This window comes from Quercus lobata, chromosome 2 (genome assembly GCF_001633185.2).
Source record: "Quercus lobata isolate SW786 chromosome 2, ValleyOak3.0 Primary Assembly, whole genome shotgun sequence".
Classification (NCBI taxonomy): Eukaryota; Viridiplantae; Streptophyta; class Magnoliopsida; order Fagales; family Fagaceae; genus Quercus; species Quercus lobata.
The window spans coordinates 98,901,603-99,041,702 of record NC_044905.1 but is presented as its reverse complement, the minus strand read 5'-3'; the positions used below and the strand labels follow the sequence as shown (position 1 = coordinate 99,041,702).

General features: G+C 33.9%; 6 protein-coding genes and 3 pseudogenes across 8 annotated transcripts; 1 reads left to right on the top strand and 8 right to left on the bottom strand.

The window, feature by feature from the left end:
• Positions 1-314: 314 nt before the first annotated feature.
• Positions 315-13,138, bottom strand: LOC115974015. The gene is made up of 16 exons (XM_031094243.1): positions 12,283-13,138; positions 11,342-11,847; positions 10,522-10,656; positions 10,238-10,392; positions 9,960-10,170; positions 9,594-9,831; positions 9,373-9,523; positions 8,797-9,099; positions 4,077-4,864; positions 3,108-3,613; positions 2,354-2,488; positions 2,023-2,177; positions 1,743-1,953; positions 1,383-1,620; positions 1,164-1,314; positions 315-903 (listed from the first exon to the last, which is right to left on the bottom strand). The coding sequence occupies exons 1-16, from the start codon at positions 13,053-13,055 to the stop codon at positions 586-588; spliced, it is 4,974 nt and encodes a 1,657-aa protein (XP_030950103.1). The 5' UTR covers positions 13,056-13,138; the 3' UTR covers positions 315-585.
• Positions 13,139-17,899: 4,761 nt separating this feature from the next.
• LOC115974014 lies at positions 17,900-20,589 on the bottom strand (annotated as a pseudogene).
• A 4,131-nt stretch (positions 20,590-24,720) lies between these two features.
• Positions 24,721-30,959, bottom strand: LOC115977475 (G-type lectin S-receptor-like serine/threonine-protein kinase At4g27290). Of its 2 annotated transcripts, XM_031099338.1 has the most exons (7): positions 29,638-30,959; positions 29,105-29,221; positions 26,646-26,806; positions 26,328-26,538; positions 25,955-26,192; positions 25,718-25,868; positions 24,721-25,536 (listed from the first exon to the last, which is right to left on the bottom strand). In XM_031099338.1, exons 1-7 carry the CDS (start codon positions 30,926-30,928, stop codon positions 25,231-25,233), a joined length of 2,475 nt encoding a protein of 824 aa, XP_030955198.1. In that variant the 5' UTR covers positions 30,929-30,959; the 3' UTR covers positions 24,721-25,230. The 2 variants fall into 2 exon arrangements, with proteins under 2 accessions (XP_030955198.1, XP_030955199.1); XM_031099339.1 differs by lacking the exon at positions 29,105-29,221.
• A 26,513-nt stretch (positions 30,960-57,472) lies between these two features.
• On the bottom strand, positions 57,473-63,569 carry LOC115974013 (annotated as a pseudogene).
• Positions 63,570-68,645: 5,076 nt separating this feature from the next.
• Positions 68,646-87,812, bottom strand: LOC115977474 (annotated as a pseudogene).
• Positions 87,813-92,332: 4,520 nt separating this feature from the next.
• On the bottom strand, positions 92,333-94,165 carry LOC115974012 (receptor-like cytoplasmic kinase 185). The gene is made up of 5 exons (XM_031094242.1): positions 94,087-94,165; positions 93,752-93,906; positions 93,615-93,685; positions 92,970-93,044; positions 92,333-92,468 (listed from the first exon to the last, which is right to left on the bottom strand). The coding sequence occupies exons 1-5, from the start codon at positions 94,163-94,165 to the stop codon at positions 92,333-92,335; spliced, it is 516 nt and encodes a 171-aa protein (XP_030950102.1).
• Positions 94,166-98,422: 4,257 nt separating this feature from the next.
• LOC115977476 (G-type lectin S-receptor-like serine/threonine-protein kinase SD1-1) lies at positions 98,423-104,766 on the bottom strand. Of its 2 annotated transcripts, XM_031099340.1 has the most exons (8): positions 104,693-104,766; positions 102,168-103,239; positions 101,348-101,464; positions 99,930-100,090; positions 99,612-99,822; positions 99,243-99,312; positions 99,006-99,156; positions 98,423-98,849 (listed from the first exon to the last, which is right to left on the bottom strand). In XM_031099340.1, exons 2-8 carry the CDS (start codon positions 103,192-103,194, stop codon positions 98,544-98,546), a joined length of 2,043 nt encoding a protein of 680 aa, XP_030955200.1. In that variant the 5' UTR covers positions 103,195-103,239; positions 104,693-104,766; the 3' UTR covers positions 98,423-98,543. The 2 variants fall into 2 exon arrangements, with proteins under 2 accessions (XP_030955200.1, XP_030955201.1); XM_031099341.1 differs by lacking the exons at positions 101,348-101,464; positions 102,168-103,239; positions 104,693-104,766 and adding an exon at positions 100,284-100,306 and having other exon boundaries at positions 99,243-99,480.
• Positions 104,767-106,772: 2,006 nt separating this feature from the next.
• On the top strand, positions 106,773-116,901 carry LOC115977472 (coatomer subunit delta-like). Its single transcript, XM_031099336.1, has 12 exons — positions 106,773-106,874; positions 107,713-107,800; positions 109,057-109,096; positions 110,279-110,502; positions 112,502-112,744; positions 112,846-113,029; positions 113,345-113,649; positions 114,217-114,415; positions 114,513-114,666; positions 115,542-115,604; positions 115,714-115,810; positions 116,552-116,901. Exons 2-12 carry the CDS (start codon positions 107,798-107,800, stop codon positions 116,639-116,641), a joined length of 1,602 nt encoding a protein of 533 aa, XP_030955196.1. The 5' UTR covers positions 106,773-106,874; positions 107,713-107,797; the 3' UTR covers positions 116,642-116,901.
• Positions 116,902-117,183: 282 nt separating this feature from the next.
• Positions 117,184-125,993, bottom strand: LOC115977473 (kinetochore protein NUF2 homolog). Its single transcript, XM_031099337.1, has 12 exons — positions 125,692-125,993; positions 125,355-125,576; positions 123,997-124,087; positions 123,736-123,915; positions 122,979-123,068; positions 121,497-121,604; positions 120,692-120,745; positions 120,348-120,462; positions 120,105-120,262; positions 119,924-120,019; positions 118,709-118,784; positions 117,184-117,414 (listed from the first exon to the last, which is right to left on the bottom strand). The coding sequence occupies exons 1-11, from the start codon at positions 125,853-125,855 to the stop codon at positions 118,716-118,718; spliced, it is 1,347 nt and encodes a 448-aa protein (XP_030955197.1). The 5' UTR covers positions 125,856-125,993; the 3' UTR covers positions 117,184-117,414; positions 118,709-118,715.
• Between the last annotated feature and the right edge of the window lie 14,107 nt (positions 125,994-140,100).

Here is a 140,100-nt window from a genome sequence, read left to right as displayed (position 1 = left end):
TTTAGTCTTTGGAGTTTTCTCGGATTTGACTTTGGTTCAGGTCTTTGCGCATTAGACACGATTTGGTATTTCCCATCCCTCCTAAATTTCTATCAAATAGTAATAGACTGATAGTCGTATTCCTTTAATTTTTTTTCTTTTTTTCTTTTCTTAAATTCCAAACGGTGATTTTTATTCCAAATTGAAAACCAAAGAACTAGAACAAAGAAACCCAAACAAAGGGAAAATTCTACCATTAGACCCGTTTGGAACGAGAGAGAGAGAGGCTACATGTAAGGTATACTTTTTGTTGATACCATTTTTGAAAGTTGGTCCAAAGCCCAAAGCCTGGTAAGAAACAGGGCCCAAGAATCCCCTATGAAGAAGTGCACGAGTGAGAAAATGGCAGAAGAATCGCCCAAATGTTATGAGAGAAGAGAAAAGCCCAAATATGGCCTCTTGTAGAGTTGCTTGGAAACAAGAAAGTAACATCCAACAGGCCCAAAGCCCAGTTGGATGAATTTTTCCATACATGTGAGTAGCAGCACCTTGCAACTTTCTTTTCCAGTCACTCCTTTTTGCTGTCGAGTCTCAAGTGATGATACCCTACCTCGCTTCTAACATTGTAAAGGTGATTTCATTTGTTGAACTTGAAGGATTCTCAAGCTTTCTTGATGAATGATCTTTTCCAACGAGAGCCTTTTCTGTATAATAACCTGGCTCCCTTGGATTTGGCAATGAATTGTCACTGCTTAACATTAGAACCACGGATGACATGTTTGGCCTATCTTTTGGTCTTTGTTGCACACATAACAAACCCACATGAATGCATCGTAACACTTCAGATAAAATGCACGAGTCACCTAAGATTAAGAATTCATCTATCAGTTCTGTTGGCCTATCTTCAATCCATAGTCTCCATGCCTAAAACAAAAACCAGATATTGTTGGAATGCTAGAATTACATGCGCATTGTATGATCGAATGATTTCACATGTCAATGCTCACTTAAAACAGAGAGTTCATTTCACGGATAATATTTTTTGTATAAGTGTATGTCATTTAAAAGTTTTAATAACTGCTTTTAAATTTATAATATTTAATCTAAAAGTGTAAAATGTATCAACTTCAAATGGAGATATCCTAACATCACTAAAATAGTGGAATGTCAATATTAATACTTACATGTCCCAGAAGATTGAGGCACTGGCTAGAGTTATAGAATTCCTTGTTCTTCTTCCCGCACACAATCTCTAGTAATAAAACTCCAAAGCTAAAAACATCGGTTTTCACTGAGACTTGCCCATACCCAGCATACTCAGGAGGCATATAACCACTGTAAAAGTAAAAAGAAGTCAAAAAATCTCCATGCATAAACTATAAATGATGTTTAAGAATACTCACTATGTTCCAACAATTCTATTAGTATCAGCCTCCGTTTGATCTCCCCCAAACATTTTAGCAAGGCCAAAGTCAGAAATTTTTGGGGTCATGTTATTATCTAGTAGGATATTGCTAGCTTTGAGATCTCTATGGATAATTCTCAATCTAGAGTCTTCATGAAGGTAAAGAAGTCCTCTAGCAATGCCATTGATAATGTTGTGGCGCATACGCCAATCAAGCAGTTTGCTCTTTGTTTGGTCTGTAGATTTTCAAGTTGTTAGTACATACCTAGCTAAAATGTCAACAACATAATTCGTTAATAAAAGATAAATGGCTAAACATGAATGTGCTTGATTCAGTAATAAGGATCAAAGTTCAAACCAAAAATAAATGAGTCCAAGCTTTTGTTGTGCATGTATTCATAGATTAACAATTTTTCATTTTCTTGAATGCAACAACCAAGCAGCTTCACAAGGTTGCGGTGTTGAAGTTTGGCAATTAATATAACTTCATTTTTGAACTCATTGAATCCTTGTCCAGAATTCTTTGAAAGTCTCTTTACAGCTATTTCTTGCCCCCCAAGCAATGTACCCTAAAAGGTAAAAAGTTCAATCAAGTTAGGAAAAGAAAATAGTTCAGTACTGGTTAGGTTCTTATTTACCTTGTATACAGATCCAAAGCCACCTTCTCCTAACTTGTTGCTGCTTGCAAAGTTATTAGTGGCATTAGATATGGTTAGTAGATCAAATATTGGTAACTCCATATCTTCCTTCCAATCTTCATTGTTATAATCATTTTGGCATCTTATATCCAATCCTGAAATAGTGAGGGAATCATTGAGCACAAATAACTTCAACAATTCTATTGTTAAAAGCAAATTGTTGATTAACTTATCTAAGGTAGTTTAAAGACTTCATATTCAAATTACTTAATTAGCTAAATATCTATTATCATGCATAAGAAATTATCAGAATCCATGTCTTGTAAATTACCTTCCTTTCTAAGTTTCATCCTCCTTACATAAAAGACCAGCCCCAGTACTAGCATTACCATGAGTAGTATTGCACTACAGACTATGATTATTACTTGATATTTTTGGCCAAAGTGCCTGTTCTTCCCAATATGATCTGAAAGATCAAAAGTAGTGTCAACAAACTTATATTTCTTACTATATGATATGCCATATTAATTTTCCTCCCTTTTGTTTTGTATTTTTTACTTTATGATGTGCCATATATATTTCTCTTTTCTTTTACTGGTAAGTTTCTAAGATGCCTGGCAAAACTTGTTTGACATTTTACGTAACTTTTGGTAACAATAATAAAGTTTTACTTAGTGCAAATTGCGTAAATAATTTTAATACGCCTATAGTGTGCCACAATAAGAAAGAAGAAATTATGATGATTGGAAACATGAAGGGCATTCACTTGGCACCATTATATGACATTAAAAATGTTAATTGTATGTGGTGGACAAAGTTGAATTTTTTTTTAATTAATTCATTTATTTGATAATTTGATAGTTAAAACGTGGAAATGAGATTTGAACTAGGGAAGTTTTCATTGGAAACACTAAAAAATGCCTGTTAAGCTACAAGGTTTTTGGCGATATATGTGAAAACTAATGTTATTCCAATCACAACAAAATATATCAACAGTTGTTAAAACAAGTTGTCAAAAGTGTTGCCTTCGTAGCATTACTTGAAAATAAAATGACTCAAAAATAAAGTAAAAGCAAAGAGGATACCCAGTACTGAAGCGGCCACACGAATATAGAGGTCTTGCCCATCCATTTGGAGTACTACTAAATCAACCAAGTCAGCAAACCAAAGCAAGCAACCACTTCCTCCATTCCTAATATCTAAATTTGAATATGCTCTGCATGAGCAGTTTTTCAAACACAAATTTTCACATTCCTTGAGACTCATGTTCCTATCAAACCAGGAAGAAGATGTGTCAGGCAATTTCACACCCTTGTAGTTGAGGAACCCATCTTCGTCATTGCAATCTAGTGGAGTCCCTCGAACACATCCACCAGACCAATCTGCTAAATTCCAGTCTGTTGGAGATTTTGGCATAAATCCTTTCAAGCATGCACATACAGGAGACTTATTGATATTGCAGCTAGCATATGCACCACAGTGTGCATAATTCGCACACTCATCTGACTGGGATGTAGTTACTGGCTCCCAACTTTTGGTGTGATCCGTCCATTTTAACCCTTGCCCAATGCCTGATGGGTTTAACACATACCTTGAGAAAACAAAATTGCTAAGAAGTAAGAAGTTTATACTCATAATAGGTATTTTTATCATTCTGACAAATTACCAATTGTTCTAAAATAAGTTATTAGAAAATAGTGTATCTAATAATTTAATCATTATTTCAACACCCTGTTAGGTGAAATTGTTTGCTCTTATTTATAGAGAGAATCAGGATTCAAAGCTATTCTCCTCAAATTATTGTAATAACGAAATATAAGAAATTAATAATAATAAATAAAAAATACTCTCCCTCATGCAACATTGTCTATTATCCTTTATAAGGAGAACCAATGTTTAATAATCTTATTTGTTGTAATTATCAAATTATAAAGCAATAATAAAGAATTAAAACATTGATACTATAATGCAACGATAAATTACTAATTATCTCAAAAACTTAAACTTTTAAGAAAATGACAAATTTAATCATAATACTAACATTTAACACATACCTCACGAAAATAGAATTGTTTAGGACTTTATAATGATAATAGACCTCTTTCTCATTCATCACGAATTCATACTTGAACAACGGATTCAGTCTTAACCATGGCATCCCAGTAAAATAAAGGCCATTCCTAGACCCTGGTCTAACATTTATATTGTCTCCCTCCATATCAACTAATTGTGGGAGCCCTCCACGATCTAACCCTTCTGAAATTTCACTTTGAGCAGGATCTTCTGCGCCCTTCCAAGATGTTAAATTCCTATCTAGACCACTAACTAAATCCCATCCAATCTTCATTTCTGGTAGTAATGTGTCGCTAGGATAATCAAAACTCTGCCACAAAAGACTCTCAGTGTTTCCATCATTCACAACAAGATTTCCTGAATCCAATAACCGTGCAGTTGGATTGTTGATACTATTCCCTGCAGTTCTTGATGTATTGGATGACCAAATAGTAGTATTTGTGCTATCAAGAAGGACAAGAATTCCCTTGTTGGTAACCTTGAACACTCCATCGAGATTTTCAAGTGGGGTTTCTCTGTTGGCTACCCATACAACAGTGTCATTAGATACCCCAAACCATATTCCCACATATCGGCTTTTCGAACTACCTGGGCTGAAGAATCCCAATTCAAAGCTTCCACCAGCTGAAACCAAAGTCTCACCATCTCTGATAGATTGACTTGGAGTGATGGTGTCTAGTGTAGTGGAGGTTCTTAAGAAGGAGAGTAAGGAGTAAACAAACAGAGCCGAAAAGGCTTTCATTGATTTTCCAATTGGGGTATCAACCAACTATTGAAGTGAGATTACAGGGCTTATTCTCTCGGTTTTCTTTGCCCACACAACATATAAGAGCCATGCACTCCTGAAGAGGTATGTGAAGCAGTTAAAAAGACAAAAACTAAGGGGCTGTTCTTTAAAAATAGATGTAGTTGATGTGTTTCCCAAAACCAATGGAAAGATTTTCAAAAAGAGAAGAAAAGAAAATTGTACATATAATGATTGATAGGGTGATATATCTTGTAAACAACACTTTTTCACCTTTCAAATTTTGGGTAATTTAGATTTTTGCCCTTAAAGTTTCAAAATGTTGATATTCACCCGTAATATTACATATCATTTGAATTTAAGTAATTTTATCCACGCGCTATGATATTGTGCCGTTAAGTGCTACCTCAACTTAAAATGACATAATTATATGGATCTATATTTTAAAATTTTCAGATGCAAAATTAAATTACCCCATACTTTAAGTGTTGAAATTGCAAACTAGTGATTAAAAATTTAAAACAACATAATTTTGAATGAAAAAATGACACAACATTGTTTTGAGCTTAGTTGGTATTTAATGAACAACTCATTATAGTGCATTGATGGAAGGATTTAAATCCAAACGATATATAACATTAGAAATATAAATCTAAATTTTAAAAATGTTTATGGGATAAAATCAAAATTAATTATCCCAAACTTTAAGGGTGCAAATTATAATTTAAGTTGAATTTTTTTTTTTTATATATATTAAAAAAAAACCAGAATCATGTTTCGTGTATGATCCACAGCACATTCCCATAAAACTTTCTATTCAATGAAACCACTAATTGAACGCAATAATAGTCTTCTTTTGTAACATGCTTTCTCATGTATTATAGCTAAAGTGGCTCTGTTGAGAGATTCTGTTTGGATATGGATGGAGGACCATTTCTCTTACCCTACATTTAGATAAGTTTCAATCAATAAAGCTGCTATTGTTTTCACAAAAAGAAACGAAGAAAAAAAAGTCTTCTTTGGTTCCTTTCCTACCTAACTTGCTTTTTTAAGTCTTTGCTCGCCACAAACTAGCAAACAATAATTTTTTTTTCTTCTATTCTTATTTATTTATTATTATTTTAAGCACCGGTAACCATTTTTAGATTCAGGTTTCGACATTGGCGAGTCTTCTTTTCTTACCTGACTTGCTTTTTTAATGAGTCTTTGCCCGCAACAAACGAGCATAACAGTAACCAATAGTTAGATTCAAGTGTGTTTGTTGTTGGGGTTCGATATTGCACTCTCATCCTGCAAAACCACCCAGACCTAATCATAATTCCTTATTGATTGGAACCTTCACAAGTATTACTGAAATTTGATTTTATAATTTCAATCTGAACAATTATATATATAAAAAATGTTCCTTTCTTTTGCTAAATAAAACAACTAATTGATATGTAATGATATATATAGTGCTCCCTTGTAGGAGAGTGTGTCTCATGTTTATGGGGTTCACCTTATCCCCATTTGTGAGAGGCCTTAAATACGTGTGATACACCTAATTGGATGAATTTCACGCTTATGAGATCCACCCATATAACGGGGCATTATATATGTTTTTTTTTTTTTGGTAATCGGGCATTATATATGTCATACCATAAAATATTTTCTAATTGATTGCTTTTGCCTGACGTTCACAAGACTATCACAACAACTTTTTTTTTTTTGTTTCCTTCTGATAAATAAAAGTTTTAAAACCACTGATTGAGGACATGTAATTACTGTTCAGAAGTCTCTTTAGTCTTTGGAGTTTTCTCGGATTTGACTTTGGTTCAGGCCTTTCAACCGTCTTTGGTCATTAGTGATTAGACACGATTTGGTCTTTCCCTCCCCTCCTAAATTTCAATTAAATAATAATCATATTCTTTCTTCTTCTTTTTTTCTTTTTCTTTTTTCTTTTTAATTACAAACCAGTGATTTTCATTCCAAATTGAAAACCAAATAAGTACAATAAAGAAGCCCAAACAAAGCAAAAATTATATCATTGGACCCACCTACTATAAAGGGGAGGTTTTTTTTTTTGGGTCAAAAGGGGGAGGTTACATGTAGCGAATACATGATATATTTTCTCTCTATACAGATAACATATTACAATAAATCTATAACTATCTTGTTGTAAGAGGTGAAGCATGGTGGTTTAGTGCCCTTCTAGATTTGCATGTTCCCTAAGGACTTTTAAGTTGTTGCACTAACTCGTGTGCACGTGTTATAAGTGTGTGTTTAAATTTACCATATTCTAATAGTTTAAACTTTTAGAAAAATTAGTATTTTAACATGGTATTAGAGTAGGAGGTCATAAACTCGATCATTGTCTTATCCACAGTTGTGAGGGGGAGTGTTATAAGTGTGTGGTTAAATGATTAAATTTACCATATATTCCAATAACTTAAACTTTTGAGAAAATTCTTTTAGAGCCACATTCGGAGCGATACAATGAAAAAGTGCATGAGTCATAGATTCAACGTCTTCATCACAGAGGAAATACCCCATCAGTGTCAATACCCCTCCTTCATAGATTTTGCAGTGTGGGAAGAGCATTTATATATGTGTATATGGGCCTGTTTGCAATTGGAAGCAACTCATGGTGTATGTAGGCACAACCTGCGCAATTGCTTCAAATAGGGATTTCTCTTCCCCTCATGGATAATAACTTCTCTTTCCATCTGATGAGTTTCTTTTCCACCCGCCCCTTCTCTTATGAGCGTTATGACTAAAAAACACCAACGATTTATCAGTGTTGATCTTTTGTCTCAAGGCAACTTCATATACCTCAAGTATTTCCTTTAGCTCCTGGCACTCTTGGCCTCTCGTCCTACAAAATAGTATGTTATCATTTGTAAAGAATATGTGAGTGGAATACAGGCATCCTCGACATATTGAGATTCCACAAAGAATTTGGTTTTGTAAAGCTTCATTAATAAGCCTAGAAAAACCTTCTACACACAATAGGAAAATATATAAGGGGATTATGCACCCATGAGTGGCCCTATTATTTAGTGTTGAATAGGAAACAATAGAAATACAATGCATAATCAGATTAATCCATTTTTAGGGAAACCTAATTTCTCCATCACCTTTCCAATAAAACCCCATTTCACCTTATAGCTTCCCTTCCTCTCTTCCAAAAAATTTTCCTGAGATCTTTGTTTGGATATTGTACTTAGAATTGGGGGACGAGGGGGTGGGGTCATCATGTACTTCCATTGTTGATTTTTTTTTGGATCATATTGTTTGCTTGTAATTCTTTAAGGAGGCTTGCCTTTGGACAATCCTTCATTTTTTAAAAATATCTTATAAAAAACTATGGTGAGGTATATAAATGGGTATTTATCATTTTATTTGTATACATTTTATGTTTTCTAAAACTATTATATTATATTCTAATGTGTAATATTTAATTTATCTAACAAAAAAAAATCCTTGATTTAAAATGTAATTCAAAGAACATTAACTGTGATTAATATTATTTAAAGGATACTTTCACATGACTTAATGAATGAAAATTATTGTATTGAATAATTTGAATTACATAAAACTGATATGATGAAATTTTCTTCTATATAGATAAAATTAATATATACAATAAATCATGTTAAAGACATGTTTTAAATATAAATAATATACGTGTGTTATTTTGTGGATTTAAAAATTATTGATATATTTAGCTTAAGTCCCCATTTAAAAAAAAAAATATATATATATATATGACTCTAACACTGAGAAAAAGTGTCAAATTCCATCCTTACAATTGGACTTAGGTTTAGCGAAAATGAACACTACTTCACAAGGAACACATAAATTTTTCCATACATAATATCGTTCGGTGTAAATTGTTAAGGCTTTATCTCTCTAAACAAAAGATATTAAACTGATCGTTTTTCTCTCAAGACTCAAGTGATGATATCCTATCTTGCTTCTAACACTGTAATGGTGACTTCATTTATTGAAGGCATTTCAAGATTTCCTGGTGAAGAATCTTCTCCAAGTGAAGTCTTTCCTGCAACAAAACCTGGCTGCCTTGGATTGGGCAATGAATTGTCACTGCTTAACATTAGAACCACAGATGACATGTTTGGCCTATCTTCTGGTCTTTGTTGTACACATAACAAACCCACATGAATGCATCGTAACACTTCAGATAAAATGCACGAGTCACCTAAGACTAAGAATTCATCTATCAGCTCCATTGGCTTGTCTTCAATCCATAGTTTCCATGCCTAAAACCAAAACCAAATATTATTAGAACACTAGAATTACATGAGCACTGTATGACTGAATGATTTTCACTTGTCAATACTCACTTTAAATGGAGTGTTCATTTCATGGATAATATTTTTTGTACAAGTGTCTTTCATTTAAAAGTTTTAGTAACGTGACACTAAATATACCTTCAAATTTGTAATATTTAATTTGGAATATGACATATATTCATTTTGAATGGAGATATCCTAATATCACCAAAGAAGTAAAATGTCAATGTTAATACTTACATGTCCTAGAAGATTAAGACATTGACCAGAGTTACACAATTCCTTGTTCTTCTTCCCGCTCACGATCTCTAATAATAAAACTCCAAAGCTAAAAACATCGGTTTTCACTGAGATTTGTCCATACCCGGCATACTCAGGAGGCATATAACCACTGCAAAGTAAAAAGAAGTCAAAAAAATCTCCAAGCATAAACTAATAAAAAGAAGTTTAAGAATACTCACTATGTTCCAACAATTCTATTGGTATCAGCCTCTGTTTGATCTCTCCCAAATGTTTTAGCAAGGCCAAAGTCAGAAATTTTTGGGTTCATATTATTATCTAGTAGGACATTGCTAGCTTTAAGATCTCTATGGATAATTCTCAATCTAGAGTCTTCATGAAGGTAAAGAAGCCCTCTAGCAATGCCACCAATAATGCTATGGCGCATACGCCAATCAAGTAGTCTACTCTTCGATTGGTCTGTCAATTTTGCCATTGTTGTTAGTACATATACCTGGCTAAAATCTCAATAACATAATTCCTTAATAAAATATGAAATGTCGAAACATAAATGTGCTTGATTCAATAATGAGGATCAAAGTTCAAACCAAAAATAAATGAGTCCAAGCTTTTGTTGTGCATGTATTCATAGATTAACAACTTTTCTTGTTCTTGAATGCAACAACCGAGCAGCTTCACAAGATTGCGGTGTTGAAGTTTGGCAATTAATATGACTTCATTTTTGAACTCATTCAATCCTTGTCCAGAATTCTTTGAAAGTCTCTTTACAGCTATTTCTTGCCCCCTAAGCAATGTACCCTAAAAGGAAAAAAGTTTTGTTATGTTTGGAAAAGAAAATAGTTCCACTGGTTAGGTTGTTATTTACCTTGTAGACAGATCCAAAACCACCTTCTCCTAACTTGTTATTGTTTGCAAAGTTATCAGTGGCATTAGATATGGTTATCAGATCAAATATCGGTAATTCCATATCTTCCTTTTTGTCTTCATTATTATAATCATTTTGACGTCTTATATTCATTCCTGAAATAGTGACGGAGTCATTGAGCACAAATAAAGGAAACAATTCTATTGATAAAAGCAAATTATCAGAATCCATGTCTTATCATGCAAAAGAAAATATCAGAATTGGATCCATGTCTTATAAATTACCTTCCTTTCTAAGTTTCATCCTCCTTACATATGTGACCAGCCCCAATGCTAACATTACCGTGAGTAGTATTGCACTGCAGACTATGATTATTACTTGATATTTTTGGACAAAGTGCCTGTTCTTCTCAATATGATCTGAAAGATCAAAAGTAGAATCAACAAAGTAATATATATTTTTACTGTAGGATATACCATATTAACTTTCCTGCTTTTTGTTTATATATTTTTTACTTTATGATGTGCCTTATGAATTTTACGCCATATAAATTTTCTTTTCTTTTAATGGTAAGTTTCTAAGATGCATGGTAAAAAAATGTTGACATTTTATGAAACTTTGGTAACAGCAATAGTCTTACTTAGAGAGCAGATTATGTAAATAATTTTAATATGCCTATAGATTGCCACATGAAGAAAGAAGAAAATATGAAGATTGGAAATGTAAAGGACATTCTCTTGGGACAATTATTAGACTTAAAAAAAAAATATATATATTGTAAATGATAATATAATATGATTTTATTATGATTGGAACATAATAAAAATGTTGTTTGTAGTGGACATAAGTGAAAGCATTTTTTTTTTTTGATAATTAGATAGTTATAATAAGGGGAAGGATTTGAATTTTGGATATCTTTGTTGGAAATAATAAGATGTGAGAGTTGAGCTACAAGACTTTTGGCGATAGGTGAAAATTAATATTATTCCAGTCCCAATAAAATATATCACTAGTTGCTCAAAAATGGTTGTCAAAAGTGTTGTCTTCATAGCATTACTCAAAAATAAAATGACTCAAAAAATAAAATAAAAGCAAAGAGGATACCTAGTTCTGAAGCGGCCACACGTATATAAAGGTCTTGCCCACCCATTTGGAGTACAACTAAATCAACCAGGTCAGCAAACCAAAGCAAGCAACCACTACCTCCATTCCTAATATCTAAATTTGCATATGCTCTGCATGAGCAATTTTTCAAACACAATTCTTCACATTCCTTGAGATTCATGTTCCTATCAAACCAGGAAGAAGATGTGTCAGGCAATTTCACCCCCTTGTACTTGAGGAACCCGTCTCCATTATTGCACCCCAATGGAGTACCTCGAACACACCCACCAGACCAATATGCTGAATTCCAATCTTTTGGAAATTTTGGTATGAATCCTTTCAAGCATGCACATACAGGAGACTCATTGATATTGCAGCTAGCATATGCACCACAGTGGCCATAGTTTTGACACTCATCTGACTGGTATGAAGTTAAAAGATCCCAACTTTGTGTGCGAGCCATCCATCTATACGCCAGCCCATTACCTAATGAGTTTAACACATACCTTCAAAAAACAAAATTTCTCAAAAGTTAGAAGTTTATACTCATTATTTATATTTTTCTCATTTTGATGAATTAGCAATTGACGCAAATACTTAAGGTATTAGATTAAAAAAAAATATATATATATATTTTAATCATTATTTTAACACTCTCACTCATGTGACTGTGTTTGCTTTTCTTTGTAAGGAGAATCAAGATTCAAATCCATTCCACCGAAATTGTTGTAACTATTGAATTATAAAAAATTAAAAATTACTCCCCCAAATGTGACATTGTTTGTGAGAATTCAATACTCTCATTTGTTGTAACTATCAAATTATTAAACAATAAAAAATAAATAAAAACATTAGTATCAAGATAAACTACTAATTGTCTAAAAAGTTTAAACCGTTAGAAAGTGGTAGATTTAATCATAATTTTAACATTTAACACATACCTTAGCAAAATCGAATTATTCAGGAGCTTATAATTATAATAGACGGCTTTCTCATTCAACACGAATTCATACTTAAACAACGGATTCGGTCTTAACCATGGCTTCCCTGTAAAATAAAGGCCATTCCAGGACCCTGGTCTACCCTTTATTTTGTCTCCCTGCATACAAACTACTTGTGGGAGCCCTCGACGATCTAGTACTCCTGAAAATTCACCTTGAGCAGGATCTTCTGGGCTCTTCCATGCTGTTAAATACCTATCTAGACCACTAGCTGAGTCCCATCCAATCTTCATATCTGGTAGTAATGTGTCGCTTGGATGATCAAAACTCTGCCACAAAAAACTCTTTGGGTCACTATTATTTCCATCTGTCACAACAAGATTTCCTGAATCCAGGAGCTGTGCAGTTGGATTATTGATCTTATTCCCTGCAGTTCTTGATATATTGGATGACCAAATAGAAGTATTTGTGCTATCAAGGAGGACAAGAATTCCTCTGTTGGTAACCTTGAGCACTCCAAGGCGATTTTTAAGGGGGATTTCTCTGTTGGCTACCCACACAACTGTGTCATTAGATACCCCGAACCATATTCCCACATACCGGCTTTTCGAACTACCTGGGCTGAAGAATCCCAATTCATATCTTCCACTAGCTGAAACCAAAGTCTCACCATCTCTGATAGATTGACTTGGAGTGATGGTGTCTAGTGTAGAGGAGGTTCTTAAAAAGGAGAGTAAGAAAGAGTATACAAACAGAGCTGAAAGGACTTTCATTGATTTTCCAATTGGTGTATCAACCAACTATTCAAGTGAGTTTACAAGGTTTATTTTCTTGGTTTTCTTTGCTCGACACAATATATAAGAGCCATGCACTCCTGAAGAGGTATGTGATTCATGTGAAGTGGTTAAAAAAGACAAAAACTGAGTGGTTGTTATAGAAAATTTTTACTATAATGATTGAAAGGGTGATACGTCATCTTAAACATCATCACATTTTTTTTCATCTTTAAAATTTGGGGTAATTAAAATTTTTGCCCTTAAGTTTTCAAATTTTGGATCCACACCCGTGATTATATATCGTTTGGATTTAAGTAATTTTATTTATGTGTTATGATAAGGTATCTGCTAAATGTCGCCTCAACTTAAAATAATGACATAGTTTTATGGATCTAAGTTTTGAAACTTTATGATTCTAAAAAAAAAAAAAGTTTTGAAACTTTACGATGCAAAATGTAAATGTGGGTTCCAGTTAACTTAACTAGTAAAATCTTTGATAGTTGAATAAGAGATCTGGGGTTCAATCCCCTTCTACACCAAAAACTGATTAGTGTCTTGGTCTGATGATATAGAGCTATCATTAAGAGCAGACGTCATAAATTGAAACTCTCTCACAAAAAATAAAAAATAAAAATCCAAATAATTTGTAATGTTTGAAATTTGGATCAAAACTTTAAATCGGAGATAAAATCAAAATTATTACAAACTTTAAGGGTGCAAATTATAATTTAATCTTTTCTTTTTTAATGGTTAGAAAAAAATCACAATTATGTTTCGTGTATGATTCACAGCTCATTCCGATAAAACTTTCTTTTCAATGAAACCACTAATTGAATTCAATATCTTCTTTTGTAACATACTTCTCATGTATTAATTATTATAGCTAAAGAGGCTCTTCTCAAAGATTCTGTTGGGATTATAAGTTCTAAAAATCAACAAAAAAGCTGCTAACGTTTTCATTAAAAACAAAAAAACAAAAAAAAAAAAGTCTTCTTTTCCCACATGACTTGCTTTTTTATCTTTAAAAAAAGACTTGCTTTTTTTGGTCTTGTACTCGCTAGAAACGTCAAACGTTAGGTCTTGAACTCGCTAGAAACGCCAAACGTGAAACGTGTAACCACTAGATAGATTCAAGTCTTGACATTGCTGAGTCAGTGAGTCTTCTTTCGCTACTTGACTTGCCTTTTTTTTTTTTTTGCTGAAACTTGACTTGCCTTTTTAATTAGTCTTTGGTTGTTTCAAACGAGTAACCAATAGTTAGATTCAAGTTTTGACGTTGGCAGAGCCAGGGTGCTTTTTGTTGGGGTGGATATTGCACTCTCAATCTCTCATCCTGCCAAAACGAGTAACCAATAGTCCTAATCATAATTTTTGATTTGGACCTTCACAAGTATTGCTTCTTCTTTTCTTTTTCTTTTTTTTCTTTTTTTCTTTGAGTTAGTTACAATATGCTAACTTTTTTTTTTTTTTTTTGGAAAAACAAGGAAGTGAAATATTATTGCTAAAGAAAGTCTTTTTGAAATACATCTTTTAATATGCTAACTTTGTAATTCGAACATTTTTCGTCTTTTTTCTTTAAACCCCTAAGAACTTTGTGCATAGAAAGATGTCAATTAAGGCTCTTGACTTCACAAATATATTACTATTGGAACTTGGCATAAATGTATATTTAGTATTTAGAATGAATAATTCTAGTAAATGTTGCTTCTCATAAAAAAAAAAACAAAAAATTCTAGTACACTTTGCCATAACTATTCTACGTGGTAAATTATGAGTAGTAGAGAATAAAGATAAATGGTGAGTCTATATGATAGTGATAGACAACTGATCATAGTTTGTCACATAAGACAATTGTGGCAAAGTGTGTGGTACTAGAATTATTTAATTAAAATTTCAATCCTGAACAATTATTAAAAAAAAATTCTTTTGCTAAATAAAACAACTAATTGATGTGTAACGGTATGGTTTGAATTGAGAAGATTAACCCATCCAAAAAAAAAAAAATTGAGAAGATTAAAATTATCTGTTTAAACAATTAGATCCTACTTGTTTACCAAAAAAAAAAAACATTAGATTCTACTTTCTATACTATATAGCCTATAATGCTGGCCCAAGAAATCCCAACATTTTGGGTTGCATACGAAAGTATACCCAACTGATAACATAATCGGCTCATTAAGCACTTGGGTCAGAAAAAAGCCCATAAACCCAATCCCATATATTTTTCTCCTTTCAAAAAAATTTCCCACTCGTTTTCGTTGTCACTCTCAGTCACACTACAAGAGAATTTAGAAGAAGAGGAAGTAATTCAAGCTGGTAAGCTCTCCTTCTAAGATTAGATCTCAGCCGTCTATATCACTGATTTTTCTCCCATTTTATTCATAGATTTCGTTGATTTGTGCTACTCAGATGAGTTTTTCTTTGATTTTCCTGAATTTTCTAGGAAACCAAACGGTCTTTTATGCTATCCGGATTGTTCCGTCCGCAATTTTTAGCTTCGTGATTTTATTTTTTAAACTACACCGAGTATTTTTTGTAGTATTAATATTGCAATTATTATTATATTGAAAATGTTGCAATTTTTTTTTTTTGGTGGACTTTGTGGATTATAATTGTATTTGACCCGGTTCAAAATTTCCGAAATCCGTTAGATTTTGAGAAAATTGAATGCTGTTTTGTAAAGCATTAGAGAGTGGACTTGGCATTGCAACAAATTTCTGCTTTATATGTAATGTTGTGACGATGATATTGGTGATGATGATGCCTATAGTTGAAGAAGGTATTTCATGCATCTCTCACATTGTTACGGTCCCACTGCGAGGTTCACACATTGTGAGAGACAAATATCCTTTACATGAGATAATTATTACTAATTTGCCATAATTGAGCTTTTTGTGCTTTCCATATATGCATCATCATTCTCAAAGTGTGCGGATCCTATATAACTGTAATGCCCATCCACTCCGAGAAGGAATTATTGCTATAGTTGAGCTTTGTGTGTGCGCTTGCACGTGTAAGAGTCGGTTGTATGATTTGGGTAATGATCAGTTGTTATTCATTTTTTTAAATCATGTTGTAATATTTATGAGGTTGACAAGAATGTTTTATTCCTTAGGTGCTAGATACAAGTACAGTGTTACTTTCCTGCCTTTTTCAGCTGGTCTCTGTGGGTTCTCATTTCTGATTAACCAAGATGATAAGAATTTTTACTTTATTATATATATTATAACCATTTGTTTGTCTCACTTCTGAATGCTGTTGCTTAAAGGAGACAAAACTGAGGAAAGTAGACAATTTATCATATACTACCAAGATTTAGACTCTCCACTCCATAATCCATATTAATACATATTTTATCACTCAGGAAATGATCTGCCCCTCTAGGTATAGACCAGAGATCAGGAGATGATTTTTTCTTTTGCTACAATACTATTTACCTTTAGGGTCACCTCTAAATCAGTCTGTTGAATATGAAAACTAGTCATTTACACCATCGAGTATTACTACAATGTCAATGTATCCCTTCTATCAGCATTCATTAGAATCTTTGATGTGAACACACCCAAAAACAATGTTGTTTTGAACAATAAATAGAAAAACAGAGGAACAAAAGTGACGTTGTTTTTGGGCAGGTTTCATGATAAAAATGTGATGACCGACCATAACAGAAGGGGCTCATTGATATCATTATAATAGTCATTGGTGTTAATTGCAAGTTTTGAAAGTCGAGGGACCAAAACTTAGAGGGTGTAAAGTGCATTTTAGCCATAAATTTTCTATACTTATAACAGACCACCTTTCATGATAAGCATGCATCATTTCATGGCAACACAAACATGTATGAAGATTACAATTCTGCGGGTGGCATTGCAATTGAAAGCAATATTAGGCAGTTAAAAATTTTCAACCATTCAGGAAAATGGAGAACTACTACAAATGCAACATCCTGCAAACAGACTCAACTCATTCCAATTAGTGAATTATGGTATAAAATAAATTTTAAATCTCATTCCAATTTTCATTCAAGACTGAATCTATTTGGGTGTTGATTCAATTCTTTTTTTTTTTTTTTTTTTTTTTTTTTTTTTTTTGCTCTTCCTATATTTGTAGTATATATGAATAGGATTTTTTTTGCTCTTCCAGGAAAGGTGAATTCTTCGCTTGTCACTTGCACTTTTTTTTTGAGTTTAGTAATAAAAAATCTTTGATTCCCTTGCTATCAATCTCAATAACCATCCACATGATCAACAGTCTTGCTATGATGCATCTAACACAATTTATTGAATTTATTTTTGCCTTTTTTTTTTGGAGGCTTTGAAGATTGCATGTTTCCTTGATGCTCGCTTTATTTCAAAGTCATGCTATTCTTTTCACCTCATTTCTATGTTCAATTTTCATTTGTGTGTGTGTGTATGTGTATGATATTAATAACCAAAATATGGAATTCCAAGGTCTGCAATAGTCTATGATAGACAAGAAGCATACTAGACTACTAAAGAATTACAATCTCAAAGTTTTAAAAGATCAACAAATTCTACAAAAGATGATTGAAGACTAACTAGCAAACATACAATCATACAAAGTTGACAGGAACAGAGATTTATGTGAAATCAATAGAAGCTTAATGCCTTCAAAAGTCCAGTATTCCTTCTTAGACTGATCAGACTTCCCTCACCAGCAAGCAAACAAATAAACAAGTTTCTTTGTAAAAGCTTCATCCCTCTGAATGAAAGCTATTAACTCTTTTTTATTAGACCATACATTTTGTCATGGACAACAGCACCTTGCATCTTTCTTCTTTGGTCACTCCTTTTTGCCGTCAAGTCTCAAGTGACTATATCCTACCTTGCTTCTAACAATGTAAAGGTGATTTCATTTGTTGAAGATGCTTCAAGCTTTCTTGATGAATAATGTTCTGCAAGTGGAGCCTTTTCTGTATAAAAACCTGGCTGTCCTGGATTAGGCAATGAATTCCCACTGCTTAACATTAGAACCACGGATGAAATGTTTGGCCTATCTTCTGGTCTTTGTTGCACACATAACAAACCCACATGAATGTATCGTAACACTTCAAATAAAATGCACGAGTCACCTAAGATTAAGAATTCATCTATAAGTTCCGTTGGCCTATCTTCAATCCATAGTCTCCATGCCTAAAACAAAAATCAGATATACACTAGAATTACATCAGCAATGTATGACTGAATGATTTCACATGTTAATACTCACTTGAAATGGAGAGTTCATTTCACAGATAGCATTTTTTGTACAAGTGTGTATCATTTAAAAGTTTTAATAACACTAGATACACCTTTTGGGAACCCATCTCCATCATTGCAACCCAATGGAGAAATCCTAATACCACTGAAATAGTGGAATGTCAATGTTAATACTTACATATCCTAGAAGATTAAGGCATTGGCCAAAGTTACAAAATTCCTTGTTCTTCTTCCTGCTCACGATCTCTAGTACTAAGACTCCAAAGCTAAAAACATAAGTTTTCACTAAGAAATGTCCATACTTGGCATACTCCGGAGGCATATAACCACTGTAAAAATAAAAGAAGTCAAAAAATTGTCCTACCATAAACTATAAAAGAAGTTTAATAATACTCACTATGTTCCAACAATCCTATTGGCATTAGCCTCTGTTTGATCTCCCCCAAATGCTATAACTAGGCCAAAGTCAGAAATTTTTGGGTTCATATTATTATTTAGTAGGATATTGCTAACTTTGAGATCTCTATGAATAATTCTCAATCTAGAGTCTTCATGAAGGTAAAGAAGCCCTCTAACAATGCCACCAATAATGTTGTGGCACATACACCAATCAAGTAGTTTACTCTTTGTTTGGTCTGTCAATTTTCATATTGTTGTTAGTACATACTCAGCTAAAATCTTAGCAACATAATTATTCAATAAAAGGTGAAATGGCTAAACATGAATGTGCTTGATTCAATGAAGATCAAAGTTCTAACCAAAAATAAATGAGTCCCAAGCTTTTGTTGTGCATGTATTCGTAGATCAACAATTTTTCATTTTTTTGAATGCAACAATCGAGCAGCTTCACAAGATTGTGGTGTTGGAGTTTGGAAATTATTATAACTTCGTTTTTGAAGTCGTTCAATCCTTGTTCAGAATTCTTTGAAAGTCTCTTTACAGCTATTTCTTGCCCCCCCCCCCCTTTAGTTAAGTTTGGAAAGAAAATAGTTCAACTACTTAATTGTTATTTACCTTGTATACAAATCCAAAGCGACCTTCTCCTAACTTCTTGTTGCTTGCAAAGTTATCAGTGGCATTAGATATGATTGTCAAATCAAATATCGGTAACTCCATATCTTCCTTCCTATCTTCATTGTTATAATCATTTTGGCATCTTATATTCATTCCTGAAATTGTGAGGGAGTCATTGAGCACAATTAACTTCTATAATTCTATTGTTAAAAGAAAATTGTTGACCACCTTATCTAATGTTTCTTCTCAATTTAAAAACTTCAGATTCAAATTACTTAGCTAAAAATCTATTATTATACATAAGAAATTACCAGAATCCATGTCTTATAAAGTACCTTCCTTTCTTAGTTTCATCCTGCATACATATGAGACCAGCCGCTAGCATTACCATGAGTAGTATTGCACTGCATACTATGATTATTACTTGATTTTTATGGCCAAAGTGCTTGTTCTTCTCAACATGATCTGAAAGATCAAAAGTAGAGTCAATAATCATATTTTTTTACTATATAATATGCCATAATAATTTTCCTCTGTTTTCTTTTATATATTTTTTATGATGTGTCATATGAATTTTTCTCCAGTTAATGTTAAGCTTCTAAGATGCACGGTAAAACTTGTTTGACATTTTATGAAACTTTTGATAACATCAGTAGAGTTTTACTTAGAGTAGATAATGTAAATAATTTTAATACCCACTATAGTATGTGCCACATGAAGAGAGAAGAAAATATTAATATAGTCTGGCACATGAGGAAAGAAGAAAATGTTAAGATTGGAAATGTAAAGGATTTTTTTTGCTTTATTATTGAGAATCACATAAAGGACATTCACTTGGCACAATTATAAGACATTTTTTTTTAACATAGTAAATGACAATATAATATGTGATTTTATTATGATTATTACATAATAAATGTTGTTTGTAGGGGACAAAGGTGAAAGGTTTTTTTTTTTAATAATTCAATAGTTGTAATAGGGGAATAGATATTTTAACCCTAGATGTCTATGTTGGAAACACTAGAAGGTGTCAGTTGAGCTATAAGGTTTTTGGTGATATAGATGAAAACTAATTTATTTCAATCACAACAAAATATATTAGTAGTAAGGAGGATACCCAGTACTAAAGCAGCCACACGAATATAGAGGTCTTGCCCACCCATTTGAAGTACTACTAAATCAACCAAGTCAGCAAACCAAAGCAAGCAGCCACTGCCTCCATTCCTAATATCTAAATTTGCATATGCTTTGCATGAGCAATTTTTCAAACGCAATTCTTCACATTCCTTAAGACTCATATTCCTATTCAACCAAGAAGGGGAGTAAGAAAGAGTATACAAAGAGAGCTGGAAAGGCTTTCATTGATTTTCTAACTGGAGTATCAACTAACCATGCAAGTGAGTTTACAAGGCTTATTCCCTCGGTTCTCTTTGCCCGACACAACATATATGAGCCATGCATTCTTATATTCGAATGGTAGTTCTGGATTAATACATGTATTTGATTAGTAATTGACATTTTTTCCCCAAACCAATGAAAAGAGTCTCATAAAGAAAAGAAAAGAAAATTGTAACTTTAATGATCGAAAGGGTGACACGTCCTCTTTCAAGTTTTAAGTTTTAACATTACATTTCAGGGTAGAAAGATTTTTTTTTTTCTTTTTTAATCGAGTTGGCATGGAAAAAACGAAGTTTACATGTCAGTAGCCGGTAGGTTTATATGTAAGACCGAGTAAACTTGAATAAAACCAACAGGTTGGATTTATCCCAACTAAAAATAGTTATCAGAATCATGTTTCGTGAATGAACCGACAGCTAATTCCCATAAAACTCTCTCTTAGGTGAGACTAGTAGTTGACCGTAGTGTTTCCATAAATAAAAAGGTTGACCTTAGTGTACTTCACACAAGAATTTTTATATAGATTAGAGTCTTCTTCTCGTACTTGATGTGCTTACAAGTCTTTGCCTACTATCGTGATGACAATGAGTAATACCAAATATACCACTAGGGTCTTGATGAATTTATCATCATGGGCACAAAAGATTCATTTAAACACTATTATTTGAACCACTTAATTTCTACCAAGCATTATATAAAACGACATGAGAACTCTTACTACCAAGCCACGTCGTATTGGAAGTTGACGCTAAGTGTTTAATTGCTATTTGAAATTTCTTTCTGAACACTCATCCTATTTGGAATCTTGGATTTTATGTCTCTAAAAAGTCGAACATTCTTTTAATATTTTCAATAATCAAAGTTTAACAAATTTTGAATAATTTAATCAACCAACCCACCTGTTAAAAGAAAAAGAAAAGTTTCTCCCAATGTTGCCGTCATATTTTTAAAATGTTATATATATTTCAAATTTAATTCTTTGATTTCTTTAAGTTCTTTTCATTGAATACAACATTTATTTTATGTGGCGTTTGGTACGGGAGAATCCACATTACCCCTGACATCTAGATTCCTAGGAATGTGATTCTTTGCAATCTAAATGCCCAAGAATGTAGTTAATCCTATGTTTGGTTTCATTGGGAATCTCTTAACATTCCTAGGAATGTGAGATAATAATGTTTGGTTTATTCCCAGGAATCTTAAATAAATTATTTATTTTTCCCATTCTATCCTTTGATTTGAATGTGAACTACCAAGTCCTTTAAAAAAAATCTTCCTCTAAATAAATAATGAAAAATAAAATATAAACTATTAATAATTTGTAGAGCAACACACACACAACAACAAAAATGAATACTTGGCAATAATGGAGGTTCCCTTTAAACTTTTTTTTTTTCCACATGTTAAACCTAAATAGAACTTTGTTAAAGAATATATCAACAAAGTTGTTTATCCTGTTTATTTTATTTTGTGGGAAAAGATAAAGAGAAGGGAAAATATATTGATGATTTGTTTTAATTTATATTTTATCTTAATTGCTTAAATAATAAGGAAAAATGGTTAAAATTGTCAATTTATAAAAAATACAATTTCCCTTAAACATGGGAATCTGAAAAATATGTATTATTTGACATGTGATGTAATTCCTAAAACATAATTCTTCCATACCCTACATCTAAGCTCTACTTACAAAATGTTAGACTAGGCTACTCATGATTTTGAGCCAATCTTCTTTCTTCTCCATTTTGTGGAACCAACTTAACCTATTATTTTCCCTCAAAAAAAAAAAATTAACCTATTATTAAATTGGATTACACTTATTTGATTATTGAATTATTCCAATTGAAATTTTTATATTAGCATTTTTAACATCTAATTTTTGAATAATGAACTACTTATTGGCCTCACCTATGACCTTTTGGTGCGTGGAACACAAACCAAAAGATCCGCTATTTGAGGACCAATATACTAGAGAGAAACTAATTGCCATTTTTTACCACTGTACACCCTTAACGTGATAGATAACTTCACAAGTATAAATTCTTATGGAGTGAGGGAGGGTAATGGCGAAAGTTCAAGTCTCTATGAGGAAATTTTACAAACATATATGCACTTTTTTTTAGAGATTAGGTTAGAGTAGAATTTTATCTCAGATAAATAAATAAATTATATAGATATAGACGCACACACACTAAGAGAGAGAAAGTAAGAGAAAGTAAGGAATAATGTATTTCTTAATATAATACTGTAATTTCATAATGGTTTAAGCATTGACAAATTTAATACTCCCTCTGTACCTGAATGTTGGTCATGTTTAGAAAATCCAACTTTTTAAGAGAACATTAATGTATGTCTATCAATTAAAAATGTACAAATTATCAAAATCGTCCTCATTAATTTAAATTATATAGAAAGAATGACTTTGTCTTTTTAAATAAAGTAAAAGGTAAGATAGGAAAGAGGACTTCATTACTGGACATCCCAAAATAGAATGGAGAACTTACAATTTGGGATGGAGAGAGTAAATTTGAACACCGGTCTTTTATACGATAACAGAAAAATTTACCAATCGAACCAATTAAAATTCATCTACCTTTTAGAATTAGATTTCTTAGATTGAGAAGATTAAAATTAGGCAAAAAACACATTTTGGTCCCTACATTTTCAGCCGATTTCCGTTTTAGTCCCTAAGTTTTTTTTTTACCTCTTTTAGTCCCTCTCTTGAAAAACGCTTCCATTTTAGTCCCTGCGGTTACATCAGAAACGGATATTGCAGACGTGGCAAACGGCAAAGTTAAATAATAATAAACTAACGTCCACGTGACCTAAATTAATAATAAAAATTATTTTTTAATGCCACATCAGCATCTAAATTAAAAAAATTAATTTATTAATTTTAACTAAATAAAAAAAATTAAAAACAGAATTAAAAACTAAAAATCTTATGAATTGAAATCTAAGTGTGCCTTAAACAAGAACAACAAAAACACAAACTCAGATCCAAGAACATAAACCCAGAAATTATTTAAAATAAATAAATAAATAACCAAAGCCAGAAATTCCGATCTCAAAGCCAACCCACAACCACCAAAAAAAAACCTACAGCAACCCAGGCCAAGAAAATCAACCCACAGCCACAAATCATCGCCAAATCATCGTCACTGTTCGCGAACTCAACCACTCGCTCTCACTCTCAAACTCAACGACTGAGCTTCCCTCTCTTGAAAACCTCAAAAACCTTTGTCTCTCTGAGACTAAGAACCTTCGCGATCATGGCTGGTGCGGACGAATTCGTAAAAGGAAGCGTTAATGCAAACGGCGTCGCAGTGATCACACTCGATCGCCCCAAGGCTCTCAACGCAATGAACCTAGGTTGGTTTCACTTTCCTCATCCGAATTTTATTACTTTTCGCTCTCTTTCGTTTCTTGTTTCCTCTATTGAAGTCTGAGCTAAAAGCGATTCGTTGAAATTCGTGCAATTTTGGATGAATTTGAGTTCTATAGCTTGAAATTGTTGAATGGAAAAAAAAAAAGAAGAGAGGAATTTTGTGATTGAAAAATGTGTTCTTAACTGATGATTAGTGGGTTTGTGGCTATGGGTTGATTTTCTTGGCCTGGGTTGTTGTGGGTTTTATTTTGGTGGTTGTGGGTTGACTTTGAGATTGGAATTTCTGGCTTTGATTATTTTTTATTTTTTAATTTTTTTAAATAATTTATGGGTTTGTGTTCTTGGATCTGGGTTTGTGTTCTTGTTGTTTTTGTTCAAGGCATACTTAGATCTCAATTCATAAGATTTTTAGTTTTTAATTCTGTTTTTAATTTTTTTTTTAGTTAAAATTAATAAATTAATTTTTTTTTAATTTAGATGCTGATGTGGCATTAAAAAATATTTTTTATTATTAATTTAAGCCACGTGGACATTAGTTTATTATTATTTAATTTTGCCATTTGCCACGTCTGCAATATCCGTTTTTGATGTAACGGCAGGAACTAAAATGGAAGCATTTTTCAGGAGTGGGACTAAAAGCGGTAAAAAAAAAACTTAGGAACTAAAACGGAAATCGACTGAAAATGTAGAGACCAAAATGTGTTTTTCGCTTTAAAATTATCTAATCGAAATTGGTCTTTAGAATATGTAGCCCAAAATGCTAGCCCAAGAAATCACAACCGTTTAGGTACTGGGCCTAGAAAAAAAGCCCATAAAACCAAACTACTATATCTTCCTCCTTTCCTAAAAATTTCCCAGTTGTTTTTGTTGTCATTATCTCATCTCAGTCTCTCTCTGTGTAAGACAGCAAGAGAATTAGAATTTGGATCAAGCTGGTTAAGCTCTCTTTCTCAAATCAGATCTCAGCCACCTATCTCAGTGAATCTTCTCTCTTTTTCTTCAGTGTTCTCTTCGTAAGTGCTAAAAATTAAAGGTCCTTAGGTACCAATAGAATTGACATAGCTTACTTGAATGTAGGAAAAGTTTACAGATTATAATCATGAACATGATTCTGTATCGACAATTCTCTATGAGTTTTGTTAGTGCAAAGTTCTTACCGAGCCTCCAATAATGTAATTGTCATTTCATTGGTCGAAAATAATTCCTGCTTACTTGAGAAACAATGTGCTTCATTTGAATCTTTTTCCAAGAAAAAACCAGGTTGTTTGGGCTGAGGCAATGCACCCTCACTGCCCAACATCACAATCACAGATGACATGCTTGGCCTATCTTCAGGACACTGTTGCAAGCATAAGAGGCTAATGTGGATGCAACGTAGAACCTCTGACAATGTGGACGATTGTCTGAAGCATTCATCAGTCAATTCTAATGGCCTTCCCTCATTCCACAGTCTCCATGCCTAAAAATTTAAAACAATTCTGTTAGGGCCACCAATTTTTCATTGAATTTTTCATTGTTACTGAAATAGTCAGACAACTTGTTAAGAAAATTGGGTGTCTATGGACTTAGAATATAAAAACATGATTTATCATTCATTTGTCCAACTTATCTAGATAAGAAATCAAGTATTTGAAACTTACATATCCAATAAGGTTAAGGCTGTGGTTTGGATGAAAAAGCCCTCTACTTTTCTTCCCACATATGATCTCAAGCAACAAAATCCCAAAGCTAAAGACATCAGATTTTGTCGAGAATAGCCCATCAAAAGCATATTCCGGTGCCATATAACCACTACAGGATATCACTAGTGTTATGTGAGAAAGACTAATTAGGAAAGAAAGTATATTTACGTTAGAAGCATGTCAAGATATACTTACCAAGTTCCCATTACTCTATTTGTGTTTCCTTCTAACTGATCTCCTCCAAAAGTTCTAGCTGCTCCAAAGTCTGAAATTTTAGGATTCATCTCAATATCAAGTAAAACATTACTTGCTTTGAGATCTCTATGTATGATTCTCAATCTGGAATCTTGATGAAGATATTGAAGCCCCCGAGCAATTCCGCATATAATATTGAAGCTCATGGACCAATTTAACAGTGTACGTTTTGTTTGATCTGGTAAGTTTCAAAATCAAGTTAATTATATAACCCTAAATTTCAGCCAAAATTGGAAATTTTCTATATTTTATGAAATATTGATAACATAGTTACACTAGCTCAACCAAATGTATTAGGTTTGTGGACTCAAACCAAAAATGAAGGAGTCTAGACTTTTATTGGGCATGTATTCGTAAACCAAAATTTTCTCTTCTCCTTGAATGCAACAGGCTACAAGCTTTACAAGATTCCGGTGCTGAAGCTTGGCTATCAATCTTACTTCATTCTTGAACTCATTCAATCCTTGTCCAGAACTCCTTGAAAGCCTCTTGATAGCTATTTCTTGTCCATCTTCTAATATACCCTGAAATTCTCATATGTAGAAAGATTGCTAAAATCTGTAACAGAAGCATAATAAAATATTGTCTCATCATCTATCATTGTTTTTGTACAAGCATATCACAAGTTTACCTTGTAAACAGGTCCAAAACCACCTTCACCAAGCTTGTTGTTGGGTGCAAAGTTGTCAGTGGCACCAACTATTGTGGATAGGTCTAAGAAAGGGAGCTCAAGGTCTTCCTTTTGACCTTCATTGTTTTGATGACTTATGATTCCATTTGACTCCTTTTTAACTGAAATAGAAAAGAAATTTAGAAAACAAAAACAAAAGGAAAGAACTGAGTTATGAAGGAAACATGAAGTAATATATTGAGAATGACTGGGTTTAGTTGAGCTGCAATAATCACCAAAATCTCAAATTACTAAATTTCTATCATAGCAGCAATGATAATGACTTATAAACGCAGATACTTGCTCCCAGAAAGATACTATCCAACTTGAACATTGAAATTAAAATGAAACTAAATCTAATACATAGCGATATGAGCAGAGTTATGCTTATATAGTGATTTAAAGGAAATCAAAGTACCATTCACCAAAAAAAAAAAAAAAAACTATGCTAATCAAACTTGAAAAGCTTTAAAATTCAACTTGTACCAATGAAGACCAGGCCTAATATGCATCTGTTAAGATCAAAGAGAGTTGTAGCTGGATTCGAGGTCAGCTGGGCCTCCAAAGAAGAAGAGAGAAATAGAGAAGATTTAGAGAATTAGAGAGATAGAGAGAAATTGAAATGAGTTCATTTTTATTGTCTAACTCAATACAACAGTAATAGGGCTTCCTAGGTCACAGATGAAAGATGTAATTTTTGTTGTGGTGGATAGGTGTAATAAGTTTGTCCACTTCATGCCCTTGGCTCATCCTTATACTGCTTCCAAAGTAGCTATTCTTTTCTTGCAAAATGTGTTCAAGTTACATGGCCTACCTTCTTCAATAGTGAGTAACAGGAATCCTGTGTTTACCTCTCATTTTTGGCAAGAACTGATGAAGTCACAAGGAGTTCAGCTTGCTATGTCGTCAGCATATCATCCACCAATTGATGGCCAAACTGAAGTAGTTAACAAGAGTCTTGATCATTACTTACGAGCCTTTGCAACTGACAGTGTGGATGTTCATTTGAAATCTCGACAGCAACTCACTGCTCTGTTGAAGCATAATTTGTTGGCAGCTCAAGAGAGAATGAAATTGTTTATTGATAAGCATAGAATTGAGAGGGAGTTTGCAGTGGGAGATTGGGTCTATCTTAGGTTACAACCTTAAAAATAAAGATTGATGAAACAAAGGCATTTGGGAAAATTATCTTCTAGATAATTGGGCCATTCCAGATTCTATAGAAGATTGGTCAGGTGTCTTACGAATTAGACTTGCCTCCAGACTCAAGACTTCATCCCATCTTCCATGTCTCTTGTCTCAAGCTTAAATTGGGCCAACATGTTGTACCAATTTCATCCTTGCCACCTGTGGATTTAGATGGCGTTCTTAATCCAGAACCTATAGCTATTCTGCAGGACAAAACTCAGCAGCTAAAAAGTAGGACCATCACTCAAGTTTTAGTCCAATGGCAAGGAGAAAGTTAGGATGATGTTACTTGGGAAAATCTATATTTGCTTCGGAAACAATTCCCTCACCTTATGGGCAAGGTGCTTTAATGGGGAAGGAATTGTTAGGATTGCAGAGTGTATTGCTGATGTAAGCTAGTAGATTGTATTGTATTGCTGATGCCAGCTAGAAATCTGTTTCTGGTGGTTAGTACAGCTAGCTACCAGCTGTAGATGGTTATGACAGTTATCAGTTAGAGTAGGATTGATTAAGGAATGTATAAAAAGGGGCATTACTATTGTATTGAGTTAGGCAATAAGAATGAACTCATTTCAGTTTCTCACTATCTCTCTAATTCTTTAAATCTTCTCTATTTCTCTCTTCTTCTTTGGTGGCCCAGCTAACCTTGAATCCAACTACAACTCTCTTTGTAGCTCATTGAGTGTGAGATCAAATGAGTTGCGGCTTCATGGTCGGATCTCGGAAGGGGCGACCTAGAGGCTAGATTAAAATAATTGATAGGTTAGTAGAGCTACCAAAAGAGAAAGGGCTACCATCGGGTCAATGTCGCTAGAGTGAGCTGTCATGGACATCGGCTGCAAAGCGTGGTGGTATGTTATGATCCTAGTGTCCCACATGGATTAAGTATAAGCTTAACCATGTGTTTATAAGTTCTTGGACACCCTCCCCTTGCAAGCCGGTTTTCAAGGTTGAGTTCTACTTATGGATTTGTAACATTTGATACCAGAGCCAACCACCACTCGAGGAATTGATTGTAGCTTTGTAATAGCATCTTGCTAATTTAACCATTCCAACAGATATGTACTAATATGAGCACCTTGGCCTATTTATTCAAGAATGTCCACTTGGAAGTTGGAACCCAATATTTGTTTTTCTCCTTTGGCTAAGTAATTAAGGAGAACACAATGAGTGTATCAAGGCCTTATAGGTGTAAGCAACGATAACTCAGTGTCAAAGTAAAGTTATTTTACCTTTTAATTTTGTCCCGATTTTGCAAATATAAAAGCCAACTAAGAGTGTTCCAGAAACTACAGCAACAGCAGCAGCAACTGTCACTGCAATCTTGATCTTGGGACCATGTTTTTCCTCTTCATAATTTAATTTAACAAAGCAACAAAAATATAGTTAGAATACAGCTAAAAGATATGAAAAAGCAAGAGAAGCATTAAACATAATAAATTTAAAAAAATTAAGCTATTACAAAATGGTGAATTACAAAGCTTAAGCTTAATTATTTAACCATTATTCAAACACTTCCCTTCACATATGGGTCCAACACTTGAGATTTTTAACTTTTAAATAGAAAATAGAGTGGAGACAAGGTTCAGACTCAATTTCATTGACTCTAATATCATGATAAATTACTGACTGTCCCAAAAGTTTAAGTTACTACAAAATAATAAAATTTAATCATTACATCATTATTCTAGCAAAACAAACAAATAAGAAACAGAATGCAAAGCATACTGGAAACAGTAATTTAAATCCAAAAAAACCCCCACACCTTGTAGCTCTGAAGCTGACATTCTGATATATAAATCTTGCCCACCTGCCGGAAATTGTCTAATATCCATTAATTCACCAAACCAGATGGCACAGCCACTACCTCCTCCTCTGATATCTGAGTTTGTATAAGCCATACAGGTGCAGTTGTTCAAGCATTTGACCCTGCATTCATCAAGGCTCATACTTTTGTTCACCCAAGAATATGTAGTGTCTGGCAATTTCAAGTCAACAAATTTAACAAACCCATCTGTATCGCAGCTCAATGGTTTATTGCGTACACAACCTTGAGACCACTCCGTTAAGCTCCACAATTCTGGTGATTTAGGCTTGAATGCTTTTAGACATTGGCAGACCGGTGATGCAGTAAAGACACAATTTCCATTGGCTCCACAAAGTCCATATCTGTCACAGTAGTCCCCAGGTCTTGATGAATAAGCCTCCCAAATTTTCTCTTCTTCAATCCATGTATAGCGATCCCAGGATTGGGTGGTTTGGTTCAAAACAGAAATTGAGATTAGAGACTTATTTTTGAGGGTGTACGTGTAGTACACTTCATTCTCATTAGAGACAAAGTTGTAATTATAAACTGGATTGGGGTTTAAATCTGGTGAACCACTGAACCTAAGGCCATTCCATGGACCAGTACGATAGAACTTTTTGTTACCCTTCCAAGTATAAGCTGCAGGATATGAATGAATTCCCATTTCTAACATCCCAAAAGTAAAATCTCCAGGAGATGGATCATCTGGTTTCTTCCATGCTGTTAAAATCCGGTTAACACCTTTCTTTAAGTCCCATCCCAACTTCATTCCTGGTAAAAATGTATCAGTCGGATAGTCGAAACTTTCCCACAAAGAGATTCTTGAATTTTCATCTTTCTCATCTGTTACTGTTAGTACAAGATTTCCAGAGTCTAAGAGCTTTAACACTGGATTCTTGGCTTGTCTTTGTGGACTAGTTGACCAAACAACACTCCTATTCTGACTCATAACCACAACACTGCCTGTACTACTGTTTATCATCAACAAGCCAGAGTCATTGATCGGGTTGAGTCGATTTGCAACCCAAACAATAGTTTTCGCTGGGATATTCTTGTACCATATTCCCAGGTAGCGATTGTTGGAACTACTAGGACTGAAGAAACCCAGTTCGAAGTTTCCATCTTTGGAAACTAATGTGTTTGCTTCACTGATAAATTGGGATGTATTAATGCTATCTAGTGCAAAGGACACTTTGGAGGATAAAAATAGTAAATAAGGATGGACAAGAATAAAGAAAATAGTGCCCATTGGTTTCTAGTTTAAGACCACCTTGCTCATCACTCACAACTTAAACCTATATGTTGGACACCAAAAACCGCATAGATCGTTGACACTACAATGGCTGACTTGTATTCCACGTATACACATACAAACCACCAATTTAGTGTACTGGAATATTAGACCAAAGCTTTGCTCCACAGAAAAAGTGTGAAGGGAAAGAACGAAAATGTGACAAATTTTCCACATTACCACGAGCACTGACTTTTCATGCATCAGAATGCCATGGTCCACACGGAAAATTATTGGCATTTTATCTTCAAATGAAACTGGAGAGGTGACTTTATTGCCATGTCTCATTAGATTGTGAGGGAAAATGCATATTCTTTGAAAAGAGATGTCCATCGCTGTTGTAATATATATGGCTTGACTTTGGAAATCAAAGTCCGTTACTTTGCCTACTTGGTATTGGAAACCAAGTCGCACGTCTTGCTTGTTTTGCCGTGATCAACAAGGACTAGTAAACCAAGTTCCACTTGGTTTAGGAATTGAACTAGCCAACCTTAAGAGCATTTCCAATAGAGTAGGTAAAACCAAAATACTCTCCATTGTAAAGAGTGTAACCAGGAAAAAACGACTGCAACAGTCTTTCTCAAACCTGATGGGCTATTGTAGATTAGCATCTGATTTTTTTTTCATTAAAAAATTTCAGCAACTAATATTTTATCACTTCTTTCTCTCCAAAGCCCTTGTGCCCTTGCAATGAAAATAATTTTAGCATTAATTAGAATATTAGCATTAATGACGGTTTTTTTTTAACTGTTGAATCTACTTAAATCCAATGGTTTAAAAAATCTGTAACTTTATGTAGACTCTCATTAATCCAATGGTTTAAATAGATCTAGTGGTTAAAAAAGACCCTCATTAATGCTAATATTCTAATTAATCTCATTTATTATCTCTTATTTAATACATTCCATACATATTTCTAAACCCAAAAAAAATTTATATGATTTATTTTCTCTCTCCACTGCATTTCTCTTTCTTTTTATCTTTGCATGTTCCTCTCTCTATCTCCTCCACGGCTTTTCCACCTACACAGCTAGGTCACCAAAAAAAAACGCTTAACATGTTCTCTAGTTGAAATAAAGCAATGATTATTACTGAGATTTTATTTTTCTTTTCATTGTTTAATATGTTCTATAGTTATGCTAGACTGACTTGAATCCCCAGTAATCGTCACAGAAAGATGACCCTTGAATTTTTTCAAAGAACTTAACATTAGCTTATAAATTAAAATATTAAAAAAAAAAAAAAAAACTATATAATCACATCAAAGTTATTTCAGTCTCCAAATTAAAATTTTGTATTGTCTATTTCTTTAATTAGTACTAACCACAACACGTTCCTTCATCAATATCTTTTGTCTCCTGTGACATTTTCTTTTTATGATATCTTCGGCCAACCATGCCACTACAATAGTTTTCGCTGGGATATTCTTGTACACCATATTCCCAGGTAGTGATTGTTGGAACTACTAGGACTGAAGAAACCCAGTTCGAAGTTTCCATCTTTGGAAACTAAGGTGTTTGCTTCACTGATAAATTGGGATGTATTAATGCTATCTAGTGCAAAAAGGACACTTTGGAGGATAAAAATATTAAATAAGGACGGACAAGAATAAAGAAAATAGTGCCTATTGGTTTCTAGTTTAAGGCCACCTTGCTCATCACTCACAACTTAAACTCAAACCTATATGTTGGACACCAAAAACCGCATAGATCGTTGACACTACAATGGCTGACTTGTATTCCACGTGTTGGAACATTTTAATATTAAATAATTAAAATGAGTAAATGTTATAAAATAAATGTAAAGATGTGGAGTGAATATGGAAGATGAAGAGTTGTGAAAAATGTTTAATCCCACATTGAAAAGGAGAGAGACTTTTTTATTCTTTTTAATTGTGGTAATTAATGGGCTAACATGAATTGTCTCAGATATTGGGCTAGATACGTGCGCAAGGGGGAGGTGAAGAGTGGAGGTATCAAAAATGGAAATGAATCAGCCCCTTGGATCCTCCTACTTGACAGTCCATTCAGAATAATTACCATATCCGTTGGTGAGTAAATGGCCCGAATTAATACTCCATTTTTATTATGGACAATGAAGAGCCATTAACCCACTTAATGGACTATCCGTTTGGGCCTATTCATTCTTCAGAAACTCCTCATCTCACCATTAATTGTGTAACTCCAGCCCATCAGATTAATATCCAACAATTAATCTTGTAACACCCATTACATCAGAATAATTGGACCTAATTAATTAGAATAAATTGGGTAGTAATTTCGTAAGGCCCATTGAGCCTATAAATAGACTCATTCAGACCCAATCCAAGTTACTGCAATTCACAATACACACTAAAAAAATAGAGAGATTATTGGCAAGGAAGGGTGTTCTTTCTGGTGGAGCTTTGGGCTTGAACACTTTGTGCAGAGGTTGTTCTAGCCATACAACACTTGTTGGGCTGTTGTATCCTGGGGGAGACAAGTCAGAGAAGGTCTGCACCGGTTACAAGAGTTAGCCAACCAAGGGCTTGAATCTCCTTAAAGAGAGCGAGTGCCGCGCCTCAGTCCAAATAGTGTTGTGTATTTCCTTTCTTTATATTAATAATATTCAGAAGTACTATTCAGTTTCTCTTTGTGTATTATTTCCATTATTATTGTGTTTGCACCAACAATTTTAAGGAGATTCAAACACATGGAGTCTTCACAAGAGAAACCAAATGAGCCTGTTGGAGATCTCAACAAGCCCTTTCGCTTTAAGGGAGCCCATTTTAAGAGGTGGAAAGGAAAGGTCCTCTTCTACTTAAGTCTTCTCAAAGTCTCCTACATCCTCACTGACAAGAATCCGTCAAAAGTTCCTACCGATGAGATGAGTGAGGAAGAATATATTCTCCATCAAGAAAAAATAGATAAGTATACAAAAGATGAATATAATTGTCGCTCTTATCTATTGAATTGTCTTGCCGATCATTTCTATGATTATTATGATACAACTTACAATTCTGCTAAGAAAATTTGGAAGGCTTTACAAAGCAAGTATGATACCGAGGAGGCAGGTGCAAAGAAGTATGCTGCTAGTAGATTTTTCCGTTACCAAATGGTGGATGGAAAATCGGTGGTGGATCAAGCACAAGACTTCCAAATGATTGTGGCAGAATTGAGATCCGAAGGCATAAAGATTGGAGACAATTTGGTGGTAGCTGGCATAATTGATAAACTACCACAATCTTGGAGGGAGTTCCAAAAAACTTTGCGGCACAAACAGAAGGAGACATCCTTGGAGACTTTGATCACACGCATCCGTGTGGAGGAGGAGGCTAGAGGACAAGATGCACTCATGACACAAGAGAGCAATGGTAATTCCACCACAAAGGTAAACCTTATTTCATCCAATAATAATATGCCCAAAAATCATTTTCCTAGAAATGTTCAATTGAAGCCTAAAAAAAGAGCCTTTAAAAATAATAATAGACCTCAAGGAAGGGGAAACCCAAATAAAAATTACAATAAGAACCAAGGACCCCCTTCACAAGATCAATTTAATAGATCCTGTTTTGTCTGTGGCAAGAGTGGGCATATTGCTCGATTTTGCAAATTTCGGAAACGTGAATCTGTCCCGCAGGCTAACGTAACCGAAGAGCCTTTAGTGGCTATGATTACAGACATCAATATGGTGCAATATGTTGAAGGGTGGTGGGCAGATTCCGGTGCTAATAGGCACGTCTGCTATGACAAGAATTGGTTCAAATTGTACACTCCTTTTGAAGAAGAAAAAACTGTTATGCTTGGTGACTCTAGTAAAACCAAGGTTCTTGGGAGTGGTGAGGTTGAATTGAAATTCACTTCTGGACGTGTGCTAACATTGAAAGATGTACTTTACACTCCGTCCATGAGGAAGAATTTGATGTCAAGTTTTTTGCTTAACAAGGCTGGCTTCAAGCAAACTATGGAATCTGATAATTATGTAATCACAAAAAAGGGATTATTTGTGGGCAAGGGTTATGCTTGTGATGGAATGTTTAAATTGAATGTTGAGAATAATAAAGCATCTACCAGTTCAGTTTATATGCTTTCTTCTATTAATTTTTGGCATGCTCGTTTGTGTCATATAAATATTAGATATGTGGGAATCATGAGTAGTTTAGGATTAATTCCAAGACTGTCAAAAGATTTTGAAAAATGTGAAACTTGTAGTCAAGCTAAGATTACAAAAAGGCCTCATAAAAATGTTGTAAGAAATACCGAATTGCTTTAGTTAATTCATTCCGATTTATGTGAATTTGAGGGAATTTTAACTCGTGGAGGAAATAGATATATTATCACTTTTATTGATGATTTCTCAAAATATACAACTATTTATTTGTTGAAAAATAAAAGTGATGCTTTTGAAAAATTTCAAGATTTTTTACAAGAAGTTGAAAATCAATTCGGTAGAAAAATAAAAAGAATAAGAAGTGATAGAGGCCGTGAGTATGAATCAAGTGCATTCAACTCATTTGCTCAGTCTTTGGGAATTATCCATGAAACTACTGCACCATATTCACCTGCTTCTAATGGTGTGGCTGAAAGAAAAAATAGAACTTTAATTGAGTTAACAAATGCCATGTTAATTGAATCTGGTGCACCTTTACATTTTTGGGGTGAAGCTATTTTAACTGCATGTCATGTTTTGAATAGGGTGCCACATAAAAAGTCACACACCACACCTTTTGAGATGTGGAAAGGACATAAGCCAAATTTGGGATATTTGAGAGTATGGGGTTGTCTTGCTTATGTAAGGCTTACTGACCCTAAAATGCCTAAATTAGGTATAAGAGCTACTACCTGTGCTTTTCTTGGTTATGCGATTAATAGTGCAGCCTATAGATTTTTTGATCTTGAAAACAAAATAATTTTTGAATCTGGTGATGCAATTTTTCATGAAGAAAAATTTCCTTTTAAATTGAAAAATAGTGGGGGTGAAGAAAATATTTTGTCACAACCTAGTTCTTCTACTTCACATTTTCAAAATCAAGAAAATTTTGAAATGGAACCTAGAAGGAGTAAAAGAGCTAGAGTTGAAAAGGATTTTGGTCCTGATTATTATGTTTTTAACATTGAGGAAAATCCCAAAAATTTAAAAGAGGCTTTAACATCACCTGATGCCATATTTTGGAAAGAGGCTGTAAATGATGAGATGGAATCTCTAATTTCTAATAGAACTTGGAAATTAGTAGATCTTCCACCGGGTTGTAAGACCATAGGTTGTAAATGGGTCCTTAGAAAAAAGTTGAAACCGGATGGGTCAATAGATAAGTTTAAAGCTAGACTTGTTGCAAAAGGCTTTAAACAAAAAGCTGATCTTGATTTCTTTGATACATTTTCTCCGGTAACAAGAATTACATCTATTAGATTGTTAATTGCCATTGCTGCAATTTTTGATTTGAAAATTCATCAAATGGATGTAAAAACTGCTTTTCTTAATGGGGACCTAGAGGAAGAGATTTATATGGACCAACCCGAAGGCTTTGTAGAGCCTGGCCAAGAAAGCAAGGTATGTAAGCTAACTAAATCCCTATATGGCTTGAAACAAGCACCTAAGCAGTGGCATGAAAAGTTTGATTCCTGCATGATTGAGAATGGTTATAAATCAAATGAATGTGATAAATGTATTTATTCTAAATCATGGAATAATTTACATGTTATTATTAGCCTCTATGTGGATGATATGTTAATTTTTGGCTCAAATATGCATGTTATAAATGAAACAAAAAATATGCTTAAAAGCCATTTTGATATGAAAGATCTTGGTGAGGCTAATTTTATTTTGGGCATGAAAATTACAAAAACATGTGATGGAATATATCTTGATCAATCACATTACGTTGAGAAAATATTGAGAAAATATAATTTTCATGATCACAAAAGTGTAGCTACTCCTTTTGATTCTAGTGTTCATTTATTTCCTGTGAATAATGATAATGAGATTTTTAATCAAAAGGATTATGCTAGTATCATTGGTAGTTTGCGTTATGCTACAGATTGTACTAGACCTGACATTGCATATGCAGTAGGAGTGCTTAGCAGATTTACTAGCAAACCTAGTAAAGATCATTGGCTAGCTATTGGGCGAGTTATGAAATATTTAATTGGTACCAAAAACTATGGCTTATTTTATAAAAAGTACCCTGCTGTGATTGAAGCTTTTAGTGATGCCGATTGGAATACTTTGTCAGGTGATTCTCTCTCTACCACTGGTTATATTTTTACCTTAGGTAGTGGTGCTATTTGTTGGAAATCTAAAAAGCAAACAATAATTGCTAATTCAACAATGGAAGCTGAATTAATAGCATTAGCTTCAGCTAGTGAAGAGGCAAATTGGCTCAGAGATTTGTTATATGAAATTCCCCTTTGGGAAAAGCCAATTCCACCTATATTAATTCATTGTGATAGCACTGCCACAATTGGTAGAGTTAAAAACCGTTACTACAACGGTAAATCCAGACCTATAAGAAGAAAGCACAGTACCGTGCGATCTTATTTGAGTAGTGGCATCATAACTGTGGATTATATTAAATCTAATGATAATCTTGCAGATCCATTTACCAAGGCCTTGGCAAAAGATAGAGTTTGGAATACATCGAGGGGGATGGGACTAAAGTCCATAGAATCATGAGCTATGTATGAGGATACCCAACCCAAGGACCAGAGATCCTGAGAATTGGGTTCAATGGGAAAAACGAATCATATGATGGTCGTAAGAAATGCACTATTTATTTTTTTTTAAAATTATTTATTCTGTAAATAATTTTTTAATTGTTCATCCCTATGATGTAAGTGCATTTATCCTGTAATGTGGAGAGGTTGAGTAAAAAACTCTTAATGAAATTTGTAGCTCGTATGAGTGGGGTGTCAGAATTGCAGGAGCACCCTTGACAAATTTCACCTATGTGAGTGTGGGGGTGGGGCCGCTCCCTATGAGATTTGGACTTAATCTCAAATACACCCATGAAACTGGGATCAGCACATGGCCGTAAAGTGCTAGCTATAAAAGCTCATGTCAACACCTGGGTTGTTATGTGTAAGCAGTGATGTTTAATTTCCCTAAAGCAGTCCTAGTTCAAGTCGGAGACCGCTACGACTCTGGAGTTGAGATCGCTGTTTTACTAAGTGAAGGTTCAATGCAGAGCACACCTTCATGATGCATAGTGACCCATCTTTGCCTGGTAATCTCTCTTTAACTAAAATTTAATATTAAAATGAGTGGGGGATTGTTGGAACATTTTAATATTAAATAATTAAAATGAGTAAATGTTATAAAATAAATGTAAAGATGTGGAGTGAATATGGAAGATGAAGAGTTGTGAAAAATGTTTAATCCCACATTGAAAAGGAGAGAGACTTTTTTATTCTTTTTAATTGTGGTGATTAATGGGCTAACATGAATTGTCTCAGATATTGGGCTAGATACGTGCGCAAGGGGGAGGTGAAGAGTGGAGGTATCAAAAATGGAAATGAATCAGCCCCTTGGATCCTCCTACTTGACAGTCCATTCAGAATAATTACCATATCCGTTGGTGAGTAAATGGCCCGAATTAATACTCCATTTTTATTATGGACAATGAAGAGCCATTAACCCACTTAATGGACTATCCGTTTGGGCCTATTCATTCTTCAGAAACTCCTCATCTCACCATTAATTGTGTAACTCCAGCCCATCAGATTAATATCCAACAATTAATCTTGTAACACCCATTACATCAGAATAATTGGACCTAATTAATTAGAATAAATTGGGTAGTAATTTCGTAAGGCCCATTGAGCCTATAAATAGACTCATTCAGACCCAATCCAAGTTACTGCAATTCACAATACACACTAAAAAAATAGAGAGATTATTGGCAAGGAAGGGTGTTCTTTCTGGTGGAGCTTTGGGCTTGAACACTTTGTGCAGAGGTTGTTCTAGCCATACAACACTTGTTGGGCTGTTGTATCCTGGGGGAGACAAGTCAGAGAAGGTCTGCACCGGTTACAAGAGTTAGCCAACTAAGGGCTTGAATCTCCTTAAAGAGAGCGAGTGCCGCGCCTCAGTCCAAATAGTGTTGTGTATTTCCTTTCTTTATATTAATAATATTCAGAAGTACTATTCAGTTTCTCTTTGTGTATTATTTCCATTATTATTGTGTTTGCACCAACACCACGTATACACATACACACGACCAATTTAGTGTGCTGGAGTATTAGACAAAATCTTTGCTCCACAGAAAAATTGTGAAGGGAATGAACGAAAATGTGACAAATTTTCCACATTTTAACCACGAGCACTGACTTTTCATGCATCAGAATGCCATGGTCCACACGGAAAATTATTGGCATTTTATCTTCAAATGAAACTGGAGAGGTGACTTTACTGCCTTCTCTCATTAGATTGTGAGGGAAAATGCATACTCTTCGAAAAAAGATGTCCATCGCTGTTGTAATATATATGGCTTGACTTTGGAAATCAAAGTCCGTTACTTTGCCTACTTGGTATTGGAAACCAATTCGCACGTCTTGCTTGTTTTGCCGTGAACAACAAGGACTAGTAAACCAAGTTCCACTTGGTTTAGGAATTGAACTAGCCAACCTTAAGAGCATCTCCAATAAAGTAGATAAAACCAAAATACTCTCCATTGTAGAGAGTGTAACCAGGAAAAAACGACTCCAACAGTCTCTCTTAAACCTGATGGGCTATTGTAGATTAGCAACTGATTTTTTTTTTCATTAAAAAATTTCAGCAACTAATATTTTATCACTTCTTTCTCTTTCTTCTTTGATTTTTTTTTTTTCTTTTTCTCTCTTCCTCTTTCTTGACTAAAGTGAGAAGAGTCAGCTAGGATGTTATTTGATGAGTGGATGCCAATTGCTGACCTAGCATTTACTTCAATGGTAATCTTGTGGAAATTTAGACCATGTACTAAGCTAAGTCCATCTCTAAGTCCTTAAAGTTTCAGTTATCATAAGTGAGTCTCCTATTCTCCAAAGCCCTTGTGCCCTTGCAATGAAAATAATTTTAGCATTAATTAGAATATTAGTATTAATGACGATCTTTTTTTAACTATTGGATCTACTTAAATCCAATAGTCTAAAAAAAGTGTAACTCTTTGTAGACCCTCATTAATCCAATGGTTTAAGTAGATCTAGTAGTTAAAAAAGATCCTCATTAATGCTAATATTCTAATTAATCTCATTTATTATCCCTTATTTAATACATTTCATACATATTTCTAAACCCAAAAAAATTAATACGATTGATTTTCTCTCTCCACTACATGCCTCTTTCTTTTTATCTTTGCACGTTCCTCTCTCTCTATCTCCATAGCTTTTCCACCTACACGGCTAGGTCACCGGCAACAACTACAACAACAACAACAACAACAACAAAAAAAAGAAAAAAAAAGAAAAGAAAAAAGAAGCACTTAACACGTTCTCCAGTTGAACTGAAGCAATGATTATTGCTAAGATTTTATTTTTCTTTTCATTGTTTAATATGTTCTGCAGTTATGCTAAATTGACTTGAATCCCCAATAATCGTCACAGAAAGATGGCCCTTGAATTTTTTTCAAAGAACTTAACATTAGCTTATAAATAAATAAATGAAATTAAAAAAATTTAAAAAAAAAAAACTATATAATCACATCAAAGTTATTACGGTCTCCAAATTAAAATTTTTCTATATAGTCTCCAAATGAAAATTTTGTATTCTCTCTTTCTTTAATTAGTACTAACCACAACACTTTCCTTTATCAATATCTTTTGTCTCCTATGACATTTTCTTTTTATGATATCTTCGACCAACTATGCCACTCTCTTATGGTCATTAGAGTTGTTGTAGACAATCTACCATCCATCGTTGTCCAATGTTATTGTCAATATTTGTCTTACATGCATATGCAATCCTTGAGCCACCGTTCTTTTGTTGGTATCCTCTAGTCAATGGTGCATTGTCCTCAAGCCACAATAGTGATCTGTTGGCCCCCATCCATCATTAATCAATAGTTGTCATTTACTATGATCTTGGGCATTTCAATTCATGTCAAGCTCAATCCATTCTACATCTGATTGGGTCATTTATGGCCCGTGGTTAATTTCTTTCTACAGGAACTTTCATTCCAAACTTGTGACATCTTCAAACTTTCATCTTCAATTTGAGAGGGGATATTCGAATGTATTAGGATGTTATTATAACTATGTAGACCATAGCTTTGTAGAATCCTGTGAGCTATTAGGACAATTGAGTTCAAAACCAGCACACACCCGTTCATCAAAAAAAAAAAAGAGCAAACAACCTATTGTTTTTGAGATTAAAGCGTGAACCCATCTCATATGAGATAACACCAGGTGAGATTAAAGTGTAGTTGAGATTAAAGCATAGTTGAGTTTAATTTACATATCAAAAAAAAAAAAAAATAGCACACAACCAAATGAGATTAATGCATCTAATACTTGTCTGTAGTGGGTTCTTGTTGAAAAAACAACCTTCATGATATGAGAAAAGATCTGGAAGAAAGCGATGGAGGAGAAAGAGAGTAGAGAAAAACGTAATTATGGAGCAGAGAGAGAAATAAGAGAGAAACGTAGACTTTTTTTTTTTTTTTTTTTTTTTAAATTTGGGTTTAGAGATAAGTATAACTTGTCTAACCCTCCCTTAAAAGTTACCATAACTTTTGAATGGAGTTGTGGTATGCCTTTGTATTAGAATCTCTTTTTCTCTCCCTTGTGTGTGTGTGTGTGTTTGTTTCTCAAAAAAAAATAAATAATAATAATAATAAATTAGATCAATTAGAATATTAATATTAATAAAGGTCTTTTTTTAACTGTTTGATTTACTTAGATTCAATGGTTTAAAAAATGTGTAACTTGAACCCATCTCTCTCTCTCTCTCTCTCTCTCTTTATATATATATATATATATATAGTGGAAAAGTGGGAGGATGGAAAATTAATGGGAGGATGGAAAAGTAAGAGGATAGAAAAGATTTAGTTTTTCCTCATATGTGTTTGGTTGGAGAGGTAGAAAAGCGGGAGGATGGAAAACTTTTTTGTTTAGTTGGAGAGAAAAATGAGAGAATGAAAAATGTAGTTTATATAAATTGACTATTATGTCCTTGTTATATAATAGTAGGATTGTGGGAAAGTGAAAAGGGTAGGTGAGTGTAATAAAGTGGAAGTATTTGTGTAAAATGCATTTCTCATCATTTTTCCCTCATTTTCCTCCCAATTTGGGAGGATAAAAAAAAAGTGGGCCCAGGAAGGAAAGCTTTTTACCTTATTTTCTGTCTCTCCTATTTTCTTTCCTCAACCAAACAATGAAAAACAGCATTTTCCACCCTATTTTCCATCTTCCACGTTTTCACCCCAACCAAACACACCCAAAGAGAGAGAAAGTAAGGAATAAGTGTGGATAAGAATAAAGGAAATAATGTCCATTGGCTCATCACTCACAACTTAAACTTAAACCTATAGGGACACTGAAAACAGCATAGGTTGTTAAATGAAGATTTGACCAAAGCTTTGCTCCACAGAAAAAGTAGGAAGGGATTAAGTGCCCGTTTGTTTCAACTTTTTCAGGCCAAAAAGCCCCTTTTGAAAAAAGCCAGCCCAAAAAGTCCATTTGGTTTGTATAAAACGCAACTTTTTGGAAAAAGTTGCATTTTATAATTGTGAAGAGAACGCGCAAGGTATGAAATGAGCTATTCAGGTCCATTTTGCCAAAAGTCAGTGCGCGTTATCATATATCTATTGGGGTGAGTTGAGCAATTACCAAATTACCCTTCAATAAATAATGCTCTTGTCTTCATAGTCTCACGCCTATTCCTCATTTCTCTCATCTCATCTCTCTGCACTGCCCACAGTGTCCTGAAGCTCCCTCACGCCTCTCATCTCTTCTCTTAACTCTGCCCTCTCCGTGCTGTTACAAGCCTCTCCGTGGTAAAAGTCTCTCTTTTCTTTTATCATCCATTGAATCTTCTTCCTCTTCTTCTTCTTTCTTCGTCTTTTTCAACGTGCATTCCTTTGTAATTTTTTTTTTAAATTTTATTTGTCTAATATGATCTGAGAAATATATTTTAAAGGTAGATTTTTGATCAACAAAACACTAAGCAACACTGATCTGCTACCAAAAACCACCAGGTATGAACACTGATCTGAATTTTTTTTTTTTTTTTTTTACCTATCAAAAAAAATTTTTTAGATCTTGCATGCTTTGTTCTTTCTAAAGATCTATTTGTTCTCTTGCCGGGTACTGAAAAAAATTTGTGGGTACATGTTTTGTAATTTTTTTTATTTTGTGGATGCTCTGTCTTTCTAAGTTATGTGATATCTAAGAAAAAATTGAAATTGGGTATTTTTTTAGTTCCAACCCCCCTTTCTCTGTTCAAGACTTCAAGTCACTTTGGATTCAGTACAGATTTTTTAAGTTTAGCATGATTTGGGTATTCTTTGGAATTGGGAATTTTAGTTGGGTTTAAATTCAATTGAGCAGTTATTCATTTTGGGGATGTATGACTTGTATATATGTTTTACATGTTTAAATACAATAGAGTACTTGTGAATATTTTGCCGACATCTACTTCCAAAAGAACACTAAAACTCTCTCTTTGTTGCCTTCCACCATCACCATCACCTATCTTGAGGTGCTGTAGGGTGTGCGTCTGCTGCTGATGGGGCATGCGTGTGCAACTACACACACATACCCCGTCAACAGCAGACGCACCCCACATCAACAGCCCACGCACACCCCATCAATAGTTGACACACTCCTCATTAGCACCCCACATACATATACACCTACATACTCCTAACATTAGATCATGTTTGTAACTAGTTCACTAGATTGGAATATTATGAATTCTAATTTTTGCATTTCTTATGGTTGGTTAACTTTATAGATGGGTAAAAACACCACTTCCAACCCCGAGACAAAAAAGGCTAGAACATTATGGGATATTAATCAAAGTGAACAACTACTTTTTATAACCTTTCTGTGGAACAAATTCAAGCCAGGAATAGAACAAAAGGTACTGGCTTTAGTACCAAAGGTTGGATCAATTTGGTGACCAAATTTTGTGATGAAACCGGTCAAAACTATGATAAGGATCAATTAAAAAGTAAGTGGGATGTATTAAAAGGTGATTGGAGAGTGTGGGAACAATTGAAGAATCTTGACGCAAGTTTAGGTTGGGATGCAGTGAAGGGAACGATTGCTGCTACTGATGATTGGTGGGACCGAAAGTTGAAGGTGAGTTGAGTATTTTATTAATATGTAGTTAGTTGGAGATTTTTTTTTATATTATTGTTATATGAGTGAAATTACAATTACATTTTGTAGGAATTACCCAAAGCTAAAAAATTTCGAGAGAAAGATCCGCATAATCTAGAACAACTTGATATAATGTTTAGGGATGTTACAGCAACTGGAGTAGCTACATGAATACACTCCCTCCAACAATGCCCGAAGAGGGTGTTGGTGATTCAGATGGTAGCTACGAATTTAAGGATAATTAATGTGACATGAGTTTAGTCATTGATAGTTTGCAGCAAGAACATACTAGTCAATCACGTAGTTCAGGACAAAAGTGAACTAGTGAATAAATACCCTCACAGAAGAAAAACAAGAAGATAGGAGGAGCTGCAATGTTGGACGATCGTATTAGTCAATTAATAACTGTATGTCAGAATAAGTCTGAAGGTACTTCTCGTGAGTCACCAAGTTCAATTGATAATGTCATGGTGATTGTGAGAGCACTTCCTAAGGTGGAAAGTACATTTGTGGTTCAAGCTTCTTATATCTTACTAAAAAGGTTATGTGGGGAGATGTTCCTAACTTTCAAGGAGCCAGAGTCACAGCTAGAGTAGCTACAAGGAATGATTTGAAATCAAAATAAGTGATCAACCTTATGTGGTACTCTGTATTAGTTTAGGACTAATATTAACTTTATGTTGTATTAGCTTATGACCAATATTAGCTTTATATTGTATTAGCTATGTTGTATTAACTTTAAACTATGTTATGTGATATTTAGTATTAGCTTTGGACTAATACATGTGTAATGTAAACACATTTGAAATTTTCATTACAGTGTTATGCACTTGATGTTCTAAATTGTCTTGGTATGCAACGTGTTTCCAGTCAAGTGGTTGGTTATGTACTTGATGTTCTGAATTGTTTGATGAACAAGAAACACCTGTATGGCATATTGGTATTACAAGAATATATAGTTAGGATATCATCTATCTACAATGTGAATGTGAATATAGAGTAACTTATACGGACCCATTGTTGCCTTTTTGTTAATTTGTTGATTTATATTAAAGTAGTATTAGCAATGGTTGATTATTTGTTACTTTGTTGTGTAGCCTAAACCAATATGGATGATTATAATGGTACTCATGAGAGTGGCCATTTTATGGAACTCTTAATAGATGGGGATTACAAAAATTACTGTGATGATCATAATGGTGGTGATTATAACAATGCTGATAATAATAATGATGGTGATAACAATGATGATGATGATGGTGAGAGTAGTGACAGTGATGATGACAGTGATAGTGATTCTGATGATGATGATAGTAACGACGACATGAGGAATTTTACTAGCTTGTGGTAGTTACTTGTAAAGCGTTGTGACATATTTCAATTAGTACATTAATAAGACTCCTTGTTATAATTCTGAACAATCAAGGTGGGCTTGGGTGAGATGCTGTATGGAAGGTAATGAGAAATTGTGTTATATGTTTAAAATGAAAAAGTAAGTGTTTCATAATTTGTGTCAAGTTTTACAACATGACTATGGACTTCAACATTTAAGGAATATAAGGTTAGAAGAGTCAGTGGCAACCTGTTTACTGATACTTGGTCATGGAACAAGTAACCAAATGGTTCAAGAAATATTTCAGCATTCGGGTGAAACTATAAATAGATATTTTGAGAAGATGATCACTCTGTTGGGTGCTCGCTTTGCAGCTGCATATATGAAGCCTTCAAATCCAACTTTTAGTGAAGTTCCAACCAAAATACAAAACCATCCAATTTATTGGCCACATTTCAAAGTATGTGTACTGTTGTATATTTGAATAAGTGCTATTGTCTATAAGATAATACAATGCATGTGGAATTGAAAACTATTAATGTTTTTATTAGGATCGTATCGATGCAATTGATGGCACACATGTGATAACGGTTATACCAATTGAGAAGTCCATTTCATACTTTGGAAGAAAGGGATATCCAACCCAAAATGTGATGGCTGCATGTGACTTTGATATGTTATTCACTTTTGTTTTGCCTGGATGAGAAGGTGCAGCACACAACATCTCCATTTTTCTTGATACTATTTGTAAAAAAAGTAACAATTTTCCACACCCACCACCAGGTTTATGCCATGGTTAATCAATTGTTCATTGTAATGACATATTGTGTGTGTGTTAATACAATTGAATTTTTTTTTTCTAGGGAAATATTATGTAGTTGATTCTGGATACCCAATGATGAAAGGCTATTTGGCACCATACAAGGTTATATATCATACCATCTTCAGGAATTTCGAAAGAGAGGTGGAAACCCTAGAACTAGAAATGAAAATTTTAATCATGCTCACTCATCTCTTCGATGTGTGATTGAGCGCACTTTTGGTATGTGGAAGAATAAATGGAGAATTATCAAAAACATGTCATTTTTTCCATTCCATATCCAAATACTTATTGTATCTGCTACTATGACTCTTGATAATATTGTTAGACTAAATGATAGGGATAATAGGGGCTTCATAAATGCCAATCGAGATTCAATTTCTAGAAGAGAACATAATAGTGAAGCCAATAGTAGTTATGAGCAGAACTCAAGATCTTTAAGAGACCCTGTGATGGTGGTTCTTCGTGATTCCATTACTAATTCCATTTGGGGGGATAATAATTAGTAGTTGTCTTTTTTTTATAAGATCATGTAGTACAATTTAAACTTTGATTATTGGTATAAATTTTATATCTTTTTACATTTTTATGTAGTACAATTTAAACTTGGATTATTGATGTATATTTTTTCATCTTTCTACATTTTCATTTTGTGCTTCATGATGATGAAAATTATTTAGATTTAATTAGTATTGATAAGAAGTCATTAATGGTAATAACAAATAATTATGACACTAAAAAGAAAAATTGCCCAAACATTATTAAAATAATACCAATAGTATATATTTATTATTATTATTATTATTATTTTAGTAAGTATATGAAGTAGTTGATTTTTTTTTTTTTTTTTTGGAGAAATAATTACAATATGCTGCTAACCCCGCAGATCGAACCCTTTCCCCCCTAAATCCCGAAGCACTTTGTATATGAGGCGGTGCCAATTCAGCTACAAGGCCAATTCAGCTACAATATGCATGCTCTTTGAAAAATGTACCCGAACATGGTCAAAACTCAAGAGTTAGGAATTTTTGTCCTGACGACGTAAGCTTTCACGTGGGCTCTTGTAAATGATATATGTTAAAAGGATTTTAGCATCAAAATTATAGAAGCGTGCAAAAGTAGTGTGCAAAAGTGCACATTAGCTGGTATGGTAAAGGCAAAAAAAATTATAATTGTGCTACAATAGCATCTTATTTATATGATGCTACTGTAGCACAATGGTATTCTTAAAATTATTTTTTAATTGTCTCTCTCCTACTTTTTATTAATAATTCCAACAAAATTTCTCTCTCCTACTTTTTGGGTTATATATTTGATTATGTAAATATATTATTTTAATGTGTTGTATAGAAAAATAAAAATCGGGATGTTGGATGTGTTGTAAAATAGTATGTTATGATTGATAAAGTAAGTTTTGAGATGGTAAAATTGAATTTTTTGAAGAAATCAAATGTGAATGCTCTAGTACGCAGTCTCGTGGAGGAAAAGTTGTAAATGAGTTTTTTTTTTTTTTTTTAAAGTATAGTCGAAATGGTATTCCTAATATAGAATTTGTAAATTAAACACTCTTTATGTATTATTTGAAAATGTTTTTGATTTTTTATGAGACGTTTTTGGGGGGAAGTTTTGTAAGTTTTCTTCAGTTACCACCCCCTCCCCCTTCTTCTTTTTTTTTTTTTTTTTTAATTGTATTCTTCCTTTCAATTTTAATCATTTAGTTTTAATACTCAAAGGAGTACTTAGGTTGTAAGTTCATTAGTTGAGATCTCAAATTTAATCCATCATATTATTGATTTATAGTGTTTCAAGGTGTCATATAGGTAAGGAGTAATTAACCACTTCCTTAGAAAAAAATCATTTAGCTTAAAACAACACAATGATGTCTTTTATCTCAATATATAAGATGAAATTTCTTACGCTAAAGTAGGGGTGGCAAAATTTGACATGACCCACGAACATGACATGACTTGATAAGAAATTAGTAAGTTATGGGTTGAGATTTAACAGATTCGTGTCATATTTGGGTTGGCACGACTAACTCGTTTAATAAACGGGTCGAGTTAGTGTCTAACCCATGGACCCCATTTGACCTGTCTGACCTATTTAATTAAATAATATTTCACTAATATACCCTTCAAACCTTAGGTATATAAACTTATTAATTGTTGTGGTTTATTTTCCTTAACATATTGTGATTTATTATTTGTGATATTGAGATATGTTTTAATTTTAAATGATTATTTATGATGCATTTACTCTTTAGTTCTAAATTTTATATTTAATTCTTTTTTTCATAATTTAGATCAATTTGGTTAATACTAAACTTTGTAATTTTTTCACTTCGATAAAATCTAATAAATGGGCCGACACAACTGATCTGTTTAATAAACAGATTGTGTTCGGGTTAAGGTATTTGACCCGTTTAATAAACATGTTGGATTAGTATTGACCTATATAGTCGAATACTCATTAGTCAATACGACACAAACACGAATTGCTACCCCTACACTAAAGAGTGCGTTTGGAATCAGATTTAAGCTTTAGATTAAATCAACTTTTAGCTACCTTTTTGGCCCTTTCCCTCTTTTTTGTGTGTGTGTATGTTTGTTTCTCAGAAAAAAATAAAAATAAAAATAAAGGAAATTGTTCCACATTGCTTAAGAGAGTGTGTTGTGTATAGTATAACTTACCCCACCAATCCTTAAAAGTTACCATGGCTTTTGAGTGGAGTTTATGACTTGGCTTTGTGCTAGTTTCTTTTTCCCTTTCCCTTTTGTGTGTGTGTTTGTTTCTCAAAAAAAAAAAAAAATCAGCTTTTAACTTTTCTTTGGGTACTATTCATGGGTCTCATTGCATTAATTATGAGCCCATATCGTTGGAAAAAATCAACTTATTTTGTGTATGTGCATCAGCTATTGTGTTCATGGAAGCTCTCTTCAGTTCCAATGCGACAATGTTTTTGATGACTATTGTGTCAACGTTTTTGGGTACTATTCATGGGTGACAATGTATTTAAATACTATTAATGAGTTTCATTCCTACGCTATTATTGTTATAATTACCATTCATATTTCGGTATTTCTTGTCAAACTCTAGTTGACTATTGTTATAATTACCATTAAAATTATGGCATTTCAGGAGTCATTTCTTCAAAGGTTAGGATTTGTGTAATTTTCCTTATGATTTTTAAACTTTAAAATTGCGTTTCTTAGAATTGAGCTGATTAAAAAAAATTAAAATTATTACCTCCACGTCAGAAGGCAGCCCAAAATGCTGACCCAAGAAATCCCAATAGTTTGGGTCAAATGCAAAAGTGTACCCAACGGATAACATAACCGGCTTCTCATTAAGCACTTGGGCCCAGAAAAAAGCCCATAAATCCAAACTCCTATAACTATCTCTTTTCGTACAATTTTCCCACTCGTTTTCATTCTCTCTATGTGAAAGAGAACTAGAATTTAGAGGAGAAAGTATGAAGTAGATAGAGCTGGTAAGCTCTCTTTTTCTCAGATCAGATCTCAACCTTCTATGTCTCTAAATTTTCTCTCATTTTATTCGTAAAGTTCATTTCATGTTCCTCAGCGCTTTCTTCGTAGTATTCAATTCGAAGAAAAATTGCCGTTTGGTTGAATTGTGTTAATCAGAATTCAGATAGCGATTAGGTTTCGATGAGCTTTCATTTAATTTTCCCACATTTTCTCTGCAACCAAACGATCTTTTATGCAATCGTGATTTTGTTTTTAAGTTTTTTAAACCGCACCGAGTATTGTTAATTATTTGTATTATTATAATTTTTAAGATGATGTTGCAATTTAATATAGAAAAATAAAAAAGAAAGATTTTGTGGAGTATGATTCTACTTTGTCTGATTCAAAATTTCTAAATTAGTTAGGTTTTGACAAATTGAATGTTGTTTTGTAAAGCATTAGAGAGTAGACATGACATTGCAACTATATGCTTCTTTATATGATGATGATGATGATGATACCACATGCATCTTTTACATTGTATAGGTACTACACGATTGTGAGAGAGTTGATACATATATTTGTTACATGAGATAGTTATTACTATTTTGCTACAGTTGAGCTTTGCACGCTCTTGATACATGTATCCTCCCTCTTAAAGAATGTGGATCCCATATAATTGTAGGGCCTATTCATGTGAGAGGGAAGATCTATGAAGCACGGACGCGGCACTAGAGGTGCCGCACCCGCGTCCTACGCGGCAGGACGCAGCAACGCGCAGGGGACGTCGCTGCCCACGCGTCCGGCCGCATCCCGCCGTGTCATGCCACGTGGATTCCACGTGCTTTTCGCCGACGCGAGCCGACGCGGTTCTAACACGGGCCGATTCGCCCGGTATCGAGCCGACTCGGGCCTGAATCAGCCGTATTGGCTGTATCGGCCGAAGCGGCCGATTCAGGCCGAAATTCAACCAAAAAAAAAAAAAAAAAAAGGTGCAGAATGCTCCATTTGACTTATTTCTAAACCCTACTTCAGCCCTGTTTCACATAAATGCCAAAACATAAGCTCCTCTCCTCACATTGATCTTGATGATGAAGAAGCTAGTGTTTGATTGTCTTATTGATTATCTTTTATTTAGATTTAATTTCGAACTTGTGAGTTTTATTCTAATTTCCAAGCATCATGGAATGTTTTAGTTTCAATCTTGTCAGTTGTGTTTAATTTATGAAAATCATGTTTTAGTTATTATCTACTATTGCTCTTAAATTTGGTATATGTTTATATAATGTGAAAAAGTATGCTAAACAATAATTTTCATACAATTTTCCCACTCGTTTTCATTCTCTCTATGTGAAAGAGAATAGAATTTAGAGGAGAAAGTATGAAGTAGATAGAGCTGGTAAGCTCTCTTTTTCTCAGATCAGATCTCAACCTTCTATGTCTCTAAATTTTCTCTCATTTTATTCGTAAAGTTCATTTCATGTTCCTCAGCGCTTTCTTCGTAGTATTCAATTCGAAGAAAAATTGCCGTTTGGTTGAATTGTGTTAATCAGAATTCAGATAGCGATTAGGTTTCGATGAGCTTTCATTTAATTTTCCCACATTTTCTCTGCAACCAAACGATCTTTTATGCAATCGTGATTTTGTTTTTAAGTTTTTTAAACCGCACCGAGTATTGTTAATTATTTGTATTATTATAATTTTTAAGATGATGTTGCAATTTAATATAGAAAAATAAAAAAGAAAGATTTTGTGGAGTATGATTCTACTTTGTCTGATTCAAAATTTCTAAATTAGTTAGGTTTTGACAAATTGAATGTTGTTTTGTAAAGCATTAGAGAGTAGACATGACATTGCAACTATATGCTTCTTTATATGATGATGATGATGATGATACCACATGCATCTTTTACATTGTATAGGTACTACACGATTGTGAGAGAGTTGATACATATATTTGTTACATGAGATAGTTATTACTATTTTGCTACAGTTGAGCTTTGCACGCTCTTGATACATGTATCCTCCCTCTTAAAGAATGTGGATCCCATATAATTGTAGGGCCTATTCATGTGAGAGGGAAGATCTATGAAGCACGGACGCGGCACTAGAGGTGCCGCACCCGCGTCCTACGCGGCAGGACGCAGCAACGCGCAGGGGACGTCGCTGCCCACGCGTCCGGCCGCATCCCGCCGTGTCATGCCACGTGGATTCCACGTGCTTTTCGCCGACGCGAGCCGACGCGGTTCTAACACGGGCCGATTCGCCCGGTATCGAGCCGACTTGGGCCTGAATCAGCCGTATTGGCTGTATCGGCCGAAGCGGCCGATTCAGGCCGAAATTCAACCAAAAAAAAAAAAAAAGGTGCAGAATGCTCCATTTGACTTATTTCTAAACCCTACTTCAGCCCTGTTTCACATAAATGCCAAAACATAAGCTCCTCTCCTCACATTGATCTTGATGATGAAGAAGCTAGTGTTTGATTGTCTTATTGATTATCTTTTATTTAGATTTAATTTCGAACTTGTGAGTTTTATTCTAATTTCCAAGCATCATGGAATGTTTTAGTTTCAATCTTGTCAGTTGTGTTTAATTTATGAAAATCATGTTTTAGTTATTATCTACTATTGCTCTTAAATTTGGTATATGTTTATATAATGTGAAAAAGTATGCTAAGCAATAATTTTCATACAATTTTCCCACTCGTTTTCATTCTCTCTATGTGAAAGAGAATTAGAATTTAGAGGAGAAAGTATGAAGTAGATCAAGCTGGTAAGCTCTCTTTTTCTCAAATCAGATCTCAACCTTCTATGTCTCTAAATTTTCTCTCATTTTATTCGTAAAGTTCATTTCATGTTCCTCAGCGCTCTCTTCGTAGTATTCAATTCGAAGAAAAATTTGCCGTTTGGTTGAATTGTGTTAATCAGAATTCAGATCGCGATTAGGTTTCGGTGAGCTTTCATTTAATTTTCCCACATTTTCTCTGCAACCAAACGATCTTTTATGCAATCCTGATTTTGTTTTTAAGTTTTTTAAACCGCACCGAGTATTGTTAATTATTTGTATAATTATAATTTTTAAGATGATGTTGCAATTTAATATAGAAAAATAAAAAAGAAAGATTTTGTGGAGTATGATTCTACTTTGTCTGATTCAAAATTTCTAAATTAGTTAGGTTTTGACAAATTGAATGTTGTTTTGTAAAGCATTAGAGAGTAGACATGACATTGCAACTATATGCTTCTTTATATGATGATGATGATGATGATACCACATGCATCTTTTACATTGTATAGGTACTACACGATTGTGGGAGAGTTGATACATATATTTGTTACATGAGATAGTTATTACTATTTTGCTACAGTTGAGCTTTGCACACTCTTGATACATGTATCCTCCCTCTTAAAGAATGTGGATCCCATATAATTGTAGGGCCTATTCATGTGAGAGGGAAGATCTATGAAGCACGCACGCGGCACTAGAGGTGCCGCACCCGCGTTCGACGCGGCGGGACGCAGCAACGCGTAGGGACGCCGCTGCCCACGCGTCCAGCTGCGTCCCGCCGTGTCATGCCACGTGGATTCCACGTGCTTTTCGCCGACGCGGCTCTAACACGGGCCGATTCGCCCGGTATCGAGTCGACTCGGGCTTGAATCGGCCGAAGCGGCCGAAATTCAACCAAAAAAAAAGGTGCAGAACGCTCCGTTTGACTTATTTCTAAACCCTACTTCAGTCCTGTTTCACACAAACGCCAAAACATAAGCTCCTCTCCTCACATTGATCTTGATGATGAAGAAGTTGGTGTTTGATTGTCTTATTGATTATCTTTTATTTAGATTTAATTTCGAACTTGTGAGTTGTATTCTAATTTCCAAGCATCATGGAATGTTTTAGTTTCAATCTTGTCAGTTGTGTTTAATTTATGAAAATCATGTTTTAGTTATTATCTACTATTGCTCTTAAATTTGGTATATGTTTGTATAATGTGAAAAAGTATGCTAAGCAATAATTTTCGTACAATTTTCCCACTCGTTTTCATTCTCTCTATGTGAAAGAGAATTAGAATTTAGAGGAGAAAGTATGAAGTAGATCAAGCTGGTAAGCTCTCTTTTTCTCAGATCAGATCTCAACCTTCTATGTCTCTAAATTTTCTCTCATTTTATTCGTAAAGTTCATTTCATGTTCCTCAGCGCTTTCTTCGTAGTATTCAATTCGAAGAAAAATTTGCCGTTTGGTTGAATTGTGTTAATCAGAATTCAGATCGCGATTAGGTTTCGGTGAGCTTTCATTTAATTTTCCCACATTTTCTCTGCAACCAAACAATCTTTTATGCAATCGTGATTTTGTTTTCAAGTTTTTTAAACCGCACCGAGTATTGTTAATTATTTGTATTATTATAATTTTTAAGATGATATTGCAATTTAATATAGAAAAATAAAAAAGAAAGATTTTGTGGAGTATGATTCTGCTTTGTCTAATTCAAAATTTTTGAATTAGTTAGGTTTTGACAAATTGAATGCTGTTTGTAAAGCATTAGAGAGTAGACATGACATTGCAACTATATGCTTCTTTATATGATGATGATGATGATGATACCACATGCATCTTTTACATTGTATAGGTACTACACGATTGTGAGAGAGATGATACATATATTTGTTACATGAGATAGTTATTACTATTTTGCTACAGTTGAGCTTTGCACACTCTTGATACATGTATCCTCCCTCTTAAAGAATGTGGATCCCATATAATTGTAGGGCCTATTCATGTGAGAGGGAAGATCTATGAAGCACGGACGCGGCACTAGAGGTGCCGCACCCGCTTCCGACACGGCGGGACGCAGCAACGAGCAGGGGACGCCGCTGCCCACGCGTCCGGCCGCGTCCTGCCGTGTCATGCCACATGGATTCCACGTGCTTTTCGCCGACGCGAGCCGACGCGGCTCTAACACGGGCCGATTCGCCCGGTATCGAGCCGACTCGGGCCTGAATCGGCCGTATCGGCTGTATCGGCTGATTCAGGCTGAAATTCAACCAAAAAAAAAAAAAAAGGTGCAGAACGCACCATTTGACTTATTTCTAAACCCTACTTCAGCCCTGTTTCACACAAACGCCAAAACATAAGCTCCTCTCCTCACATTGATCTTGATGATAAAGAAGTTGGTGTTTGATTGTCTTATTGATTATCTTTTATTTAGTTTTAATTTCGAACTTGTGAGTTGTATTCTAATTTCCAAGCATCATGGAATGTTTTAGTTTCAATCTTGTCAGTTGTGTTTAATTTATGAAAATCATGTTTTAGTTATCTACTATTGTCTTAAATTTGGTATATATTTGTATAATGTGAAAAAGTATGCTAAGCAATATATTAAAAATATAAATAAAAATATTTTTAATAATTTTTTAATCCCCAAGTCCCGCCGCACCCACACCCACCTTTTTCAAAAATTGCCGAGTCTCGCACCCGCACCCGCACCCGCACCTGCACCCGAATCCCAAAACGCACCCATGCTACATAGGGGAAGATGTATATAACTGATGTATGAAATAATTTTTACTATAGTTGAGTTGCACGTGTGCATTTGTGATTTGCCCGTATAAGAATTGGTTGTATGATTTGGGTCATAAGCGATTGTGATTCATGTTGTAATATTTATGAGGTTGACAAGAATGTTTTATTCTTTATGTGCTAGATGCAAGTACAGTATTACTTGCCTGCCTTTTTCAGCTAGTTTCTGTGGGTTCTTGTTTCCGATTAACGAAGATGGTATGAGTTTTTACTTTATTATATATATTTTTTTAATCATTTGTTTTTCTCATTTCTGAATGTTGTTGCTTAAAGGAGACAAAACTGAGGAAAGTAGAGGATTTATCATATAATACCAAGATTTAGACTCTCCACTCCATAATCCATATTAATACACAGTTTATCATTCAGGAAATGATCGACCCCTCTAGGTATAGACTGGAAATCAGGAGATAATTTTTTCTTTTGCTACAATACTATTTACCTTTAGGGTCACCTCTAAATCGGTCTGTTGAATATGAAAACTAGTCATTTACACCATCGAGTATTGCTACAATGTCAATTTATCCCTTCTATCAGCATTCATTAGAATCATTGATGTGAACACAGCCAAAAACATGGGTGAGTATCCCTTTTTTTTTAGGCTTTGAAGATTGCATGTATCCCTGATGCTTGCTTTAATTCAAAGTCAAGCTATTCCTTTCACCTCATTTCTATATTGAATTTTCATATATGTGTGTGTGTATGATATTAATAAGCAAAAGATGGAATTCCAAGGTCTACAATAGTCTATGATAGACAAGAAGCATACTAGACTACTCCTAAAGAATTACAATATCAACAAATTATACAAAAGATGAATGAAGACTAAGGCTGTGTTTGGTTCCTGTAAAATATTTTCCAGAAAATAAATATTTTCTGGAAATGCTATTTTCAGGAAAGGAAAATATTTTCAAGTGTTTGATTGCATTCCAAAAAATATTTTGGAAAATATTTTCTAGTATTTGGTTGTATTCTTGAAAATGCTCTAGAAAACCCATTTTTATCATGTTTCTCACATTTTCTCAGCTTCTAAACAAATATTAATATCATTTCTCAGTAAATAAACACAAAAGAAATAAATCCCAAAAAAAAAAATTCATCAAATCCAGTCAAATTGAGAGGGAGAGAGAAGCAACTGGGTTCGATGAATGGGGACGACGAAGCTAGGTCGGGGACGACGAATCTGTGTCGAGGACGACGAAGCTGGGTCAAGGATGACGAATCTGGGTCGAGGACGATCAGTTTTGGGGTGTGACGAGAACGATCGGTTTTGGGTGGAGCGGTGCTAAGGTGCGACGATTTCGCCGGTGGTGCGATCGGCGCGATGAGGGTCTGAGATGGTGCGATCGAATGGGTTTTCTAGGTTTGACGAATGGGTTTGGGCATTGCTCGACAAACGAGCTCGGTCTTGGGTTATCTGGGTTCATCGAAGTCAGTTTCTGGGTCGTCAGAGTCGGTTTCTGGGTTCGGTCTCTTCTTCCTCTCTCTCTCTCTCTCTCTCTCTCTCTCTCTCTCTCTCTCTGCGTGCGGGCGCGATCTCACTCTCACTTAGCTCTCTCTCTCTGTTTTTCGAAAAATGATATTTGAAAGTAAAATAAAAACAGAAATCATTTTACACCCCAACACCGGTCAATTGAAAAGCATTTCCGAAAAATTTATTTTCCATGCGCAACCAAACACCCGCATTTATGGAAAATCATTTTCGGAAGTGATTTTCACCCAAAACAAACACAACCTAACTAGCAAACATACAATCATACAAAGTTGTCAGGAATAGAGATTTAAGACTTATAAAGAAAAAGGAATAGAGATTGTCCGTGTAAGATATAATGGAATAGATATTCTTAGACTGATCAGACTTCCCTTGCTAGCAAGCAAACAAATTAACAAGTTTCTTTGTAAAAGCTTCATCCCTCTGAATGAAAGCTATTAACTCTTTTTTATTAGACTGTACATTTTGTCCTGAACAATAACACCATGCATCTTTCTTCTTTGGTCACTCCTTTTTGCTGTCAAGTCTCAAGTGACTATATCCTATCTTGCTTCTAACAATACAAAGGTGATTTCATTTGTTGAAGACACTTCAAGGTTCCTTGATGAATAATCTTCAGCAAGTAGAGCCTTTTCTGTATAAAAACCTGGCTGCCCTGGATTAGGCAATGAATTCCCATTGCTTAACATTAGAACAACAGATGAAATGTTTGGCCTATCTTCTGGTCTTTGTTGTACACATAACAAGCCCACATGAATGCATCGTAACACTTTAGATAATGTGCATGAGTTGTGTGAAATTAAGAATTCATCCATCAGTTCCATTGGCTTATCTTCAATCCATAGTCTCCATGCCTAAAACAAAAATTAGATATTGTTGGAACACTAGAATTACCTTAGCATTGTATGACTGAATGATTTCACATGTTAATACTCACTTGAAATAGAGAGTTCATTTCACAGATAGCATTTTTTGTACAAGTGTCTATCATTTAAAAGTTTTAATAACACTAGATAGACCAAAAGGAACCAATCTCCATCATTGCAACGCAATGGAGAGATCCTAATACCACTAAAATAGTGGAATGTCAATGTTAATGATTACATATCCTAGAAGATTAAGGCATTGGCTAGAGTTATAAAATTCCTTGTTCTTCTTCCTGCTATCTCTAGTACTAAGACTCCAAAGCTAAAAGCATCAGTTTTCACTGAGAAATGTCCATACCCAACATACTCCAGAGGCATACAACCACTATAAAAATAAAAAGAAGTCAAACAATTCTCCAAGCATAAGCTATAGAAGAGGTTTAGGAATACTCACTATGTTCCAACAATTCTATTGGTATTAGCCTCTATTTGATCTCCCCCAAATGTTTTAGCTAGGCCAAAGTTAGAAATTTTTGGGTTCGTATTATTATCTAGTAGGATATTGCTAGTTTTGAAATCTCTATGGATAATTCTCAATCTAGAGTCTTCATGAAAGTAAAGAAGCCCTCTAACAATGCCACCAATAATGTTGTGGCGCTTACACCAATCAAGTAGTTTACTCTTTGTTTGGTCTGTCAATTTTCATATTGTTGTTAGTACATATTCAACTAAAATCTCAACAACATAATTCATCAATAAAAGATGAAATGGCTAAACATGAATGTGCTTGATTCAATGAAGATCAAAGTTCAAACCAAAAATAAATGAGTCCAAGCTTTTGTTTTGCATGTATTCATAGATCAACAATTTTTCATTTTTTTGAATGCAACAACCGAGCAGCTTCACAAGATTGCGGTGTTGAAGTTTGGAAATTATTATAACTTCATTTTTGAACTCGTTCAATCCTTGTCCTAAATTCTTTGAAAGTCTCTTTACAGCTATCTCTTTTCCCCCAAGCAATGTACCCTAAAAAGAAAAAGTCTAGTTAAGTTTGGAAAAGAAAATAGTTCAACTGGTTTGGTTGTTATTTACCTTGTATACAGATCCAAAGCCACCTTCTCCTAACTTGTTGCTACTCACAAAGTTATCAGTGGCATTAGATATGGTTGTCAAATCAAATATCGGTAACTTCATCTCGTCCTTCTTGTCTTCATTGTTATAATCATTTTGGCATCTCATATTCATTCTTGAAATTGTGAGGGAGTCATTGAGCACAATTAACTTCTACAATTCTATTGTTAAAAGAAAATTGTTGACCACCTTATCTAATGTTTCTTCTCAGTTTAAAGACTTCAGATTCAAATTACTTAGCTAAAAATCTGTTATTATACATAAGAAATTATCAGAATCCATGTCTTATAAAGTACCTTCCTTTCTTAGTTTTATCCTGCATACATATTAGACCAGCCCCAATACTAGCATTACCATGAGTAGTATTGCACTGCATACTATGATTATTACTTGATTTTTATGGTCAAAGTGCCTGTTCTTCTCAACATGATCTGAAAGATCAAAAGTAGAGTCAACAATCATATTTTTTTACTATATAATATGCCATATTTAATTTTCCTCTGTTTTCTTTTATATATTTTTTATGATGTGCCATATGGATATTTCTCCTGTTAATGTTAAGCTTCTAAGATGCATGGTAAAACTTGTTTGACATTTTATGAAACTTTTGATAACATCAATTGAGTTTTACTTAGAGCAGATAATGTAAATAATTTTAATACCCACTATATATAGTATGTGCTACATGAAAAAAGAAGAAAATATTAATATAGTCTGCCACATGAGGAAAGAAGAAAATGTTAAGATTGGAAATGTAAAGGAATTTTTTTGTTTTATTATTGAGAATCACATAGAGGACATTCACTTGGCACAATTATAAGACATTTTTTTTTTTTACATGGTAAATGATAATATAATATGTGATTCTATTATGATTGGTACATAATAAATGTTGCTTGTAGTGGACAAAGGTGATTTTTTTTTCTTTTTTTGATAATTCGTAATCGGGGAATAGATATTTTAACTCTCGATGTCTATGTTAGAAATATTAGGAGGTGTCAATTGAGCTATAAAGCTTTTGGTGATATAGGTGAAAACTAATGTCATTTCAATCACAATAAAATATATTAGTAGTAAGGAGGATACCCAGTACTAAAGCAGCCACATGAATATAGAGGCCTTGCCCACCCATTTGGAGTACTACTAAATCAACCAAGTTAGCAAACCAAAGCAAGCAGGCATTGCCTTTGTTCCTAGTATCTAAATTTGCACATGCTTTGCATGAGCAGTTTTTCAAACACAATTCTTCACATTCCTTGAGACTCATATTCCTATCAAACCAAGAAGAAAATGTGTCAGGCAATTTCATCTCCTTGTAGTTGAGGAACCCATCTCCGTCATTGCAACCCAATGGAGTCCCTCGAACACACCCATCGGACCAATCTTTTGAATTCCAATCTTTTGGAGATTTTGGTATAAATCCTTTCAAGCATGCACATACGGGGGAGTTATTGTATTGCAGCTAGCGTATGCACCACAATAGGAATAATTTTCACACTCATTTGACAGGATTGTAGCAAAAATCTCCCAATTTTGTGTGTGATCCATCCATCTAAAGCCTTGCCCAATACTTGATGGGTTTAACACATAGCTTGAGAAAACAAAATTGCTTCGAAGTTAGAAGTTTATACTCATAATACATATTTTTCTCATGATAAATTGCTAATTGTTGCAAGAACTTAGTTATTATTAAGAAATAGAGAATCTAATTATATAATTATTATTTTAAATTCCTTAAAAAATAATTGTTTTAAAACTCCTTTATAAGGAGAATTGGAGTTCAAATCTCCTTTCTCTATTGTTGTAATTATTGAATTATAAAAAAAATACTACAACAACAACTCCCCCTCATGTGACATTGCATATCCTCCTTTATAAGGAGAATTGGAGTTCAACATAATTACTGAATTACAATAAAAAAAATAATAAAAAAAACTCTCAAGTGTGGGCATAGATTATTCTTAATAATTGGATCCTAACACATGGGAATTTTATCTTTTTAAATAAGAGGTAGAGCAAAGACACTATATATCATGATAAATTGTCAATTGTCCTAAAAATTTAATCCATTAAAAAAATGGTAAATTTAATCATAGTTCTAACATTTAACTTGAACCTTAAGAAACCAAGATTGTTTAGGAGTTTATACTCAAAATAAATCTCTTTTTCATTCAACACAAAGTCATACTTGAACAATGGATTCAGTCTTACCCATGGCCACACCGTAAAATAAAGGCCATTCCAAGACCCTCCTCTGGACTTTATTGTGTTTCCTTCCGTAGCAACTATTATTTGCGGGAGTCCTCAACTATCTAACCCTCCTGAAAATTCACCTCGGGCAGGATTATCCGTGTCCTTCCAAGATGTTATGTACCTATCTAGACCTAAGTCCCATCCAATCTTCATTTCCGGTAGAAATGTGTCGCAAGGATAATCAAAACTCTGCCACAAAAACTTCTCTTGGTCACTAATATTTTCATCTTTCACAACAGGATTTCCTAAATCCAAGAGCTTTGTAGTTGGACTATTTACAGGGCTGGCTCATCAATTTTGGGGGCTTTAGGCAAAAATTTTAAGTGGTTTCTTTTTTTTTTTTTTTTAACTTTAAAGTCTAAATTTTCACAAACAAAAATTAATTTATTATATGGTTCAATAAATTAGTATCACTATAATACAAATGAGTTGATATTATACATCAAATTATTAATTGGTGTGATAATCAATATATATATATATATATATAAAACCGAAGCCTCTGACCTCTCCACAATTTTTCACGTCAGCATTACTTAAATAAATATTATAATTAATTAATAAATATTATATTATGATTTTATAGCCGACTAAATTCTCTGAAAGAAAAAAAATTTATACCCGACTCCTCTTCTCCTTGGCTCCATCTCCACTCCACTCTCCAATCTTACCAATTCAGCCAATCTCTTGCAACCTCTTATTTTATCTCTAACTTATAATCCTATGTTTAGGAAGAGAAGAGCAAAACCCTAAGAGTTTCTTAGAGATCAACGTTATTTCAAGGCTAAAAGGTAATAAAAAATTTCATCGTAATTTGATGGTAGGGTTGTTGCACATGATTATGACCCAATGGAGGGAGCCAAGCTTCTTAGAGAGCAACGTTATTCCTAGGCTTTTGTGTGTGTTAGCTTTTGTTGGGTATGAAAGGAGTTTGGGCAGAATTTTATTATTTATTATTTTTGATGGGTTTTCCAAACTCTTGCATAATGGAGTTTATAACAATTGTTTTTTTTTTCTTCTCAAAATGAAAACACAAAAGATCAGAGAGGACTATCGAAAAAAAAAAAAAAAGCGTCAGCTTCCCAAATCCCCTACCATCAACCTTCAATTCCTTTGTAAGATTCCAATTGCTTATTAATTTTTCCACTCCTACTTTGGTATTGATTTTCGGTTTTTGAATTTCTTAATTAGTTTATTTTTATGACTATCCAATTCTTGATTCTAGAGTGTAATAAGAAGAGCATATCCCATCTGTTCATAAAAAAAGAAAAAAAAGAAGAAGAAGAAGATGAAATCCAAGTTGTTCATATTGCAAGACCACCTTATTTGATTTTGAAGATGAAATGCACTTTATGTTTTCTTCCTTCTATAACATATAATTGTTAATATATATTTTAGCTATATAGTATTATTTACAAATTCAATTTATTTGATTGTATTAAAATAAATCAAGATTAAATCATATATGTTCATCAAAGAAATTATATATCATACTTAACACCTTTTCCGTGCATCGCACGGGTTAGCGACTAGTTTGTAATAATTAATAAAGTAAGAGTTTGCATTAAAAAAAAATCGATAACTAATAGTGTGGGGCCGTGTGGGGGCCAGCTTAGCTTAAGTCTTGTGATGTGTTAGGGCTTTGTGGACAAGACTACACAGTGCACATAGTATTGTACAGTCTTGTTCTATCAAGTTGTGTACATTGTTATTGTGCAGTATTATGCATTTTAAGATACAATATGATCTTTTTAATGCATTTTATTGGCCAATAAAAATACTTAAATTTTTTTTTTTGTGATTAAAATATATAGATAAATATTATTTATATATATATAAAAAAAAATTTAACAAGTGGGGGTCTTTTTTTATTTGAGGGTCTTAGGCGATTGCATCAATTACATCTATGGTTCAACCGGCACTGACTATTTATCTTATTCGCTGCAGTTCTTGGTGTATTATTGGATGACCAAACAGTAGTATTTGCTGTGCTATCAAGGACAAGAATTCCTTTATCAGTAACCTTTAAAACTCCAGAGTGATTTTCCAGTGGAGTTTCTCTGTTGGCTACCCATACAACTGTCCCCTTAGATACCACGTACCATATTCCCACATATCAGATTTTCGACCTACCAGGGCTAAAGAATCCTAATTCAAAGTTTCCACCAGCTGAAACCGGAGTTTCACCATCTATGATGGATTGACTTGGAGTGATAGTCTCTGGTGTACTGGAGATTATTAAGAAGAGGAGTAAGAAAGAGTATACAAAAAGAGCTGGAAAGGCTTTCATTGATTTTCCAACGGGTGTATCAACTAACCATGCAAGTGAGTCTACAAGGCTTATTCCCTCGGTTCTCTTTGCCCGACACAACATATAAGATCCATGCATTCTTATATCTGAATGGTAGTTCTCGAAAAATACATGTATTTGATTAGCAATTGACTTTTTTTTTCCCCAAACCAATGAAAAGAGTCTCATAAAGAAAAGAAAAGAAAATTGTAACTTTAATGATCGAAAGGGTGATACGTCCTCTTTTAAATTTTAAGTTTTAACATTACATTTCAGGGAAGAAAGATTTTTTTTTCTTTTTTAATTGAGTTTGCATTGAAAAAACGAAGTTTACATGTCAGTAGCCAGTAGGTTTATACGTAAGACCGAGTAAACTTGAATAAAACCAACTGGTTGGATTTTTCCCAACCAAAAATAGTTATCAGAATTCAGAATCATGTTTCGTGAATGACCCGACAGCTAATTCCCATAAAACTCTCTCTTCAGTGTGACTAGTAGTTGACCGTAGTGTTTCAGTGAAAAAAAAAAAAAAAAAAAGTTGACCGTAGTGTACTTCACACAAGAATTTTTATATAGATTATTCTTAATGGATTTATCATCATGGGCACAAAAGATTCGTCGAAACGTAGCTATTCGACCCACTAATTTTTATCAAGCATTATATAAAATGACTTGAGGATTTTTATTATCAAGTCACATCCTACGGTAGTATTGGAATTTAACGTTAAGTGTTTAATTGCTATTTGAAATTTCTTTCTGAACACTAATCCAATTTGGAATCTTGGATTTTATGACTGTGTTTGGATTGCGTGTTTGCGCGTCCACGTTCACTATTTCTGCGTTTTCCTTTTTTTTTCCCAAGCCACAGTTGTTGACCAGATTTTTCATGAACAGTGCTTTATGGACTCACAAATTACACTTTTTAGCAACCTTTTCATTAAAAATAGGTCCCACAGTACTATTTACACATTTAAAAATTATTTTGCTACAGTGTTTTCAGTTTCAGTTTTTAGTTTCAGCAAAAATAAGCTCAATCCAAATGGACTCTATGTCTCTAAAAAGTCAATCATTCTTTTAATATTTTCAATGGAAGTTTAACAAATTTTGAATAATTTAATCAACCAACCAACCCGTTAAAAGAAAAAAGAAAAGTTTCTCCAAATGTTGCCCTCATATTTTTAAAATGTTATATATTTCAAAATTAATTCTTTGAATTCTTTAAGTTCTTTTCACTGAATACAACATTTATTTTATAGGCTACATTTGGATTTAAGGATTAAATAAATATATCAGAAGAATAATTATTATTGCCAATTACTTAGTTTTTTCTTTTCTTTTTTTAGGAACCACTTGGTATAAATTTTAAGAATTCGTTATGAATATATTTTGAATCTTAAAATTACGTTTGTGTTATGAATATTAAACGGCATCTCATACTCAAAGAATTCCAAATTCAGATATTAATAAAATATATACTCATAAAATTTATTTAAGATTTTTTTAAAAAAATTACATATAATATTGAAATTTTAAACTAAAATCGATATCCAACCTTTTCTTGTGAAGTAAATTTCATGCAAAAGTTTTTTGAATCCTTAGTTATGACTTGCCTTTTATGTCATTGCAATAACAATTTACATGTGCATAATATTTCGTATGACAATTAAATTTTAATTTATTTTGTTACTTATATTACTTAATATTTTTCCAATTAGTTTTTCTTTAATATTTTCCCTTTAATAAATATTTTCCAATTAGGATTAAAATGTGGGTTTAATCCTTAGTCAATTAAACCTTTTGACTCTTTCAACAATATAGCCAAAAAAAAAGAGACTCCTTCAACAAATTTGACTTTTGTGTCTATTAGAAGACTAGGGTCTATTAGATTGGAGTTTTCTCAGATTTGAGTTTTGTGTCTATTAGATTAAACCCGATTTGGCCCCTCCCTCCCCTGCTAATTATCAATTAAATAATAGTGATATTGCTAAGATGCATAATTAGGGTACATATTGAATTCCACTAAGGGGAAATTCAATGTAAGCCTATCTTAAACTAAGATGTCTTTATTCTTAAGGCACTTGATAAAGATATCATACAACTCTCTCTTCAGTAGTGGAAGCCTATTTACTTCAATGGGTGCATTAAACACAATTACATCCTTAAAAATCTTAGTAAACAAAAAGTTGATAAAGTACTAAAAAAAATTACCTATTGAAAAGAAAAGTGAGCTCAATTCTGAGAAACCATTTGAAAGATTTTATTTTCCTTTAAAAAAATTGAAATATTTGATTTTACTACAATTTTAAAAACTTATATTATATGAGTATATACATATATAAAAAGGAATGAAAAATATGTATTATTTGACATGTGATCTAAAGGAAAAATGAGGAAGAAGGAAAAAAAACTGTGGACGTAAATAAAAATTTATTTAAACTGAGCTCTACTTACAATATTTTAGACTAGGCTACTCATGGTTCCGAGCCAATCTTCTTTCCTCTCCATTTTGTGGAACCAACTTAACCTATTATTAAATTGGATTATACTTATTTGATGATTAAATTATTCCGATTGAAATTTTTATATTAGCATTTTTAACATCTAATTTTTGAATAATGAATTACTTATTGGCCTCACCTATGATCTTTTTTTGTGTGGAACACAAACCAAAAGATCTGCTATTTGAGGACCAATATACTAGAGAGAAACTAATTGTAATTCTTCACCCCGCTAAACACCCTTGGCATGATGGTCACTTTATAAATATACATTCTTGTGGAGTAGGGGGGCAATGGCCAAGGTTCAAGTCTTCACGAGGGAACTTCATAAACATATAAGCACTTTTTTTCTTAGAGATTGTGAGAGTGCCTTTTTCTGTGACACTCAAGCCCAAAAAATCCCGGGCCTAGATAAGTTGTGATTTGGTGGACCGAACTTTGACTCACCGCAACTAATAGGCTGTTTAAGAATCAAGTAATGCACAGGGCACGCTTCCTACAATACACGTAAATGACAAGCAAGGATATTCGTATTGAAAGACATATCAAAATAGCAAAATAAATTGCAGAGAACAGGATCAACAAAGAACACAAAGCAATGTTATAAGGATCCTTAAATCAGTGAGACATATTTCATTAAGATTTCCTTTGTTATGTTTACAGTATGCTCACTAAGACGTGATACAAGGTTCAAGCAAGCTCAAAAATTACAGTCTTAAATGGCTATTTCAACCTTCAAGACTTGCAAAGTTTAATTCTTTTTGAATTCGAGTATGTGCAATAGTGGCTTTCACAGGATACCGAGAAAACAATGTGAAAGTTCAAAAACGTGTACAAAACACTTTTGAACGTTTAGACCCCCAAATTACAACTTAACCAATTCAAGCAATATGTCAAACAACTAGTGTGCGGAAACTTAACATATGCTATAATACGAAATTGGTTAAATACTATCTAAGCCATAACAAAATAAAACCACAGCAGATAATAAAAAGGCTAAGATAGAGAGGAAGGAAGATGCAAACACAAAGACAACACGCGATGTGTTATCGAAGAGGAAACCGAAGCCCTCGGTGTAAAACCTCTCCGCCGCCCTCCAAGCGGTAAACAATCCACTAGAAAATACAGTTGGGATACAAGGACAGCAATAGACCCTCCAAGCCTAATCTACCCAGTGCACCTAAGCCCTCCAAGCTTCTTGCTCCAACGAGGTTGCGCCAAACCTTTTTCTTTTCTAGCTTCCCAGATTCCGCTACTAGACCGTAGCATCAACCAATGAAGATTGGTTCCTTCCTAACTGCTTACCAGAAATCCAAACAGCAGTCTCACAATGATGATGATGGTGAGAACCTGGTTTGGTATAATGCCTCTCAAGGATTTGACAATGGAGAGGAAGAGAGTTGAGGAATTTGAAGAGTCTCTAAGGTATAGATTGTGTGTGAATCAATCTTGTTTTTCTTTAGGGTTTCTCTCTCAAAATTCTCTCTGGAAGCTTTCTTTCAATCGTGGGTAAAAGGGGTATTTATACTGAAGTGGGAGAGGAATGTGAAACGTCAGGTTTTACAAAAACAGGGGTGGCTCGCGGCTTGACCTCGCGGCTTGACTAAGTCGCGAGATCCAGTCGCGAGATCCAGTCGCGAGATAACCGTATGGCCAGTTGTCCTGTTTTGTCCTGTAGTGCTCCAGCTAGCATGACTGTTCATCTTCCAGCATGCTTGGCACGTGTGCTGCTTCTGGCGGCTTGCAGTCGCGAGTCACCCGCGAGTCCCAGCCGCGAGTCTCTGTTTTCTTGCACACTCTTGAGCAAACTTCATTCTATCTCACTCACTACCCTTACATCAAACCCACCTAAATACAGGGTTACTAAATGCTGAATTACAAGCAAATTTGGCACGGAATAAAGCCAATTAGATGGTTGAATAAATTCAACCTTACACAATGTTATTAAATTTCCCTCAGTTTTCTCTTCTTTTACGAAACTTTATTGATAGTTTTTTTTCTCTCCCAAAAATCTTCCTTTTCTTCGTAACCTACCCCTCCTTTTATAGCGAAATTCTGGCATCCCAAGGGAACCATTGATTCCCCTGTTTCGTCTTATGGTTAATAGAGCATGTTCTGTGCCCATCACTCGGCAGGTTCTATTTCCTGTTTTTTCATTCTTTCCCTCTTTTCAGCTTTGATTCCTTTGAAAATCTATGGCTGGTTACCTACTTCGAGATGTGCTGAGCTATGCCCTTCTCGATCTCAACGTTTGGCAGTTCTCCTTTTTTGCCCTTTTTCCCATCCAGGCGGAATCCCATTCTGCCGATTTGAAAGTCGCCTATTACCATTCCTCTTTTCTTATTTCTCCATTCTAGTTCCCCGAGACGCTTCCCACTTGCGCCATGAGAGGTCGCTGGTTATTTCCTCTTTTTTTGCTGGGTCTTTTGGCGCTTATGGCTTCTACTTTGTTTCTTATTTTCTTTTCTTGTCCTTTTCTTTCAAACTGTCTTAATCTTCCTTTGACTGTGCTTATGTGCCTGGAAGGATCTGCGCCTTTTAGTGGTTGTTGAGGATCCTGGCTATTTTTCTTTAATCTCTTGCTGTGGGTTTCTTTTCCTTCTTGATACTTCTTCTTTTGGGCTTCAAGCCTTTTGGGTCTGCCATTTCTTTTTCTTTCGTGGTCCCCTTGCACCTGCTTCCTTGGACTTGGCTTATTTTCTCTCTGGGCTTGGCTCACTTCTTTGGGCTTGGACACTGTGATCTTTTTTTAGACCTCAACAAAGATTAAATTAGAGTAGAATTCTATCTCAAATAAATAAATAATATATATACACACACTAAGAGAGAGAAAGTAAGTTATTAAAGATTATGCTAAAGTAGAATTCTATCTCAGATAAATAAATAAATAAATAAATAATTTTTTTTTTGAGAAAGAAATAAATAATATATATACACACACACTAAGAGAGAGAAAGTAAGGAATAATGTATTTCTTAATATAATACTGTAATTTCATAATGTTTTAAGCATTGACAAATTTAATACTCCCTCTGTACTAAAATGTTGTTCATGTTTAGAAAATCCAAATTTAACCATGCTTATGTTGGTCATGTACAAAATTTCAAAACTATTCTGATCATTAATTTAAATTATATAAAAAGAATGACTTTGTCTTTTTAAATAAAATAAAGGGTAAGATAGAAATTTTATTTATTAATTTTGGAAAGAGAACTTCATTATTGGACACCCCAAAATAGAATGGGGGACTTACAATTTGGGATGGAGAGAGTAAATTTGAACACCGATCTTTTATTCGATGACAGAAAATTTTACCAGTTGAACTAATTAAAATTTATCTACCTTGTAGAATTAGATTTCTTGGATTGAGAAGATTAAAATTATCTAATCCAAGTTACACTTTAGAATATGTAGCCCAAAATGCTAGCCCAAGAAATCGCAACAATTTACGTTCTTGGCCCAGGAAAAAGCCCATAAAACCATACTACTGTATATTTCTCCTTTCCTAAAAATTTTCCACTTGTTTTTCTTGTCACTCTTTCATCTCAGTCTCTCCGTGTGTAAGATAGCAAGAGAATTAGAATTTGGATCAAGCCGGTTAAGCTCTCTTTCCCAAACCAGATCCCAGCCACCTATATCACTGAATTTTCTTTCATTTTCCTTAGTGCTCTCTTCATAAGTGCAAATAATTAAAGGTCCTTAGGTACCAATAGAATTGACATAGCTTACTTGAATGTAGGAAATGTTTACAGATTATAATCATGAACATGATTCTGTATTGATAATTCTCTACGAGTTTCATTAGTACAAAGTTCTTACCGAGCCTCCAATAATGTAATTGTTATTTCATTGGTCGAAGATGATTCCTGTTTACTTGAGAAACAATGTGCTGCATTTGAATCTTTTTCCAAGAAGAAACCAGGTTGTTTGGGCTGAGGCAATGCACAATCACTGCCCAACATCACAATCACAAATGACATGCTAGGCCTATCCTCACATGCTAGGCCTATCCTCAGGACGCTGTTGCACACACAAGAGGCTAATATGGATGCAACGGAGAACCTCAGACAATGTGGACGATTGTCCTAAGCATTCATCAGTCAATTCTAATGGCCTTCCCTCATTCCATAGTGTCCATGCCTAAAAATTTAAAAATTTCTGTTAGCAACACAAAATTTTCATTGACTTTTTCACGATTACTGAAATAGTCAACAACATATTGTGAAATTGGGTCTTTGTAGACTTAGAATGTAAAAACATGATTTATCACTCATTTGTCCAACATATCTAGATAAGTAATCAAGTGTTAGAAACTTACATATCCAATGAGGTTACAGCTATGGTTTGGATGAAAAAACCCTCTACTTTTCTTCCCGCTTATGATTTCAAGTAACAAAATCCCAAAGCTAAAGACATCAGATTTTGTTGAGAATTGCCCATCAAAAGCATATTCTGGCGCCATATAACCACTACAAGATATCACTAGTTTTAAGTGAGAAAGACTAATTAGGAAAGAAAGTAGATTTACATTAAGAGCGTGTCAAGATATACTTACTAAGTTCCAAACACTCTATTTGTGTTTCCTTCTGACTGATCTCCTCCAAAAGTTTTGGCTGCTCCAAAGTCTGAAATTTTAGGATTCATCTCACTATCAAGTAAAACATTACTTGCTTTGAGATCTCTATGTATGATTCTTAATCTGGAATCTTGATGAAGATATTGAAGCCCCCGAGCAATTCCGCATATAATATTAAAGCGCATGGACCAATCTAACAGATTACTTTTTGTTTGATCTGGTAAGTTTCAAATTCAAGTTAATTATATATCCTTAAATTTCAGTCAAAATTGAAAATTTTCTTTATTTTATGAAAAAGCAAGACTTAGGTACAGTACTTAGGTACTGTTCCTTAGGTTGCCTTTTAAGATTCTGCCATGTGGATTTTTTCTCATGGGATGAAAGTGTATTTTTAAGTTAAGTAGCCACATGTCTAAATTTTAAAAGGGGAACCTAAAGAACAGCACCTAAAATACTGTACCTAAATTTTATCCTTTATGAAATATTGATAACATAGTTACACAAGCTCAACCAAATGTATTAGGTTTGTGGACTCAAACCAAAAATGAAGGAGTCTAGACTTTTATTGGGCATGTATTCATAAACCAGCATTTTCTCTTCTCCTTGAATGCAACAACCAACAAGCTTTACAAGATTCCGGTGCTGAAGCTTGGCAATCAATCTTACTTCATTTTTGAACTCATTCAATCCTTGTCCAGAACTCCTTGAAAGCCTCTTGATAGCAATCTCTTGTCCATCTTCTAGTATACCCTGAAATTTTCATATGCAGAAAGATTGCTAAAATCTGTAACAGAAATAAAATAAAAGATTGTCTCATCATCTGTCATTGTTTCTGTACAAGCATATCACAAGTTTACCTTGTACACAGGTCCAAAACCACCTTCACCAAGCTTGTTGTTGAGTGCAAAGTTGTCAGTGGAACCGACTATTATGGATAGGTCTAAGAAAGGGAGCTCAAGGTCTTCATTTTGACCTTCATTGTTCTGATGACTTATAATTCCATTCGGCTCCTTTTTTACTGAAATAGAAATGAAAACAAAAAAACTAAAAACTAAAAATAAAACAAAACAAAAGGAAAGAACTGAGATATGAACGAAACATGAAGTAATATATTGAGGATGACAGGGTTTATTTGAGCTGCAATAATTACCACAATCTCAAATTTAAATTTCTATCATAGCAGCAATGATAATGACTTATAAACACAGATTCTTTCTCTCAGAAAGATACTATCGAACTTGAACAATGAAATTAAAATGAAACTTAATCCAATACATAGTGATATGTGCAGAGTCATTCTTATATAGTGATTTAAAGGAAATCAAGGTACTATTAACCCCAAATAAAAATAAAAACTATGCTAATCAGACTTGAAAAGCTTTTAGAATTCAACTTGTATCAATTAAGACCAGGCCAAGTCTAACAAGCATCTTGTTAATTTAACCATTCCAACTGATATATACTAAAATGAGCACCTTGGCCTATCCATTCAAGAATGTCCACTTGGAAGTTGGAACCTAATGTTTTGCTTTTCTCCTTTTGCTAAGTAATTAAGGATATCGTGACGAGTGGATGAAGGCCTTATAGGTGTAAGCCACAAGCCAACCTCAAAAAGAAAAAGAGTAATCTATTCAAGAATGTCCACTTGGAATTCAAGATCATTAAAGGTCTATATCATACCATTCACCAAGCAACAAATTGCCTAAGTTTGCGTAGTCTGATGACACTACACGGCTCAATTTGTGAAATTGTTTTGCAAAGCACCGACAAACTTTGAACAAGATTTTATCATACATCATTATAATCCTAGATCAAAATATTGTATTATGAGATGGGAATAAGTTGACTTGATTCTGTTTATATTACTAATAGATTCCATTTAAAAAAGCCTTTTAAGTGGTTCCATAACTCATTGTCAAAGTAAAGTTATGTTACCTTTTAAGTTTGTCCTGATTCTGCAAATATAAAAGCCAACTAAGAGTGTGCCAGAAACTACAACAAGGGCAACAGCAATTGACACTGCAATCTTGATCTTAGGACCATGTTTTTTCTCTTCATAATTGAATTTGAAACAGCAACAGAATATAGTTAGAATACAGCTAAAAGATATGAAAAAGCAAGGGAAGCATTAAACATAATAAATTTAAAAAGTTAAAACTGTTACAAAATGGTGAATTACATAGCTTAAGCTTAATTATTTAACCATTATTCGAACACTCTCCTTCAAATGTGGGTCCAACACTTGAGATTTTTAACTTTTTAAATAAAAAAATAGAGTAAAGGCAAGGTTCGAACTCAGTTTCATTGAGGAAATTTGCCATTTAACATGATTTCTGAAACTTTTTTGTTGGTAAGCACGTTTTTTAAACTATTTTGTAAACTAGCATCTCGAGTCTCTAAGACTTGAATTCGGTGACAAATTCCAATCCTTTAAAACTCGAGCTCTAGTGCTGGCGTATGTGACATGGAACTCTATAAGGAGAAAGAAGAAGAAGAAGAAGAAGAAGAAGAAGAAGGAGAAGTGTGGAGAATGGAAGAAAAGAAGAAGAAAAAGATTTGGTAGATTTGGAGAATGGCTAGAACTTTACATGGATTTTTTCTTCCACATCAGATTACCACCACTTGCAACTTAAGGAATTTTAGAGACTCAAATTTCACATTAAATTTGAGTTTTAGAGTCTCGAGATGTTAGTTTGCTAAATAGTTTTACAAACTTGGCAACTAACTAAAATATTCTTGTAAAGGTATGATTTACAACTATGTTTTATATTGACTTTATTCCATGACAAAAAGTGTTGTAATTGCAATAAATTACTTCTTTGTATTTTGTGGGATTTTATTGTATTGGGTTTAGTATTAATTGGTGAATAATCAAGCATGCAATGAAAATCAGTACAGTTTCGCTATTAGCTCGCGAGTAAAGGTACCCATAAAAAGGCCACGTGTGAAGCACATGATTAGAAACTAAAGAGTCATGCTACCCTATCATTTCGCGAGTATTTCGTGAGAAAGGCCATCTCGCGAGGTACTTGCGAAACTCTCTGTTTGGAAAAAATAAAGTATGACTTTCTTTCCTTTATAAACCATCATTACCCACAAAATTGTAAGGAGGCTATTTCAAAAGAAAACTCTAGAGAGGTTTCTACAGCACACCCACGTTTTAGATAGAGAGCTACTTATCTTTTAGTGAGAAATCATTGTAGACTCTTCTCATTCCCTCTCCCATTGTTATACATTGAGAGGAGATTTGTACCCAAATCACAACTCACACCTATTCAGAGTGTAAAGAGTGTTTTGGAGCTTGGGAAGTATTTGGGATTTGCCAAAAGAAGCCAGTGAGACTTGGCGAATGCAATCACGCAGTATTGCAGGATCCGAATAACTAGTAAAGACAAGACTCCGAGAAGTCCGTTGGTAGCATGAGCTTGGAGGGCTCAAGTACATTTAGTAAATTAGGCTTGGAGGGTCTTTTTGATATTAGTGTAATCCAACTTATTCATTAGTGGATCGATTTCGACTTGGAAAGTTGCGGAGAGGTTTTTGCCGAATTTTTCGGTTTCCTCTTCGATAACACATTTCGGTGTTATCTTGTGTTTGCATCTCTCTTCCCTACTCTTTAAGTTTTACTTTTATTGCTCATTGTGATTGCTTATGGCTTAGAGTGGTGTTACTAGTTTATTACGCTTCATTTACTCTTGTTCCACACTTAGATAAGTTAAAGTAAAAGTAATTTAGCCGTAATTTAAAATTAGGGGTCTGAACAAGCTTTAGTGTTTTCACACTTATTGAGCTTTCAATTGCTATCAGAGCAGGTACACTTATTTTAGTTTAATTATCTAAGTGTGATCCTTGATCTTTTATGTTATTTTCCATGGAAAGTGCTTTATGTGCTTCTTTGTATGTTTTGTATGTGCCTCTATGAGTATTTATGCTCATGCTTGTGATGACATGTTACATGAATCTATGTGTGTAAAAATTCTAAATTTCAAACTCTTGAAGAAAAAGTTTAAGAAGTTTCATTAAAATTTAAGCAAGTTCACTAGTGAAAAAGATGATTTGATTGCAAGCTTAATGAATCCAACAGATTGATTGAAAAGTATAAGAAACTTGCTGGAAATTCTTGTGAAAATTTGAAAGAGTTTAAATGTGGACTTGGATGCTAAACTTGTTTTGTCTTACAAACTTGTTGATGATCTTAATTGTGAAAATGAATCTCTCAAGATGCATGTCAAGTGTTTGATTGCAGAACCCATTGCTAAAAAGGAAGAAAATCTTTGTTGCAATCATGTTGTGAAACCTGATTTTGTGTCCATTGTGAGTTCTACCTCTAAAGACAAATCGGTGTACATTCCTTCACACAAAAGAAATCAAAAAGTGGAGAGAAAGGCTCTTAAGCCAAAGCCGTCATTTAGGTCTCATCCTAAGGATTTGAATGGATCTAAATTTGTTCCTACTTGCCACCATTGTGATGTGATCGGTCACATAAGACCTCAATGTTCCATGTTGAAGAGAAAACAAAACCATATTGCTAGATCACTCCCTAAAAGGTCTAGTGGACCTAAACACATTGTTTGTCACCATTGTGATGCCTTTGGTCATCTATAACCTCATTGCTCTAAGTATCAAGCTCTTAAACGAATCAAAAGAAAAGAGAAGCTTGAGCTTCTTGGAAGTTGTGCTTTGCAATCTAAATTGGATTTGATTGAAAGTGGTAAGTTATTGAAACATGTGGTTAATGCTCTTACCTCCTTATCTATGTGCATCTCCGGTTCTCATTCTTCCAACCCTCGTCTCACTTTTCATGAGACACTCATTCCAAACAATCGTTCCTTTTGGATGAGGAAAGATTCCTATGATTGAGCTTATGCTCTTTTGGTCCTTAATCCAATTCTTTCAATTTTTGTAAGACTCTTCATGCATTAGATGATATTTCCTCATGCATTTATTTATATGCATTGTTTTTGTTAATCTTACTTTATTACTTTGTTTTGTGTGAGGAAAAAAATCCAAAAACTCATAAAAAGTATAAAATTCAAAAAGTTTGATCGTATTTATTTGAGCACATATCACATGTAGAGTTTGGTCTAATACCTCCATAGTGATGATGTAGTGCATTTACGAGCTTAGCTTGTTATGTATGTACATTTTTAAGTGAGAGCGAAATCTAGACATCTATGTTTGATTATTATAAATAGATCTTCAAGCTTGTTATGAACATTTAGTCAATAGTCTTGTTTGATCTTGATACATGCGTAGATTTGATCCTATATATCTCCTTACATTTATTTTTATGTCAAAAAGCTCTTCAAACATCAATCTCTAAAAAGATAAAGAGCTAAAAAAGTCTTGCTTCGAAAACTAGTTTGACTTGGAAAAGGTGGAACAAAATGTATTCAAAATGTATGATGTCAAAGCCAAAGGCTTATTCTTCAAAAAAATATCAAAAATTTCATGCCATCGTTGCTAAAAAATTGAGTTGTCCTGATCAAAAAGTATGAAAAATGAAAGCCAAATAAAAAGTTTTCAATCAATGTAAACACTTTGACGAAGGGTCATATATGTTCATTTCTACTAGTGAGATAAGTCACTTGACTTTGTGCTATTTGTGTATGACTTGATTGAATTAATCATTGAAATTTCATACTAGACTATGGACTAATTCATACTTGATTCCCACACACAACACACAAGTCTAATATTCAATGAATTCCTATTTTATTTGTATGATTGTACATGTTTAAATGTGATGTATGTGTACTCAACCATATGTGGATCAAACTAAAAAGATTTTTGAATATTTTATTTGTATTTGGAAGTGTTTTCATCACTCTTTGTTTTTTAGTTTTGTATTTACTTTATTTTTCAATGTTTCAAGCTTGTTTTTGTGTTGAAAAACAAGGGTCAGTGTCCTTCACAAATCGTTCGCAACTTGGCTGTGAGTCTCGAAGCTGAAAAATGCATTTTTGGTCATTAGGTAGTGGGTTTCACAAGTTGACCACCCGCAAAATGCCCAGATCAGCTATTTCATAGGTATTTCATGAGCTTTTGGTCCAAAAGTCCTCATATGACTCTATTATGACTCCATCTTCTCCAAACCCTCTTTTTCAAAGCTCTACATCAAAACCTAACTAATTTCAATTGTTTTACATTCTATAAACATCTCTAAGGTAATCTTTAATACTTTTAATTAATTTTAATCCTTAAATTATGTTTTTGGGGGTTTTATGTTTATAGTTGAGATTTTCTCAAATGGGGGTTGGAAAGTTTAATTTTTGTCAATCTTGTTGAATGGGTTTTTTTATAAATATCTATTTGCTTTGGATGTTGGCCCCTTGTAGCAAAAATAACTTGTATTAAGGGCAAATTTCACCATGTTCATACATTTCTATTCTTAGTTGTTCATGTATGCATACTAAGTGCTTGATAAAATGCTTCTATGGTATTTTTTTCACTTTTTTGGACTCTAATGAGTACCAAACTTTGGGATTTCTCATGTTTCATCGTCAAAAACATGTTTGGTTTATTGGTTGTGTATTTTACACACCTTGCCCCACATGTGCATTTCTCATGCTTTGCACATAGACACCTCTTGCACACACCTTTGCTGCCCTAGTCATGCCTAAGTCTATATCTTATTTCTTCATCCTTAGCATGTCATGTTTACTTTATACTTTGTAGCATTTTGTTTTCATGGTATTTTGTTTTTTTGTTTAAGTTTCATTTTCTCATTCATTATGTACCTCTCATGCATCTTTACTCTTGTTCATATCTTCTTTTCTTTCTCTCCTTCCTCTTGATTCATTTTTCTATTCATGACAAAAATTGAGAGAGTATACTAAAGAGTATACCAAAATGTATCGTCATTTCTATATGACTCTTGTGCACATTTGTAAGGGAATAAATTTTTAGGGGAGATACATATACCAAGGGGGAGAATACATAATTTCTTTTCAAGAAAACCTTGCTTTGTTTGTTTCACTCTTTGTTTTTTTTTTTTTTTTTTTTTTTTTTTCTTGTTTTTTCTTTATGGTGCTTTGAGTTATGTTTTTTTTTCTGTGCTTTGTTGTTCTCATCGCATTGTGTTTATATGTTATACATACATACATCCTTATGCTATTGTGCTTTAATGATTGCATGTTCGGATGATCATTTGCTCTACTATGTGATCATTGTAGTCATTTTCATATGACTATTATGTGTTTGATCAAGTTATTCATATGTTTCACATCTTGTTTACTTGATTGTTTTTTACTTGTTACATTATACTTGTCCTTTTATTACTTACTTTACCTTAAAGGTCTAATGTGTTTTGTGCAAGTGTTTCAAGATACAGGTATTTTGTTCCAAGTTCATCACAGATTTTAGATTTAGGTGTAAGTGAGTTTTGTCATTATTCCCAACCTCACATTTAAGTCTAGAGTTTGTTAAAGGGTGTTTTTGTCACAGAACAGTCAAAGGGGGAGATTGTAAAGTTGTGATTTATAACTATGTTTTATGTTGGTTATTCCATGACAAAAAGTGTTATAATTGCAATAAATTATTTCCTTGTATTTTGTTGGATTTTATTGTAATGAGTCTAGTATTAAGTTGGTGAAAAATCAAGCATGCAATAAAGATCAGTACAGTTTCGCGATTAGCTCATGAGAAGCTCGCGAGTAAAGGTACCCGCGAAAAGGCTACATGTGAAGCACATGATTAGAAGTTGAAGAGTCATGACAACCTATCATTTCGCGAGTACTTCGTGAGAAAGGCCATCTCATGAGGTACTTGAGAAACTCTCTATTTGACAAAAATAAAGTGTGACTTTCCTACTCTTCACTCATACTATATATACCTTCATTACCCACAAAATTGTAAGGAGGCTATTTCAGAAGAAAACCCTAGAGAGGTTTCTACAACACACTCACCTTTTAGAAAAAGAGCTACTCATCCTTTAGTGAGAAATCATTATAGTACTAAAAAAAATTTCTCTCCATACTCCCACTCACCTTTTCCCCTAACCAAACCACCAGTTGCCACCACCTCCCACCCTAGCCCCAGCCATCATCCTCCATTCCATCCATATCCTTGCGCACGGTCTTCCTGTTGCTTACACCCATATAACCCACCACCATCACTACCACCTTTTATTGCCAATTACCCATACCAACAACCATAAAAGTTCAACCAAAGGGTGGAGGTCGCTGACCTCATATCCCGCACAGAGGAGATATCATGAGAAGAATCCAAACTAGAGGTCCTTCCAAGCCAAGACCCCACGATATCCCCAAACCTCATTTTAATCGATAAACTCATCACTTCCAAGGATACTAGTCTCAACTATGTCAAAGACATTGCTCTCAGGGCCTGGAAACCAGTCTACTCAATGGAAGTCAAACGCTTCGATAAAAACATTTTCATGTTTTCCTTCCAACATGAAGTGGATGCTTACAGAGTGTTCCTCAGGCGACCATGGTCATGTAAAGGTAGCCATGTCATTTTTTAAAAAATGGGGCCCTGACATCACTTGGCAAGAAGTGAACTTTTCTACTTCCACATTCTGGGTCCAAGTTCACGGGCTCCCAACCCTGTGGAGAACAGAGAACAATCTAAAAAAGATAGGATCCTATCTAGGCCAAGTCCTTGAAGCTGATATAGTCGGTGGTCTCGGTGGCAGTTGGAAGAAATTCCTATGGGTCCGAGTAGATATCCCAATTGAAAAGCCACTATTACCAAGCTTCTTGCTCCCCCGGCCAAACAAATCTGATATTTGGATTGGATTCAAATATGAGAAGCTTGCTGATATTTGCTACGAATGTGGAATCATTGGGCACGAAGAAAGATCCTATGAAGGAAACCTTTTTCCAGCTATGCAATCCAAAAGGCACTAGTTTCAATGTAGCTAGCCCTTGACTCCGGGCCAAAAACGATGACTACCCACCAGATGCGTATTCATGTATAGAGGTCTTGGTCAGTGCCTCCGACAACACCGAACCTCTACCAATACACACACGGGCAGTGACAGACTGTCCCGTACTAGCTGTACATCCTGGAGGGACGTTGGCATCAGCATACTGTACTACCCTAAAGGACGATACTGCACCAACCATTCTTCACCAAACATGGCAAGCCCACGCCACACCCACTACACCCAAGCCATCTGGCAAGAGTACAAATGCAAATGTGCATTCCCAAGTTGTCCCGGATATGGGCCTAGAGGTTTCAATCCCTCAACATAATAAGTCCATAAAGTCCAATGTGCATGTAAATCCTACTCCAACCAATCAAACTCTGGGATTTCGTAACCTCTTTCATCTAACCCTAGTGAAAGTGGGCCTTATGCCCATGACAGATCCCCCAGCCCACCGCCCTCCAAGCCTAGACATCACCATTAAACCAACCTACACATTTATACCAATAGAAAACACACAATCCCTAAAATTCTCATCTTCCCCAATCTCCACACCTCTGAAGGCCACCACCCCTTCATCACCGCATACCAAGCACAGTGCAACTTCGATTAAAAGCTTCCACCCAGCCTCCCATTGCACCTCCCTCATCCAAGCCCCTAAAAAGTAAGGTCACAGAAAAGGAGATAGCTAATTTTGCCAAATGACTCAGGAAGGCGGTGAGAGGTCCGGAACCGTTCTTCTACGATCCTAACACCGTTACGCTCATCCCTCAGTCAAGGTTAGAATAATTCATCCTACAAGAAAGGTAGATATCCGAAGATAAAGGGGATGGTTGTAAGTATTTCTCCCAAATGCACTCTCCCCCCTGCATACCCACTCATGCTCAACTACTATTTCGGCTAAGGAGGCGGGCCTTATCATTCCCCCACCATCTCCATGAAGCTACTCGGTCAAAACTGTCGAGTCATCTGCAATGCCTCGATAGTTCGAGCCTTCAAGGCTCAAATAAAAGGGGTAAGGCCCGATTTAATTTTTTTTCTGAAACAAAAGCTCTTGTTAGTAGAATAGATTTTGTTAAAAGCTCTATTAGTTTTGATAACATGTTAGTGGTTGAAGAAAGTGGCAAAGCAGCTGGTCTTTGTGTACTACGGAAAGAAGGTATTTCGGTCAAGGAAGTCACTATATCTGATTCTGTATGTGAGTGGCTTATGGTCAAGTTCTACGGTCCACCCTACTTCTCTAAAAAGAAAAAGGCTTGGGAAAACCTTATGGCCCTTCTCGAGTCTCACCAAGGACCCTGGATGTGTATAGTTGACTTCAACTATGTCATCAACGAGGAAGAAGTTTTAGGAGGAAGGAAAGGCTGCTCCTCAGCTACCAATGATCTCAAAGAGTTGATGGTTGAATTTGGAGCAATTGATCTTGGTTTTTTTGGAAGCAAATTCACCTAGCAAAAGGCAAATAGGAAAATGCCTCAATTAAAAGAACGTTAAACAGGGGCATAGAAAACATGTCCTGGAGATTGGCTTATCCAAAAGCCTCGATAGTCCATCTTGACACTATAAAATCTGATCACGCACCTATTCTCCTGGACATAAATCCCCAATCCAAATTCACTCACCAACCATTCAAGTTTAAGTCAATTGGCTCAAGGATGACTAGTGCCATAAAGTCATTGAATCAACGTGGAAGGACTAAGTTGCAAGTTCTGAATTCATCAGATTATACAAGAAACAAGCCTCAACTAGGGACGCTCTTCGGAAGTGGAATAAAGAAGTATTTATAACTATCAAAACAAGATTAACTCTCTACTCCTAGCCATCAAGGAAATCTAATAAGGGCCTCCCATTGAAAATTCTGGAGCGTTAAAGGATGCACTCCAATCAGAATTATCTGAATGGTTGCTAATAAGCAAAAACCTATGGCATAAAAAATCCAAAGAGCTTCGGCTTAAGCTCGGTGATAGGAATACCAAGTTCTTCCACCTCTCCACAATTATCAGGCATAAAAGGAATAATATTGATGCAATCAGGGATGAGCAAGGCTCTTGGATCACGAAGACAGATTCCATCAAAAGTTTGTTCTTAAAAAGCTTCAAAAATCTTTTCAAGCAAGAGGAAGTTAACTTCCCTTCTCATCTAGAGCACCTAGTTCTCCCGTGTATCACTGAAGATGAAAATTCTTAACTTAGCAGAGTCCCCACCCCTGAGGATATTAAGGCCACACTATTCAACATGAAAGATCTCAAAGCCCCAGGACCGGATGGATATCCTGTCACCTTTTACAAACAACTATGGCCAACTGTCGAGGATGATGTCATCAAGGTGGTCACTTCCTTTTTCCGCATCGAGTCTATGCCTAGGGAGGTAAATAGTTCTCCGATTGTCCTCATTCCTAAAATTTCTAACCCCATCTCTATTCAGCATTTCAGACCTATAAGTCTATGCAACGTGGTGCACAAAATCATCTCAAAGATTTTGGTAGCAAAACTTAGACCACACCTCGATAAAATTATATTCCCAGGGCAATCAGCATTCATCCCAAATAGGTGGATCGTGGAAAATCAGGTCATTGTCCAAGAAATAATCCACAGCTTCAAAACTCATAAAACCAAGCCTAGTCTGATGGCGATCAAATTAGACCTCCAAAAGGCATATGACAGAGTTAGTTGGGAATTCATCCACACGATGCTCCTACACTTGGGTTTCAATGAGGTTTTCTCCAACTGGGTACTATCCTACATCTCCTCAGTTTCTTTCGAAATCCTGGTTAATGGAGGCAAAACTGAAAAATTCAGGCCAAGCAGAGGACTGAGGCAAAGAGATCCACTCTCCCCTTATCTTTTCATACTAGGTTAGGAAATTCTCTCAAGAATGCTAGATCATAAGCTTAGGCAAAGCAACATCAAGGGCATCAAAACTAGCATAAGTAGACCAACTATCACACTTGTGATGTACACCAACAACATCGTCCTCTTCTCTAAAGCCACCAAAAAAGATGCAGAAACCATCTCTGAAATCCTGGAGAAATACAACCTCTAGTCTGGGCAACTCATTAACAGAAGTAAGTCAGGTATCTTTTTCTCCAAACACACTCAGAGATCCACCCAAAGGTCTATCAAAAATAGTCTCTATATAAAGTCCCTCAAAAAAGACACCATATACCTTGGAGCATCACTTTTCTTAACTAGAGCTCCGGCCAAAGACTTTGCCTACCTTCAATTAAATTTGGAAGCCAGACTTGCAAGGTGGAGAAGTAAGTGTATGTCTTGGGCAGGGAGAATAACGCTTATAACTTCAGTGGCCCAAACCCTCCCCATCTATGCCATGTCCTGTTTCAGCATCGCCAACAAGGTTTGTAATAACCTTGATTCCCTCACTAGAAGATTCTGGTGGAAACCCAAAAATCAGGACGGTAAATTCCTCACTTGGCAATCTGGGGACAAACTTTGTTTCCCAAAAAAGCAAGGAGGTATTGGCTTCAAAAAAGCTAAGGAAGTTAACAACGCTCTTTTGGCCAAACTAGCATGGATGATTGCATCCAAAAGAGACAGTCTATGCATGAGCATCTTAAGAGCTAAATATAAAATAAGTAAGAATTGGCTTTACACAAACAATCCTAAACAGGCGTCACCTATATGGAAGGCAATCAAGCAAGCAAAGAAAGTTGTTGTCAAGGGAGCATGCTACTCTATTGGAGATGTTACAACCATCAATGTCTGGCAAGATCCTTGGGTTCCTTGGATCCAGGGCTTCATCCCATCCCCCAGAGAAGAGGCAGCTACGCAAAATCCCATATTGGTGTGCCACATTTTCGATCCAAACCTTCTCTGCTGGAAGGCTGACCTGGTCAAGGCCTTATTTGACACCCCATCTGCACAAGCTATTCTCTCTATGCCAGTGCCTTTTAGACATTCTCCTGACAGACTTATTTGGGTCCCCGATTCAAAGGGTTGCTTCTCAGTAAAATTAGCATACCTTGTTGGTTGTGACCCCACCTCCCCGACTCCCTCCTCTGGAATAAATTGGAGCAAATTGTGAAAGTTGAAAATTCCCGAAATGACCAAAATTTTCCTATGGAGATTAGGTGTAAATGCTCGGCCTACTAGAGAGAATCTCATGTCCCAACTTCAAATCGCTAATCCAAACTATGTTTTTTGTAAGGAAGAAGTCAAGTCACCTTGCCACCTCTTCCTTGGCTGTCTTGCCTCCAAATTCTTATGGTTTGCTGCATGCTGGGGTCTTAGAACAAAGATTTTGGTTTCAAATCAACCCGAGGACATCATTAAGTGGGTACTAGACCCCCCAATCTTTCCTAATGGTCAATAGCAACAGGGGCAGGGTATCCCTTCTCATGGCTATAATTCTGGAAGAAATTTGGCGGGTGAGAAACTTTTCACATCTCCATAATTCCACCTGGGACATACTGAATTCCATCCATCTGATTCGCAGCAAGGTCCATGAATTTTCCCTAGTTTCATCCCTCCTAGTCCCCCAAAGCCTTGTCCTAGTAAACATCAATGGTCACCCCCTCCTTTGGGTACAATCAAAACTAACGTGGATGCTACAACATCAAACTCCTCTATTGCTATCGCAGTAATCGCCAGAGATCACCTCGAAGTGCCAGTCAAAATTTGTGCGAGGACCACCAAGAAATCCTCACCACTACAAGTTGAAACTGATGCTTTGCTCTGGGCAATGCAGTTGGCCAAGATTGAAAGATGGAGTCACGTGATCTTTGAGGGGGATGCCAAGATCTGCATCGATGCCATTAACAACCCCAACAACTCCTGCCCTTGGACGTTGATCATTCCTATCTGCAACATCAGCACTCTTAAGGATTGTTTTACTTCCTTTTTTTTTTTTTTGTGTTTACGTTAGTAGGTCCTGCAATGGTGTAGCTCGCCATGCAACTAGATTTGCTTTACTTTCTCGTTTGGCTTTTTCCTTCAATAAGGATAATCTGCCCCCTGCCTTATCGACGTGCTATAAGACAAATTATCCCTTGTGTTCTTCCTTTTTCTAGTAATGCATTGCAGCTTAAAAAAATAAAAAATAAATCATTATAGTCTCTTCTTATTCCCTCTTCCATTGTTATACTTTGAGAGGAGATTTGTACCCAGACAAAACTCACACTTATTCAGAGTGTAAAAAGTGTTTTAGAGCTTGGGAAGCATTTGAGATTTGCCAAAAGAAGTTGGTGAGGCTTGGCAAATGCAATCAGGCAATATTGCGGCATCTAGATAACTAGTGAAGATAAGACTCCGAGAAGTCCGTTGGTAGTAGGACTCGGAGGACTCAAATACATTGGGTAAATCAAATTTTGAGGCTCTTTTTGATATTCGTGTACTCTAACTTATTCACTAATGGATCGATTTCAACTTGGAGAGTCGTGGAAAGGTTTTTTGCCGAATTCTTCAGTTTCTTTTTTGATAATACGTCTCGGTGTTATTTTGTATTTGCATCTTTCTTTCCTACTCTTTAAGCTTTACTTTTATTGCTCGTTGTGGTTGCTTATGGCTAAGAGTAATGTTACCGGTTTATTGCACTTTATTTACTCTTGTTCCACACTTAAATAAGTTAGAATAAAAGCAATTTAACCGTAATTTAAAATTTGGGGTTTGAACAAACTTTGGTGTTATCACACTAATTAAGCTTTCAATTTCAAAAATAATGTTAATTGCCAAAAAATATCTCAGTTTCTTTGATTCTAAGAGCATCCACATCAGTGGGTGGAAACTCTTCTATAATACAAAAACTTCCTCATTTTACACATTTTGGCCAAAAAACCTCCCCCATCAGCTCATGTAAACCTGTGTAAAATCATCTAAAAATTTCCATGAGCTACAGTAACCGTGCATATATACACAGTTACTGTAGCTCGTCTATACATTATTATAATAATTTCTAATTTCGCTCTTTTTTTCTCTCTCTTCTCCATCTGCACAACCAACAACACCATCATCATCAACTGCTTCTTCCTCTTATACACACTCCCACAGTCAAAATCAAAAATCAACCACAAAAGTCAAAAATCAACCACAAAATCAACAACAAAATCACCCAGAAACACCACAAAACCAAACACACCCACACACGGACACACCAACGGAGACAGAGAGAGTGGATCGGAACTTGTGGCAGATCGGCATGCTTGGATCGGCGTTCTTCTCGCCGTGCTTGGATCGGAGTTCTCGTCGTGCTTGGATCGGAGACAGAGAGAGTGGATCGACGCTTATGGTGGATCGGCGTGCTTGGATCGACGTTCTTCTCACCGTGCTTGGATCGGAGTTCTTCTCGCCGTGCTTGGATCGGAGACAGAGAGAGTGGATCAAAAGTTCTTCTCGGCGCCGTGCTCCCTGCTCGGATCGAAGACAAAGAGCGTGGATCGGAGTTCTTCTTGGCGCCATGCTCCCTGCTTGGATCGGAGACAGAGAGCGTGGATCGGAGTTCTTCTCGGCGCCATGCTCCCTGCTTGGATCGGAGACAGAGAGCGTGGATCGGAGTTCTTCTCGGCACCGTGCTCCCTACTTGGATCGAAAGTTCGGAATTTTTGGAATAGAGAGGAGTGACTGGGTATGGAGAGATAGACCGTGAGGGAGAGACCGGGTATGGAGAGATAGAAGAGAGAGAGAGAAATCAGAAAATATGATGGAGAAGGAGAGAGAGCGCGTATTAAAACCGGTGAGGTGAGAGAAATAATAAAATAATTAAGTAAATTGATTATTTAAATAAGAGGGATGATAGAATAGATGAACTGATGTGGGTGTTTTGTAAAAGTGATAGTGTAAAATAGAAAAAGTAGGTTTTTGGTGTAAAATAGACGGAATCTTTTAAACGAGCTGATGTGAATGCTCTAATATCCTAATAAATTACTCATTATCTAAAAAGTTTAAGTTATTAAAACTAATAAAATTTAATAATTTAACTATTATTCTAACCAAACAAACAAAATAGAAACAGAATGCAAAGCATAATGGAAACAGTAATTTAAATCCAAAAGTAACACCATACCTAGTAGCTCTGACGCCGACATTCTTATATATAGATCTTGCCCACCTGCCGGAAATTGTCTAATATCCATTAAATCACCAAACCAGATGGCGCAGCCACTACCCCCTCCGCTAATATCCGAGTTTGTATAAGCCATACAGGAGCAGTTTTTCAAGCATTTGACCCTGCATTCTTCAAGGCTCATACTTTTGTTCACCCAAGAATATGTAGTATCTGGCAATTTCAAGTCAACAAATTTAAGAAACCCATCTGTGTAGCAGCTCAATGGCTTATTGCGGACACAACCTTGAGACCACTCCATTAAGCTCCATAATTCAGGTGATTTAGGCTTGAATGCTTTTAGACATTGGCAGACCGGTGAAGCAGTAAGGACACAATTTCCATTGGCTCCACAAAGGCCATAATTGTCACAGTAGTCCCTAGGTCTTGATGAATATACCCTCCAAACTTTCTCTGTTTCAATCCATGTATAGCGATCACGGGTATGGCTGGTTTGGTTCACAACTACTCTTGAGATTAGAGACTTATTTCTGAGGGTGTACGTGAAGTAAACTTCATTCTCATTAGACACAAAGATGTAATCATAAACTGGATTGGGGTTTAAATCTGGTGAACCACTGAACCTAAGGCCATTCCATGGACCAGAACGGTAGAACTTTTTGTTGCCTTTCCAAACATAAGGTTCAGGGTATGAATGAATTCCCATTTCTGATAGCCCATGAGTGAAATCTCCAGGAGATGGATCATCTGGTTTTTTCCATGCTGTAAAAAGCCGGTTAATACCTTTCTTTAAGTCCCAGCCGAATTTCATTCCTGGTAAAAAGGTATCAGTCGGATATTCGAAGCTTTCCCACAAAGAGATTCTTAAATTTTCATCTTTCTCATCTGTTACTGTTAGTACAAGATTTCCAGAGTCTAAGAGCTGTAACAGTGGATTATTAGCTTGTCTTTGTGAACTTGTTGACCAAACAACAGCACTCTTATTCTGGCTCATAAGCACAACACTGCCTCCACTACTATTTATCATCAACAAGCCAGAGGAGTCATTGATCGGGTATAGTCGATTTGCAACCCAAACAATAGTTTTAACTGGGATATTCTTGTACCATATTCCCAAGTAACGGTTGTTGGAACTACCAGGACTGAAGAAACCCAGTTCAAAGCTTCCATCTTTGGAAACTAAGGTGTTTGCTTCACTGATAAATTGGGATTGATTAATGCTATCTTGTGCAAAGGAAACTTTGGGGGATAAAAATAGTAAATAAGTAGGGATAAGAATAAAGGAAATAATGTCCATCGGTTTCTTGTTTAAGACCACCATGCTCATCACTCACAGCTTAAACTTAAACCTATATGGACACCGAAAACAGCATAGGTCGTTAAATGAAGATGTGACCAAAGCTTTGCTCCATAGGTCGTTAAATAAAGATGTGGCCAAAGCTTAGCTCCACAGAAATAGTAGGTAGGGATTAGATGAAGATGTGACAACTTTTCCATATTTGAATAGAGCATCTATGCATCAGATTACCGTGATGCACACGGAAATTTAATTATCGGCCTTTCTTCTTCAAATGAAACTTTACTTCCTTGCGAGGGAAAATGCATGCTCTTAGACAAAAGGACCCGGACATGGTCAAAACTCAAGAGTTAGGAATTTTTGTCACGGGTATTTACATTGAATCTTTCAAATGGTACATATTAGAAGATTTTAGCATTAAAATTATAAAAGTGTTCAAAAGTGTACATTAATCGCTACGGTAAATGTAAACAAATTTACAATTGTTCTATAATAACATCTTATTTATATGATGTTATTACAGCACAATGGTATTCTTAAAAATTATTTTTTAATGGTCTCTCTCTTACTTTTTATTAATAATTCCAACAAAAATTCTCTCTCCTACTTTTTGGATTATATATTTTATTGTATAAATATATTATTTTAATATGTTATATAGAAAAATAAAAGTTGAGATGTTAGATTTGTTGTAAAATGGTATATTATAATTAATAAAGTAAGTTTTGAGATAGTAAAATAGAATGCTTTGAAGAAACCGGATGCGAATACTTAATACATTATAGTGTTTCAAGGTGTCACATAGGTAAGGAGTAATTAACCACTTCCATAAAAAAATCATTTAGCTTTAAACACACAATGATATCTTTTATCTCAATGTATAAGGCGAAATTTCTTACACTAAAGTAGGAGTAGCAAAATTTGACACGACTCACAAACACGACATGACTTGACATGAAATTTGCAGGTTATGAGTTGAGACTTAACGGGTTCGTGTCATATTCAGATTGACACGACTAACTAATTTAATAAATAGGTCGGGTTAATGTCCAAACCATGGAACTCATTTGACCCGTCTAACTTGTTTAATTAAATGATATTTCACCAATATACTTTTCAAACTCTAGGTATATAAACTTATTAGTTGTTATGGTTTATTTTCCTTAACATATTGTGATTTATTATTTGTGATATTGAGAAATGTTTTAATTTTAAATGATTATTTGTGATGCACTTACTCTTTAGTTCTAAATTTTATATTTAATTTTTTTTTCTTAATTTAGATCAATTTGGTTAATACTAAAATGTTATGGTTTATTTTCCTTAACATATTGTGATTTATTATTTGTGATATTGAGAAATGTTTTAATTTTAAATGATTATTTGTGATGCACTTACTCTTTAGTTCTAAATTTTATATTTAATTTTTTTTTCATAATTTAGATCAATTTGGTTAATACTAAAATTTTTAATTTTTTTTTTCGCTTTGATAAAATCTGATAAATGGGTCAACACAACTAGCCTGTTTAATAAATAGGTTGTGTTAGGGTTAAGAAATTTTGACCTGTTTGATAAACATGTCAGATTAATGTTAACCCATATAGTCGAATACTCATTATTCGACACAACACAAACCTAACACGCAAACACGAATTGCTACCCCTATACTAAAGAGTGTGTTTGGAATCAGATTTAAGCTTTAGATTAGATCAAATTTTAGCTACCTCTTTGGCCCTTTCCCTCTCCCTTGTATATGTATGTTTGTTTCTCCAAAAAAAAAAAGAGGGTAATTGTTCCACATTGCTTAAGAGAGTGTGTTGTGTATAGTATAACTTGCCCCACCCTTCCTTAAAAATTACCATGGCTTTTGAGTGGAGTTTGTGATATGCCTTTGTATTAAAACCTATTTTTCCTTTCCCTTGTGTGTATGTTTGTTTCTTAAAAAAAAACGGATTAGCTTTTAGGTTTTCTTTCAATACTATTCATGGGTCCCATTGCATTATTTATAAGCCCATATTGTTGGAAAAAATCAACTTATTTTGTGTGCATCAGTTATTGTGTTCATGGAAGCTCTCTTCAGTTCCAATGTGACAATGTTTTTGGTGACTATTGTGTCAATGTTTTTGGGTACTATTCATGGATGACAACGAATTTGAATACTATTAATGGGTTTCATTCCTACGCTATTATTGTTATAATTACCATTCATATTTCGGTATTTCTTGTCAAACTCTAGTTAACTATTGTTATAATTACCATTAACATTATGGCATTTCGGAAGTCATTTCTTCAAAGATTAGGATTTGTGTAAATTCCCTATGATTTTTAAACTTTAAAATTGGGTTTCTTAGAATTGAGCTAATTAAAAAAAAAAATTAAAAAATTAAAACTACTTCCTCCACGTCAGAAGGCAGCCCAAAATGCTGACCCAAGAAATCCCAATGGTTTGGGTCAAACGCAAAAGTGTACCAACGGATAACATAACCGGCTTCTCATTAAGCACTTGGGCCCAGAAAAAAGCCCATAAATCCAAACTCCTATAACCATCTCTTTTTGTACAATTTTCCCACTCGTTTTCGTTTTCGGTCTCTCTCTGTGAAAGAGAATTAGAATTTAGAGGAGAAAGTATGAAGTTGATCAAGCTGGTAAGCTCTCTTTTTCTCAGATCAGATCTCAAGTTTCTATGTCTTTGAATTTTCTTTGATTTTATTCGTAAAGTTCATTTCATGTTCCTGAGCGCTTTCTACATAGTATTCAATTCGAAGTAAAATTTGCCGTTTGGTTGAATTGTGTTTTAGAATTCAGATCACGATTAGGTTTCGGTGAGCCACTGAGCTTTCATTTCATTTTCCCACATTTTCTCGGCAACCAAACGATCTTTTATGCAATCATGATTTTATTTTTAAGTTTTTTAAACCGCACCGAGTATTGTTAATTATTTGTATTATTATTATTTTTTAGATGATGTTGCAATTTAATTAAAAATAAATAAAAAAGAAAGATTTTGTGGAGTATAATTCTACTTTGACTGATTCAAAATTTCCGAATTAGTTAGATTTTGACAAATTGAATGTTGTTTTGTAAAGCATTAGAGAGTAGACATGACATTGCAATTATATGCTTCTTTATATGATGCTGATGTTGATTTTGATACCACATGCATCTTTTACATTGTATAGGTACTACACGATTGTGAGAGATATGATACATATATTTGTTACATGAGATAGTTATTACTATTTAGCTACAGTTGAGCTTTGCGCGCTCTTGATAAATGTATCCGCCCTCTTAAGGAATCTGGGTCCCATATAATTGTAGGGCCCATTCATGTGAGAGGGAAGATGCATATAACTGATGTATGAAATAATTATTACTATAGTTAAGTTGCGCATGTGCATTTGCACGTATAAGAGTTGGTTGTATGATTTGGGTCATAAGCATTTGTGATTCACGTTGTAATATTTATGAGGTTGACAAGAATGTTTTATTCTTTAGGTGCTAGATGCAAGTACAGTGTTACTTGCCTGCCTTTTTCAGCTAGTGTCTGTGGGTTCTTGTTTCCGATTAACCAAGATGGTATGAGCTTTTACTTTATTATATATATTTTTTAATCAGTTGTTTTTCTCATTTCTGAATGTTGTTGCTTAAAGGAGACAAAACTGAGGAAAGTAGAGAATTTATCATATAATACCAAGATTTAGACTCTCCACTCCATCATCCATGTTAATACACAATTTATCATTCAGGAAATGATCAACCCCTCTAGGTATAGACTGGAAATCAGGAGATGATTTTTTCTTTTGTACAATACTATTTACCTTTAGGGTCACCTCTAAATCGGTCTGTTGAATATGAAAACTAGTCATTTAAACCATCGAGTATTGCTACAATGTCAATGTATCCCTTCTATCAGCATTCATTAGAATCTTTGATGTGAACACAGCCAAAAACATGGGTGAGTATCCCTTTTTTTTTTTTTTTAAAGGCTTTGAACATTGCATGTTTCCTTGATGCTGGCTTTAATTCAAAGTCAAGCTATTCTTTTCACCTCATTTCTATATTCAATTTTCATAAGTGTGTGTGTATGATATTAATAAGCAAAATATGGAATTCCAAGGTCTGCAATAGTCTATAATAGACAAGAAGCATACCAGACTACTCCTAAAGAATTACAATATCAAAGTTTTAAAAGATCAACAAATTATACAAAAGATGAGTGAAGACTAACTAGCAAACATACAACCATACAAAGTTGTCAGGAACAAAGATTTAAGACTTATAAAAAAAAAAGGGAACAGAGATTTAAGTGAAATCAATAGAAGCTTAATTCCTTCAAAAGTCCAATATTCCTTCTTTCTCGAAATTGTCCATGTAAGACATAATGGAATAGATATTCGTAGACTGATCAGACTTCCCTTGCCAGCAAGCAAACAAATTAACAAGTTTCTTTATAAAATCTTCATTCCCTCTAAATGAAAGCTATTAACTCTTATTTATTAGACCATACATTTTGTCGTGAACAACAGCACCTTGCATCTTTATTCTTTGGTCACTCCTTTTTGCTGTCAAGTCTCAAGTGACTATATCCTACCTTGCTTCTAACAATGTAAAGGTGATTTCATTTGTTGAAGACGCTTCAAGCTTTCTTGATGAAAAATCTTCTGCAAGTGGAGCCTTTTCTATATAAAAACCTGGCTGCCCTGGATTAGGCAATGAATTCCCACTGCTTAACATTAGAACAACAGATGAAATGTTTGGCCTATCTTCTGGTCTTTGTTGTACACATAACAAGCCCACATGAATGCATCATAACACTTCAAATAATGTGCATGAGTTGTGTGAGATTAAGAATTCATCTATCAGTTCCATTGGCTTATCTTCAATCCATAGTCTCCATGCCTAAAACAAAAATCAGATATTGTTGGAACACTAGAATTACATTAGCAATGTATGACTAAATGATTTCACATGTTAATACTCACTTGAAATGGAGAGTTCATTTCAGAGATAGCATTTTTTGTACAAGTGTCTATCATTTAAAAGTTTTAATAACACTAGATACACCAAAAGGAACCCATCTCCATCATTGCAACCCAATGGAGAGATCCTAATACCACTGAAATAGTGGAATGTCAATGTTAATACTTACATATCCTAGAAGATTAAGGCATTGGCTAGAGTTACAAAATTCCTTGTTCTTCTTCCCACTCACGATCTCTAGTACTAAGACTCCAAAGCTAAAAAATCAGTTTTCACTGAGAAATATTCATACCCAGCATACTCCGGAGGCATATAACCACTGTAAAAATAAAAAGAAGTCAAACAATTCTCCAAGCATAGACTATAGAAGAAGTTTAAGAATACTCACTATGTTCCAACAATTCTATTGGTATTAGTCTCTATTTGATCTCCCCCAAATGTTTCAGCTAGGCCAAAGTCAGAAATTTTTGGGTTCATATTATTATCTAGTAGGATATTGCTAGCTTTGAGATCTCTATGGATAATTCTCAATCTAGAGTTTTCATGAAGGTAAAGAAGCCCTCTAACAATGCCACCAATAATGTTGTGGTGCATACGCCAATCAAGTATTTTACTTTTTGTTTGGTCTATCAATTTTCATATTGTTGTTAGTACATACTCAACTAAAATCTCAACAACATAATTCATCAATAAAAGATGAAATGGCTAAACATGAATGTGCTTGATTCAATGAAGATCAAAGTTCAAACCAAAAGTAAATGAGTCCAAGCTTTTGTTGTGCATGTATTCATAGATCAACAATTTTTCATTTTTTTAAATGCAACAACTGAGCAGCTTCACAAGATTGCGGTGTTGAAGTTTGGAAATTATTATAACTTCATTTTTGAACTCGTTCAATCCTTGTCCAGAATTCTTTGAAAGTCTCTTTACAACTATTTCTTTCCCCCCAAGCGATGTCCCCTAAAAGGAAAAAGTTTAGTTAAGTTTGGAAAAGGAAATAGTTCAACTAGTTAGGTTGTTATTTACCTTGTATACAGATCCAAAACCACCTTCTCCTAACTTGTTCCTGCTTGCAAAGTTATCAATGGCATTAGATATGGTTGTCAAATCAAATATTGGTAACTCCATCTCTTCCTTCCTGTCTTCATTGTTATAATCATTTTGGCATCTCATATCCATTCCTGAAATTGTGAAGGAGTCATTGAGCACAATTAACTTCTACAATTCTACTGTTATAAGAAAATTGTTGACTACCTTATCTAATGTTTCTTCTCAGTTTAAAGACTTCAGATTCAAAATACTTAGCTAAAAATCTGTTATTATACATAAGAAATTATCAGAATCCGTGTCTTATAAAGTACCTCCTTTCTTAGTTTCATCCTGCGTACATATGAGACCAGCCGCAGTACTAGCATTACCATGAGTAGTATTGCACTGCATACTATGATTATCACTTGATTTTTATGGCCAAAGTGCCTGTTCTTCTCAACATGATCCGAAAGATAAAAAGTAGAGTCAACAATCATATTTTTTTGCCATATAATATGCCATATTTAATTTTCCTCTGTTTTCTTTTATATATTTTTTATGATGCGCCATATAATATGCATTGAAAAAACGAAGTTTACATGTCAGTAGACAGTAGGTTTATACGTAAGACCGAGTAAACTTGAATAAAACCAACTGGTTGGATTTATCCCAACCAAAAATAGTTATCAGAATCATGTTTCGTGAATGACCCGACAGCTAATTCCCATAAAACTCTCTCTTCAGTGTGATTAGTAGTTGACCGTAGTGTTTTCGTCAAAAAAAAAGTTGACCGTAGTGTACTTCACACAAGAATTTTTATATAGATTAGAGTCTTTTTCTCGTAATCGATGTGCTTACAAGTCTTTGTCTGCTATCGTGACAATAATAGGAAATACCAAATATACCACTAGGGTCTTAATGGATTTTTCATCATGGGCACAAAAGATTCATTGAAATGCAATGATTCGAACCGCTTAATTTCTACCAAGCATTATATAAAACAACATGAGGATTCTTACTACCAAGCCACATCCTATGATAGTATTGGAATTTGACGTTAAGTGTTTAATTGCTATTTGAAATTTCGTTCTGAACACTAATCCAATTTGGAATCTTGGATTTTATGTCTCTAAAAAGTCAAACATTCTTTTAATATTTTCAATTGAAGTTTAACAAATTTTGAATAATTTAATCAACCAACCCACCTGTTAAAAGAAAAAAGAAAAGTTTCTCCAAATGTTGCCGTCATATTTTTAAAATGTTATATATATTTCAAATTTAATTCTTTGATTTCTTTAAGTTCTTTTCATTAAATACAACATTTATTTTATAGATTACATTTGGATTTAAGGATTAAATAAATATATTAGAAGAATAATTATTATTGCCAATTACTTGGTTTTTTTTTTTTGAGGAACCCCTTGGTATAAATTTTAAGAATACGTTATGAATATAATTTAAATCATAAAATTACATTTTTGTTATGAATATTAAACGGCATCTCATACCCAAAGAATTCCAAATTCAGAGATTAATAAAATATATACTCAAAAATTTTATTAAATTTTTTTTAAAAAAAAATTACATTTAATATTGAAATTTTAAACTAAAATCGATATCCAACCTTTTCTTGTGCAAGTAAATTTCATGCAAAAATTTTTTGAATCCTTAGTTATGACTTGTCTTTTATGTCATTGCAATAACAATTTACATGTGCATAATATTTCGTATGACAATCAAATTTTAATTTATTTTGTTACTTATATTAATTATTGCGGGGTGTCCGAGGACCGAGAAGAATAAGGAGTGGGATGTCCTGAACCCACTCATTTGTAAAGTGCATCTGACCCGAGAAGTTGGTCTACCCGAGAAGTTGGTCTACCCGAGAAGAAGATGGGGAAGGTACTTAGAATCTAATGAGCTGATGAGTGCCTAAATGGGAGAAATAGCATTCTAGGAGAGGATTAGCATGGTGGGAGGAAACTTCCTGAAAGGGTATACCTTCTACCCCACATTGAATACTCTGTAACAACCTTATCAGTTGCATTAGTGAAAAAGTGGCACCTGAACAGTGTCTTTACAGCTAGCAAACCCTTCTACCACCTTTAGCAGAACCTTGATGGGACAAGTATCTAGGGAAGAGTTTTGGGATGTACAAGTGGAGGGTCAGGATGCCAAGAAAGAGGATATATAAGAGGAAAGAAGCTCTATAGGGAATGGGGGATATTTTCGAAGAGAAACAGAGTGAGAAATAGAAAAATGAAAAGTGTATTGCTTGATAAAACTGAAGTAAGACATATATAAGAACTTTTCCTCGAAAGTGACCGAGGAGCACTTTTTTCAACAATTGCTTGATTCATTCTTCCTTATCTGTGAACCACTTCATTAGCCCTAAGCTTAGGTAGCAACTCTATTGTAATTGCCTTCCCACCTCTACACAAAAACAATTATATTGTCTGGGCTTGGGTTGAAGTGCAAGGCACTATTAATCTAAGTGGGCTTGGGCTTCTAAATCTAGCTCTTACAATTATCATTTTTTCAATTATTTTTCTTTGATATTATTTTTTAATCTTTTCCCCTTAATAAATCTTTTCCAATTATTATTAAAATGTGGGTTTAATCCTTAGTCAATTAAACCTTTGACTCTTTCAACAATTTAGCCAAAAAAAAGATTCCTTCAACAAATTTGACTTTTGTGTCTATTAGAAGACTGGAGTCTATTAGATTGGAGTTTTCTCAGATTTGACTTTTGTGTCTATTAGATTAGACCCTATTTGGCCCCTCCCTCCCCTGATTATCAATTAAATAATAGTTTTAGTTTTTTTTTTTTTTTTACAAGATAAAAATTTTACTTTAGTTTAATCTAAGTGTATATGTGTGTGAAACTCCCTCCTGAAGACTTGAACCCTGGCCCTTCCTCCCCCCAACACCCTACAAATACTCATATTTGTAGAGTAATCATTGCACCAAAGGTGTGCAGTGGTAATAATATTGATATTCCTAAGATGCATTATTAGGGTACATAATGAATTCCACCAAGGGGAAATTCAATGTAAGCCTTTCTTAAACTAAGATATCTTTATTCTTTAGGCACTTGATAAAGATATCATACAACTCTCTCTTCAGTAGTGGAAGCCTATTTACTTCAATGGGTGCATTAGACACGATTACATCCATAAAAATCTTAGACAACAAAAAGTTGATAAAGTATTAAAAAAAAAATTACCCATTGAAGAGAAAAGTGAGCTCAATTCTGAGAAACTATTTGAAAGATTTTATTTTCCTTAAAAAAAATTGAAATATTTGATTTTACTATAATTTTAAAAACTTATATTATATGGGTATATACATATATAAAAACAAATGAAAAATATGTATTATTTGACATGTGATCTAAAGGAAAAATGAGGAAGAAGAAAAAAAAAGGGTGGACGTAAATAAAAAGTTATTTAAACTAAGCTCTACATACAAAATGTTAGACTACGCTACTCATGGTTCCAAGCCAATCTTCTTTCCTCTCCATTTTGTGGAACCAACTTAACCTATTATTAAATTGGATTATACTTATTTGATTATTAAATTATTCCAATTGAAATTTTTATATTGGCATTTTTATCATCTAAATTTTAAATAATGAATTACTTATTGGCCTCACCTGTGACCTTTTTTTGCGTGGAACACAAACCAAAAGATCCGCTATTTGAGGACCAATATACTAGAGAGAAACTAATTGCTATTCTTTATCCTGCTAAATACCTTTGGCATGATGGTCAGTTTGTAAATATAAATTCTTGTGGAGTAGGAGGGGCAATGGCCAAGGTTTAAGTCTCCACGAGGGAATTTCACAAACATATATGCACTTTTTTTAATAGAGATTAGGCTAGAGTAGAATTCTATCTCAGATAAATAAATAAATAATATATACACACACTAAGAGAGAGAAAGTAAGGAATAATGTATTTCTTAATATAATACAGTAATTTCATAATGTTTTAAGAATTGACAAATTTAATACTAACTTTGTACTAAAATGTTGTTCATGTTTAGAAAATCCAAATTTAACCATGCTTATGTTGGTCATGTACAAATTTTCAAAACTGTCCTCGTTAATTTAAATTATATAGAAAGAATGACTTTTTCTTTTTAAATAAAGTAAAAGGTAAATAGAAATTTTATTTAATAATTTTGGAAAGAGAACTTTATTATTGGATATCCCAAAATAGAATGGAGGACTTACAATTTGGAATGGAGAGAGTAAATTTGAATACTGGTTTCGATGATAGAAAATTTTACCAATTAAACTAATTAGAATTTATTTACCTTTTGGAATTAGATTTCTTGGATTGAAAAGATTAAAATTATCTAATCCAAATTAGTCTTTAGAATATGTAGCCCAAAATGCTGGCCCAAGAAATTGCAACTGTTTAGGTACTTAGCCCAGAAAAAAGCACATAAAACCATACTATTATATCCTTCTCCTTTCCTAAAAATTTTCCACTTGTTTTTGTTGTCACTCTTTCATCTCAGTCTTTCTGTGTGTAAGACAGCAAGAGAATTAGAATTTGGATCAAGCCGGTTAAGCTCTCTTTCTCAACTCAGATTTCAGCCACCTGTATCTCTGAATTTTCTCTCATTTTTCTCATTGCTCTCTTCATAAGTGCAAATAATTAAAGGTCCTTAGGTACCAATAGAATTGACATAGCCTACTTGAATGTAGGAAATGATTACAGATTATAATCAAACTTGATTCTGCATCGACAATTCTCTGAGTTTTTTTAGTACAAAGTTCTTACCGAGCGTCCAATAATGTAATTGTCATTTCATTGGTCGAAGATGGTTCCTGCTTACTTGAGAAACAATGTGCTTCATTTGAATCTTTTTCCAAGAAGAAACCAGGTTGTTTGGGCTGAGGCAATGCACCCTCACTGCCCAACATCACAATCACAGATGACATGCTAGGCCTATCCTCAGGACACTGTTGCACACACAAGAGGCTAATATGGATGCAACGGAGAACCTCAGACAATGTGGACGATTGTCCTAAGCATTCATCAGTCAATTCTAATGGCCTTCCCTCATTCCACAGTCTCCATGCCTAAAAATTTATAACAATTCTGTTAGGGACACCAATTTTTCATCATTACTAAAATAGTCAACAACATGTTGTGAAATTGGATGTATGTAGACTTAGAATACAAAAACAATGTTTCTACTACATAACTTGATAAGAAATCAACTACTTGAAACTTACATATCCAATAAGGTTATAGCTGATTTCTGGATGATAAAACCCTCTGCTTCTCTTCCCACTTATGATCTCAAGCAACAAAATCCCAAAACTAAAGACATCAGATTTTGTTGAGAATAGCCCATCAAAAGCATATTCTGGTGCCATATAACCACTACAGGATATCAGTAGTTTTAAGTGAGAAAGACTAATTAGGAAAGAAAGTAGATTTACATTAAGAGCATGTTATGATATACTTACTAAGTTCCAACTACTCTATTTGTGTTTCCTTCTGACTGATCTCCTCCAAAAGTTCTGGCTACTCCAAAATCTGAAATTTTAGGATTCATCTCACTATCAAGTAAAACATTACTTGCTTTGAGATCTCTATGTATGATTCTCAATCTGGAATCTTGATGAAGATATTGAAGCCCCCGAGCAATTCCGCATATAATATGGAAGCGCATGGACCAATCTAACAGTTTACTTTTTGATTGATCTGGTAAGTTTCAAGTTCAAGTTAATTATATATCCCTAAATTTCAGCCAAAATTGGAAATTTTCTATATTTTATGAAATATTGATAACTTAGTTACACTAGCTCAAATGTATTAGGTTTGTGGATACAAACCAAAAATGAAGGAGTCTAGACTCTTATTGGGCATGTATTCATAAACCAGCATTTTCTCTTCTCCTTGAATGCAACAACCAACAAGCTTTACAAGATTCCGGTGTTGAAGCTTGGCAATCAATCTTACTTCATTCTTGAACTCATTCAATCCTTGTCCAGAACTCCTTGAAAGCCTCTTGATAGCAATTTCTTGTCCGTCTTCTAGTATGCCCTGAAATTCTCATATGCAGAAAGATTTTTAAAATCTGTAACAGAAACAAAGTAAAAGATTGTCTCATCATCTGTCATTGTTTTTGTACAAGCATATCACAAGTTTACCTTGTAAACAGGTCCAAAACCACCTTCACCAAGCTTGTTGTTGAGAGCAAAGTTGTCAGTGGCACCAACTACTGTGGATAGGTCTAAGAAAGAGAGCTCAAGGTCTTCCTTTTGATCTTCATTGTTCTGATGACTTATAATTCCATTCGGCTCCTTTTTTGCTGAAATGGAAAAGAAATTTAGAAAACAAAAACAAAAACAGAGGGAAAGAACTGAGATATGAAAGAAACATGAAGTAATATATTGAGAATGACAGGGTTTAGTTCAGCTGCAATAATAACCAAAATCTCAGATTACTAAATTTCTATCATAGGAGCAATAATAATGATTTATACACGCAGATTCTTCTCCTACCCATCCTGTCAACTGGCACATCCAGACCACCGTCTCTAATGCTGTTTCTCTAGCTGTTTTCTTTAATTCCTGCTCTTTTGTGTGGGAAAAGAGGAACTGCAATTCTGCAGCCCACGCAGCTGCAAAATTTGCTCTTGCCTCTAATCACTCTTGTTTTTTCAATAATGGTAATCTTCCCCCTGCCTTGGCAGCAATCTGTAAGGTTGATTACCCCTTTGTTTCTTTTCCTTCTTGTTAATGCATTGAAGTTTATCCACAAAAAAAAAATGCAGATTCTTTCTCCCAGAAAGATACTATCCAACTTGAGCAATGAAATTAAAATGAAACTGAATCCAATACATTGTAATATGAGCAGAATTATGCTTATATAGTGACTTAAAAGAAATCAAGGTACCATTAACATAATAAAAACTGCGCTAATCAAACTCGAAAATTTTTTAAAATTCAACTTGTATCAATTAAGACCAGGCCAAGTCTAATAAGCATCTTGCTAATTTAACCATTCCAACAGATATATACTAAAATGAGCACCTTGGCCTATATATTCAAGAATGTCCACTTGGAAGTTGGAACCCAATATTTTGTTTTTTTCCTTTTGCTAAGTAATTAAGGATAACACGACGAGTGGATGAAGGCCTAATAGGTGTAAGCCACAAGCCAACCTCAGAAAGAGTACTCTATTCAAGAATGTCCACTTGGAATTTCATTAAAGGTCTATATCATACCAATTACCAAGCAACAAATTGCCTAAGTTTGCGTAGTCTGATGACAGTGCCACGGCTCAATTTGTGAAATTGTTTTGCAAAGCACTGACAAACTTTGAACAAGATTATATCATACATCATGATAATCCTATTCCAAAATATTGTATTATGAGAATGGGAATAAGTTGACTTGATTCTGTTTATATTACTAATAGATTCCATTTATAAAAATTAAATTAAATTTTTTTTTTTTAAAAAAAAAAGCCTTTTAAGTGGTTCCATAACTCATTGTCCTGATTGTCATTTATTAAAATAAAATAAAAAAGCTTTTTGACTCATTGTCATGGTAAAGTTATTTACCTTTTAAGTTTGTCCTGGTTCTGAAAATATAAAAGCCAACTAAGAGTGTTCCAGAAACTACAGCAAGGACAGCAGCAGCTGTTACTGCAATCTTGATCTTAGTACCATGTCTTTTTTCTTCATAATTGAATTTGACACAGCAAAGGAAATATAGTTAGAATACAGCTAACAGATATGAAAAGGCAAGGGAAGCATTAAACATTATAAATTTAAAAAGTTAAGTTGTTTCAAAATGGTGAATTACAAAGCTTAAGCTTAATCCTTTAACCTTTTTTCGAACACTTCCTTTCACATGTAGGTCCAACACTTGAGATTTTAATTTTTTAAATAGAAAATAGAGTGGAGACAAGGTTTGAACTTAGTTTCATTGACTCTAATATCATGATAAATTATTGATTGTCCCAAGAGTCTAAGCTACTAGAAATTTTTTTTTTTTTTTTTGATAAGTAATAAATTTTATTGATATCAAAAAAGGGACAAGGGGTCAACAAAATTACAAGAATCAAAAAAATCAAGAAAGGAAGAGAATGATTGGTTTTGCAGAGTAGCCAAACAATCTAATAAAGTCCTAAAGAAAAAAGTCTTGAGATCTGGTTTGGATCTCTCATTAATTTCAAAACACCTAATATTCATTTCCCTCCAAAGACACCACATTAAGCAATGGGGAACAATTAACCATATATGACCATTTCTATGATGACCAACTAGAAAACAATAAAATTTAATCATTTTAACCATTATTCTAACAAAACAAACAAAGTAGAAACTGAACGGAAAGCATGCTGGAAAAAGTAATTTAAAGCCAAAAGTAACCCCACACCTAGTAGCTCTGAAGCCGACATTCTGATATATAGATCTTGCCCACCTGCCGGAAATTGTCTAATATCCATTAAATCACCAAACCAGATGGCGCAGCCACTACCTCTTCCGCTGATATCCGAGTTTGTATAAGCCATACAGGTACAGTTGTTCAAGCATTTGACCCTGCATTCATCAAGGCTCATACTTTTGTTCACCCAAGAATATGTAGTATCTGGCAATTTCAAGTCAACAAATTTAACAAACCCATCTGTGTGGCAGCTCAATGGTTTATTGCGTACACAACCTTGAGACCACTCCATTAAGCTCCACAATTCTGGTGATTTAGGCTTGAATGCTTTTAGACATTGGCAGACCGGTGATGCAGCAAGGACACAATTTCCATTGGCTCCACAAAGGCCATAACTGTCACAGTAGTCCCTAGGTCTTGATGAATAAACCCTCCAAACTTTCTCTGCTTCAATCCATGTATAGCGATCACGGGTATGGCCGGTTTGGTTCACCACTACTCTTGAGATTAGAGACTTATTTTTGAGGGTGTACGTGTAGTACACTTCATTCTCATTAGAGACAAAGTCGTAATTATAAACTGGATTGGGGTTTAAATCTGGTGAACCACTGAACCTGAGGCCATTCCATGGACCTGTACGGTAGAACTTTTTGTTGCCTTTCCAGATATAAGCTTCAGGATATGAATGAATTCCCATTTCTAATATCCCATAGGTGAAATCTCCAGGAGATGGATCATCTGGTTTCTTCCATGCTGTAAAAGACCAGTTAACGCCTTTCTTTAAGTCCCATCCCAGCTTCATTCCTGGTAAAAATGTATCAGTTGGATAGTCGAAACTTTCCCACAAGGTGATTCTTGAATTTTCGTCTTTCTCATCTGTTACTGTTAGTACAAGATTTCCAGTGTCTAGGAGCTTTAACACTGGATTCTTGGCTTGGTTTTGTGCTTTTGTAGACCAAACAACAATACTGTTATTCTGACTCATAACCACAACACTGCATGTACTATCGTTTATCATTAACAAGCCAGAGGAGTCATTGATCGGATTGAGTCGATTTGCAACCAGTGGCGACTCCAGAAATTTTGTTCAGGGTGTTCCTATTCCACTTTGAAAAAATTTCGGGTAATTTCAGTCTGTTTTGAGACATTTTGGTAAATATCAACCGAAATTCAAGATTTGGCCTGCATGAAGTTTGTGCTTTAAAAAAAAAAAAGTTCTTAAAACCAAAACAAATTTGCATTCTATACACCGAAAAATCTCAAAAGGAAAAAAAAAAAAATGAAAAGAAAAGAAATGAACAAAGGTATCTATAGAATAAACTATAAGTTCATTTGAAATATTAATAAAATTATTAATTATTGTTGTTTAGTTGTTTCATAAATTTGTTTTTCTTTTATAAACTATAATTTGTTGTATTGTTGTTTCATTAATTATTAAATTATTAATTGATGTTTAGCCTAATTTAATTTAATTTTTTTGTCTTTTATAATGTATTAGTTAATTAAATTATTAATTATTGATGTTTAGTTGCTTCGTTAATTTTTTTTTACTAACTACTAGCAGACTAGCATACCCCACTGTGCATTAGCACACACTAGTACACACCTCATGTGTGCACACACCCTTGCCTCTCCAATACTGTACCGGAGGCCGTTTTGGTTTAGTTAGAGAAACGAAATATTTTGATACCAATTAATATCGGTGTATTGTTTTGAAATTACTACTAAATATATATATTTTCTTAAAAATTTTATATATTCTCTTAAAAATATAAAATGATTTAAATCTGACATAATAATTCCTTTAAATGTAGTAATAATTATGGTTGTAGTATAAATTTTTTTTTAGAAGAGTTGTAGTTTAATAATATTATCAAGTACATGTACTTACAACCTTTTTATTTCAAAAAAAAAAAAAAAGTAAATGTACTTACTAAATGCAATAATGAAAAGACAAGAGAAATAAAAATTAATGTGCAAATGTAAAAGCTAGGCACGTGGGTGGTTGGAAATAAGGTTGAAAATTTTGAAAACTGTTGACTCATTCAATGACTTCAGTATTCATGTGAGGAGTGGGACTCTAATGTACAAAGAACATACGGTAATTGGCGTTCAAAACTAGAAATAACAAAGAGCAGAGAAGCGGAAAAGTCGAAGAAAAACAGAGAACGGAGAAGAAACGGCAAGGAAGAAGAAGCTGAAGCAGGTGGGGAGACTGCGGTTGACCAAATGGAAGTGGCCGGAGACATGGAAGTGACCGGCGATGTGGTGGTGAGTGGTTGTAACGACAAAAACTGATGATTTTTTTTTTTTTTTTTGTAGATTTTAGTTCAAAATTTGTTTGGCATAAAAATTTTGAGGATGTTCCTGATATTACTTGAGGGTGTTCCTATTTTTTTTTAAAGGTAAACAAATAAAAAAAATTTAATTATTATATATAATTTTTTTTTTTTTTTGAAGTCAGGGTGTTCCTGGGAACACCCTGACCTCTGATTAGCGTCGCCACTGTTTGCAACCCAAACAATGGTTTTAACTGGGATATTCTTGTACCATATTCCCAAGTAGTGATTGTTGGAACTACCAGAACTGAAAAAACCCAGTTCGAAGGTTCCATCTTGGGAAACTAAGGTGTTTTCTTCACTGATAAATTGGGATGTAGTAATGCTATCTAGTGTAAAGGAGACTTTGGAGAATAAAAATATTATGTAAGTATGGATAAGAACGAAGGAAATAATACCCATTGGTTTCTGCTTTCTAGTTTAAGGCCTCCTTGCTCATTACTCACAACTTAAACACAAACCTCTATAGACATTTGCGTTTGCAGCAGCAATAAGTTTGCATTTTTATGTGGGTCCCATATACTATTCACAAGATTCACAACCTTTTTTTTTAGCAAATTTTTCTTTAAAATTGGGTCCTACTATACTATTCACACATTTAAAAATTATTTTGTTACAGTATTTTCAATTTTCAGTTTTCAATAATAAACGGTATCCAAACAAACTCGATAGTATAGCACCTAAAATGGTATAGCCGTAGGTTGTGAACTACAAAGGTTGACTTTGTGTTCAACATAACCAATCAAGTGCAATGAAGTACTACACAGAGTTTTGCCCCCACATAAAAGCTACATTTCAACCAAGAGAATTGCTTTTTCATGCATTAGCATGCTGAAGTCCACACGGAAAGTTATAGGCATTTTGTCTTCTAATGAAAATGGAGAGCTGCCTTACTGCCTTGTCACATAGATTGTGGGGGGGGGGGGGGGGGGGAAGGATATTTGCAACAAGAAGTCTTTCGGGCAATTGCAGCCACAAGAGGACCCTCCATGGTCAGAATTTAGGAATTTCTGTCTCTTGAGGACCGAATTTTTTTTAGTGCGCAGACTCGTGAGGAAAAGTTTGGTAGAATTTTTCTTATATGGTCTAATCAAGAGTGACGATAGTTATACGTATACATAAAAATAAAAAAATAAAACACGAATTTAGCAAGTGTGTACAAAAATGCATAATTCAGAAAATATAATATTTGTAGAGTAAACGATCCATATTTATTATTTGAAATTGTACTTTAATTTTTGTAAGTTTTCTTCTTCTCTTTTTTCGGATTTTTTTTTTTTTAAGTTTTCTTGTATCCTTCCAGTTACGATCATTCACCTTTACTTAAACTGAGGTCTTTTATCTTAATGGGCAAGACAAAATTTCCATTCAATTGATTATATAGTGAATATGATTTAGAATAATTATGCTATGTTTAATAGCATCTGTAGTGATACTTATATCTTCAATCCTGAGCTAAATTTTTTAGCTGTAAATATAAATAAGTTTTGTTGTTTATGTTGGGTTAGATATATGGAACATTTAAAACTTAAGGAGGTGTTTGGTTCGCTTTAATGTTATATTACACTTTAATATTTCGTTATTGTTATCTTACATTAATGTAATCTCAATACAAGAATACAATATTACATTGTTTAGGAAGGTGATGAGATTAAGATGATATAATATATTTTGTAATTTTAAATTATGGTAATGTTAAAAAAAAATAAATCAAATAAATCAAAAACATTAATGTTACATCATCATAATGTACATAACATTAAGGGCCACATCACAGCGAACCAAACACCTTCTAAGTGTCATTTTTGAAACATTTGAAGAAGTGTTATTTGATGAAATCTCAAAGAAGATTGGTTTAATTTCCCTTATAATTTTAAACTTTTAGAATTGGGTTAGTTAGAATTTAGCTGATTAAAAAAAAATTAAAATGGTAGATTTCAATTAACTTGATCGGTAAAATCTTTTGTCATCAAATAAGAAATTTGGGCTTGAACTTTGAACCTCATTTACACCCAAAAAATATATATAAATCAATGTCTTACCCGGATAATAATGATCAATTGGGCATTATAAATTAAAGGAAAGATCATTTTTATCAAAACAAAAATAAAAATTATTTGGTCCACGTTAAGGTTTAGCCCAAAATTATGGCCCAATAAGGCCCAATAGTATGGACTGCACTTGCAATCTTGTATGCAGAAGTGTCTGATAACATAATCGGCCTAAGAAAAAGCCCATAAAACTAATCTCCTATTATCTTTCTCCTCACAAAATTTTCCCACTCGATTTCGTTCACTCTCTCTCTCTCTCTCAAAGAGAATTAGAATTTAGAAGACGAAGTATCAAGTAGATCAAGCTGGTAAGCTCTCTCTTTCTCAGATCAGATCTCATCCCTTTAATCTCTTAATTTTCTCTCATTTTATTCCTAGAATTCACTTCATTTTCCTTAGCGCTCTCTTCGCAGTATTCAATTCAATGTAGAATTTGCCTAATGGTTGAATTGTGTTAAACTGAATTTCAGATCGAGATTAGGTTTCAGTGAGTTTTTCTTTCATTTTCCTACATTTTCTCGGCAACCAAACGATCTTTTTGTGCTATCCGGATTGATCCGCTCGTAATTTTTGAGTTTCGTGATTTGATTTCAGATTTTAACCTCGCCGATTACTGATGTAGTAATGTTGTAATTATCATTGTCATTATGATTTTTTCGCAGCTTTTTTGGATTCTGTGGAGGAAAATGTTATTTGATCTGATTCTGAATTTCCGAATTCGTTAGATTTTGACAAATTGAATGGAAATTGTATGCAAGATGATGCCTATAGTTAGTTAACGAAGGTCGGATCGGATATATAGTGAGGGGGGAGGATGCATATAACCGTTGCATGAGATTATTATTGCTATAAGCTATGTCTCTGTTGCTTGAGATGATAATTGCTATAGTTGAGCTGTGTGTTTGTGTGCGTGCACGTGTGTAAAAGATAATAATTGCTATAACAAATGTGTGTCTGCACATGCACAACAGATTTGGGGTTCACACACAGTGAGAGGGAGGATGCATATACTCGTTGCATGAGATTATTATTGCTACATATAGATTTGTGTGTGTGTGTGCACATTTGTAAGAGTGGGTTATATGATTTGGGTTATATAAGTGGTTGTGATACCTGTGAGGTTGATGAGGATTTTTTATTCTTTAGGTGTTTGATACAAATACGGTGTTTCTTGCCTGCCTTTTGAAGCTGGTCTCTGTCGGTTCTCAGTTTTGAATAACCAAGATCCAAGATGGTAAGATTTTATACTTTATTATTATTTTTCTTAATCTTTTGTTTTCTCATTTCTGAATGCTGTTTCTTAAAGGAATTATGAGATTTGGATATAATTTCATTCCATAATTCATTAATTGGAATGAGTCAAGTCTCATTGCTGGATATTGCATTGCTGCATATGGAGTATCATTCATAGTAGTTCTTCATTTTCTTGAATGGTTGACAATTTTTACTGCTTAAAATTGCATTCAACTGCAATGCCACCCTTAGAACTTTAATCTTCATAAAAGTTTGCATTACCATAAAGTGATGCATGATTATCGTGAAAGGTGGTCTGTTAGAAGTATAGAAATTTTTTGGCTAAAATGCACTTGACACTAGTTTTTGGTTACTTCTAAATCAGTCCCTCGAGTTTTAAACTTACAATTTACACCTTCAAATAAACGATGTCAAATGTGACCCTTCTATTAGGGTCTGTCACATTTTTGCTGTTAACCTGGCTACAAAACAACACTGTTTTTTTCTATTTTATGTTCAAAATGATGTCATTCTTTTTCCTTATTTTATGTTCAAAACAATTTTGCTTTTGGTTGGTTAACACCAGGATTCTAATGGATTTTGACAGAAGGGATAAATTGACATTGTTGTAATACTCAAGGTGTAAGTCAAGAGACCAATTTAGAAGCGACCCTAAATTGACAAGGATACCTGAATGTTTTATTTTACTATTAACACTAAGTAGTTGGTTGAGTTCTGCTATGGCGGGGCTCCTATATGAACTCTATATGAGCTCCTTTGTAAAAAATGAAATATTGAATAACTCTGTAATAGTTAAATTTGAAGAATTGTGCCTTATGCATGAATTTGATCTTCTTATCTATCTGCACCAGATATATACATACAAAATGCTCAAATTCCTTTCTTAGAAATAGAAATTTACAAACAATTTACTCCAGTTTGAACATTTTGACCCCACTCTATACCTAAAGGGCAGATCATTTACTGAATAATAAATAAACTAGGTAACAATTTGGATTATGAGGTGGAGAGTCTAAAGCTTGATATTATATGATAAATTTCCTACTCTTCTCTGTTTTTTCTCCTTTAAGCTTCCCCTGAACTTTTTGTTTAAGACTGAACCTAGTTTGGAAGCTGCTTCAATTCATTTTTGGCACCTTTTTTTTTTTGGCTGTTCCTATATTTGTAGTATATATCTGAATAGGATTTTGTGTGTGCGTGTGAATTGCTTCTTAATCAGACTCATTTGTGATATAGGTTGTTCTTGCGGCTTCCATCATAAGCAAGTCTGGGAAAGGTGAGTTCTTTGCTCATCACTTGCACTTTTTTCTTTTAGTTGAGTAAAAAAAAAAAAATCCTTAATTCCCTTGCTATCAATCTCAAGATTTTCAACAACCATCCAACTTGATCAACTGTCTTGCTTTGATGCATCTAACAAAATTTATTACAATTATTTTTGCTTTTTTATTTTATTATTTTTTACGGCTTTGGAGAATTTCATGCATATCCAGTCAAACAAGGTTTTCAGGAATAGAGATTTAAGTGAAACCAATGAAAACTCAATTCCTTCAAAAGTCCAGCTATTCCTTTCTCCTGAAATCATCCACATAATAATGGAATAGATATTCTTAGACTGGTCAGATTTCATTGCCAGCAAGCAAACAAATTAGTAACTGTATATGTAATCATCCCTCTTACCCCAAACATTGAAAGAAAAACAGTTAACCTAAATGGTCCTGCTACAACATAGTGAAGTCAAAGCTGATTTACTGTTTCATCTTTCCTTTTACATATTACACCAATCCATTATAATTATGCCCAAATTTTGAATATTGTTCATTGAAAAAATCTTCCCCCATTCAGCTGTCCAGTCAAAGATTGCAACCTTTCAGAACCATTACCTTCCATATGTTCTTCAAATTTTTCTGTAAAAGCTTCATAATGGTAAGAACTAATATCAAATTTACCAGATTGTGTGACCTCCAAGACATCCTATTTACTGTCCACTAGAGGAGAAATTGCTTCTTTTTTTCTTTTTTCTTAAAACTCTGTACTTCACTCCAATGCCACATCTTCACAACTGATCCTGTTCTACTCCAATATTCAAAGCCACTTTCCTAATAAAGCCTGGTTAAGAGTACTCAATTTCCTCATGGTCAAACCACGTGGTATGTTGTTTATGGAATTTGGTTGATTTGTATTTTGAAAAAAAAAAAGACTCCTATTATCATAGAGCCTTGAGCATTTCTGTTGTCAAATGTGTTTACTATGGTATTTTCTGTATTTATGATATTATCTGTGTGTATCTATATATATATATATATATATATATCTCATATCAATGAAATGATTCTTTCTCCCTACATTTTGGGCAGAAAATACTTTTTGCCTTTTTTTTTTCACTGACTGTTCCTAGATGTGTTAAGTCTAGACCTGGATCTGTTATTGATTCCTTGCTCTGTGTTCCTTTTTTTTTCAGTGCTTGTTTCAAGGCAGTTTGTGGATATGTCTCGTATAAGAATTGAAGGTCTTCTTGCGGCTTTTCCCAAGTTGGTAGGAACTGGAAAACAACACACATATGTTGAGACAGAAAATGTGCGCTACGTTTACCAACCAATTGAAGCTTTGTACTTGCTACTTGTGACAAACAAACAGAGCAACATCCTTGAAGATTTGGAGACTTTGAGGCTGCTATCTAAGCTTGTATCCTTTTCTTGATGATATATATTCCAGTTCATGTTCTTGTATTGAGTTCAGCATGATTTTTTTGATCCACCTATTTTGGATATTTAGGAGAATAATGAAGTGGTTGCTGTAATTATAACATGATTTGCATGGATCCAAATCCTGGTTTAGGAACTTTCAGTTTCAGCACTAAAATTTGCCTCGGAATATGGTTTGATATAGAAAGGTTTAGCAGTTGTTAGGGCATGCTGGAAGATGATTTTGGAATATAGTTAGGATTTTTTTTTTCTTTGTAGGTTTAATTTAAAGATTTAAGGTCTGGTTATTTGGATTCAGATGGTTTTAGGAAAACAAAGATAAAGAAATTAAAAGCCTAGGTACTTGCACCTAGGTTTCCCAAGCAATCACACTGGAAAGCATGTGATTACACTCTTTCAATAGCTTCAAAACTACTGAAGATTCTCTGGATTAGCTCTCCTAAGTTGACAGGTTACATGGCCAATCTATGTATGATAGATTGTAAGCTGACTACATTTATATGCTGATTTGGTGAGCTAAGCTTAGGGAAAACTATAATTTAAGGGCTCCAATAGGTGAGACAGCATGACTAGGGTTTATAAGTGGGTTGGGCAATAATTCATGAGTGACTGACTCTAGGATAAATTCAGGTTGTAGGGAATTCTGGGTAACAGCTTTAATAAAGTTTGTTGGATGACGGTTTAGTGTAGAAAATCATTTTTTCCTGATTTGGGTTGTGTTGTAGATAGAGGTTAGTTATGTTTAGTCAAGGAGACAGCGAATCAATCAATAAACATAATTTCATTACAAAAGTCTACGAAAATTTGAAATTTCATTGCACATTAAGTTGTAACGGTAAAAATTTTTACTCAAGTAAAAACTGATGTAACCCCATACTTTTATGTGGCATTTGGGTCATGGAATATTTTAGGATGCCTAGGAATCGTCTCAAGTTATCAGGTCTTCCCACATTTGGTTGTCCGTGGCTTATAGGAGTCAAGATGCCTATAGGTATCGAGATTTCCACAAATTTTTGCTTATGTGAGGATGTGGATTCCCATTGAAAATAAAGAGAGTCTGCTTCCCCATGGCTTGGGAATGTGGCTGTTTTAGTTGAATGACAAAAATAATATCAATTGAATTTTTTATTTTGTTAGACAAACTTGTAAATGTTTTTTTTAAAGAAAAATTTTGTGTGTGTTTTTATGCAATTTATTCAGCAATGTATTTGATTTAACATTGTAGCATCCTTATTAAATTTAGATTAACAATTAAACAAACAATTGTTGTAAGGTTCCAAAGAATAAACCAAATGTGGACATTTCATATTCCTGGAAATCTTGTTAGCTTCTTGATTAAACTAAACTGAATATCCTTATTCTGAGGCATTCGCCATTTTGGACATTACACTCCCAGCAATTTAGTTGCCATGGTTCATATTGAATCTCCTAAACTAGACACTATGTTAGTGACTGAGTCACCTAGTCTTCAAATCCACATAACCCATGTCTCCATTGGATGTTGTATATAAGCCCACTCAGTAAAAATTAAAAGTTCCCAAATAGAAAGTTTGAAATTAACCACCACCCACGCCCTTTCTCCATGGCTGCATCAATGGGCTGCTCCATTCCATGAAAACTTGAAAGTATTAGATTATGTCTCACACGACTATACAACTTTGAAACCATAAACATATCTGTATCAGGGGCATACTATCTTAGAGAAAATAACAATAATCATAATTGAATTTGAGACAATCAACTAGACTTGACTATGGAATGCCCCAGTTGGCCTCCAACCATTATTTTATATTATTTGCATTCCATTTTTTTTTTCTTTTGATCCTATTGTATTCTTCGTCATTTTTTGTGTTCACAATTTCTGAAGTTTCTGTGGTGTGCAATGCTTTTTAAGATATTTACATTAAAGATGCTCACAAAAGATATACATGTCAAGGTTGTCAAACAGGGGCATTATTTTTTTCCTTAAACATTTCTAGGTACCTGAATATTCTTATCCTTTAGATGAAGAAGGTATTTGCAGGACAGCTTTTGAGCTTATCTTTGCTTTTGACGAAGTCATCTCTCTTGGGCACAAGGAAAATGTAACTGTTGCACAGGTTAAGCAGTACTGTGAGATGGAGAGTCATGAAGAAAAGTTGCACAAACTGGTATTGCAGAGTAAGATCAATGAAACCAAGGATGTTATGAAGCGCAAAGCTAGTGAGATTGACAAAAGCAAGGTATATTCCAGAGACATGTTATGGCTTCTGTCCTTATTTTTTGTCTGTTTCCCCTTGTGTTAAGTCATCCATTATTTGAATTCTTATTATATATTCTGCAGATTGAAAAGGGCAGAGGTGATAAAGGAGGGTTTGGGTCAATGTCTATACAGTCAATGGGCTCTGGAAGACTTGAGAGTAGCTTTAGCGATATGAGCATATCTGGTGGTGGTGGAGGTGGTTTTGGAAGTGGTTCTGGCTTTGGATTGAGCACTGACTTTGATTCCTTTTCTAGCAAGTCTAAAGGTTTGTTCCAGTTTATCTGCATGAATTGTACAAGGGCACTTCCAATTTTGATGATTTGTGGATGATGTTGATAAATAACACATGCTGTCTGTTCATTTGAATCTTCTGAGCACATTTGATTATTTATAAAAAAAATGTATCAACCTCTAGAAACAGGTGCTGTAATCTCTTTTAAGTAACACTGCAATGCTCTGTGTGTAAGGTTTACATTAGTTGCCTCTTTGCAGAACATAGGTGACTTTTTCTAGATTTGTTTTTGGTATGGTAAGTATTTCTCACTTAGAACACTTTTGACAATGTATGCATCATCCTTAGGTCGTCCACCTTCTTCTGCCACTGCTCCTCCAAAAGGTCTTGGCATGCAGCTTGGTAAATCTCAAAAGACAAACCAGTTCTTGGAATCCTTGAAAGCAGAAGGTGAAGTAATTGTTGAGGATGTGCAGCCAAAAGCAAGCCATTCCAAATCATCTGCTCCACCACCTACTGATCCCATCACTTTGACTGTTGAGGAGAAAATCAGTGTGACACTGAAACGAGATGGGGGACTTAGTAACTTTGATGTTCAAGGAACATTGTCACTTCAAATTCTTAACCAAGAAGATGGGCATATCCAGGTTCAGGTATTCTGTGTGTGCGCCCGCACATGTGTGCATAATTAGGCAGTACTTTGGTTTCAAAATATTTTTTAAGCTTGGGACTTTCTTTTCTAACTAAGTAAAAACAATAGAAATGGGGTTGTACTTTTCATTTGCATCTTAGGAACTATAATAAAATATTGTTGCCAAGAGAAACTTCTCTAGTTGCATTTTTTTTTCCAGAAGTTTAATTGAAATTTTTGTCCTTGCTTTGAATTTGTTATTTAGTAACAGTCTTTTTCTGGCTTCATATTTTCTGCAAACTCTATTTATTTGGATGTCGGCATCAGGAAGTCTCTTTTGCTCAAGCTTATTAGAGTTTATTGATAGAACTTAGAAATTTTGAGCCTCTAGTATACAATATGTTGAGCATCTAGTATACTACTCGTGTACCCAATGATTTTTCATTTCTAATAAATTTTTTTACATATAAAAAAATAATGAAATTATATATATATATATATATCTGTTTCTGGCTGCGTCGAAACAAGTGACCATGGATTTTATGCTTTGTTTCATTGCAATTATGATATATCATGCCTTATTTTTCAGATTGAAACTGGTGGGAATCCAGGCGTCCTTTTCAAGGCACACCCTAACATGAACAAAGAATTATTTGCCAATGAAAATATTCTAGGACTGAAGGACCCAAATAGGCCTTTTCCCACAGGTCAGGGTGGTGATGCAGCAGGTGTTGGTCTTTTGAAGTGGAGAATGCAAAGTACAGATGAGTCAATGGTGCCACTGTCAAGTGGGTTAAAAACTTAAAGCCTTACACTTCTCATCTTCCCGATATACAATTTGTGTTGTATGCTCTAATCATTTACATAAATAAATTTATGTTACAGTCAACTGCTGGCCCTCTGTTTCTGGAAATGAAACTTTTGTTAGCATTGAATATGAAGCTTCATCAATGTTTGACCTACGAAATGTTGTGATCGCGGTACCTCTTCCAGCTCTTCGAGAGGCACCAAGTGTTAGGCAGATTGATGGGGAATGGAGGTGAGAAGTTCAAGTTTATTTTGTTTTCTTTAATTTTAACTTCTAATTTGTGAAGGTTTACTGATGGGTGCCATAACTGGCTTATAGACTATGAAGTCCTTGACTCAGGTTTTTTATGTCCTTGGGTATGTCTTGGTAAAAGATAAAATTTCGTGAGATACTGGTGGTTTCCACAAGATGTTCACAATTTACATATATGGACGCAGAGACTTGGTTGACATTGATCTGTTTTAAATTGTGTTTTGTCCCACATTTTTCATCAACTTTTTGAACCCTCCAAATTCATTATGTACTAAGTTGTTTTAAAAGAATGAGTAGCTTTGGCCCATATGAAACTTCCTCCTCCCACAAAAAAGGATGGAAGATGAGGTTGTAGGTTTAAAACCCTTGAGGTGTGTGGGTAACTTACCTATAAAAGAAAATAGTGAACTATTGAGAGGGGGAAAAAAAAGGAAAAACTTCAGGGAAATTGTTTTGAATTGAGATTTGACTGTTTGTATTCTTACTCGGTGGAGTTCCATTCATTACTCTGGTACAAACTTTTCATTGCAGTTGCAGGCTACACCTAGAGGCTTTTATCATTTTTTTTTTTTTTTTTTGGGGGTAGACAAGCACTTCTAGAACTAATTATAGAGCTCTAGCAATTTGTCACATTCAGATCTTAAAATCACAATTTAAAATAATAATCAAAAGAAGGTGCCAAAATCTTCTTTTTTTTTTTTCTTTTTTTGTACAGAAAACTTGAGAAAATGCTTATAGTTAACATATTTAAAATTATATCTTCCAAACATCACGTGGTTTAAACTTTAAACATTTTGGCTTCTTTAGTTTTTTTCTGTATCCATTATATTTTATGCACCACTTATGTCTTGTAGGTATGACACGAGGAATTCCATCTTGGAGTGGTCCATACTTCTTATTGATGACTCAAACCGCAGGTGTGCAAACCTTGGGGTGTTATTTTCTCTTCAAAACTCTGTGTGCTACATATATTTTTAATACTAGTGCTTGCAGATTTCTTATATTTCACTTTTGAATCCTTGACAGTGGATCAATGGAGTTTGTTGTTCCCCCAGCAGATTCATCTGTATTTTTCCCCATATCTGTGCAGTTCTTAGCTACTAACACATTCAGTGACCTTAAGGTTTGCTCTTGCTTCTTATTTGATTTTGTTACTGGCTATGTTTCTGAGGTTCTTTCTGTAAGTTTTGCCTTCTGCTTTACTTGCTTTGCCCCTGTTAACTGCAACAAGCACATATGCTTTATAGCAATTCATATCTAGATCATTTTGGGCAGTTCATAATTTGATTTATTTAGTTGTCAATTTTTTTTTTTTTTTTTAAGTTTCACTTTGTATAATCAAACTCTTTTGTGCTTTATGATTCGGTATGTTCTTGTTTATAACACCATATATGAACCTTAGATGTCCTTTTTTATTTGCTCAATACTACTAAAGTGGAATATAATGGCTTAGTTACCATTAGCCATCTATAAAGCATGTAACTGAACATCACACAAGCTTGCATCTCTAGTCTGATGCAAGTGAACATCACACAAGCTTGACTAAAGTAGAACCATATGTAATATTCTTGACTTGTTTCTTCCGAAGATGGTTGAAAAGGGACTTGGGGTCATTTGATCAATTCGAAACCAATCCCGTGCCATTAGCTATTGTGGTGCCCTCTTTTCTTTTTTCTTTTCTAAATCACCTTTTATGATAATGGGTATTGAAGAAAGATGGGGCCATTGAATCTCCACAGAATATCTGGAATTATATGCTACTAATTGTTTTTCTCTTAATTTTTATTCATTTCATCACTCACCGTCTCCTATTCTCTTATGACTCAATGCCTTGTATTAAGTTGTCTTTAAATTCCATTTACAGGTTGTAAGTGTCATACCTCTGAAGGGTGGAGCCCCTCCCAAGCATTCCCAAAGAACGCAGTTAATCGCAGAGAATTACCAAGTGGTGTAACTGTTGCTTACATGCTCTACTGGATTCAAATTCTGAATCAGCGGTTGCCTTTCATGTTATTCCTTCTACTTCAAGTGAAATAGCTAGACTTGCTATATCAACTTATATTAACCTGATTTTTTCTCTATTAGGATATCTGTTGGTATACATAAATGCAATTTTTCTGTATTTGCATAGCTTGATTTGTTTTCTCTAACATGGTACTCTAGCAATTGTCAAGTCAATGCGCATAATAGACTACCAATTCTTCTGCTCATTAATGGATGTGCATAATAGCAGTGCTCATGAAATAATAATTTATTACCATAAGAATTTTCAGGTGGAAATGGGACACAAATCTCTTTTTTTTAAAGGGTATTTGTCATTTTGATTGCAAATATTGTTGCTTTACCGCGATGTGGAAAGGGCAACAGTTTAGAAAGTCAAAAACCCTTTAAAAAAAATTAAAAAAATAATAATAATAATAATCACTCCCACCTATTGGATGCATGATTATACCACCGCATGGCATCCTTGGTAGCTTGTCAGTTGTCACGAGAACAAAAACAAGTTAGTCTAATCTATATATACATACTCAGAACCCCAAAATAATAAATATCTGTAGTTTGTCAAGCTCTAACACATATACTTGAGCTCAAAATACATGACTGCTAAAAAAGAAATTAAATAAATCTCAATCATTAGTATATATACATCTCGAGTTTGATGCATAAGAGAGTATATAACTCCTCACCCTGCATTTGACCGTAACGGCTTCTAAGGGAACCAGTTCACTGTAAAAAATAATTAAAAATGGACAAATGTGAGATCTGAAAAGCCCACTTAAAGGCTACGTGACATAAGAATTTAGTAAACATGCATGTATAATGAGACACTTCATGCTATATGGATATGCTGACCAGATAAATTTTCTCATAAGTGCATCTCATGTTTTCTCATCCTTGAAAACAACATAGTAACTTTCATGAAAAGATTAAACTACATCAGCATAATCATGAAATCCATGCTTCTAAATTTCATAAAATATTTCTTATGATCATAATAACAAAACTACCCATTAAAACAACATTAAGGTCAGCCAATCTGCTAAGTTTATAAAGGCTTGTGAAACATCCAATTCTACAGCCAAGTATCCAGCGCTCCCCTCAGGGTTGATAACTTCATCAACCAAGGAGATGGTTGGCATCCATCACAAGTTGGACTTAGCCAAACAAAAGCCAAGTGCATCCTTCGTCTCACTAATTGACAATCAGAAACAAACATTTACCATGGAAGGCCCACTAATTTCACCCCTGCTGATCAAGTTTAGAATATACCATAAAACTTCACCCACTAATTCAGTGTAATGTAGCGTATGCACCATATTCTTAAAATATAATGCTCATGAAATATGTAACACGTCCAACATAAATAAATAAATATTTTGAATTTCATGTACATGAATGTACACCTTTTTTTTTTTTTTAATGTTAAGTACTACTACTATGTAGACCCAAGTCCAGTGAAGGTACACCTATTGAAACATACTGTGTGACATTTCTCAAACATTAATGCACAATAAACTTTTTAAATACAGTTCATGACATATCAAAAGCTCATATCAATCACTTACTTGAAAACAGCAAAAACAGGAACTTAGAACCAGAGAAACTCAAGTAAACTATTTATTATTAAATATATATAAATAATTTAGCACGTATATGATCCCCATGGACAATGTATAACTTAGATGATTATTACAAGCACCTACTATGATAATCTTAATGAAGCCAATAAAAACACAAGTGTGAGGTATGACAACTAGAGCTTGGCTAAAGCTCAACATTACCATGCCTAAATCTAATAAGTGCCTTTGCAAAAAAATAACATTAAGCTTGAACTTAGCTAAAAAGCCAAGAAAAACATGAGCCCAACTTAAACTCTATGCTAGCATAGGACTGGGGCAAGGATTACTTCCATTTGTGTATCACAGGACCCAAGAATTCAGCTTTGCATGGAACATGATGCATTTTGCAGTCAAACCAGCTATAGAAATGATGAACTCATGCTAGTTGAAGGATAACATACCAACTCTTCAACCAACAACTGGCTCAGCTTCTGTCATTGGCAGCAAGACATCAATAGAGTTTGCGTATTGGTGAAACTGCAACCAGCCATAAAACATTGGATTATCTTCAGTTCAAAACTTACAGACATTGAAGGCACCAAAACAACTGACTAGGTGAAAGCAGTATTAAGAAAGAATTTAAGTTTAGTTTCCACATTTCCTAAGTGAAAGTAAATAGTAATAATAAATCATTGAAACAGCTTGATTTAGTTTCATTCAATATGGTTCAACACACTTATCCAAAAAAATATTACTATGGATCAACACAACCATGATTCTGAAATCTTAGATTCCATTTAGTTGATTTTTTTGTTTTTAATATTTAAAAAAAAAATATATATATATATATCAATATTTTTAAATATTTTTGTTGTATGTTATGAAGTAAATGCAATACAAATAAAAGCATGCTTGGTAACTCTGAAAGACATCCTTGGTAACTTCCTAAGCAAGTAAGCATCATTGCTTTTTCTTTTTTCTTTTTTTCCTTGTTCTTCTTTTATGAGTGAGATTTGGGCCTTTTGGACCCAATGGGAAGGGAGGAGAGATTTGAACCAGTAACCTCTGCTTCATGAGACGTGGTAATCATTTTCAGTTCCATATACAATCTTTGGCATTATTTCATGTTTATTTTTCTTAATGCATTACAATTATTTATAGCAATGCAGTACAAGTATCTATAGTGGATCCATTCATAATAAAGTGACTAAATTTTACTCTAGCCATCAACCTACCACAACCTCCTTTTCCCGGGCATGGAACCAAACAAAATATATGACACCAAGCACAAACAAAGACGGAGTTATTTTTCTTAATGCATTGTCCACTTAAAAAGACTACTCAATATATATTTTAATCATTTGGTTCTCTACATGTCTGATTCCTATCTTTATACCAAGGCCCTCTCTTTTGGAATTTCATTTAGGGTTTCATGTTTTTAATATGTTTGAATGATAAAGGTTCTGTAATTTCTCCTTTCTTTTCTATTTTCCTTTTTGGTAAAATAAGGTTCTATTATTTCACTTGTTTTGTAAACAATTTTTACTTTTTTTAAAAAAAATTCATATCCAGTGTTCATCTATTTCTGTGCATTGCAAGGGTAAAGTGGAAATTTCAATTTCATAAGAGACAACCATATACATATAGGTTCAAGAAGGGAATCTATTTAAGTTCACCTCTTTCACAATCTCTTCAGATTTTTGAATCAACGCCTGCACTTTAGCTGCCCCAGATTCTTTTATTGAATCAGCTTTTGAAGTTTTGGCATCCACCTATTAATTGCAGAACAGAAAAACTAAAATTTAGGCAACTTCGTACCAATGGCTAACTCCACAATGAAGAGGAGATGCAAAATACCTCCACTACCACAGCTTCAACATTCTTTTGCCTTGCTTCCAGCTCACGTCTCCTAGATTCCACCTCCAATCTCACATTATTGAACTCTAAGGTAGCCTCCTCACACTTCAAATCTCTTTCTTTCTCTAACTGATTTCTTAATTCATCCAACTGTTCAGCTGGGGATGAAAGAAGAAAGGTTTAAGCTCACAACTACTGGCTCAGAAAAGGAAAATACATAACATAGCATGGATAAGAGGTTACCTTTGGCTTGCCTTTCCACCAGTTTAGCTTCAAGTGACTTATCCAGTATTCCTTCGTCACTAATTTTAGCTTTTAAAGCCTTAAAGTCCTTCTCAATGGATTTGGCAGAGTTTACCTATTAAAGGTGCTGATGTTATAAGCTTTATTATGAACAAAGTCAAAAATGACTTTATCTTAAGCATAGGACAGCTAATAAATTTTTCACATATAAGGAAATTTCTAAATGGCCATTACTTCATCACTTCATTCATTCAAATTACACAAATTCTTTCCCCTCACCAAACACAGAATCTGTCAAATCATAAACTGCAGAGCATAAGATAACCAGCAGAGCATATACTCACCTGTTCTTGTATAGCCTGCATCTGAGCAAAATGTTTTGACATTTTCTTGGAAACCTGTGAGAAAGCACCCAAAGAAATCACCAATTACCCTTTATTTAAACTGTTTTTTTTTTTTTTTTTTTTGTTCACATGCATGTTTACTATGATTAGTCTTGGACTACTTGGCTCCATAAATCAGAGGACAGTAATATCTACCACATACGTGACTAACTTCTATGTGTTTACACAGTCTAGAAAAATTTTACAAAGAAACCAACAGCAAGATAAATGGTATGATTCTCAATGACCTTTTGACTACAATTATTTGAAAATTTTGAAGATATATGCATGCAAGCGTGCATCTTTGTCCAATCCAGGAAATAAGGTAAAATAGCACTAGTGTGGTTAACTTGTAATTCAATACATGGAAAACCACTCATCAAGATGACACCCCATTCAAATTGATTAAGGAAAAGCAACATGTGCACATAAAAGATGCCATTAGTATATGCTGAAAACATCAGATTAGTAGAAGTTGAAGAACAATGTCTCATTTATGAGGTTGATGGTAGCTTATGTAAACTGTGTACCATGTTGTCAAAAGCCATTTTAAGAGGGAAGGCATTAAAAAATATATATTTACCTGAAACAGCCCAACCAAGCATTCTAAACCATGACCATATTAACACAATTTTTGATAGGCAAAACTTCCAAAAATCTTAAAATGAAAGAGAGCATTAACAAATAGGTCCATGAAAAAAGTATGGCATGCAAACGAATGAGAAATGAGAATAAATGGTTAAAATGGAAGTAGTTGATAATACACCTTTGTATAAAGCTCAACAACGGAAGTCTTGTCCTGATAGGATTGTGTAGCTATTTTCTCAGCATTCTTTGCCGCCTCGCGAACTATTTTATTCTCCTCTAAAGCCCTCTTTAAGTAAAAATGTGAAGAAATTAATTAAATGTTGATAAGAAAAGCATAAAGAAAATCTTTACCGTGTGAACAATAGAAACAACCACACCAACCAGAAAGAGAAAAATATCACAAAATTAATAGATTGCATCACATTTAAATTTTCTATCTAAACATTGCAGAGAATGAATCAAAAATACTTTACTTTTGAAAAAAATTAATGAAACAAGAATGACATTGTAGAGCCCTTTTATTTAAAACCCATGATATGTTATCAAGGATCGTAGTATCCACCACTACATGAATTTGGAAGTATAAAAAGAGATTTTATATTTGCACACAAGTTGCCAGATGTTTACCCATGCATGCACAATTCAACTAGCAAGAATGGAGGAACAAGTTAACAAACACCATAATTAACAATTTAACACACAAGTATAGATTATAATAAAGAACAACCAATGAGAATATATAAAAAAAAATATATAAAAAAATTTAAAAAAAAAGGAACCATTTGGTGGGTGAGAGGGGCAAAGAGGGAAAGTTAGAGAGAGGTAGCTTCCATAAATTTCACATCCAACATTGATAAAGTATCACTTGTCCCAAAAGTTTTTTTTTTTTATAAGTAAAAGTATCACTTGTCCCAAAAGATTATGTTGATAGGAAATTGTAAATTTTATCCTTGAACCATTTTTCTAACACTTCCCACTCACTTGTGAGCCCAGACTCCCCCTCAAAAATGGAGTCCAACAAATGGAATTTTTTTTAAATTGAAGGTAGAGTAGAGACGAGGTTTGAACTCAAAAGTTATAACCATTGACTCTATTGTTCTCAAAACTAAAGCTGATAAAAAAATGTGAATTTAAATCACTTAATCATTACTGTAACATTAACAAGACGCTCATCATTATAGGAACTGTGATGAATTCTAAGTTCTGGGAGTAATTAGTCTAACAACATTACTGACTTTGCTAAATATGAATTTTGCATCATGTTCAAGATAAGAAGACTTGGCAAGAAGAGAATAATAACCAATATGTGAAACTTGGGACATCCAAAAACTAAAGTCAAGAAATGAACATCTCCAGTGAAGTGATAGTTACTAAAATCCCACCCTGATGTTTAGCTTCACTGTTTACCCATGCTAGACACATTTGGGCCAGCATGTCAAACACCATCTGGGAACTTAAAAGAGAAAAAGCTATAGTACCATTCATTTCAGTTTGAATCCGCTGTGTTTGACATCTAATATCAGTGTTGTAAACAAACATCATCTTTTCAAAAAACTAAGTTGATCCAGGGTATTACCCATGACATTAAAGAAAAACTTAAAATGACCAATATAATCATACGATTCTCAATCTCGTAACTTATGAGAGAAAAATAAAATACCTGTAACTTATCTGGTGATTGGACAATTTTCGAACGCAAATTTGCATTTTCTTGGACACTTTGTACTAGAACAAACTCAGCATTAGAAATCTGGAAGAAAAAGAAAAAACTGTAACAACAAGAGCAATAGTGGCTATAAAAAGAAGCATGCATATTTGTAAAGCCAATCTAAATGATGAACTTAAAACGGGAAACTTCTTTTCAATACAGCAGTAAGACCTTAAACTGTAGCTAATGTGGAAAGCCAGCTCCACATGAATAAAGGGAAATTTCTTAAAATATACAAAATTATTTACTAGAAAAAACTCAGGTAATGGTTCAAAAAATAATCACCATACCTCACTAGCACTTCCAATCTAATAATGAAAAGATAATTAAACATTCTAACAATTACAGTAACACACCTTTGACAGATATCATTGTTGTCAAAGCAGACAAGACACAAGCACCACTACAAAAATGAAGTAGCTACTAATGGAATGAACAGGAACTTCACCAATTAAATATTAGCATACGCATATGCTTGCCCTTATTTTGTAGATATAATCAATCAAGAGTTCAAGTCTTTGCTATACATTTATCATAAAACAATGGATTGATTAAATAGTTTTTCCATATTAACTTTTAAACAATTTGATACTGCTAAGCATAGAACTCAAAACAAACAACAAACAATTGCCCTGGTTGTCCTAGCAAACCCAAAATTTGTAAAACTAAGCTTAGAACTCAATCTGCTAATTTTCCATAACCTCCTGACCTTCTCATCCATTTCTCCAGCCTTCTCCTTTAACTTGCGATAAGAAGCTCTCATTGACATCTGTTGATTGTTAAGGCCTGCAATGGTTTGACGCAATTCTTTAACCTTTGCATCTACCTCTTGAACAAGAGGTAGCTCCCTCTCTCTTGCTTCATTGTATTCTTCAATCTCTGCATTCAACTGCAATGCAAAAACATTTAGCACATTTGGATGCTTATACAGAAGCATTCATTTTTTTCCTTCTGGATCTAGTAGAGAAACCTGGGAAATCCTAGCCTCCGACTCTCTTTGCTGCTCCTCAAGAAAGTCCAATTCATCCACAATTGGCCGTAGGAAATCTAGTTTCGCCTGTCTGAGATTGAAAGCAACCAATTAACATATAATAGAAGTTCAAAGATTACTGAACCAATTATACAAATTCTATTAATACATATTTCATTAAATTACAATTTTTACCCCCTTGTGGCTTGGTCGTACCCAGTGCACAAAGCTCCCTTTGTGGCTTTGTATGGTCACAATTTAGTTCACAAACTTTCAATTGCTACATTTGAACCCCCCCCCCCCAAAGTTTGGACTAAAATGAAATTGTAAAGTTCCATCCAAATTAACAGAATTTGCATTTTTTGGACAAATAAATCATCCCCTTATGATTTAACCCAATAATAATTTTATCCTATAAGTTTTTCAATTGTTACATTTTGACACCTTAAGTTTGGATTAAATGAAATTGCTAGGGGTACTTTGGATGGAACCATAATGATTTCATTTTAGTCCAAACCTTATAGAGTCAAATGAAATAACTAATAGTTTGTGGACTAAATTGTGATAAGTCCAAACCACAATGAGGCAAATTATAATGTTTCCCTATTTCGTAAACAAAGCTATAAAACTAAATTTCATAATAATGCATTTGAAAGTAAGAATTTTATGAAAATGTGCCAATCCTCTTTATTTTCATTTAAATCTTAACAACTCAACAATCATAAATCATTTCTTCGAAAATCCATGGTTTACTCAACTAAACAAACTCAATCAAAAATGATAATTTTTCTTTTGACTGTAAATTGATATATAATAAAAGTCCAAAGATTATAGAATCAATCAAACAAACAAATCCTATAATAGTAGATAACTTTATTTCATTAATAAAGCTATTAAAACTACAATTTCATAATGCAATTGAAAGCATTTTCATATAAAATTCAACAATTACAAATCATTTCTCAGACAATGCATCAATCGCAAATGATAATTTTTTTTTTTTTTTTGAATGCTAATTAACATATAACAGAAGTTCAAAGATTACAGAACTAATTAAACAAACAAATCCTACTAGCAGATAATTTCATTTCATTAATAAAGCCATTAAACTACAATTTCATAATGCAATTGAAAGAGTATTTTCACATAAACCTCAACAGCTCAACAATCACTGATCATTTCTTCGACAATCGCATGGTTTACTCAATCGCAACAGAGAATTTCGCAAATTAATACATAATAGAAGTTCAAAGATAATATAGAACCAATTAAACAAACAAATTCTAATGTAATTGAAACAGTAAAAATTTCATATAAAACCTCAACAACTACCACAAAAAATCATTATTAACCCTAACCTGTGAAGACCGAAATTGAGAATTGCGCTAAGAAAAAGTTCAGTCCGATCAGACGCAGGTTTGATGAGGTCTTTGAGGGTAAAACTCTTGGGACAATCCATGGAGGCCAGTACATCCTTGATCCGATTGTAGAGCTTGATAATCCGCACCGATTCGACGTGAAAGTCCGGATTCTCGAGGTGATCGAGCGCCGCGAACTCCAACTGTCCATGCTCTTCTTCCCTGCACAAAAACTCAAAACTCGAAGTTAGGGTTTTTCTGGTTTGGTTTGGATTTTGAAAATCGAAGAGAGAAATGAGAGAATCGAGAGGGAATGGAATATAAATAGGAAGAGTACTCGTGGAGACAGTCGATGTGGAAGAGGAGTCGAGTGTAGAGATCGGAAACGAAATCGAAGTTTGGTTTGGAGAGATCGTTCTCTGAAATGTTGGCGATTTGGGATTCGCTCAATATCGCTACTATTTCGCCTCGAGACATCATAGGGCACTCGTACTTCGACATTTTTTTTTTCTCAATTCGATTCAATTCACTGTAGGTTGAGATTTGAGACAGAGAGAGAGAGAGAGAGAGAGGGGAAAGTGGCTCTGTGTGAGAATGAGATGGAGTGAGTGACAGTGTTTTCCCGCCCAAATCCTACTTGAAAAGAGTCTTTTGTAGTTTTTTTTTTTTTTTTTTTCCAATTTCATCTGAAAAATAAATAATAAACCGCAAATTATAGCTTCGCATATTTGATAAAGAAGTTTGAGTAATGTTGTTTAGGTGTTTTTGATATAGTCCAAATCTTCTGTCTCACTCTCTTTATCTCACTCTATACTCCACAAATAAGAACTTGACACATTTACATCTATTTTACTAATTACTAATTTTCAGTCTTTGTTATTTCATTTACCTTAATTAAATGAAAATTAAAAAAACACCCGACAGCCAACACATCCCCACCACCAACACCACTACCATCTTTCTCCGATGCCACTTATCACCAGCAACAGGTCACCAGCAACATTTTTCTTCCTTTGTTCTCTTGTTTCTTTATTCTTTCTTTCCTAAGTCTTTAGCTGTTCTTAACCAATAGTTTGTATACCATCCACTACCAATGGAAAAAACATTGGAGCAAAAAATATTGACATCATATTCTAAGAAACAAGTTTCTTCTTCAAATCTATGATGGGTACCTACTGCTACCTTATCTTCTTTAGATTTGTGAAAAAAAAGTTTTAATATCTTAGATGATGGCATCCACCAATGATAACGAGTACCAATACCCAGTAATGGCAACAGTGGATGGTTGTGTCTGGCGGCATTGACTGCATCTGCATTTGCTAATGGGGTTGGCAATGGTTATTGTGGGAAATGTGGCTCGGAGAAAGATGGTGGTGGTGCCGATGGTGGGGATGTGTTGGCTATTGTGTCTTTTTTAATTTTCAATTAATTAAGGTAACTAAAATAACAAAGGCTGAAAATTAGCAATTAATAAAATAGACGTACATGTGTCAAGTTTTTATTTGTGGAGTATAGAGTGAGATAGAAGATTTGGACTCTTTTTTATATACGTGTGAGTAAAAATGTGTGAAAATGTGTGTAATGTTGTTTAAAATGTGAAAATGTGTATTAGAACTAAATTACCAAACAGGGCCTAAGTTTTTAGAGAATTCATTTCAATTCTCTAATTATAGATTTTTTATGTGAGAAATTTTTTCAAAAATATTTTTTTATTATTTAATTGTTAACTTAATTTCAAAATTTTTAACAAAATTGAACAAAAAAATCTTAATTGAATAAATTTGAAATTTATGGGACTCAATTAAACAAAAATAAAGTTAGAGTAATTAAATGAATTTTAGTCAAACTTATAAGGTGCAATTTGCATTTTAACCAAAATAATACTAATAATAACAATAAGACTAAAATGCAAGTTGTACCCTTTAAGTTTAACTAGAATCTATTTCAGTCTTCTAACTTTTACTTTCGTTCAATTGGATGCTCTAATTTTCAAATTTATTTAGTTCATATTTTTTATCCAATTTCATTCAAAAAATTTCATTAAAGAAATTTTTTTCTCACATTAAAAAATATATAAAATTAATAAAAATATTTTATAGATTTTTTATGTGAGATTTTATATTAGTTAATTGCATACTTAACAACAAATTTTTAACATAATTAGACAAAATACCTGAATTTAATAAATTTAAAATTTAGAAAACTAAATTGAATGAAAGTAAATTTAGAGTACTGAATTTTAGTCAAACTTAGAAAGTGCGACTTGCATTTTAGCCTAATAATAATAGTAATGAGTAATAATGTTGCATACACAACAATTTTTATTATATTTTTTTACTATACTTGATTTAATAGATTTTTATTAGTTTTTATTTGAGTCTACCACTAACATCATGAAAAAGTTATGGTTTTGATATGATGGAAGTATTGGGCTTATTTGGTATACAATTTAATGGTATTATAAAACTATTTGGTGTGTTTGGTATTGACAACATATTGAGTTGCGGGTGAATTGTTTGTGTAATTTCAATATTTTGTAACATTTTAAGTTTTTGACAAAATTAGTAATTTATCATTTCTTATTCTTTCCCTCTTTTTAAAGAAATCTATATGTTCAAGTTCAAGTTAAGCATTGCTTTTTATTTTTTATTTTTGTAAGGATTGAGTTTACTTCCAACCAATTTGGAGGAAAATCCATTCATCTCATATTCTCATTGTATGGTGATTTATGAAACCATTCATGTGTGCATTCCCACAAAATAATTAAAATACAATTAATCACGTAACATGTTGATCAACAATTAATATGACTTAGTCCCTAATTAAAGGACTTTAAATAAGAATATACTTATGTTTATGCATTGATAATGAAAAAAAAAATAGTAAAATTTCTTGCCAGAGTTTGCAACAAGTATAAAGATACAGAGGATAGCAAAGAAACAACTATATTTTGAATTACTCTTAATCATGTTTTTCCTTGTTTTCCAACATACAAATTGCAATTATTATAGGTTATAGCATGAATGATCGAGAAGAAATAAAAATGTAATAGCATGAATTGCTTGAATTAATTATATTTACTTATTATTTATTCAGTCGAGTGAATTAGACCCATTTTCATGGACGGAAGGGGAACCTTGACCCCGCTAAATAATAGAGAGCCAACCCGTTGGGAACTTTAAAAGGTTGATCAGTGAGTCTTATTTTAAAAGGGAGCAAAAAAAGGAAAAGTTTAAAATCTAGGTGATTTGCAATTTTAATAAATTCATTTTATAGTAATACTGTCCTTCCAAGTTTCATATCAATTTCAGTTTTTTTTAATAATTTGATAATTGAGAGGAGAGGATTTAAACGATGAACATCTTTGTTGAAAGTAAACTACTAGTACAAAATGTTGTGTATGATTTCCATCAACTCATGATGTCTTTGAATTTGGGATTTGGTTCAAACAAGCTTATTCCAAACTCAAAGCATCATCAAACTTTGGACCTTGAGTTTGAGGAGGAGTATTAAAAAAATATATATATTTGGGTTTATAATAATGAATGTATTGGCCCAAAAGACCCAATTATATAATAAGTTCATGTACATCTAACCATAGCTCATTTTCTCTTTGTATAAGCCCTATTAGGGTCAATGTAACACACACCAGTCATGTCAAATATGTAGAAATCAAGGGTTTTATCCCATGGACATGAGCCACCAAGCTGAACCACATAATTCTCTCTCTCTCTTACTTTTACATCTCTATTATGTTTTCTATTTCCTTCAATTTATTTAGCATTTTTTCTAATAAATTTGATAGTTACAATGAAGAATAGAGATTTTAAAACATTGAATGTCTCTATTAAAAACATCAGAATGTGTCAACTAAGCTATGATGATACAGAGATATATATATATATATATATATGTATATGAATTTGATACCTTGAAGTAGTTAGTTATTATACATATATGGGATAGAGTTTTACCTATAATTGTTAGATGTCTCTTCAAGTTCTTAATAGCTAATCAGAACTGGTCTATTGCTTGATATATGCTTCGTCAAAGATGAACCAATTGAAGTTCCAATCATAGTTTAGTTTATAGGGGGCAAATTTTAATAAAACACCAGATGCGGCTAGTTAAGGAAATCAAGGGAATCAACAGCGGAAGTGCTTGTTTGAAAATTAACTTGGAAGAATTTGTATACAATTCTTTTTTTTTTTTTTTTTTTTAAAAGGCTTGTTTGAAACCTACCTTGAAGGATTTGTACAAAATTCTTCAATTAAAAAAATATATATATAATCATCGTTCTACTATAATTGACAAGTTTCATTAGCTTCTATAAGTCTCTTGAATAACTTTTATTATAAATGAATGGTTTTCTTCCGAGTTAACACAATTATTGGTGAACATTGCTGACTTAGTGACTTGCTGTGTCACGTATTCATGTTATCTCCTAAGAATATTAGTGTGTTGTTTTATACGTAAAACTTCCTTCAGTTAGCCACATAACCAATTAACACTAAAAGTTAGTACTCAGTAGAACCATTGGCCTTCAATAATTATCTATCTTCTTCCTCATTGTCTCTCCCTGAAACAGCTGAAACTTCTTTATATATATATTTTAGGCAGAAATATAAATTATTATTCTTATATCCAGAAAAAGGATATTTTAATTTTTATTCTTCCTCCTTTTATGAAATTCATAAGTTCAAGTTATTCACAGCTTATTTATAAGACTATAAGTATGGAGTTCATCTCCAAATTAGGTTAGAGGAAGATTCCTCTAACTTATTAATGAAATCATTTATGTGTACTTTTAGCTTTAGTTGCATAATCTATTTAGGTGGCGTTTAGTACGGGAGAATCCAAATTAATCCTGACATCTAGATTCTTGGGAATATGATGTCTTACAATCTAGATGCTTAGAAATGTAACTATTCCTATGTTTGGTTTGATTGGGAATCTAATAAGATTCCTAGGAATGTGAGATTATAATGTTTGGTTTATTCCTATAAATCTTAACTGAATTATTTATTTTCCCATTCTATCATTAGATTTGTAAATCCAATATAAGTCTTTTTTTTTTTTAAATAATAATCTTCCTCTAAATAAATAATGAAAAACAAAATATAAACTATAAATTATGACAAATTCATTAAAACTATAGTTATAAGGACACAGAAATCAAATAGCCCAAGCTCACTTAGAACAGTGAGGTTTACACAATTCAACCAGGGCCAAATTAATGTATTTGTGAGAGAGTGGATCAAACAAAAAGGGAGTTCTTAGCTTGAGGACAAAAACAGGGAAGAAAAACAAAAGGCCATGAATTAATATACGAAATAGGCTTATTACAAGCTTGCCTGAAGAGGCAAATCTTACCAAGAAGAAAACACTGTTCACTCTCTTCTCTCTTTGTTCTTGTTTTAGATTCTATTTCTTTCTCTTTTTTCGGATCCCCTTTTCTGGAAATTTTCTCTCCCTAATATACTCCTTTCCTCTTTACATCTTGACCCCCAATCTCTACCTAACCAAATTCTCATCATGACACCTGTCCCCTTAAACATCTGCTGAAAGTGGTAAAATGAACTACTTAACTGTGAATTACACTGTTCAGGTCACTTCCCCATCAATGCAACTAATAAAGCTGTTACCCACTATTTAATGCGGAGGCAACAGACTACTTCTCGCTGGAAACTTCCCCTACTTTCCATGAATCTCTCTCCTCCACCCATCCTTTCCACCTGGAGCTCCCAAGAGACTTTTGTCTCTTCTCCTCCTCTCCTCAGGTGAATTCTCTCCTCGGGCACGTGATGTCTCAATAACAAGACTAACAGCTCAACAATCCCTTCCTCAGTCCTCGGGCACCCACAATAGCCTCCTAAAACTTTGCTATAAACTTTGAGATAAAAGCAAGGTTTTAGTTTATACAAACTAGCCTAATACATGCCATATGTGTTCCCACATGGTAACATCCCCTTACCTGTCTCCAGCACTCTCCTGATGCTTTGGTATCAAAGATTTCATATTTATGGTGTCAAGCGGTTGCTTGTCCCCTCACGTTCTACGGTGGGATGATGATCCTATGGTCCTCATTTTATCTCATTTATGGGCGGGAAATTACTACTCATTTTTCACCCCTATAAAAGGAGGGGCTGTGGCTAGCTTTCTCTCATTTTACTCATTTAGCAATTTTCGTTGAAGCAGCTACTCGAGGAGAAATTCTTCTACTGCACATAGGTGTGTTCAGATTCATATATTTTTGCACAGATTTGTATTTCTTGTACTATAAATTTTCATGGGTAGATTCGCTAGGCTAGTAGACACACCTGAAGGCATGGCTGCCTTTAGGGCTAAGTATAGGATCCCTAATGGTGTTGAACTCTAACATTGCTTGCTGGGCGAATGACTGGTCATGAACAAACCTCACGGATCCGTAGTTATTCCGATGATCGCTTTCATAGAAGGTCGGATGGAAATCCCCATGGGAAGGGTCACTAGAGACTTCCTAATGAACTATAGGCTGACCCCCACCCATTGTTCCCTAAACATTTTTAGGGTCCTCGGGAGCATAGACATGATAAAAAGAAAAATGGGGACCAACCTCACATGGCATGATATGAACTGGGTGTACAATTGCCAAAAGGGGAAGGAAACTAAATACTACTTCAAATGGAGGGTCCCTTCCGTTAGGTTAATCTCCTGTTTGCTTTATTCAAGCAAGGGTATGGTCGAGGACTTCCTTATCGTCTCGAGAGACTGGCATGATGAACTGCATTGTCCCGCCTGATAAGGGGAACCAGGTAGGGTTCCCTCAGATCATAGACGTACATAAGATCTTTCCTAATTTTTATAAGGTTTAAAATAAAAAAATAAAAAAAATAAAAAAATAAAAAAAAAAACTAGCTTATAACTCTTATTGTTTCTTCATTGGCAAACAAATGACATACCACCTCATCCAAGTATCTTGTGAACTTTACTAACCTAAACCGAATCCTCAGGTCAAAGATTTTTCTACACAAGGACGGTTAACTTTAGGCGGTACACGTCATCCTCAGGTTTGAACCCATTTCAAAACGCTTCCAAAGCCCGAAGAACGTCATTAAAGCTAAGGGCTTACAATTAGCTTTAATTGACGTCGCAGTCCTAGGCTTACGATTAGTTTTAATCGTCAAGTAGGGGTTTGATATAGGACGCAATCTACAATTTAATTTGTAATTTTAGTTATTTTAGGTTTAGGGTTATTATTTCATTGTTTTTAGGTGCTTTTAATACTTTTTAGATCAAATTTGGTTCCTATTATAGTTAGATATCAATTAGGAGTTATTTTAGAATATATTTTCTTATTTGTCAAATTCTACGAAGTCCTTTAATAGACCCCTAAGTCTGTACACGTTTTTTGAACAATTATTCAATCAATAAAATTCAGACTTTTGTCATTTTATTTTTCTAGTGGATTCTAGACCCTTTCTCCTTGTGGATTCAAGGACTCTTGTGGACTCAAGGAACCCTCGTGGATTCGAGATTATTTTCAGAAACAAACATGTTTTGTTTCTTGTTTTCTAGAAGTAGATGTGTTTTGCTTCTTGATGCTTCTTGCATCACTTTAAATTTACAACAAGCTCAAATTTTTAATGCTTCTGTGCTAGACAAAAACAATAGGGAGCACTAACTAGACAAAAACAAGAAATCAAGGAAAGGAAAGAAAAAAAAATTCAAAACATTACACCAGAAATTATTTTTAGCAAGGAACAAAAAAGAAAACCCAAGCAAATCATCAAGCTTCATACTCAACGGGGAAACCCAGTCACTAATCAAATTAAAACTGAGACAAAATGAGAGCTAAGGGGTTTTGAAAAGCAAATAAAAGGAGAAAACAAAAAGAAAAATAAAAGAGAAAGAGAGGGAGAACCAGCGGCCACCAATGGTGGCGACACCGACGATGGTACTATGGGTGCAAGAAGAAGTTTAGCTAAATATAAATATAGAATAATAAATGTTTTTCATTGAAAATAAAACCTGAAAATTTCTGTATCAACATTGTACTTATCATATATAAAAATTATAACAAACCAATATATGATAATGAGAGATGATGACCCAATTGATAAAGGATAGTTTCAAGGTAAAATTTCTTAAGAAACTGTTGAAGTGTATCATACCTATACAAAGAGAAACATTTAGGGTTTGTTTGGGATTCGTTTATTTTGCTGAAACTGAAAATTTTTTGCTGAAAGTACTGTAGATAAAGGTAAAAGTTAGCTGAAATAGTACAGTAAGACCCATGAATAGTACCAAAAAGTACAGTGAGACCCATAAATAGTAACAAAAATAAGCTGAATAGTAAAATAAGGTGCCTTTTTAATTGATAGCCAAACGCACACTCAATTATCAAAATTTTCTATCCCCATGACAATAAATTTTTATCACTAAATTCTGACTGCAAACTTGAAATGCAAAGACTAAAACACTACATTTTAAACACAATCAGGACCTAAAAGCATAGAATTCAACTAATGTAACATCTAATTAAGTAAAATAAGGATTTTAGCTATATCCCCCGTATCACTGACCAATCATTCTTTAATTTTGCTAGACCATATTTCACATATCTATTTGAAAATGTGCAATATTCAAGTTGCAGCAAAAAGAAACTACCCAAAAAATTTTCCCAAAACAAAAACTAAATAATGATTCCATGGTGAAATATATATTTCTAGTAGAACTAAAATCAAACCCCAACTATTTTGACCCCTAACCTAACTCTCCTCTTACCCAAATGGTAAGTTGCAATTTTTTCTTTGTTTTTGCTAATGGGTCTGAGTTGGGAATGTTGGCAGCGATGACAACAGGTTGAGGGAGAGGTAGAGAGCAAGCGTGGAGGAGGGTAGCTGCGCAAGAGAGGGAGAAATTTGATTTTTATAAAGATTGTGTTTGGGATAGCTTATATTAGGCAGTTTCTTTTACTATTTAGCTTATTTTTGTTACTATTCATAAATTTATTGCACATTTGCACTTTTTAGTACTATGTATATGTCACACTGTACTATTTCAACTAACTTTTAACTTTATCTATAATATTTTCAGTAAAAAAATTTAAATTACAATTAAATAAAGAGAATATATTAGGTCAGGAGCTGGCATAAAATGTGTGTTTTATGTCAGCCAATCCTAACCCGCCATGTCAGATTTTTACCCACTAAGCAATAAACTTTGAAAAATGATATGTCTATAATATTTTTACAATAAATCTTAAGTTGCAAGTTGTTACTAGTTATTATTGTTGGGGTAAAAAAGTAATCTTAGCGTTAGTTTGTAATTTAAATCAATAACAACTAATCACCTGTGATTTGTTGTAAAAATATTATAAACGTAGCATTTCCCATAAACTTTAACACACAATTACCATCAAATCTTCATAAATTAAAACCCAATTTCACCCAGCAGATCACAAAAGTGACTGCTGGAGATAGTGCTGATGATGTTGGCCATTTTTTAAATCTCAATGACTAGGGGCCGGTGGAAGAGTTTAAATAATATTATTTGTATCTTTTTGAAATTAGTATGGTTGAAATAATGTGTAAAAATACATATAATATTGTTTAAAAACTGAAGATATGTGTTTAAGATGCTTTGCCAAACAAGCTACGAGTTCTGGACCAAATTTCTCTTCAATCTTACCGAGAGTAGCTAAATATGCAATAACTCAGAAAAAAATCCTGTTGTTTACAAATCTCCAACAACTTCTCAGACTATCTCGTCGGACTCATTTCCAAAAGCTCTTGCTGTAACTGTTCTTCTGAACGGTAAGATTGGGTTTTGATTTTCTGCAGATTTTGGGTTTAATTTTTCTTTATTAAATTTGGTATTTGAGAGGGAGTGATAGTGTGTGTCATCGTTTATTATTTTTATGGGTAAACAACTAAAAAGATTTCGGCTTCCACAGTCCACACTACAATGATGTATCAGACAATTAAGAAGAAAGGATCAGAGAATAAGAAGAAAGAAAAGAAGAGTAAAACGACACCACAAACAAGCTAAGCTACAAGTCTACTTAGAAGAGCAGCTAAACGACATGTAGTCTTAGTTGTTTATTTAACTCAGATTATATCACACGTGTGTTGTAACTAATTTCTACACGTGCTGTAACTAACTCCTCCCTTAGCTTCTGTTATTCCGTTACACTCTGTTTTGGGTATTTAGGTTCAGAGATGTATATAAGCCTAATAAGTGTACAGATTCATTCAATATAAGAATTAGAGAAAGTTTCTTATCTTTTCTCTCAATTTCTCTCTCTTTTCTTCCTGTGTGTTCACACATCTTTTTCTTCCTTCATCTCTATTTTGTTGCAATGTTCTTTGATTTTTTTTTCTTAAAATAAAAATTATTAATGACTGTGTTTGCCTGATTGGTAGAGAAGAAAATTAAAAGGAAAAAGCCGCATAAATCTTCTCCACTTGTGTTTGGTAGCCTAGATTTTTAAAAGTTAAAGCTAAACAAAGTTTCATCTCTATTTAGTGTTTGGAAGCCAAGAAAACAAAAAGGAAAATCCTCATGTTCTTCACAAAGAAACCCAAAAAACACCCGATGGCCTTGATTCAACCACATCGGCCAAGGGCCAAACCTCTAACACAAAATTCCCATCGATCACCACATCAAGTGCCAAATACCCACTTCAGCCACACCCAAAATCTAGTAAACCCAATGGCCAAAAGGACAAAAAAATATACTGAAAGAAAGAGAGAGAGATTCGGACGGGATTTATGAAGATTTGGGGGTAATCGTGTGTGTTAAAGTTTATTGTTTAATGGTAAAAATCTGACATAGCAGCTCAGAATTGGCTGGGATTTGTGACATTGCACATGTGTGGAGTCCACCTTTGTGAGGGAGATGCATGTTTCCGAAACATGCCGAAGTTTGACGTAAATGAGAAGGCTATTTATGACATTGCACACCTCTCAATCCAAAATTGATGGTGCTAGAACAGTACTTCTGAAAGATGCCCGACAAGAATGGATTTATTGATTGATCTGCACAGTATGCATTTTGTCTTCTTCTTATAATTGTACCTTGAACCATAAAATCGTCAATTCCTTGATCATTTTTAAATTGAAGAAGCAGAGAGGAGTTGACGTGTGACCAAATTCTACCTATAGCCATTACTTTTTGGATAAATTTCATTTAAAAACTTGGTGATAGCTGGCTACCACTTTCATTTAAAAAAAAAATTAACATTATTTTGTATTTTAAATTTTGTTATTTTTGTTCTTTACACCCACTTCAAATTTTATATCATTAGAAAAATTTGAAGTTATTTACTATTAATTTGAAGTTACAAAAATTTTAAATTTAAACTTTTCATTGATAATATAACTATTAATTTTTTATATTTTAAAAATTTTACAAACATGAATAATAAGAATAAGATTTTATCGAATGATGAATTTCGTTTAAATTTATATTTAATAAAAAGATATTGAATAAAATTGTAATTTTTTACTATAGTCAAATTTGTAACCAAACTTTTTTTTAATAATCCGCTTAATGGGCCCTCTTAGTTTATTGGTTAATAAGTTATTTTAAGAAAGTTTTGATAATAATTTTGTAAAAATTATTTTGTAAAAAAAAACTATAAAAAACTTAGTTGCTCTTTTTTTCTTTCTTAAAATAAATTGAAAAATCCCCTAAAAAAATTGAAAAAAAAAAAAAAACCAATACCTTATGACATACACTAACAATTTACTTTTTTTTTTTTTCTTTTGTTTGGTAAACAATTTATTTATTTTAAGGTAAAGAGATTGTAACTTTGTGAAATTTGAGGTAGATAGTCGTATGCAAGCATTGATCCAAAAATTGAATTATAAGTCCATTTGAGTTTTTTATTTTTATTTTTTGAGAAATAATATGTCCATAATATTTTCACAACATTTTTACAACAAATCTTAATTGGCATATTATTACTTATTGTTATTATTAGGGCAAAAAAATTATCTTAATATTAGATTCAAATTTAAACTAATAACAACTAACCACTTATGAAATATTGTAAAAATATTATGAACATACTATCTCTCTTATTTTTTAAGTAAAAAGATTGTGAGATCTGAGGTGGATAGTCATGTACAAGCGCTGATCCAAAAATTGAATTATTGAAGTCCATTTGAGTTTCAACTTTTAACTTTAAAGAATAGATATTCACTTCACAATAAATTAAAAATAAAAATAACTAAAAAAGGGGGAAAAAATCAGGATTTCGCTATACGCATTAGAGCATTTGTAATGAGAATGCTAAATGTCATACGTTGCCTCTATTTAGCATTAGTCTCTCAAAAACCTCCACTATTCGAATTGTAAAAAAATTTCCAATGCTGCTGCATTACCATCTTACTTTTATGAAGGTACTATAGCATCTTGCATAAAATTTATATTATTTCTCTCTCTCTCTCTCTCTCTCTCTCTCTCTCTCTCTCTCTCTCTCTCAGCCACTTAGGGTTTTATTTATTTATTTTTTTCATCTCAATTCTCACTCCCTCTCCGATTCTCTCTCGTTCAAAGCATGCCATTGAAGCTGGGTCGCTGGGTTGGTGATTGATGTTGAGATGGATCTGGGTCGGTGATCGATGGGGGCGACGTGGGGGGTCTCAATGGTGGCGGCGTGGGTCTGGGTCAATGGGTTTGGGGTGGTCTGTGATGGTGGGTTAATCTAATGGGTTTGTATCCGATGGGTTTGTATTGGTGAGTTTGTATCTGATGGGTTTATATCTGTGAATTTTTTTTTTGGTAAGTCTAGTAGTTATATATAATCTGCTCAAAAACATGAATATATATATTGGTGGGTTTGTATCTGATGGGTTTGTATCGATGGGAGTTTGTATCTAATGGGGTGGTCTGGGTCGGTGGGTTTGTATCTGATAGTTGGTTTGTATCTGATGGGTTATTTCATGGTGGTGGTGGGGGGATTCTTGTGGCAGAGGTGGTGGTGATGGGTGACAGAAAGAGAGAGACAGTGAGAAAGAGATAAACATTGATGGAGAAGAAGGGTGGGAGAGAGATTGGATTAGTATTATTTTATTGGGTAGTTATATTATTTTAATGAGTTGAATAGAAAAATAAAAGTTAGGATGTTGGGAGTGTTGTAAAATGGTATGATATAAATAATAAAGTAGCTTTTGAGATGGTAAAATAGAATAGTTTGAAGATTTCGGATGCGAATGCTCTTAATGTGAAACCAAACTTTATGGGAAAAAAAATCTATTTAAAGCTCGGAATGGAGTTGATGGAAAAATAAATTGGAATAAATTTTTTTTTTTAAAGGTAAAAACAAATTGGAGCACTTCTCATTTTTTATGAGAAATTCTATATCTACAACATTTTCACAACAAATTTTAAATGACAAACTGTTACTAATTGTTATTAGTGGGCAAAAAAATAATTTTAGTAATGGGTTTAAATTAAAATCAATAACAACTTATTTATGCATATTATTCCAACAAAAAAAAAATTATACATTCACTTCTCTTTCTTTTTTTTTCTTTTTTTTTTTGAGAATCTTATGCATTCACTTCTTAAATTTCAATAGATAACATAACTGTTGGCAATAAAATTTATTCATTTTCTATTTTTTTAAGATACAAAGAATTTGAAATATTTGGCTTCCTTTTCACTAGGATGATGATTTGTTCTACCATCTGAAAGTGATACCATTTTTTTTTTTTGGTTGTATAGTTGAGATTTAAATTCAAATTCTTTTTTTTTTTATAAAAAAAATTTTACCAGTTAAACAAATTAGAAATCACTTTTTTTTTTTAATACAATAATAAATATGACACAATTTAAATCTAATTTGTCCTCTCTAAAATTACTGGTGGACAAGTAGTTAAAGATGTACAACTTAGTACAAAGTGAAATACGTGTAAAAGTAATCAAAAGATAAAAGAATTGGAATGCCATATTTAGTTCCCACTGTCAAAAAGAGGTGTATTCACCTTTCACATGGGAATGATACGCACAAGAGCGAAGTCCACTTCCATATAAGAACAGATCCACTCTCTTTGTCTCACTTTTTTTATCTTCTATTTTATTTTGAGATGTCTCAAAATATTGCCATGTTTCTAAAAATAAAAGTCATTAATTTACTAATGTTCCTATTATATCCCTATTAATTTACTAATTCAATTTTTTGATAATTTTTTTTTAAGGGTGGTTTTGGAAACTTATACATTTTTAAAAGGTAGACAAGACAATAAATGATGTTCTCTTAAAAAGTTTGATTTTTCAAACAGGACAAAAAAAGTGGGAGAGAGGGAGTAGAATTTTAAGTTATTGGGGCAGAGTATAAAGTAAAAAAAAAAGTTAAAATAGACATTCAAATAGTATTAAAAAATTGTAAATACAAAAAATTGTTATTTCTAAATACATTAATATACAATTATCTACCAATAAAAGTAAAAACAAAAACAAAATAATGTTTTTTTAAATACTATGTTGGCTAGGATTTTTTTTTTTTTTTAATTTTTTTTTGAAGTTAGAGCATTCACAATGGTGATGCTAAAAATTTTAGTTTTTAGTAGCTCAAACAACTATTTTATTTGTTTTACCACCTCACTTTACATTACACCCAATATCAAATGTTTTAATTTTTTATCAGTTCATTTAAAATAATATAAACAATTCATTTAAATCATAAGGAAGAGAGGGAATTTGAGTTTTTTAATTGAAAGAAGAAATATAATTTTAATAAAATATTGTATTTTAT

What these genes read in the sequence shown, in the direction of transcription:
- LOC115974015 (XM_031094243.1), bottom strand. Translation starts at nt 13,055, where the DNA reads ATGAAAGTCCTTTCAGCTCTGTTTGTATACTCTTTCTTACTCTCCTTT. An exon ending in CTTGGACTCATTTATTTTTG is followed by an intron (nt 1,621 to 1,742) that starts GTTTGAACTTTG and finishes GAAAATCTACAG; the next exon opens with ACCAAACAAAGAGCAAACTG. An exon ending in GCCTCAATCTTCTGGGACAT is followed by an intron (nt 904 to 1,163) that starts GTAAGTATTAAT and finishes TTTTTGTTTTAG; the next exon opens with GCATGGAGACTATGGATTGA.
- LOC115977472 (XM_031099336.1), top strand. An exon ending in GTGAGATTGACAAAAGCAAG is followed by an intron (nt 112,745 to 112,845) that starts GTATATTCCAGA and finishes TATATTCTGCAG; the next exon opens with ATTGAAAAGGGCAGAGGTGA. An exon ending in ATTGATGACTCAAACCGCAG is followed by an intron (nt 115,605 to 115,713) that starts GTGTGCAAACCT and finishes AATCCTTGACAG; the next exon opens with TGGATCAATGGAGTTTGTTG.
- LOC115977475 (XM_031099338.1), bottom strand. Translation starts at nt 30,928, where the DNA reads ATGGGCACTATTTTCTTTATTCTTGTCCATCCTTATTTACTATTTTTA. An exon ending in AATCGGGACAAAATTAAAAG is followed by an intron (nt 26,807 to 29,104) that starts GTAAAATAACTT and finishes TTTCTATTTCAG; the next exon opens with TTAAAAAGGAGTCAAATGGA. An exon ending in GCCTTAACCTTATTGGATAT is followed by an intron (nt 25,537 to 25,717) that starts GTAAGTTTCAAA and finishes TTAAATTTTTAG; the next exon opens with GCATGGAGACTGTGGAATGA.
- LOC115977473 (XM_031099337.1), bottom strand. Translation starts at nt 125,855, where the DNA reads ATGTCGAAGTACGAGTGCCCTATGATGTCTCGAGGCGAAATAGTAGCG. An exon ending in CACATCGACTGTCTCCACGA is followed by an intron (nt 125,577 to 125,691) that starts GTACTCTTCCTA and finishes GTTTTTGTGCAG; the next exon opens with GGAAGAAGAGCATGGACAGT. An exon ending in TTGTTGAGCTTTATACAAAG is followed by an intron (nt 120,746 to 121,496) that starts GTGTATTATCAA and finishes GCTTTCTCACAG; the next exon opens with GTTTCCAAGAAAATGTCAAA.
- LOC115977476 (XM_031099340.1), bottom strand. Translation starts at nt 103,194, where the DNA reads ATGATAAACGATAGTACATGCAGTGTTGTGGTTATGAGTCAGAATAAC. An exon ending in GTCGGCTTCAGAGCTACTAG is followed by an intron (nt 101,465 to 102,167) that starts GTGTGGGGTTAC and finishes TCAATTATGAAG; the next exon opens with AAAAAAGACATGGTACTAAG. An exon ending in AATAGAGTAGTTGGAACTTA is followed by an intron (nt 99,157 to 99,242) that starts GTAAGTATATCA and finishes GATATCCTGTAG; the next exon opens with TGGTTATATGGCACCAGAAT.
- LOC115974012 (XM_031094242.1), bottom strand. Translation starts at nt 94,165, where the DNA reads ATGCAGTGCAATACTACTCATGGTAATGCTAGTACTGCGGCTGGTCTC. An exon ending in GGATGAAACTAAGAAAGGAG is followed by an intron (nt 93,907 to 94,086) that starts GTACTTTATAAG and finishes TCACAATTTCAG; the next exon opens with GAATGGATATGAGATGCCAA. An exon ending in TTTTTAGCTTTGGAGTCTTA is followed by an intron (nt 92,469 to 92,969) that starts GTACTAGAGATC and finishes AATGTTAAGCAG; the next exon opens with TGGGAATTCATTGCCTAATC.